Source organism: Pyrus communis, chromosome 5, assembly GCF_041283825.1.
Source record: "Pyrus communis isolate YQ-2024b chromosome 5, ASM4128382v1, whole genome shotgun sequence".
NCBI classification, from domain to species: Eukaryota; Viridiplantae; Streptophyta; class Magnoliopsida; order Rosales; family Rosaceae; genus Pyrus; species Pyrus communis.
In genome coordinates, this window is record NC_142569.1 from 11,403,963 (window position 1) to 11,545,846 (window position 141,884).

At 37.0% G+C, this 141,884-nt stretch overlaps 10 protein-coding genes, 4 long non-coding RNA genes and 5 pseudogenes across 70 annotated transcripts; 14 read left to right on the top strand and 5 right to left on the bottom strand.

The window, feature by feature from the left end:
* Positions 1-1,207: 1,207 nt before the first annotated feature.
* LOC137726715 (uncharacterized) lies at positions 1,208-6,143 on the top strand. Of its 10 annotated transcripts, XR_015962685.1 has the most exons (13): positions 1,226-1,441; positions 1,566-1,601; positions 1,697-1,759; positions 1,883-1,940; positions 2,177-2,263; positions 2,564-2,716; positions 2,800-2,880; positions 3,041-3,088; positions 3,177-3,271; positions 4,791-4,899; positions 5,208-5,303; positions 5,610-5,751; positions 5,883-6,143. It is a non-coding gene; the product is annotated as an uncharacterized LOC137726715 (long non-coding RNA). The 10 variants fall into 10 exon arrangements; XR_015962692.1 differs by lacking the exon at positions 5,610-5,751 and having other exon boundaries at positions 1,208-1,441; positions 2,177-2,318; XR_015962687.1 differs by lacking the exon at positions 5,208-5,303 and having other exon boundaries at positions 1,224-1,441.
* Positions 6,144-9,734: 3,591 nt separating this feature from the next.
* On the top strand, positions 9,735-12,840 carry LOC137726938 (uncharacterized). Of its 2 annotated transcripts, XM_088694331.1 has the most exons (3): positions 9,735-10,994; positions 11,076-12,140; positions 12,219-12,840. In XM_088694331.1, the coding sequence occupies exons 1-3, from the start codon at positions 9,863-9,865 to the stop codon at positions 12,593-12,595; spliced, it is 2,574 nt and encodes an 857-aa protein (XP_088550457.1). In that variant the 5' UTR covers positions 9,735-9,862; the 3' UTR covers positions 12,596-12,840. The 2 variants fall into 2 exon arrangements, with proteins under 2 accessions (XP_088550457.1, XP_068321992.2); XM_068465891.2 differs by having other exon boundaries at positions 9,735-12,140.
* A 212-nt stretch (positions 12,841-13,052) lies between these two features.
* Positions 13,053-91,943, bottom strand: LOC137741093 (uncharacterized). 21 transcript variants are annotated; one of them, XM_088694369.1, is made up of 11 exons: positions 16,422-16,792; positions 16,249-16,292; positions 15,962-16,020; positions 15,778-15,865; positions 15,632-15,693; positions 15,191-15,537; positions 14,756-14,810; positions 14,513-14,602; positions 14,342-14,376; positions 14,108-14,224; positions 13,598-13,883 (listed from the first exon to the last, which is right to left on the bottom strand). In XM_088694369.1, exons 6-10 carry the CDS (start codon positions 15,259-15,261, stop codon positions 14,140-14,142), a joined length of 336 nt encoding a protein of 111 aa, XP_088550495.1. In that variant the 5' UTR covers positions 15,262-15,537; positions 15,632-15,693; positions 15,778-15,865; positions 15,962-16,020; positions 16,249-16,292; positions 16,422-16,792; the 3' UTR covers positions 13,598-13,883; positions 14,108-14,139. The 21 variants fall into 21 exon arrangements, 5 of the variants coding, with proteins under 5 accessions (XP_088550495.1, XP_088550498.1, XP_088550496.1 ...); XM_088694372.1 differs by having other exon boundaries at positions 14,108-14,188; positions 16,422-16,791; XR_015962670.1 differs by having other exon boundaries at positions 13,598-14,376; positions 15,191-15,338; positions 15,442-15,537; positions 15,778-15,856; positions 16,422-16,781.
* LOC137726832 (putative carboxylesterase 12) lies at positions 20,921-22,135 on the top strand. The gene is given in 6 exon segments (XM_088694338.1): positions 20,921-21,242; positions 21,244-21,316; positions 21,319-21,439; positions 21,442-21,808; positions 21,810-21,904; positions 21,907-22,135. Coding segments are annotated over 6 exon segments (948 nt in total). The 5' UTR covers positions 20,921-21,141; the 3' UTR covers positions 22,098-22,135.
* Positions 33,012-34,503, top strand: LOC148696754 (uncharacterized). The gene has a single exon (XM_088694336.1). The coding sequence runs from the start codon at positions 33,189-33,191 to the stop codon at positions 34,365-34,367; it is 1,179 nt and encodes a 392-aa protein (XP_088550462.1). The 5' UTR covers positions 33,012-33,188; the 3' UTR covers positions 34,368-34,503.
* Positions 35,167-39,331, top strand: LOC148696755 (MDIS1-interacting receptor like kinase 2-like). Its single transcript, XM_088694330.1, has 2 exons — positions 35,167-35,477; positions 35,556-39,331. The coding sequence occupies exons 1-2, from the start codon at positions 35,468-35,470 to the stop codon at positions 35,924-35,926; spliced, it is 381 nt and encodes a 126-aa protein (XP_088550456.1). The 5' UTR covers positions 35,167-35,467; the 3' UTR covers positions 35,927-39,331.
* LOC148696756 (uncharacterized) lies at positions 36,516-48,905 on the bottom strand. Of its 11 annotated transcripts, none has more exons than XR_015962642.1 (14): positions 48,609-48,905; positions 46,799-46,975; positions 46,560-46,620; positions 46,370-46,418; positions 45,608-45,702; positions 41,407-41,482; positions 41,162-41,241; positions 38,979-40,724; positions 38,429-38,562; positions 38,036-38,140; positions 37,906-37,970; positions 37,753-37,791; positions 36,967-37,027; positions 36,516-36,834 (listed from the first exon to the last, which is right to left on the bottom strand). XR_015962642.1 is itself a non-coding variant. In XM_088694350.1 (5 exons), the coding sequence occupies exons 1-5, from the start codon at positions 38,549-38,551 to the stop codon at positions 37,097-37,099; spliced, it is 372 nt and encodes a 123-aa protein (XP_088550476.1). In that variant the 5' UTR covers positions 38,552-38,558; the 3' UTR covers positions 36,516-37,096. The 11 variants fall into 11 exon arrangements, 1 of the variants encoding a protein (XP_088550476.1); XR_015962640.1 differs by having other exon boundaries at positions 37,901-37,970; XR_015962644.1 differs by lacking the exon at positions 37,906-37,970.
* Positions 68,352-72,179, top strand: LOC137724578 (uncharacterized). 2 transcript variants are annotated; one of them, XM_088694326.1, is made up of 4 exons: positions 68,355-70,334; positions 70,416-70,580; positions 70,935-71,480; positions 71,560-72,179. In XM_088694326.1, the coding sequence occupies exons 1-4, from the start codon at positions 68,582-68,584 to the stop codon at positions 71,934-71,936; spliced, it is 2,841 nt and encodes a 946-aa protein (XP_088550452.1). In that variant the 5' UTR covers positions 68,355-68,581; the 3' UTR covers positions 71,937-72,179. The 2 variants fall into 2 exon arrangements, with proteins under 2 accessions (XP_088550451.1, XP_088550452.1); XM_088694325.1 differs by having other exon boundaries at positions 68,352-70,334; positions 70,416-71,480.
* LOC148696757 (uncharacterized) lies at positions 79,795-81,077 on the top strand. Its single transcript, XM_088694337.1, has 2 exons — positions 79,795-80,623; positions 80,944-81,077. The coding sequence occupies exons 1-2, from the start codon at positions 79,810-79,812 to the stop codon at positions 80,985-80,987; spliced, it is 858 nt and encodes a 285-aa protein (XP_088550463.1). The 5' UTR covers positions 79,795-79,809; the 3' UTR covers positions 80,988-81,077.
* A 1,621-nt stretch (positions 91,944-93,564) lies between the features above and the next one.
* Positions 93,565-94,812, top strand: LOC137724201 (putative carboxylesterase 12 pseudogene; annotated as a pseudogene).
* A 205-nt stretch (positions 94,813-95,017) lies between these two features.
* On the bottom strand, positions 95,018-96,849 carry LOC137724757 (MDIS1-interacting receptor like kinase 2-like; annotated as a pseudogene).
* A 17-nt stretch (positions 96,850-96,866) lies between these two features.
* LOC148696758 (uncharacterized) lies at positions 96,867-98,570 on the top strand. Its single transcript, XR_015962724.1, has 2 exons — positions 96,867-97,006; positions 97,108-98,570. It is a non-coding gene; the product is annotated as an uncharacterized LOC148696758 (long non-coding RNA).
* Positions 98,571-106,074: 7,504 nt separating this feature from the next.
* Positions 106,075-108,611, top strand: LOC148696759 (uncharacterized; annotated as a pseudogene).
* On the top strand, positions 107,564-108,976 carry LOC137725224 (MDIS1-interacting receptor like kinase 2-like; annotated as a pseudogene). The gene is made up of 2 exons (XR_015962622.1): positions 107,564-108,548; positions 108,627-108,976. The product of XR_015962622.1 is annotated as an MDIS1-interacting receptor like kinase 2-like (transcript).
* Positions 108,977-109,488: 512 nt separating this feature from the next.
* On the bottom strand, positions 109,489-112,110 carry LOC148696760 (uncharacterized). Of its 5 annotated transcripts, XR_015962678.1 has the most exons (7): positions 111,836-112,110; positions 111,280-111,411; positions 110,986-111,090; positions 110,868-110,883; positions 110,715-110,753; positions 109,940-110,043; positions 109,489-109,835 (listed from the first exon to the last, which is right to left on the bottom strand). XR_015962678.1 is itself a non-coding variant. In XM_088694373.1 (6 exons), the coding sequence occupies exons 2-6, from the start codon at positions 111,385-111,387 to the stop codon at positions 109,791-109,793; spliced, it is 330 nt and encodes a 109-aa protein (XP_088550499.1). In that variant the 5' UTR covers positions 111,388-111,411; positions 111,836-112,110; the 3' UTR covers positions 109,489-109,790. The 5 variants fall into 5 exon arrangements, 2 of the variants coding, with proteins under 2 accessions (XP_088550499.1, XP_088550500.1); XM_088694373.1 differs by lacking the exon at positions 110,715-110,753 and having other exon boundaries at positions 109,940-109,995; XR_015962679.1 differs by lacking the exon at positions 111,836-112,110 and having other exon boundaries at positions 110,863-111,090; positions 111,280-111,322.
* A 5,802-nt stretch (positions 112,111-117,912) lies between these two features.
* LOC148696761 (uncharacterized) lies at positions 117,913-123,269 on the top strand. Of its 9 annotated transcripts, XR_015962700.1 has the most exons (9): positions 117,913-118,154; positions 118,313-118,379; positions 118,519-118,571; positions 118,675-118,772; positions 119,123-119,248; positions 119,438-119,643; positions 119,819-120,152; positions 122,456-122,712; positions 122,935-123,269. It is a non-coding gene; the product is annotated as an uncharacterized LOC148696761 (long non-coding RNA). The 9 variants fall into 9 exon arrangements; XR_015962699.1 differs by lacking the exon at positions 122,935-123,269 and having other exon boundaries at positions 122,456-122,920; XR_015962701.1 differs by lacking the exons at positions 122,456-122,712; positions 122,935-123,269 and adding an exon at positions 122,104-122,201.
* A 700-nt stretch (positions 123,270-123,969) lies between these two features.
* On the top strand, positions 123,970-126,497 carry LOC148696762 (uncharacterized; annotated as a pseudogene). The gene is made up of 4 exons (XR_015962132.1): positions 123,970-124,279; positions 124,364-125,131; positions 125,213-126,268; positions 126,368-126,497. The product of XR_015962132.1 is annotated as an uncharacterized LOC148696762 (transcript).
* Positions 126,498-127,895: 1,398 nt separating this feature from the next.
* On the bottom strand, positions 127,896-130,387 carry LOC148696763 (uncharacterized). Of its 2 annotated transcripts, none has more exons than XR_015962719.1 (2): positions 128,507-130,387; positions 127,896-128,048 (listed from the first exon to the last, which is right to left on the bottom strand). It is a non-coding gene; the product is annotated as an uncharacterized LOC148696763 (long non-coding RNA). The 2 variants fall into 2 exon arrangements; XR_015962718.1 differs by having other exon boundaries at positions 128,483-130,387.
* Positions 130,388-133,488: 3,101 nt separating this feature from the next.
* Positions 133,489-134,910, top strand: LOC148696764 (uncharacterized). Its single transcript, XM_088693359.1, has 3 exons — positions 133,489-133,542; positions 133,792-133,923; positions 134,344-134,910. The coding sequence occupies exons 1-3, from the start codon at positions 133,489-133,491 to the stop codon at positions 134,908-134,910; spliced, it is 753 nt and encodes a 250-aa protein (XP_088549485.1).
* The last annotated feature ends 6,974 nt before the right edge of the window (positions 134,911-141,884 follow it).

Sequence of the window (141,884 nt, forward strand, 5' to 3'; positions counted from 1 at the left end):
TGAACCTAAAATGTACAAGTTTACGTGTTTCATTACCTAGTGCCATGTAGCCAAATGAACCAACAATATGTGTCCAGTTGGATGAATTAATACTTAGCAGTCCTGCAATTCCAAAATCTGAGAGCCGAGGATCGAAATTTTGATCAAGTAATACATTGTTGACAGTTACATCATGGTGCACAATTGGCAGAGTGCAGTCATTGTGCAAGTAATAAAGTGCATGAGCAAGTTCTTTCAAAATTTTGACCCTTGTAGCCCAGCCAAGTTCAGTAACCCCTTCAACCCCATACAATGATTTTCCCAGATTGCCTCTCTCAAAGTATTCATAAAACAAGAATATGCAACCTCTCCTTGAACAGAAGTCGTAAAGCCTTATGATGTTGCGATGTCGGATATTTATCAAAGTTCAGATTTCATTCTCAAAATTTCGGAATTAATTGCTGGAATGTCGTTAGAGTCTTCCGTGTTAAGCTTCTTAACTGCAACAACTTGGCCTGACTCCAACTCTACCTTGATTGCTCTTCCAAATCCTCCTATCCCAATGCAGTATTTCTCATGAAAGTCATCTATGACTTTCACAACTTCCCCAAATGTAAACTTTACTTCCACTTGCAATATCATCGACTCAAAATTCTCAAAGTTCTGAGAAGTTTTAATATCCTGATGCTGGAGATTGGATATCTTGCATAATACTAAAAGAAAAAGAAACCAATGATAGTTTCAACCACGTCAAAACCCAAAAAGGATATGATGACAATAATGACACTATTGATGTTTTTTCGTTTCGAATTGTCGTTGTTTATTTCAGAATTTCCGCTAGAGGAATCACATGGAGCCTTTCCCCTTGCAACTCTCCACATTCCATAGTTTCCGACAAAAGCATCAGCTGGTGCATTTTGGAAGATGCCGCAAGTTGGAATTGGCCTTGTGAGGTTGTTATAAGAAAGTCATAGATGGTTAGTCTATCCATGTTAAAAAATTCTGATGGGATTTCCCTTGAGAGATGGTTGTGTGATATATTGAAAATCTCTAATCCTGTGAGCTCGCCTAAGTTTGAAGGTATTGCTCCCGATAGTAAATTATATTATATTATATATATACTAAACGCTTAACTTTCCTGTTAATTCTCATTGTGTCCTTTTTACTGTTCTTTTGCCAGTGTTATTCCTTTTTTACCCTTCAGTTGTTCTGTAAGTTTAGCTTTTTGCGTATATTATACAGTAAAATGCCGTTTTTGTCCCTACTGTGCGATAGAAATCTCTCGATTTCTTCGTGTTGTGTGCTTCCAGCATATTCCACTGTTCACTTTCCTCTTCTTTCCTTCTCTTTCCGTTTCTCTCATCCTAGAACGGAAGAACGATGGAAAATCAGGGTTCTTCCATTTGCTTCCACAGATTTCTCGATCTCTCTCGAGCTCCGGATCGCTAGCCTCCGTATGAAGGTTCGTTTCTCTCTCTCTCTCTCTCACTTTTTTTTTTCAATTCGTGATCGAATTTTCTTTCCAAGAATGTTACATCTGTTGCCTTCGGGAAGAAAGTTTAAACCTAAAAAAGCTTGGTTTTCAGGAAATCGTCAATCCTGCAGAATCCTTGGGTTTCCTGGTGAGTTCTCCGGCATATTTGTTTTGGGTTTGGTTTTTGAATTCTCTTTTCTTTGTTCAAATTTTTGTGATTTTAAAACCTCTCGGTGGCTACAGATTTCATCAGTTTTTGGATTCGATCAGTATCGGTTTTTTACCCACGAAATCTAGAGTCTTCTGGTAAGTTTCGTGACTTTCTCCGTGTTGCTGTTTCAAATTTTGTTTTTGTGGTTTTCGATGTTCGCATGGATTTTTTGTTTGAATTTTGTATTTGTGATTTTGCGGGTTGTTTTGAATTTACAGATGGCTTTTTCTAGGTTCGGTGAATTTACAGGGGAGAGGGAGAGAGAGACCTGTTGAGGTAAACTCTTTTGCTAAAAGCTTCTAATTCATTCTTTATTTCTTTTTTCATCTGGGCAAAATTTTTGATGGATTTATGTATTTTTTTTTCCGTTGAATTCGAACTCCAATTTGAATTATGGATTCAGAAAAAACAAATTGATGAATTTTTTATTTGCGTGCATGTCGGTCCTGTAACCGCATGATTTGATAATCCGACCGCGAAGCTAATCGTTTCTGTATGTTTTTAGGTTGCAGACCTGGACTGTCGAATGGAGAGGATGAAAAGCAACTGCAGGAAAGCAGCAATGGAGACCCGACAGCAGCATTTTCAAGTCGATCTGGGTAATCTCATAGCCTTCGACCCTCATCACAGATTCCCCTCCATCCCCTTCTCTAAGTTATTTTTCTTTACTTATTCAATATATCTCTATTTTTTGGTAATATTTTGTATACTTCTGGGCATTTGAAATTATTGCTTTTGAGAAATTAATTGAAAATTTACTTTTGAAAATTGGGATTTTATTTGGATTAATCCCATCAGTAAAGTGGCAGTCATAAGTGAAATAATGAATTTATCACACTATGCTGATGGGTTTTTGTTCAGTGGGTGAAATTCTGATTTGTTTTTTTCATGGTATTTAGGGAGGAATTAGTGAAGGAATGTATAAAGAGAGGGACCGAGTTGGTTTAAGCTATTGCGAATAGTCTTTTCAACTCACATTCAACTGAAGGCATAGACGGTCCCATTGTGCACATGTTCGCTTCCTGAAACTAAGCTGCCAAGATAGAAAGCATGTGAGTCATTCATCTTATGATTCTCCAACGATTTTATTTTATTTTTTATTTTATTTTATTTTTATTTTTATTTTAATTTTTAGGTTTGATCATGTATATGAGCATTTGGAAGTGAAACATGTATAGTGCTTCACAATTGAAAAGAAGTGGAATGGTAGTTTCAGGTAATTGTCGAGATTTTTGTTGATCCTCTTTTGTTGTGCTGCCAATTTACGGTTCCTATCATGCAAATTGGTTGACTAAAATGTTAGCGTATGCAAAAAGCCTTTTGCCAAAACAAAGGGTAAATCATTACTGACACTGTAGGAATTTTGAAACGTGTAGGTGGACCGTATTTGATTGAGAATAAGATACCGTGCAATATCAATTTTGGTATGAATGCTGGGGATGAGGTATATATCTTAAACCAGATTACTTAATTATAGTTAAATTAACTTTTTTTTCTTTTTCTGTTATGTAGCTGAAGCAGCTAAAGTTGAGTGTTTTAATCGGTTGTATATATCACCCAGTTTACCTGTTCCTACTGCTGCTCAACAGGGACGAGTTTCACAGCAGGTGAGTGAAAATTCTGGGTTCTTAATTTTCTATTTTCTGATTGAAATTTGATGGTATATCTGATTCAATTGGAAGACTAAGCTAAAAGTACAAGTGGTATTTTTTGGTTAATTTGTTGGGTTTTTGGATGGCTCTTCTGGGTTGTTGTTAATTGTATGTTTTCTGATTGAATTTGGCATCAATTTATCCGATGGATTAGTGAGCTAAAACTACAAGTGGGGTTGTTTTGATTTTTGGGTTGTTTAATTTTCTGTTATTTTATTATGAGAAAATAAGGATTTGAACATGTTAATTATCTAAGAATTAGTTTACATTGGACAATATATATGATTTTGGATTCGTGTTGGTATAGCTAGGGACAATTATATCTGTGGGTAGATGTTGGGTTGGAAGGTCTACTCATAAAGAAGAACAAATCTAAGGGTAGAGTGAAACTGAAAAGCAGCCAAACTTAAATTGTAATTTGCCAAAGAGCACGATTGGCCCTTTGTTTTAAAATTTTCATACTTCTCATTCTTATGTAACCTTATGTATTGGTAACATGTATTCAACTTTAGAACTTTATCCGAAACCATTTGGTGGGTGTTTGGAATTTTGGAATTAGATTTTCAATTTGGTTTGTGAATTCCTAACTTTTAATCTCATTTGGGTCTAAGCCTTTAGCTGTTTTTGTTATGAAATAGGTCGTTGATTGCATATTGTTAATTTGATACATTCTGTTTGTGTTAGCTCCAATTTCTTCCTTTAAGAAAACCACTTGGTTGGTTTTAAGTTTTTTGTACTTTTCGTTGTTCTGTTTGCATAAAAACATGTTTTACAAGCTTGGAGACTGATCTGAAATCATTTTTTGGAGACTGATCTGAAATCATTTGGTGGATGTTTTTAATCCCAATTGGAGAAGACTGTTTTTGCTCTAAAGTTTGTTATTTGACAGAGATTGCAAGTATAACATGGTGTTGTGTTGGATTAAGGATAACCTGAATACAGGGCAACTATATAATATGGTTCAAAATAATGAAATGTTGCACTCAACTACCACCACATAAATTCAAATCTAAACTTCTGTTGTAAAATAAAAGGCTAATGTAAATGGACACAGACAGAGGAAACCTATAATGTAGAATTGGCTCTTCTTCTCTGAAATGTCTATTGTTTGAGAACTATTATCAATTAACTTGTTTTTGTAATTCAACCTATCTATAAACATCTTTGCGTTTTTGTAATTGTATTTATGAAATTAAAACAATTTTGGACATCTTTGGTTAAAATTTGTATAAATGATCTGTGTTGACAGTTTAGTTCAGTCTTTTGTTATTTTTAATTGTATTATAAAGTTGAAATATGTGCTGGTTATAGATTTTGTGTTCTGCTATATAGTGGTTAAAAAATGGGATACTTTTCATGAATAAAATTTCTGCATTGTAGGTTTTCCCTTTGTTTCTATCAATTTACATTTACTTTCTGTTTTACAAAACAATTTTATACTTTGTTTGATAATGTTGGTTTTCATGGCTTGCAGTTAAGGATTGGTACATAGGAAAGCAGCCAAAGAATCCTGTTGTACAATCATTGGTGGTGCAATTTTTTGCTCTTTTATTAAATTGTCCATTCCTGCCAAATTTTAAACGGTGAGAGTGCAACAATTTTATTTAAAATTTATTTTCCTTATTTCACACTCCCAATCTCACAATATAATCTTTTTCTCACTCACTGTGTGTGATTTTGTTGTTTTTTTATTTTCTTTGTAGAATTTCTGTGTGGTACTCTCACTCTTATTTTCACTCTTGCTCACAATCTCACAATATAATATTTCTCTTCGTCTTACTCTTACTCCGACTGTGACTCACAATTTCATACTTGCTCATTACTTTTTTGGGGGTATTAAGTTACTATCAATTTTTGTCAATGTTTATTCATATTAATTGTTCCGTGGCAGAACTGGAGAGTGTGTTCTTTCTAATCTTAAGCCAGAAAACATGTGGAGTGTTAAGTTAGAATGGTTCTTGCTGCTTCAGACAGTGGCCACACCACAGTAAGCAGCCCATAGACCCTTAATAGTATTTGCATGATTATTCACTTTTTGAGTGATACCAAACAAAGGAGTCTACTAATTTTAACTTTTGGTCTCTGACATGGTTTCAATTAAAGACGATTTTTTTTCACAACATAATGTTACACTTGCTGCTGCTGTAGAAGAGTTAATTTCTGGTAGACAGATGATTATAGTGTTGTTCCTATTATGCATAAGGTCGTGGTTATAATATTGTGAGATTTTGTGTCTGCATAAATCCAATAGTGGTTTTGATAATCAAAAAGTAATCTCTCAACTTATCATCAGGTGCTTAAAGATTTGAATTTTTAAAGTGGTTCCACAGAACCTGTAAAGTGGTTCCACAAAACCTGCAAAGTGGTTCCACAAAAATCTGTAAAATGGACATTATGTTGCTTGCAGCAGTAGATTGTTCTTTTCTATTTAAGTTGTAAGCTTTGTTTTCTATTTGGTAACTGTTGTTTATTATTGGTTGTTTCAAACTATTTATTACATGTGTATTAACATTTTTTTTTTTTTTTCTTTCTTTCTTTCTGATGATCAAAACTATTTTTTCTGTAGTGACTGCTTCAACCAAAAAACTTTTGCTCATGTGTTAAAGGATGGTTGCATCTGTTATCCAAAACAAACAAGTATGGGATCACATTTTATTGTGTGTAAATAGTTGATCCAAACATGAATTATCAAGGTGGAATACTAGGTTAATCATTTTTGTATACTAATAAGGCATTTGATAATGTCTTTTCTGTAAGTTATATGAATTTTGACAGCTTTGTAAATATATTTATTCCATTTTCTGTTTAGTATTTATAACACTTTGCATATTTACATGTTAAAACATACTCTTATAGTTATATTTTCGCTCCCGCAACAACGTGCGGGTAAAATTTACTAGTTGCTGCTAAAATCCATTAGGTAACAAAACTGTAGATTGTCAAACATGCCGTGATCAGGTGGCATTACCCCCGTCATATAGTTATTAGCCAAATTGAGATACCGAATCTAATGATATTGCCGATACTCTGAGGGATCACTCTTGTTAAATTGTTATTAGACAAATTGAGATACTGAATCTCAGTGAAACTGCCAATAGTCCAAGGGATCACTCATGTCAAATTGTTATTAGACAAATCGAGAGACTCAATCTGAGTGAAATTGCCCGTACTCAAAGGGATCACTCCTGTCAGATAGTTACTAAACAAATTGAGAAACCGAATCGGAGTGAGATTGCCGATACTCTGAGGGATCACTCTTGCCAAATTGTTATCAGACAAATTGAGAAATTGAATCTAAGTGAAATTGCCGATATTCTGAAGGATCACTCTTGTCAAATGGTTCCTGCTCACGTTTAGTGTGTATAGCAAGTTTAGATTTCCAATTTGAGTAGGAAGTCCCCCACCAAAATAATTAGAGTCTAGGCTTCAGATAATTCAAATCTGTCAACTGCCCAAGCTCAGGTGGAATATTCCCACTGAAGCTATTGCGTCGAAGATTCAAATGGACAACTAGACTCCAACTGGAGATCACTGAAGGCAAGATTGGACTGGTAAATACATTATCGGAGAGTTTATGCTGCTTCAAATATTTCGCATTCATTCGACAAAGGTAAGGGGACAACAAAAATTGAAAAATATAAAGGGAACTAGAAGATTCCCTGATGATGATGCTGTATATTATCATTGTTGACCAAAGACTTAAAGACTCGATACTAATGAATTAATGATGATGCTGTATATTATCATTGTTGACCAAAGACTTAAAGACTTGATACTAATGAATTAATGATGATGCTGTATATTATCGTTGTTGACCAAAGACTTGATACTAATGAATTAGATGTTTTTCAATTGGTCTACTGCTACCCTAATGTGCTTCTCAAGACAGAATAATCAATTAGTTAAGTAGAACATTTCAAAGATGCCTGATGAAATATTAAATAAATGTCTGTATAAATGAAATATTGAAAAAATGTATGTATCAATCAATCAGCTGAAATATTTCCCATAAACAAAGAGTAGAATTTATAATTAGAAAAATTAATGAAAATAGTTTGAAAACTTTGAGTTTTAACGATAAGGACAAAATAAAGGGTAAAGTGAATAGTACCATGATTGATTTTTTAATGTAAAATTTTGGTTTTTCGTTAAAGTGAACAGTACCGTGGGTTTTTCGTTAAAACTCTCTTTATAATTTGCAATCATGAACTTTTATCATAATTTAATATAGAATTAATCCTTACACTAGAAGTTCGTTAATTAAATTTTTGGATTTTATAAAATCTGTATAACTGGTTAATGCCAACTTTTATAAAAAAAAAAAAATTGTTACTATGATCTGTATGAATGATACATTCTCAAACAACAAAGTCACAAATAAAAATGCTATAGAATTACCAAGCAATCCATAAGATTTTTTCATACAACAAATTATAATATTCTCAACACGTTTTATGCTTTAGAAGCGTTGCATAACAACTTCATTACCAATACTATCAAATATATCTTTTTATAAAAATAATCATGTTATCATTCGTCAATTGATCTTCTATTTGATTTCTCAATCAATTCTTCATAAATTTTATGATCAAAAATACTCTTTCAATGTTAACGGTAGCAACTAAAAGAGGGTTAAAGATGATAAATTTTTAGTTGTGATGGAAATACGGATCGTACATCACGTGTTTTTATGCAAGTGGTGGAAAATTTTAATTTTTAAGTTATTGACCTTTTAACACATATAACCCACCATTTATATTGAGACACGTGATGTACCACCTCGTGTGACGATCACACTGAAAAATCTTCCGTCAAATAGACCCTTCCGGAGGACAGCACAACAACCAACAAAAAGGAAAATAGACAGACAGACGTGTAGAATAAAAAGGTAAAATGGGAAAAAGAAAATTAGACCCAGCTGGAGGCCGGCACAACAGCCGCCCGTGCACTGCTATAGCAGCGTGTCTAAAAAAACGATAACAGATCCTGTTCGGCTCTAAACAGCAGGAGCTTAAGGATGAAACGATCCGGATTCTTAAATTTTAATTCAACGGTTAAAAGAAGATAAACTTTTAAAATTCATAATAATTGTTAGTTATTGAATTAAATTTTAAAGATTCGAATCAGTTAATCCTTGAGCTCCAGCTGTTTCGAACCGGAGAGGATCTGTTCTCGAAATAGTTCATCCAGAGTTGTTGAAATAGTCTGGCAAGCTACGATCATATCTTTAATCCTGCTCTTTTCTTTATATGTCCTTTTAAAACTAATAAATTAATAATGCATGAGACTTTTGGCAACATAAGATAGAGAGAGAGAGAGGCCTCCATAGCTGTTTCTTATTCTCCTACTACTGTATCTTGACCGTGTCCAACACTCCGACACTTCGGGTTTTAGAATGTCCGTACAACCTAGTGGAAGACTAAAAACACAACGACACTTCGAAGTTTCAGAATGTCCATGCAACCTAGTGTAAACTCTGTGAAATTTCAGAGGCACAGATTTTCTAACTAATCCTTTCTTTACGCTTGGAAATTCGGAAAGGATTTTTCAACTCAATCAAGAGCTGTCCCCTGGCCCCAGCCTTGTGCACAGACTGAACAAAGTCCAGTCTCAGCGTGCGTGGACTGTTGTGAAGGATGTCTTGGTCTAAGTGTGGAGTTGACGCATAAATATCAGGCGTCAACGTCAAGCGTGTAGGTTAAGGCATGGAAATGTGTCACATGTAATCAAGAAAAACACAACGCGTAATCGAAAAAGAAAAGAATATCTAGAAGAGTACAACAAATGTTCTGATGAGTGATTTTCAAATAAAGCAAGCAGCAGAGCAGCAAGTGAACCGAGTTGGTCATGTCTTCACCAAAACACTTGCAATACCTTCCAAGTAACAATTAATCAAATTAATTAACTAGAAATTCAAATGGACAAATTTGTAAACATTTTCAGGCCCGACAAAATTAGCCAATTGGCTAATGAAATGGACAAATTTGCCAAATGCCCATGGAAATTCAAAATTCAGGAACCACAAACATATGCATATAATAAAAGGTAAATGAAAAACAGAAAAACCTTGCGACAAAAAAAACAAAGGAAATTCAGAAAAACTTGTACTTTCGGCGGGCAACGGCAATCCATTGAGCTTATTGGAAGTCAGAGGCAGCAGAAGATTAAAGGCACGCGTCCTTTAATGGTGATGCTGTATATTATCATTGTTGACCAAAGACTTAAAGACTTGATACTAATGAATTAATGATGATGCTGTATATTATCATTGTTGACCAAAGACTTGATACTTTCGGGTAGCTTCTCGGAACGGCCGACCCAATTAAGCTTTCGGCGGGCCCGGCAGCGGCAATCATTGAGCTTATTGGAAGTCAGAGGCAGCAGAGGATTAAAGGCACGCGTCCTTTAATGGTCATGTGCGAAATTCCAACCGTCAAGAAAGGATCATAAACTCTGCATGCACCTCCAAAGTTGTTATTAGCTCCGATTTATTTGCGCCTTGGACCATAACAGATCATAAACTCCACGAAAAAATAACAGATCATCATGCAACTCAAAACCATGACATTTCATTATATTCTCCTGCTGCTGTTCGCATTGCCATTGATCAAAACGACATCAATATCTCCACGAAAACAAGCAGAATCGCTCATCAAATGGAAGGCTGGCTTTTCTCCATCATCATCATCGCCACCTTCGCTACTCCATTCATGGTCCCTCACCAACCTCAACAGCCTCTGCAACTGGACTGCCATTGTCTGCACCAAAACCAGAACAGTCTCCAAAATAAACCTCTCCGGTATGAAAATATACGGAACACTGGCTCTTTTCGACTTTTCCCTATTTCCAAATCTCACCCACTTCAACCTGCGTGGCAACTATTTCCGAGGGCCTATACCATCTGCCATTGGAAATCTCTCCAGGCTCACAACTTTGGACTTTGGCAACAACCAATTCTCTGGCCCAATTCCGGACAGTATAGGTTTGATTTCTGGTCTTCAACATATTGACCTGAGTTGGAATCTTCTGGAAGGGAAAATTCCACCCTCTATAGGACAACTCAGGGAGCTCCAGTACCTTGATCTTTCATACAACTCATTAAACTCTTCAGTCCCTTCTGAGCTTGGTCTTTGTACAAACCTCTCCTACTTGTCCCTATCTTCCAATAAACTCAATGGCGAACTGCCTTTGTTCTTGTCCAAACTTAAAAACAATAGCTTCAGCGCAACCATTTCAGCAGAAATTGGGCTGTTGACACAATTGCAGTATCTAAGCCTTTATTCCAACGAATTCAGCGGAGAGATTCCTCAGAGTCTAGGCAAATTGACTCAGCTTCGGGATCTCGATTTGTCCGATAACCACTTGATTGGAGAGATTCCTCAGAGTCTAGGCAAATTGACTAAGCTTCAGGGACTCGATTTGTCTATTAACCACTTGACAGGAGAGATTCCTCAGAGTCTAGGCAAATTGACTCAGCTTCAGCTACTCTATTTGTCGGATAACCACTTGACAGGAGAGATTCCTCAAAGTCTAGGCAAATTGACTCAGCTTCAGCTACTCTATTTGGACGATAACCACTTGACAGGAGAGATTCCTCAAAGTCTAGGCAATTTATCTCGCCTTCGTCAACTCGATTTGTCCGCTAACAACTTCACAGGAGTGATCCCACGGATTTCAGGTATGTTGGACCTCAAGCTTCTTTCATTGTCTAATAACAATTTGACAGGGGTAATACCAATTCATCTGTTTCTCGCCGTAGGTTTAACAGGTTTGGTCTACTTGAATCTCAGCAGCAATTCACTATGGGGTGCAATACCATCAAAATTGCGCATGCTCACAGAATTATACGTTTTCAATGCCTCGCACAATCATCTCTCAGGCGAAATCCAATCAGCATTAGCTGACCTGTTTACTCTAAATATAAGTAGCTATGACTTTTCGTATAACAACTTAACAGGGCCATTCCCACCTTGTAGCATTATCAATACGTTTTCAACGGGTACTTTTGTTGGTTACTATGGCTTGTGGAGTCATGCAGGGAGACCAACTGAATGTAAGTCCTACAGTACAAATTCCAAAAGACCTAACAAGAATATAGTATCTGTTTTCCTTTATTCCCTTTGGGGTTTCACAGTAGGTGCAATTTCCATTGCTGCTCTCTTTCTTATGTTTCGTAAGAGGTCCACGATCCGGCCTCCGGTAATCAAACCTTCTCAAAACTTCGAGAGTTTTGAAGCAATGATAATGCAAGAGGAAGTAAAATTTACGTTTGCAGAAGTTGTGAAGGCTGTAGATGACTTTCATGAGAATTACTGCATTGGCGAAGGAGGTTTTGGAAAGGTTTACAAGGCAGAGCTCCAATCAGGCCAAGTTGTTGCAGTTAAGAGGCTTAACACGAACGACTCTAATGACGTTCCAGCGATCAATCTTCAAAGTTTTCAAAATGAAATCCGGACTTTGACAACTATCCGGCATCGAAACGTCATAAGGCTATATGGCTTCTCTACAAGGAAGGGTTGTGTATTCTTGCTTTATGAATACTTAGAGAGAGGCAGCCTCGGAAAAGCATTGTATGGGGTAGAAGGGGTTACTGAACTTGGCTGGCCAACAAGGGTAAAAATTGTGCAAGGACTTGCTCATGCACTTTCTTATCTGCACCATGACTGCTCACCACCAATTGTGCATCGTGATGTAACTGTCAATAATGTATTGCTCGAGCAGGATTTTGAGCCTCGACTCTCAGATTTTGGAACAGCAAAACTATTGAGTATTGATTCATCCAACTGGACCAACATTGTTGGTACACTAGGATACATGGCCCCAGGTAATGTAAAAATTTTAATGTTGTGCAACTTTGTACTATCTTTTGAGAGTTGACATATTTTGTTCTCTTTATACGCAGAGCTTGCATATATTATGCAGGTGACGGACAAGTGTGATGTTTATAGCTTCGGAGTGGTGGCACTAGAAGTCATGATGGGAAGGCACCCCAGGGATATCATAGAGTCCCATATATTGGAATCATCAACGTCAATGAAAGGAAATGCAGACTTGCTTCTGAAAGATGTGTTAGATCAACGACTAGAGCCTCCAACCAATGAATTGGCAAAGGCAGTGGTGCTTGTAATGAGTATAGCACTGGCTTGTATACGGACGCGTCCTGGGTTGCGGCCGACAATGCATTTTGTGTCACAAAATCTATCAGCTCAGAGTCTTCCTTGCCTTCCTGAGCCATTTGGTATGCTTACCATCAACAAGCTATCAGCCCTTCAAAACTAAAAGAAAATAGAGAACATGTAGCTCCAACTTCACATTAGAATTCTTGCTGCAAGCAGTCTATCAAATAAGGAGAAGTTGTGGAATTTTATTTTTTTTAATTTTTTTCTTGATGTTTACAACAAACTTCATAAACATGTAATTGATATCTGCACCACCCTGATTACTACACAATGTTGCAAATTGTGTTTGGTAATGTGGAATTCGTACTTGCATAAATAACCAGTTACACACAAGTGTTCTGTTGAGATACTTTCTTTTTTTGGTTTGATTTTCCTATTTGTCGTAATTGATATTGTGATTGTAATTATCTCTATCAACGATTTACATAGCAGTAGTTTAGGGACCACTAGAAAATGTGTCCACGCTTCGCTGCGGGGATTGAATGTATTAGTCGGAACATGCATGAATAGTTTCTACACAAAGTAACTGAAATGACGGTATAGTACCTAAGAACCAATGAAGTGATACTTTGCTTGCTATACATGGATATGCGTATTATAAGAAACATTCATTTGCAGATCGTATTGTGTCATCAATATTATACCCATAGTTTCAAGTAATCACCCACTGCCCCAACGATGCTCCTGTAGAGACTAGGATCCAAAACAGAAGAATACCATGATTTAACAACTTATGATTTGGATGACAAGGAGTGAGGCAGCGCATGCAATGAAGCATATCACTTTTGTGCAGAATAGCAATACTTGAGCATCTGGCAGGAATAGCAAGCTCGTGAAAAAATTGCTAAACCGTCTTATAAATTCAATTGTTAAACGTTATAATGTAACCCAAGACAAAGATAAAGCACATAGTTTGTTTACAAATCAAAACGAAGTGCTGCCATAATGTGCAACTGAAAAAATGCTTCTTAATGCGCCTTGCAAGAAATGAATGCAGTTCGAAAACACCACAGAAATCTTTACCACCCCAATCTTACTAAATAGAAGCATAAATGGACAGGATCCCTCCCTAATTTTGTAACAGAAATTCTAACAAAGAATATCATGCTCCAAGGGCCTTGATTTATCTTTGGCAAAAATATGTACACTGCAAGTTTAGTTCAAACGAAACAAATACGCGTGTAAAGTAAAAGGCATCAACGCTACATGCACTGCTTTACAACCATCTCAAGTTGTTGACACAACGCTTAAAATATTTGAGACTCAGATTTTCATACAAACAGAACACCTGACCTAAACAATAACAGAAGTTATGGTATCTGAATTTAGCAGGCAGACGCTTTGCAAAGCTTTCTTCAATATCATCTCATATTCCCTTTTCATCTTTCCTATATGATACAGTAAACTGTTCAAATTCAGACGTAAATAAGACAATCTGCCACACTGTACTATTATAGTTGCTAGTCCTGAGTAATAATGCAAGTGCAACTGCTCTTAATTAAGAACTTCATCAAACAGACTATCTGGGCATGTAATCACAAATTTTATAGCCAAACAGCATATATAAAAACAAAAAAGTGCAGAAATTTTGAATGATTCGTGTATGGCTCACCACATCTAATTCGATTATAATAGCCCTGCATCTCAAATGATTCGTGTATGGCTCGCCACATCTAATTTGATTATAATATCCCTGCATCTCAAATGATTCGTGAATGGCTCACCACATCTACCCAAAGTGTTCATACATTTATATACTTGTATTATAATTCCAAGCAAAAAAAAAAGTAATAAAATAGCAGCAGATAGAGAATATAATGTCCAAATCTCTCAACAGTCTGCATACCTGGTAGAGCCTTTAGCAACAAAGTGTTTAGATTTCTGCGTACATCCCAATAATATCAATCAATTTTTTCCTCTGTATTTAAAGTAATTACAAATCCAAAACTAAAAAAAAAAAAAAAAAAAGAAAAAAAAAGAGAAATAAATTAAAAGTTGAGATCGATGAACACCGTACCTTGAAAATGGTAACCATGCAGAGCTCTTCGAGCACGATCCCAATTCGCTTGCCGTAGACTAACGACACAGAAGAACATAACCATCCATCCTAATTTCATAAGTTTCTCAGTAAACAAAAAAGGCAAAAAGATTGAAAGAAACATCATATGTCAGGTATGTTTCCCTTTGAGATACAAATAATTGACATTAGCAAAAGAAAAATGGACTTGCAAAAATATAAACCTTCTTGAGCTCAGCTTACATTCTTGATTTCCTCTTGATGACTTGCACATTCAAAAATCAGGGGTCCAGAAAACCTTCAAAATGATAAATAAAAAAAAATTATGTCCTCCATATCATATAACGTGGTAACGAAAGAAGCAATGCAAAACAGTCTCTAAGAACCAAGTTAGCATCCATAGGCACACCCCAACAGTCTCAAGAATTTTGTTCCAAGTATAGTGTACCTTTCATTTTCAAAATAAAACGTCTTCATGTACCAAGTAAATGATAACATAAAGTATCATTTTCAATCTACAGAATTTTGTAATCAAACCCATATGTATATGTATACACACACACACACACACACATATATACATACATACAAGTTGAAAAATCAACTATTTCCCTAGTACTAACAAAATTAGTAGTGTATATAGTACACTTTTGGTTTTGGAGGAGGAAGCAACCATACCCTGAATATATATAAGCACACTTTCGGATTTGCAATTTCTTCTTGGATACTAAAATTGCAGGGTAAAACATACTTGAACCATTTCACTGACGAAGTTGAAACCTCCAAGGTCCATAACGGATCCAGCTAGCAAATATTCGCTAATGGGCTGTCAAGTTTTGGTATGAAGGAAGCAGAATATGACCATTAAGTACGATCATAGCATTAAGTTTTCTCTATAAGTTTGGAAATATATGTACTTGCGTATGTACTTATGAATGTATGTATCAGATGGGTTGTCCAGCGCAAGCAAAGGCAATGCCACCACAGGTTGCAGATACAATAAGACCACCAAATCTGATATTAATCTACAATGAAACCAGTAGATCAGTTCAAATCAGCATTTTTTGTTAAGAGAAGACCAATGAACTTAACGAAACTGTAATGAGCCAGTAAGTTTACCTCAAGTCTAGTTGCAGCACTGGATATTTTGATTTAGAATTTGATATTATGAAGACATTGTCCTAAAAATATTACAAACAAAGTTACATTTAGGACCGTTAAGATAAATAACTGGAGCAATTATATTTTCCATGAAGCAATCTTACATTGTGATCAATCAGTGTTGGTGTATCTTCTCTTCTATTATCATTATCCAGATTGAAAACATCATGTAGTTGAAACGACCTATTTATACTACAATAGAGTTGGTGAGAATAGGCCATAATGGCTAGATTCAAAGGACAAAGAATATATGAAAAACTGTACTGAATTTAAGTTAGAAGCATGTACTTTTCTTCTTTCTTCTAATTTTTCTTCGACTTTACTCTCGCAACTGTTTCGAGTACTGCCTGATCCACACAAAGATAGGTAAAAAATGAAATTAGAAAGAATTACAACATATTGCATTTGAGACCGAATCAAGTATGCAGCAAAACATTAGATTGCACTATATTTGCACTAGCAACCCATGAATTACGATAAGAAATGGCAATGTAAAGGTTTCAAATTCCTTAAATAAAACCGCATCAGATCTTAAGAAATGGTTCAATGCTAGATAAAATTTGTTTAGTATTCACCTGCTGGCCAGTGACGCTGTTATTGAAACTTCCAGGATCAGTAGCTGCAAGTATAATCAAGCAAGGGAAACAATAAATTTAATTTAAGACTAAAAACATGAACTAGCTAACAATAACAACTGCATTTAACAATTTAAACATAATCTGATGGATTTTAAAGAATGAAATTTCACCACAACCAACTTTTCCTTGCTCTTGGCGGCGGCCCTTCTGATGTCTCCTATGGAGAGCGCGAAGTTGGCGTTTTGGGCACGGCGGGTGAGTGCTTCGGACTTCTGAGGGATCTGGGTGCTCAGTGCCTCGTTGCCTGAGACTTTCGAGGGATTTGGGTTTAGGGCTTTCTTTTCTCGGCTTCTGGGTGTCCTGGATCTGAGGGTTTGCGAGGAACTCATTGCCGAGATTAGCGAAATGCGGGATTCGGAATCGAAAAGGTGAGACCTTGAGGGGCCGCGGTCTCAGAGGAGGTGATAAAGAAGACGAGGAAGAAGAATCAGTGGGGACTTTGAGGGTTTTTCGGTATTTAAGTGGATTTATAAGGCGGGAAAGATGAGGTGGCACTGGTGTGTTACACAAGACACAGATACGAAAAAAGAAAAGAAATCTCAATTAATTATATAAATATGTTACTCTATTTGTATTTCTTGTTTGATAATAATATTAGTATCATTCGCTTTGATTACATGAGTTGTATGATTAGAGAAAAATTTGTGTGGAACATGGTTTGCCATTGGATTTTGTTGAGTGATACACTCAATTCACTCAAACTTCGTGGTAAGTTTTAAATATAATATTTTATCATTATTTTATATTTACATTCTCATAATTATTTTTATACTAATTAATATACATCATACACCATGAGATCAATGTAATGGTTCATTTTTTTCTTCTTTTCCTCTCTCTCTTTTTTATTCCCAAATTTTTCAGATCTCCATTGCCTCAGCATTCTCATATCAATTGAAAAAAAAATCAAAATTAGACTAACATATTCTTAAAATACTCATAATAAAGAAAAGTAGATGTTGTGTCAAACATAGCCAAATAACAGAATTCATATTATAAATATAAAGAAACCTCCTCACCCGAACCCAAAAACCCCCGATTATAAGAAATAAACAAATAACCCTAATATGCGATCAAACAAACAATTGTATAATGAACAAAAAAAGGAATTTTTTTTTTTTTGGTAAACAAAAAGAGTATTGTTTAAGGAACCAAAAACCCCCAATCATCACTGGGTGCCGAATATATATATTGTTTAAGAAAAGCAAGAAACAGGGAGAGAATAAAATGAAGAGTCCTACTGCAAAATATAATTTGGAGGGAACATTTAGGAAGAAAAAAAGGGGATAAGAAGAAATTAGGGTAAATTACATAAAATTACCTTAATTATTGGTCTCACGACACTTTCATACCTAATCTTTTTAAAATGACAATGTCATACTTCATCTTACGAATTTGTGCCAATGTCATACCTCCGTCAGTTTTTCTATTAATTTTTCTGTTAAGTGCTGACGTGGCTACATGTGGGATCCACTCACTAATCCAACTGGATTAAAAAATTATTAAATATATTTTTAATAATTAAAAATAAAAAAATAATTTTTTTTATTAGATCTCTCTCTCTCCCCTCTCTCCCCCTTCTCTCCCCCTTCTCTCTCGCCTTTCTCTCTCGCCTCTGCATCCCCAAAACCCTTTCCCACCCAACTCCCCCTCCCCTCCCTGTCTCTCTCTCTTCTCCCCCATCTTCATCTTCTTCCCCTACCTGCCAACCCAGAGAGAGAGAGAGAGAGAGAAAAAAAAAAAAAAAAAAAAGTTTTGGATCGTTGAAATTAGTTTTGGAGAATTCGTAAAACGATAGATTGACTAACACTTAGAGTTTATTTATACTTTTATTAAGTATAACATAAGATTTTGTGGTATCCACTTGTGTAAATATTTTAAATTGAAGATCGAATTCATTCATTGTATTCATATAGGGTCAAGGAGTGTAGATATAAAAAATCATCAAAATCGGAGTTAAAATAACCGTTAAATCGTGATTTTTCGTTTATAACCGTTGAAAAGCTTTGTCCCGTTACTTGATTTCTGAATGTTTATTTTTTATGATTTTTTGTTGATGTGATCTCAAAGCATATACAAACAAGTTTGACGGTTGGGATCGTTGAAATTAGTTTTGGAGAATTCGTATGCCATCAATCAAGTTCCGTGTGTGTGTGTGTGTATATATATATATATTTATTAAGTAGATTTAAATCTATTTATTTTGTATGTATAAATTATAATTGACTGGTACACGGAATAGTACATACATCACGTGTCACGTGTGTCATTATAAAAATAGTGAGATATGTCATGACAGTCAAGTGTGTGATAAAAAGTTAATAACTTAAAAAAAAAAAAAAAAAAAATTCTCACCACTTCTATTAATTTTCATTTTTCCCTCTCTTTTTTGTTTCCTTTTCAACTTTTTCTTATCATTTTCACTTTTCCCTCCAACATCTTTCCCTAATTCCCTCATTTTTTTGTTTTATTTTCAACTTTTCTTAACATTTTCATTTTCCCTCCATTTTTTTTTTCAAAAAGGGCGGCAAGTTGGCAACGGCAAGAAATTGATTATTGAAATTTGAATGGAAAGAAATCACATCAAATTTCAATGGATGCAAAATCATGCAATGCATCATGCATATTAAATTATTAATTAATAATTATTATAGTTTTTATAAAATTTAATATATATATATATATAATTATTATAGATAGACTTAATATTTTGGGGGTATAATTATTATAGTATATATAATTATTATAATTATTATAAATTTTATAGTTAATTTAATATATATATATATATATATATATATATATTATAATTTTTAGGGGGGGGGGAAGACAAATTGGTTTTTTTTTTTTTTTTTTTTTTTTCCTGGGTTGCAGGGAAGAAGATGAAGATTGGGAAGGGGGGAGGGGAGAGAGAAAGAGGGAGGGGAGGGGGAGTTGGGTGGGAAGGGGTTTTGGGGATGCAAAGAAGAGAGAGAGAGGAGAGAGAATGATTTAATAAAAAAATTATTTTTTTATTTTTTAATTATTAAAAATATATTTAATAATTTTTTATTCCAATTGGATTAGTGAGTGGATCCCACATGTAGCCACGTCAGCACTTAACAAAAAAACTAACGGAGGTATGACATTGTCATTTTAAAAAGATTAGGTATAAAAGTGTCGTAAGACCAATAGTTGAGGTAGTTTTGTGTAATTTACCCAAGAAATTAGATTGATTTTATGATGGATATTAATTAGTATAAAATTAATTATGGGAATGTGAAATATAAAAAAATGATAAAAGATTATATTTAAACTTGCCAAGTCGCGAGTTTTGAGTGGATTCTAGTGTCACTTAGAAAAATCCAGTGGCAAGCCAAGCCCTACACAATTTTTTTTTTTTTGTATGATTGATGCAGGTTTCTTTTATTCGTGGGCCAGAAGATCTCAAACATGAAAAATAAAGCAAACTAAAATTGAAATAGTTTTTAAACACACTCTAAATGTTGTTTGGTTGATATATATTATGATTAATAGCTTCAAGCATAGATAAACATGAAACAAAAGTAATGGCCATTATGTGCCAATCTTACAGCTCAAGTAAACATAGAATTCGGCTCCTAGCTTCCATTAGCTTGTTGTCCCAGCCCCATTAGCTTGCTGATGCTCAGAATACCAAATGGTTCAGGAATGCAAGGCAAGGCTTGAGCTGATAGTTATTGTGACACAAAAGACATCGGAGGTCAAGATCTAGGATGCACACGTGTACAAGCCAACGCTAAACTCATCACAAGCACCACTGCCTTTGACAATTCATCGGTCAGAGGCTCAAGTCGTTGGTCTAACACATTTTTCAAAAGCAACCTTACGTTGTCCTACGATAATCTTGATGGTTCTAATAGTTGGGATTCTAGCATATCCCCAAGGTGCTTTCCTATCATCACTTATGGGGCTACGACTCCAAAGCTATATGCGTCACACTTATCCCTGACCCGCATAGTCAATGCAAGCTTTGCACGTCAAAAAAAGTAAACAGTATCTTAAGATGCTAAAATTAATATGAACCTAAAATGTACAAGTTTAAGTGTTTCATCACATGGTGCCATGTAGCCAAATGAACCAACAATATGTGTCCAGTTGGATGAATTAGTACTCAGCAGTCTTGCAATTCCAAAATCTGAGAGCCGAGGATCGAAATTTTGATCGAGTAATACATTGTTGACAGTTACATCATGGTGCACAATTGGCGGAGTGCAGTCATTGTGCAAGTAATAAAGTGCATGAGCAAGTCCTTACAAAATTTTGACCCTTGTTCCCAGCCAAGTTCAGTAACCCCTTCAACCCCATACAATGATTTTCCCAGATTGCCTTTCTCAAAGTATTCATAAAACAAGAATATGCAACCTCTCCTTGAACAGAAGTCGTAAAGCCTTATAATGGGCATCCATGTCATTGTAAATGCGGACCTTATATTTACTACGTTATCATTTAATAGTTAAATTGATAGAAAATTTAACGGATGTTTGGTATTATAATGATTTTGTAAGTTGATGTGTAACATTATAATATTTAAAAGATGAAATATAAGATTGTTATGTGATTCAAAATTAAGGTGATAAAATTTCACTAGAGCTGTGTGCTATCCAAGGTGGTTGAATCTGTCTGGCTAGCTAGCATCATATCTTTCTTCTTTGACAGCTGTGGCAACTGTGTCCGTTGAAATTCCATGGCCTACGTCCTGTTAAAACTAATAACGCATGAGGCTGTCGGCTGCATAAGATACAGAGAGAGAGGCCTCCATAGCTGTTTCTTATTCTTCTACTTTCTTCATTGAAGTTGAAAATCCAAAACATGAGCAACGAAGAACTATGTTATGACTTTTCTCCAATGATCAAAGTATACAAAGACGGTCGAGTCGAGAGACTCCTTGGCACGGCCACAGTTCCTCCATCAACAACCCGAAACCCGAGTGCAATCCAAAGACATTGTCATCTCCCAACAACCAGCAATATCTGTAAGGCTCTCTAAATCCCCAAATCCCCTGCCACTAAACTCCCTCGTCTCGTTTACTTTCACGGCGGTGGCTTCTGCATCCAAAGCGCCTCCTCCCCCACATATCACGACTACCTTAATTCCCTAGTCTCCGAGGCCAAGTTGTTGCCGTCTCTGTTGAGTACAGGCTTGCCCCAGAGCACCCAATCCCAACTGCCTACGACGATTCATGGGCTGCTCTCAAATGGGTGGCTTCCCATTTTGATGGAAAGCGAAAAGGTGGTGAAGAAGAAGATGAAGATTGGATAACTAGCTATGCGGATTCGCAGCGTGTGTTCTTCGCTGGGGACAGCGCCGGAGCTAATGTAGCGCACCATATGGGATTGAGAGTAGGCTCGGAGGGGCTGCTTGGTGTTACGCTCATTGGGATTGTGTTGGTCCATCCATATTTCTAGGGGTCAGAGCTAATTGGGGTAGAGCTCAATGCCCCTGCAACTATAAGAGAGTTTGTGGCAGCCATGTGGCGTTGTCTACCCGTTGAGCAACGGATCCGATGACCCGCTAATGAACCCTGAAAAGGATCCAAAACTGGGGGAATTGGGGTGTGGGAAAGTGGTAGTTTTCTGGCGGACAAAGATGTGTTGAAAGAAAGGGGATGGTATTACGGGGAGGTGCTGAGAAAGAGTGGATGGAATGGGGTTGTAGAGGTGATGGAAGCAAAAGGGGAGGAGCATTGTTTCCATTTAGCCGATCTAACTTGTGAGAATGCTGTGGCCATGCAGAAGAAGATAGTCTCTTTCTTGAACCAGGTTTAGGATTTTCGAATTGTTGTAATTTTGTCTTTTTCTTCCTCTGGTTGTGTTTTTTATTTCAGAAAAATATAAAACTTTCCGTTCCGATGTTTAATTGAACTTGTGGATTATCGGTATAAAGCATTACGATTAAGAAAATTTGTCATACATATAATCCGCATTCCCCGAATAACAGAGATGACTAATTAGGGTATTGAAGACGTATTACATGAGAAATTAGATGGATTTGCTTGTAGCAAGAATACTAATGGGGAAGTTTGAGCTACTCCCCCTTGTCAACTATTTTTCATTTACTTTTTATGGTGCGATTAACTTGTTGGTTGTCAACTTACCAAATGGTTCGGGAAGGCAAGGCAGGGTTTGAGCTGACAGTTTTTGTGCCGCAAATACCATCGTAGGTCTGGACGCATGATGCGTTCATATGCAGGCCAAGGCAATTGTTACTACGAGCACCACTGCCTTTGCATATGCATTTGTTGGCGGCTCCAACCTTTGGTCTAACAAATCTTTCAGGAGCAATTCTACATTGTCCCTCCTTGATTTTGATGATTCTTGTAGCTAGGACTCTAGCATATCCCTTGGGTGCCTTCCCACTCATGACTTCTAGTGCCACCACTCCAAAGCTATATACATCACATTTATCCGTGACTTGCATAGTGTATACAAATTTACATTACCTGGTGCTATGTAGCCAAATGAACCAGCAATATTTGTCCAGTTGGATGAATTAGTACTCAATAACCTCGCTATTCCGAAATCTGACTCAAGCAATACATTGTTGACAGTTACGTCACGATGCACAATTGGTGGAGAGCAATCATGGTGCCAGTAAGAAAGGGCATGAGCAAGTCCGTGCACAATTTTGACTCTGTTAGGCCAGCCGAGTTCATTAACACCTTCAGCTCCATAAAAAAAGCAGGAATATGCAAGCCCCTTCCTTGAACAGAAGTCATAGAGCCTTATGATGTTCTGGTGCCAGATACTAATCAAAGTTCGGATTTCATTCTGAAAGCTTTGGAGATTGATTGCTAGAATGTCATTGAAGTCTGACATGCTAAGCCTTTTAACTGCAATAACTTGGCCCAATTGCAGCTCTGCCTTGTAAACCTTTCCAAACCCTCCTTCCCCATTGCAGTACTTCTCATGAAAGTCATCTACAGCCTTCACAACTTCCGCAAACGTGAACTTTCATTCCTCTTGCAATATCATGGACTCCAAACTCTCAAAGTTTTCGGAAGTGTTGACTTTGTTCAAAACGAGACCAGGTTGCTTAGGGAACATAAGACCAATGACAGTTGTACCCATTAATAAACCACAAAGAGATACAAGGACACCAACTATAACTCTTTTGTTATTCTTTTCGGAATTTCTGATGCGGGAATCGCATATACTATTTAGTCCTTCTACATCCCCACATAAGCCAGCGTTTCCAACAAAAGTATTTGTTGGTGCCGTTTGGAAAACAGCTGGGATTGGGCCAGTCAAGTTGTTATAAGAAAAATCAAGCTCATGAAGAAATGACAAATAGTCTAGACACTGAAGGATCACTCCTGTCAAGTGGTTCCTGCTTAGATTGAGGATCGATAGAATGTACATATTTCCAACCTCTGTCGGAATCTCCCCACTGAAGTTCATTGGAATTAAGGCCTAGAAACTGCAATTGTGTCAACAACCCAATTTCTGCTGTAATGGTTCCACTGAAGCTATTGGATTGAAGTCGCAAAGAGACCATATTAGTCCAATTGGAGACAAGAGACGGAAGGATTTGACCAGTAAATAGATTGATAGCCAAAACCAATTGGAGGAGGTTGTTTAGATTGCACAAGGACAGAGGCAATTCCCCCGTGAATTTATTGGAAGCCAGGGACAAATAGGCGAGTTTTGTAAAAAGACCGAGCTCGGAAGGGATTGAAGAATGTAAGGAGTTGAGGAATTGGATTGAAAAAGAATTGGATTGAGGGGGGAATCAAAATTAGATTCTTATTAAAGTTGTTTACTAAACTAGCTGGAATGGGAGTAAGAATGATATTGGTTTTGTATAACTTGTTTACTAATTTACCGGAATTAAAACTAGCTTGATTACTAAATTGCTCTTATTAAAATAAATTATTCTGGTCATCTTCTGCAAGGCTCGACTCTCTCCCTACCTCTTCACCCTCCTCGTCTTCATCCTCTTCGATTGCGTCCTCTATGACGAGGACCTCACCTGCATTTTTGGCCAGCAACTTCAACTCACCTCCAGCTCCAACCCAATCGTCATCAAAAGTTCAAAACAGGTGAGTCAACCCACCCCTATTCAACCAAATTAACCATTTTTCCGATGCAAAAAATTGAAACTTTGGAATTTACTAAATTGGGTCTTTTGTTTTGGGCCAAATTAAATTTGGGCATCGGTAGGCCCTTTCCAACGCACCGCTTGAGAGGCTGAGAGGGAGTCACACGCTAATCTCCTTCTTCGTGTGTAAAACCTCAAATGGCCGTTGAAGCTCTCCCAATTAATTTTCCGTGACATTTTTGCAGAAAGATAAATTCGATGGCGGGTTCGGTTATGCTGCAAAGCCTGTGCTGCATAACCGTACAATCCCCAAATTGTTACAAGAATCAATCCCTAGCTTTCACCCACTCTCAGTTCTTCTCCTCCAATTCGTCTTTAAGGCTAAAGAAGCAGTCTTTGCTCTCAGCTATTCGGATTAAGAGGCAGAGGACTCAGAATCATCGCTTTGTTGTTCCTATTGTATTTGCTTCACAGTCCAACTTCTTCAACGGTTAGCTGCACTTCACTGCTTTTGTTCTTCTAATTTGTACCATTGAATGGCATCCTGAACATTTTTATTTGGTGGGTTTGTCTAATTTTTTATGTTTCTGGATTGGGTTTTTTCTGTTTTTGGTTTTTGGTTTCTGGGTTCTGATAAATGATGTTATTGCAGCTGAATAGTAATGGTGAGTAGGAAGTAATGCGCATATGTATGCAGTAGTCTCTAGATTTAGATTTGTGTATCAACTCCAGTGATTTTTGGTTAGGAGAGTGAAAGTGTACCTGACTGGCCCGAAAAACAATTGCGATGATTTCTATCGTGCATGAAACATTGAGGTTATTGTAGAAGCAGTGAAGTTGTGACTAAACTGATAATTTTTGTGAATACTTGAATCTTCTTGCAGGAAGATTAAAGAATATAGACTTCAGTTGAGGGAACTGGCTAATCATGCATAACCCATGAAAGCCTAATACTTGGTGGGTGAAACACTGACTGATTACTGATTTGCAATGTGCAGTAAGTGTGATTTTCTTAGGGAAATTTTGGTTACATGACCTTTGTTCTTTTACGGTTCTAGGTTCATAAGAATAGACCCTCCTCTCTCTCAGTTTCTATTTGGTCTCAGTTTCCATATTTTGTAGCATTTTCTCAGAAACCAAACAGGGCATTAAATTTAACTCTTATTCGGTGTTGGGTTTGATTGATCCATCAAACAGGGCATTTTCTCAGTTTCCAAATTCTTGTAAGTTTCATGAATTGGGATTTTTTTATGAATTTGTGTGCTTTAGCAATTGATGGAACTTGAATTTCTTTACAATGGATTCCGTATTAAAGAATAACTTTCAATGGAGAAATTAAAAAAAATAGGTCTTGATACGAGCTTCAGATGTTCAATTTATGTTGGGTAGCTTTCCAACTGTCCATTTGATAGGATTAAGTATTATGTTTCCTATGGTTGATAAGCTAAAATGACCATCTCAACCTCAAGTGCAGGGCTACTGGAATAAGGAAAGTTTTAATTTTGAGTATAAATTCTAACAGACTTTACTATAAGGGTTCAAATTCAAACTTTGTTACCACAAAGACTATCTTCTGAATACTATATGATCACATGACTATTTATTCAATTAGGCCTTTTACAAATAATAATGGTAATGAGTTAAATAGTTAGTTGTTAGGAAAAAGTGAATCATTTAAAATCAAATCCGTATCATAGTGCATAAATATGATTCATTTTCGCCACCCTCGTAAAGCTTTATCTGTAAAATTATATATATTTCATCAATCACGCTTTGGCCTCAAAGTCGTTGTCCTATCTAAAATATAGGTCCTTAGTCATGTTTATATTACATGTAAAGCTCTGCGTTTTGAGGCGCTCTCTCTCTCTCTCTCTCTCTCTCTCTCTCTCTCTCTCCCTAAATTACAAATAGAAAAATTGAAGCAGGATTTTTTTAGGATTAAGGGATTGAATTGAAGAATGTGGAGAGTCTCAAGTTATGCTCTTTTACAACCATGAAAAGTGGTCTAGTAGAAGCACGTTAAAATTCCAAATCAAGTTTGCTCCTTGGTCTTAGATTCAAGGCATGAAACTAGTAAAAATACTGGTGATTCATTGGTTGAAAGCTTTGAGAAGACATGTGCTATTTGAACGTGGTCAGAAGTGGATTGAAATGCCTTTAGCCTTTTCGATTCCCACTAGGAATAAATTTTACCCTTTGGAGTGTGTGTGGGATACCTCAGCCTTGGGCAAAAAAAACAAGTTATGCTCTTTTATGACTAAGACCAATTTTCTTCAATGCTCCAGACTACATTTTCTTAATGAAGCGGTAGAGATATAATCCGGACCATTTAGTAGTATAAAAAAAATGAATGATCAAGATTAAATTCAGAATTATTTTTGCTTACTTGCTAGTTTAGTGCATATAAAGCCGTACTACCCAGTAGTTCGAACTATTAAATACTTACCCAATTAAGGCATACAAGTGGTTTGCTTGTTTTGTTTATCTTGTTTTATTTACTTGAATCATTTTTTAGAATATAATTGACACTCCCTTTGGTAGTCTGGTTGCAGAGAAATTGTTGTGCCGGCATTTTGTTTCGCCAAGGGAATGCGCCACGGAGTTGTGTTAGAGCATCTCTAAAAGACCAGGCAAATTACTAGGCGAATTAGATTTGTTGCTGCATCAGCAAAACATGGCCCCAAGGGACTAGACAAATGCCTAGACAAAAATACCTTGCGGGTTCATGAGGTAAAATAAGGAGATGCTCTTATAGTTGTGTTTGAGTGGTAGAAAGTGTAGTGATTGGGAACTCTGTGTGGAAACCAACTTTATAATTTGTTTAAGTCATGTAAACCCCAAGACTGCAGCCCTTATGAAAACCAATCTTTGAGATCAGACCAAACTGTAGCCTTTGTACTCAGGTATATGATACTACTGAGTAGCTATTGGCATAAGGAATAAATACACTAACCAAGCGAGGACCATATCGTTGCATCTCCTCCATAACAAGTATTAGGAATCCTTTTCCTCAGGAGCTTGGATTGAGCCATGAACAAAGCCAATCTTATTTTTGACGTTAAGACCAATTGTCATGGCACGACACCATGGCATAGTTATACACATCAAGAAACCTTGGAGACAAGATGAAGTCCTAAATGATCAGAGGAATGTAGGAAGTATGGATCAGATGAATCCATGGTGTCTGTAGTAACCGCAAAATTCGTATTTCATTGATGTGGCCGTAGAGTCAAACTTATACAGGAAATAGGAATCTATACAAGGCAATTTACAAGACTTGGGGACTACCCCAAGTTAATGAGACAATAAGGAAAATTACAATAATCTTAAATCAGTTACAATTAAACCAAATCGTAATAGGCAGCTTCCTAACTGATTTCATGGTTATGTGTGTTTCATTCCATCAAGGCTTAGCTGCAAACTGTGTGTATAGTTGATGTTATGTTATCCAAACCAGAGTTCAACGTCTCCTTTTTCCTGAGTGGAACCCTACTCCCCTCGCCGCCAGTCGGCTTAGCTTTGGTGAATCTTCGCCACCACGAATCGTGCGGAGGACCGAGCTAGTGTTCTCATTCATCATTCTCCTCATTTTCTTTCTACTCTAGAATTCTGAATTTCAGGTACTTTTTTAATCTTGTTATTTTTTATTTTATTTGATAAAGAAGGTGTGCATTTGGTTACTTTTATGAAGCAGAAAATTTGATGGGAGAAATGATCATCAATTTATAGACTAAGAATTTTAGGGTCTGTTTGGTATCATATCCAAAAACTTTGGTTGTTTCTAAAAATAATTTTCAAATAACATCACTTAAAAACAATTTTCTTTTAAATCTCAAAATTTCAAAAATTTGTTTGGTTGAATTTTTAAAAATTTTTTTTTTAATTTGAATTCAAACTTCATTGTACAAAAATTGGAGGAGAGAAAGAATTGGGAAAGAGAAAAGAGGGAGGAAATAGTTGGCGAGGAGAGAGAAAGACAAGGAGAGGACGAGGAGGATAGGGAGAGAGCAAAAAATTACAGTGAGAAGGTGAGGAGTGAGAAGAAAGAGAGTGTGATGAGAGAGACAAGACAAAGGCTGATGAGAGAGAGAAGACAAGGTGTGACGAGAGAAGAAAGAGAGGGTTGAGAGAGAAAAAAAAGGGTTAGGAAGGAGCAAAAGAAGATGTTGAGGAGAGAGCAGGAAAACTCTAAAAACTCACTTTTAGTGTTTTTAATAACTTTGTTAACGAGTAATTTTTCAATCGTAAACTTTTATACTTTTACGTATATGATATTTAGATGATGATCAAGATCCTTTGACTTTGGTCTTTGTCATTATTAAGAAAGAGGTTGTGACAATGCTTTTTTATTTTAGTACATCGATATTTTTACACATTATGAGGAGAAGTAGTTTGGCTAAGCCATACAATGGATAACTTAATTTGGTATCGAATTCGCCATCCACGAATTCTACCAAACAAGAATTCAAAGCCTAAAACTCAAAAAGTGTTTTTAAGAAATAGCCTATGTTTTTAAGTTAGTTTTGAATCCAATTTTTAAAAAGAGTTCTACTAAACAAGAATTCAAAGCCTAAAATTCAAAAAGTGTTTTTAAAAAGTTGAACTCAAGTAAAATATCAAACAAGCCCTTCAGTATTCATCAACTTCACCGCATTCTCATGTTAAATAATGCAGTCAAGTCTCCCATCAAATTAATTATCCGGCCATTAGAGAGATGTTGGGAAATTTACCACCAACCAACTATATCATCTAATATTGCTTCACAGCATTCTTATTTATATTTTACTTTACTTTTTATTCTCCGAGTATTGTATAGCATGTTAAATTTCAGTGTTAAAAAAAGAAAGAACAACAATAGTATGTACATCTTGTTAGAAGAATTCTCAAAAGTTAAATTAAGAATATTGCCAATGAACATGCATTATGAGATCCTGAATTCATTGACCATGCAAGGGTTACAATTACAGTTACAATGTTTTTTTTTATTAGTGCATCATTGATCCAAAACTAAGGAAGAATCTTATTACAAAGATATATGCACCATGTCTTTGTTATAGTACATAGAATTGTAATTGTAAACCAGAAGTTAGTATAGCTTTGGTTAGAATTCACATGAGAGATTACCAACCATGGTATTTTAGTTATAAGCATAAAGAAAAGCTTAATGAAATAGAAGTCACCCCAAATTTGTTATTAGATTTTGGTTATCTTGATAAGATTTTTATTAACTATAGCTCTCAATTAGAAAATTTTCCGTTTAAGCGTAAGAAAGTAGCAGAAGATTACTTAAAAGATTGGAAGAAAAATTGTATAAGTTTATCAGAAGTCCTCCAGAATGGTACAAACATATGCACAAGGAAGAGGCAAGGCATATAGCCATGGTAAATGAAAAATCTTTCAGATTGTCCTCTATATCACTGCATAGATGGACTCCCACACAACACCACATTTTGAGATATCATGTAGCTCGAATGTCAGCCTTGGAGGAATTTGAAGATTTTAATTATGTACAACAAAACAAAGAAAGCCTCAACAAAACAAATATATGTCATCAGCCTTACTGCAAGCCTCAAAATTTTAAGAAAGAAACTGCATTAACCTATTGCAGATCAAAGAAGATAGTCTAATAGAAGTAGAGCTAGAAGAAGGAGATGATCAATACTAGAACAATATGACAGAAGAGGAACAACACAACGTTGATAACATGAGAAAGGCATAGAAGAGCTGGCCACAGATAAACAAAGTTGAAAAAGCAACACAATAATACAAGTGGAGAATATTTCACAGTTGCACCATGCAAAGCTACTTACAATACTTCAAGTTTCAGACAGAAGTATAAACATATCTACGGGACCCGCCATGTTGAATGAAATAATGACATAAGAGTAGATTAAAAAGGGAACTTGACCTATGATACTAAAAATGTCCTTTTGATTAAAAATTAAATTTTGAAAGAGCTTTTCATTCAAACCTCTTATTTAAATAATTACTGTACACCTATTAAAATGAATTTCTTTTCTCTTAGTAACACAACCATTACCATACATTAATTTACACAAATGGTGTTCATGTTTTGTTGACACATAATTTTCGTCGCTTATGATTCTTTTTGTTTATAAAGGAAGATAACTGGTGATAAAGGGAGACAATTGATAGCAAACGAAAACAACTGGTAGTAAGCTAAGATTATCCACTCATTTCAAGTCTGGAGAGACTATGATTTTTAAAACCACCACCCTAACCCAGGTGCACCCCTTCCTTTTGACATCCCTGCCCGTCACTACCCTCCTTCACCCACCCAAAATCCAACTGCAGATTTCCTAAATCTCCGAACCCGGGTCTCCTGAGATCTTCCCAATTATCTGCGCGAGGCACAAATTAAGCCCCCTCGCCGTCACTACCCTCCCCCACCCTCCCAAAATACCAAAACTATCCGAATAATATAAACTTAAAATACTAATATTCTTGAGTGGAGGACCGAGCTAGTCTTCTCATTCATCATTTTGCTCATCATTTTCTGTCTGCTCTAATATGCTGAATTTCAGCTACTTTTTGAATCTTGTTATTGTTTGTTTGATTCGATAAGGATGTGCATTTGGTTACTTACTTTTTAAAGCAAAACTTTGATAAGAAAATTGATCATCAATTCATAGACCAAGACTTTTTACGTATTGATCAACTTCACCGCATTTTGCATGTGAAATATATAATGCACTCAAACTCAAGGCTCCCATTAAATTTATTTAAATTATCTAAATAATTTATCCAACGTAGGGTGCAAGATTGGGTATTGGTTTTAGGTCTCATTCTGGATCTTATGTCTTGCCGCGTAATTAAATTGACGAAAATCTCAGGTAGAACCCATTGTTTGTTATATTCAGTTAATCTCAGTTAACATATTTTTTCAGTTCCGTAACGAAATATAACCTCTAGGTTGCACAGACACAGACACAGATACGGCGACACGAAAAATCTTAAAAATAGGACACGGACACCGCTAAAACACTGCGATTAAAATATAATAAATTTATAATAAATATAACGTATATTAGAAGTAATAATGCGAATCATAATATAACAAAACAATCGTGTCGTCACATTCATTCATTATACATATCATTGTTGTAAAAATCTCCACCTAGAACCGCCTAGGCGCTAGGCGGTTGGCCACTGTCCCGATTAGCCACTAGGCATTTGAAAATTAAGAAAGTGCGCCAAGACCCGCTTAGATGTCCTCCTAGGCACCCGCCTAAACCCGCCTATGTCCGACTCTCACTTAGACAGAAAATCAATAACTTTCTCTTTGCATTTTATTTTGTCAATAAAATGTAGGAGACTTGGAAGAACACTCATTATGTGCTTGTTCCTCATGTCCTAAGTGTGTTCTAATACTTTATAATCTATACGACATTTTATTTTGCAATTTATGTAGGTCAATATAATTATGTGTTTTTTAAGTATAAATAGGTACTTATTTATATAATACATAATAAATTTACTTAAATCTGCCTAGTCCGCCTAGGCCTGGTCGTTTAAGCACTATGCCCCAACCGCCCACCCAACTAGTGTCTAGCATCTTTTAGAACCTTTATACATATTAGCTAAATTAACACAAACTTAATATAGAATGCAACTGGAGTGAAGCATCAACCACTCACCTCCAATTAAAATAGAATGCAACTGGAGCGAAGGCCGTAGAGAGGAAGATGGGAACAGAGGGAGAAGAGAAATGGAGGGAAGGCGCAGATTATAGAATGAAGTTAGGTTAGGTCGGGTTGATTTTAGGCTTTAGTGTTCGTATTTTCAAATTGTCCCAAATGTTCCGATGTTTCCTGATCAAAATATTTTCTAAATTTACAAAGAAATGCCCCTGCTGTGTCTTGATCGTGTTCAATCCGTGTGGCGTATCAGAGTGTCCAACACACCGACACTTTGGATTTTAAATTGTCTGTGCAACCTAGTCTAAACTGCATGAAATTTCAGAAGATTAAAAACACACAACACTTCGAAGTTTCAGAGTGTCAGAGTGTCCGTGCAACCTAGTCTAAACTCTCTGAAATTTCCCGGGAACAGATTTTCTAATCCTTTATTTACGCTTGGAAATTCGGAAAGGATATTTCAACTCAATCAAGAGCTGTCCCCTGGCCCCAGCCATGTGAACAAAGACCAGTCCCAGAGTGCGTGGACTGTGAAGGGTGTCTTGGACAAGTGTGGAGTTGACAAATAAATATCAAGCGCCAACGTCAAGTGTGTGGGTTAAGGTATAAAAACGTGTCACACGGGAACACGAGAAACACAATACATAATCGAAAAAGAAAAGAATATCTAGAACAATACAACATTTGTTCTGACGAGTGATTTTCAAATAGAGCAAGCAGCAGAGCAGCAAGTGAACCGAGTTGATCATGTCTTCACCAAAACACTTGCAATACCTTCAAGTAACAATTAATCAAATTAATTAATTAGAAATTCAAATGGACAAATTCGTAAACATTTTCAGACTCGACAAAATTAGCCAATTGGCTAATGAAATGGACAAATTTGCCAAATGCCCATGGAAATTCAAAATTCAAGAACCGCAAACATATGCATAATGCATATAACAAAAGAAATTCGGAAAAACCTTTACTTTCTGGTAGCTCCTCGGAGTGGCCGACCAAATGAAGCTAAAAGGCATTACGCGTTCTTTAATGGTCATGTGCGAAATTGCAAGTGTAAAGAAAGGATTATAAACTCTGCACCTCCAAAGTTGTTATTAGCTCCGATTTATTTGTGCCTCATACAAAGGCAAAAAACTCGCGAACAAATAACAGATAATCATGCAACTCAAATCTATTACATTTCTTTATATGCTCCTGCTGCTGTCTGCGTTGCCACTGATCAAAACGACATCAATATCTCCGCGAAAGCAAGCAGAATCGCTCATCAAATGGAAGGACGGCTTGTCTTCATCATCATGGCCACCTTCGCCACTCAATTCATGGTCCCTCACCAACCTCAACACCCTCTGCAACTGGGCCGCCATCGTCTGCACCAAAACCAGAACAGTCTCCGAAATAAACCTCTCCGGTATGAAAATGTACGGAACGCTGGCTCTTTTCGACTTTTCCCTTTTTCCAGATCTCACCTACTTCGACCTGAATGGTAACTATTTCCGAGGGCATATACCATCTGCCATTGGAAATCTCTCCAGGCTCACAACTTTGGACTTGGGCAACAAATTTTATGAAGAGCCTCGTAACCAATTCACTGGCCCAATTCCGGACAGGATAGGTTTGATTTCTGGTCTTCAACATATTGACCTGAGTTGGAATCTTCTGGAAGGGAAAATTCCACCCTCTATAGGACAACTCAGGGAGCTCCAGTACCTTGATCTTTCATACAACTCATTAAACTCTTCAGTCCCTTCTGAGCTTGGTCTTTGTACAAACCTTTCCCACTTGTCCCTATCTTCCAATAAACTCAATGGCAAACTGCCTCTGTTCTTGTCCAAACTTAAAAACAATAGCTTTAGCGGAACCATTTCAGCAGAAATTGGGCTGTTGACACAATTGCAGTATCTAAGCCTTTATTCCAATGAATTCAGTGGAGAGTTGCCAAATGAAATAGGAGATCTAATGTCGTTATCCACACTCGATCTTGGCATGAATCACTTGACGGGGGAGATTCCTCAGAGTCTAGGCAAATTGACTCAACTTCAGCAACTCTATTTGGACGATAACCACTTGACATGGGAGATTCCTCAGAGTCTAGGCAAATTGACTCAACTTCATGTACTCTATCTGTCCGATAACCACTTGACAGGAGAGATTCCTCAGAGTCTAGGCAAATTGACTCAACTTCAGCAACTCAATCTGTCCGATAACCACTTGACAGGAGAGATTCCTCAGAGTCTGGGAAATTTATCTCAACTTCAATACCTCGATTTGTCAGCTAACAACTTGACAGGAGTGATCCCATTAAGTTCATCTGGTATGTTGGACCTTAAGCAACTTTAATTGTCTAATAACAATCTGACAAGGGTAATACCAACTCATCTGTTTCTCGTCGTAGGCTTAACAGGTTTGGTCAACTTGGATCTCAGCAGAAATTCACTATCGGGTGCAATACCATCAGAATTGCACATGCTCACAAGATTACTGTCTTTCAATGCCTCACACAATAATCTCTCAGGCGAAATCCCATCAGAATTAGATCACATGTTGTCTCTACGTAGCTATGACTTTTCATATAACAAATTGACAGGGCCATTCCCAACTTGTGGCATTTTCAATAAGGCGGCAAAAAGTGCTTTTGTTGGTAACCATGGCTTGTGGAGTCATGCAGAGGGACTAACTGAATGTAAGTCCTCCAATACAAATTCCAAAAGTGCTAACAAGAATATAGTATCTGTTTTCCTTTTTTCCTTTTTGGGTTTCGCAACAGTTGCAATTGCCATTGCTTTCCTTCTTATGTTTCACAAGAGGTCCAAAAGCCGGCCTCAGGTAATCAAAACTTCTCAAAACTTTGAGGATTATGAATCAATGATATTGCAAGAAGAAGTGAAATTCACATTTCGGGAAGTTGTCAAGGCCATAGACGACTTTCATGAGAAACACTGCATTGGGAGAGGCGGATTTGGAAGAGTATACAAGGCAGAGCTCGAATCAGGTCAAGTTGTTGCAGTGAAGAGGCTTAACACGAATGACTCTAATGACATTCCAGCAATTAATCTCCGAAGTTTTGAGAATGAAATCCGAACTTTGACAACTATCCGGCATCGCAACATCATAAGGCTATATGGCTTCTCTTCAAGGAGGGTTGCATATTCTTGCTTTACGAATACTTACAGAGAGGCAGCCTCGGAAAAGCATTGTATGGGGTAGAAGGGGTTACTGAACTTGGGTGGCCAACAAGGGTAAAAATTGTGCAAGGACTTGCTCATGCACTTTCTTACCTGCACCATGACTGCTCACCACCAATTGTTCATCGTGATGTAACTGTTAATAATGTATTGCTCGAGCAAGATTTCGAGCCCCGACTCTCAGATTTTGGAACAGCAAGACTGTTGAGTATTGATTCATCCAACTGGACCAACATTGTTGGTTCGCTAGGATACATGGCACCAGGTAATGTAAAATTTTAATGTTCCACAATTTTGTACTATCTTTTGTAGAGCTGACATATTTTCTTCTCTTTATACACAGAGCTTGCATATATTATGCAAGTGACGGATAAGTGTGATGTTTATAGCTTCGGAGTGGTGGCACTAGAAGTCATGATGGGAAGGCACCCCGGGGATATGCTAGAGTCCCAACTATCAGAATCATCAACGTCAATGAATGAAAATGCAGAGTTGCTTCTGAAAGATGTGTTAGATCAAAGACTAGAGCCTCCAGCCAATGAATTGGCAAAGGCAGTGGTGCTTGTAATGAGTATAGCATTGGCTTGTATACGGACACGTCCTGGGTTGCGTCCGACGATGCATTTTGTGTCACAGAAACTATCAGCTCAGAGTCTTTCTTGCCTCCCCGAGCCATTTGGTATGCTTACCATCAAGAAGCTATCGGCCCTATAAAACTAGGAGAAATATGTAGCTCCAACTTCAGATTAGAATTCTTGCTACGAGCAATCTATCAAATAAGGAGATGTTGTGGAATTTTATTTTATTTTTTTTATTTTTAATGTTTACAACGAATTTCATAAACATGTAATTGATATCCGCACCGCCCTGATTAATAGTGTTGCAAATTGTGTGGTTGAAAGATATAGTGTTTAGCTCTGTGAAATTCGTACTTGAATAAATAACCAGTTACACACAAATATTATATCGAGATACTTCCTTAATTATTTGGTTCGATTTTGCCATTCATTATAATAATTGATATTGTGATTCTAGTAATCTCTGTCAAATATTTACGTAGCTAAATTTTTGGGACCATACTAGCAAAAATGTCCATGCTCTGCTGCGGGTTTTGAAATCGTAACCCACAATTTAATAAACCCAGAAATCAATCAGAGAAAACTTCAAGTAGAATTAAAATGAGTTCTAAATCAGAGAGAACTTCAAATTTCATGCAAGCTTTTTTGTTCTAATTTCTGGGCTTAAAATGCAAGATTGGAATTTGCGTTCGGTTCAAGTACGTAAGACAAACTGAGAAGCAAAATGAACTTAAAAAAAATAGAATCTATACCAATTTGATTATCCGTTCAGGTTCAAAAAGACGAAACGAATAATATTTTAAGTAAACATATGTTAAACTAAACAATTAAAAGTAATAAGTTCATTTAAGACATAGATAACATATTTGGTTCTTTGTACCCAAAATGGAAAACATTTGCTTTCGCTTAAGTCCTGGAAATTTGCAATATATAAGAGAGAATATCAGAATAAAACACATTTAAAGGAAAAGTAATAAGAAAAGAAAATAGTGGTTTTACCTATAATCCATGTGAGGAGTAGTCACAATTGACAACCCAGGAGCTCTGTAAATCATTAAAAGTAATAAGAAAAGAAAATAGTGGTTTTACCGATAAATAACCTGACCTTTATATCCATTCAATCAAGGCCACATACTCTTACTTAACTAAACTAAGCCTTTATAGTAATGTTATTACCTGGTCCAATTTGGAGGAGTAATTCTTCCTCATCGAAGAAAGAGTCTGAAATACATCTTCACTGTCACAACGCAAATCACAATGGATTCAGTTTTCTCATTTGCTTGAATAAGATAATACAAAACCAAGGTTAGGAAGCATAACACAGGAGCATGAAACTGTAAAATTTAGTTTTCTCATTCCCCTCCACTACAGCCGCACCATCAACACTTCCAAAATCTGGGTTTAATGAGATTAATCAGTCTATTAGTTTTCTCATTTAAACCATCATGGCATGGACAAATGCAAACACATTCCAGAATTTATTCCCAACTTCTGAAATTAATCGATAAGATTGTGAATTTGATCCAAATTAAAACGAAAAGGAAACGAATTGTTTAAAAAGTGTATCTTTATCATTAAGCACTAAACCCCTTTCCGCTGAATCAATCATATAAGGGGGAGAGAGAAGATAGAACTGAACCCAAAAGGCGAAAGCCTTCACTAACAAAGATACATATTTGTTAAATATGTACAATTATAGCTCTCTACTCTTAAACAGCTCAGCTCAACCTCATTCCAGCTGCAAGTTATTTGATCTTAAGCATTTTGCTTTTCATTTATATAATAAATTGTGTAGATGTCTGTTGAACAAACAATGTTCCATGTATGTTATTTTTTCCCTGAATGACTGCAAACATGGTGATGTTATTGTTTTGCACTCGATGTTATGATATTATGATTCGCTAACATGTTGGTATCTATAGAAACCAAATTACTTATAAGGAAAAGAAATAACAATGTTACCTTGCCCCAACTTTTGAGTCACATAACTCGAGTTGATGACTGCCATATGCAAAGAAGAGAAGATACATGTTATCACCCGTAAATAAACGGAAATAGGCACAATAAACAACATAAGGTGGAAGGGACAACATTGGATAAGTAAAAGTACCTCACCTGCCATCTCAAGGGCCTAATGGGGTTGTCACTTGTCAGAGAAAATCCCGGAAAAAGAATATCACCTAAGACCTTATTTCAACATAACATTATTAACATGACTATAGAATGGAGAAATAACAATACGTACCGTTCCTTTGCCAATAGCTGACGCATTTGATATTAACAGATCTTGGTTTCTTTGAACAGATTTGCAGCTTGCTTGTAAGAGTTCTCGTCCAATGACAAATAACTTCTGTAATCAGAACCGTAAAATCCACAGAAACTAAAATCAAGAAACGACAACATAAACAAAAAAGAAATTCAAAAAGTAAATAGAAGTACAGTTTATAAACTAAACTTTACAAACAAAGTGACATTTACAATAAGAAAGAACAAAAAGATAAATTCGATCACAATCGAAAGGGGGCAAAAAGCCCAAAATGTAAATAGAAGTACAGTTTATAAACAAAATGAAATTTACAATAAGAAAGAACAAAAAGATAAATTCGATCACAATCGAAAAGGGGCAAAAAGCGCCAACCTTGCAAAAACCAGTAAATCGATCTTGGAGAAGACCAGAATCACGGCTCTCAGAATTTGAATTGTTGGAAGCTGAAACTTCAGGCTTAGCATCTTCCATCTTCACCATAGAAGGTAGACTCATCTAGACCCTAGCTGAACCAAACCAAAATCAAGATTACCAAAGTTAATTCCAACCGTTAATTTCTATAAAACCATACCTCAAAAGTTAAAACAAAACAAAATTGAAGGGTTTTACATGGATTTGCGAATGTAAGAATTTGAATTTCCAAAAACCCACTACTGTAAAAACCCCAAAATCCCGAGATCGATACCAAAAAAGAAAGAAAATTTCCAAAACCCAGAACTCAAATTCTCATTGTACGTTTCCCAACTGTTGTAATTGATCTCTTCAGTTACTCGATCTGAATTTCGCTCCAAAAATCAATAAATTTACTTTGCAGAACAATCAATTAATCAGTGAGAAAACAAATCACCCAAAAGGTCAGAGATTTCCAAAGCCAAAAGGAAATTAAGAGAGAGAAACGGAGGAGAGAGAGAGATCGGAGTACTGTTAGTTAAAGCGTGGACAGCGTCTGTTCTCCGAGCACTGTAATCCCTGAAGATCTCTTCCGCCGTTCGAGGACTCGAGCCATCTCCCTGCTCCTCCCCCTCCTTCCTCTCACCGAATCTCACACCCATTCCTCCATCTGACCGATATCAACCCTGCCCTCTGTGAGATGGAAGCAGAAGTCGAGAGCGACGAAAGCAGATTTGTAAGAGAGAGAAGTGGAATTGCTCAGCTAACCCTCGTTCAGGAGAAGCGTTGTAATTCTTCAGGCTCTCTCTCTCTCCCCCTCCCTCCCCCTCCCTCTCTGCAAGCTGGAGGCTCTGTCTCGTAACCCATCCCCTCACCAAATCCCACAAGCCGTCGATCCCACCGAATGCAACCCCCATCTGAAGGTTGGCCCAACACGTGTAGAGGGCACCCAAACGTACGAACAAAATTACCCTCCTATCTTTTAATAATTACCCTCCAACCCAGCCCCAAGACAGACTTTGTTGTAATAAGGCAAAATCGAATGGCACCTAGTAATTAAGTTCTCTCTTAATTTTAGAATACACTAGTAATTAAGTTCTCTCTTAAAATCAATCGAATAGCATTCTCGTATCAATTTGATCTCCAAATCAATACAATCTCATCTTCTTGTTGTTGTAATGCACATATCTTGACACAATTACTTTTGCTCCACTGAAATTACCCTAGACACCCTAAATTGATAATTTTCACTCCTTTTTTTTTTTTTTTTTTTTTTTTGCGTAACTCCGATATTGAATGCCTGTAAATTAAAACAATAAAATTTAATGCATCTAGCCTATTCAAATATATAAAATCCAAAGAAATATATTTCAATATGACCACATCAGATATCCAAATATAATTTTAGAAACAACTAGAAAATGTGCTCGTCCTTCGCTGCGGAGATTGAATGTATTAGTCGGAACATGCATGAATAGTTTCTACACAAAGTAACTAAAATGATGGTATAGTACCTAAGAACCAATGAAATGATTCTTATTATACATGGATATGCATGCTATCATAAACATTCATTTGCAGATTGTATTGTGTCATCAATATTATACTCATAGTTTCAAGTAATCAACCAACTCCATGCATGAAAAACACAGAAAAAGGAAAACAAAAAAGTAGAAGACATAATACTTGAGCATCTGGCAGGAATAGCAAGCTTGTGAAAAAATTGTTAAACCGTCTTACAAATTCAATCGCCACACGTTATACTGTAACCCAAGACAAATATAAAGCATATAGTTTGTTTACAAATAAAAACGAAGTACTGCCAGAATATGCGACTGAAAAAATGCTTCTTAATGCGGTCTTGCAAGAAATGAATGTAGTTTGAAAACAACCCAGAAAACACCCCAGAAATTTTTACCACCCCAATCTTACTATGGAAGCATAAATGGACAGGATCTCTCCCTAATTTTGTAACAGAAATTCGAATAGAGAATATCAGGCTCCAGAGGTCATGACTTATCTTCGGCATAAATATGTACACTGTAAGTTTAGTTCGAATGAAACAAATATGTGTGTAAAGTAAAAGGCGTCAACGCTACATGCACTGCTTTACAACCATCTCAAGTTGTCGACACAATGCTTAAAATATTCAAGACTCAAAGATTTTCATACAAACAGAACACCTCACCTAAACAATAACCGAAGTTGTGGTATCTGAATTAAGTTGGCAGACGTTGTGCAAGGCTTTCTTCAATATCATATTCCCTTTTCATCTTTTCTATAGGATACAAAAAAGGGTACAAATTCAGACGTAAATAAGAGAATATGCCACACTGTACTATTACAGTTGCTAATCTTGAACAATAATGCAAGTGTAGCTGCTCTTAATTGAGAACTTCATCAAATAAACAATAATAAAATTAACGTAATATGTCAAAAACCAAAAAAAAAAAAAAAAAAAGAAAAAAAAAAAAGATCATTTGAAGGCACGGTAATGCCTTCGCCATCGTACACTTGCAACATGTAATTGATGCATCTGTTGTTCAATGAAATCATTTGCTTGGCTAAAAAAGTTGTAATACAATAAATACAATGACATCCAATTTATGAGAAATCATGCAGAAGCAAATGTAAATGATAATGGAATTATGAATGCAAATGAGAAACACAAACTTGCCAAAAAGAAAACCTATTATGGTGTGCAAAGATACTCACATTGTATTTTTTATTGCATCATCCATTTCGCAACACATTAAAAAAAATGCTTGAAAAAGCTTTGCTATGATCATTAGGTTCTGCAAAAAATACGAGAAAAAAAAAGAAGAAACAATTACTGAAAAGACAGAATAATGGCAAAATACACTCCTCAACAATGCACACGAACATGTGAGTTGAAATTTTGGAACATTTGACAACAAAAAGAAAGATGCAAAATTAGAAGAAATGAAGAAGATGCTCACTCAAAAAGAAAGAAGAAACAATATCAGGCTTCTTCTCTTCGGTATCCAGACTTCCATCACTGACTCCTTCTTCAACCTTAAACGTATTTAAAATAAAAAATGGAAAAAAAAAAAAAAAAAAAAACTTAGAAGAAATCATCACATGGAATTAAATCATCCAAGTAAAATTAGATCATGGACACAAAAAGAAATGAAGGCAATTTAATTTGATTTACTGAATAAGCTTGGAATTTGTAATATGTAGACATAAAGAAAAAGAAATCGACTTTAAGTTATCAATCAAATCATTTGCTTGGCTATAAAAGTTAAAATACAATAAATAAATTCACATTCAATTTATGAGATATCATGCTTGTAAATGATTACATAATCATGAATGTGAATAAGAAACACAAACTTGCCAAAAAATAAAACCTATTATCGTGTGTTAAGATACTCACAACATATAGTGTGTCAAGATAGCTGCAACAAAAGTTTCATCCAATGACTTAACACTCATATCAAACAAAAGTTGTCGCTTCATAATTTCCAATTTCAGTTCCTTACCAGCCAGCATTTCACCAATGTCAATCTCTTCCTAGAACTTTTATACTTACCTCTGTGGCAGAATTGAGAAAGAAAAAATTACTCAAATTCAAATCAAGAAAATGCAAATCTGTATTTATAGCATTGAACTGATTAAAGAGAAAACTAAAAGCATAATCCTTTAACTGTACAACGCAAATCTCACTATGCTAAAACAAATTCAAATCAAGAAAATGCAAATTTGTATTTCTAGCATTGAACTGATCAAAGGGAAAACTAAAAGCATAATCCTTCAACCATACAACAGCAATCTCGCTATGCTAAAACAACCATCAATTTCTTGAATAATGTCCATAGTGCATACCGAGAGAATTGAATTGTAGAGCCTGGGACATTTGATTAATTTCATCTGTGAAATCAAATCTTTCTTTTATTCTCTCTTAAATTAACCTTAATAAATATACCAATGACAAGTCAATAGTCAAAATCCTCACATAATAATTTTGAATTGATGAATGGGAACTGTTATTAGCACTCTAAAAATCTCATTCTACACTCCTCACAAGTGTAATTTTCTTTCTAATTATAGAAAGTTTGGAGTGCAAAATGAGATTTATAGAGTGCTAATAGCATTTCCCTTAATGAATAACACAAAAGATAGATACTCAAACATATAATGGGCAGAAAAGTAAGAGTAAAAAATCCTAACCTCAAGAATATGATTGTATTACACCAAAGATGCATGCTTAATTAAAAGTCCCGCAAAGGAAAGGCAAAAACTAAAAGTCAGCAAAAATGAAATTTAATGGGCTTGGTCTTTGCACAAACCTCACCTACTTGTCCCTGTCTTGCAATAAACTCAATGGGGAACTGCCTAATCTGAAAAACCTTGTTAGATTGCTTTTAGCTAATAATCTATTTATTGGTCAAATCCTTCCTTCTCTGGTCTCCAATTGGATAGAATTGGTCTCTTTGTACCTTCAGAACAATGAATTCAGAGAATACTTGGCAAATGAAATGGGAGATCTAATCTCGTTATCCACACTCAATCTGAGCAGGAACCACTTGACAGGAAAGATTCCTCAGAGTCTAGGCAAATTGACTCAGCTTCAGGAACTCGATTTGTCCTATAACCACATGGTAGGAGAGATTACCCAAAGTCTAGGCAATTCATTTCAGCTTCAGTTCCTAGAGTTGTCCGCGAACAACTCGACAGGAGTGATCCCATTGAGTAAAGGTATGTTGGACCTCAAGCATCTTTCATTGGCTAACAACAATTTGACAGGGGTAGTACCAACTCATCTGTTTCTTGTCGTAGGCTTAATAGGTTTGGTCTACATGGATCTCAGAAGCAATTCACTATCGGGTGCAATACCATCAAAATTGCCCATGCTCACAAGATTAGAGGTTTTCAATGCCTCGCGCAATAATCTCTTAGGTGAAATCCCATCAGAGCTTGCATATATTATGCAGGTGACATATTTTGTTCTCTTTATACATAGAGCTTGCATGTATTATGCAGGTGACGGACAAGTGTGATGTTTATAGTTTCGGAGTGGTGGCACTAGAAGTCATGATGGGAAGGCACCCCAGTGATATGCTAGAGTCCCAACTTTTAGAATCATCAACATCAATGAAGGGAAATGCAGACTTGCTTCTGAAAGATGTGTTAGATCAACGATTAGAGCCTTCAGCCAATGAATTGGCAAAGGCAGTGGTGCTTGTAATGAGTATAGCATTGGCTTGTATACAGACTCGTCTTGGGTTGCGTCCGACAATGCATTTTGTGTCACAGAATCTATCAGCTCAAAGTCTTCCTTGCCTTCCTGAGCCATTTGGTATGCTTACCATCAACAAGCTATCGGCTCATCAAAACTAGAAGAAAATAGAGAACATGCAGCTCCAACTTCACATTAGAATTCTTGCTACGAGCAGTCTATCAAATAAGGAGAAGTTGTGGAATCTTACTTTTTAAAATTTTTTCTTAATGTTTACAACAAACTTCATAAACATGTAATTGATATCTACACCACCCTAATTACTACAGAATGTTGCAAATTGTGTTAAGCACTGTGGAATTCGTACTTGCATAAATAACCAGTTATACACAAGTGTTATGTTAAGATACTTTATTTTTTGGTTTGATTTTCCTATTTGTCGTAATTGATATTGTGATTGTAATTATCTCTCTATCAACGATTTACATAGTTGTAGTTAGGGACCACTAGAAAATATGTTCGCGCTTCGTTGTGGGAATTGAATGTATTAGTCGAAACATGCATGAATAGTTTTTACACAAAGTAACTGAAATGACGGTACAATACCTAAGAACCAATGAAGTGATACTTTGCTTGCAATACATGGATATGCATGCTATAAGAAACATTCATTTGCAGATCGTATTGTGTCATCAATATTATACTCATAGTTTTAAGTAATCAGCCCACTCCATGCTTGAAAATGTTGGAAATTTTAAGTAGAATTTTCATTGTCTCACATTGGCCATTACCAAAAGATTTCTTCCATTTATAAAGCTTTGTTCCTTATAGATAGTGATTGGAGTGATGGACCATGGAAAATGAAATTGGACTCAACCTTGGGGTTGGCCTTTAGGGTGTAATAATTAATTGATAATTATATTATTTTTTATATGAATAGACTCATCTTTTCAGATGAAGTCTGAACTGAATGAAAAAACGCAGAGAGCAAAGCACCCCTTTGAAGAGATGTCTCCCAACAGTCACATCTCATTCTCATACCTGTTGCGAACATGCTTAATCCTACTATATATACATCCATCTGCATGACATTTAAAACAGAGAAAATATCAAATTCTTCTTCTACAGTCCTAAACCTTCTTATTGAGAGAACCACACAGAAATTCGCCAGAAGTCAGTTTTCCGATGCTGGAATTCTAACTTAGATCGTTTAATCCTAGTGAGGCAGATGTCCGTAGAACTACAAGCACTGAGTAGGGACAAAATATCTGTTTCAAGACCATTGTGGTACGCAAGCCTCGATCTTTAATTTGTCTATTCAATACTATTTCACATTGTTCATACTTTGTTAATATATTTATTCGCATTTATTATTTATTAACATATATAAGTTTATCACAGATTGTTGACATTTATCCAATAGAAAAACACAAAAGGAAACACACAAAAGTAGAAGACACAATACTTGAGCATCTAGCAAGAATAGCAAGCTCGTGAAAAAATTGCTCAACCGTTCTACAAATTCAATTGCCAAACATTACGCTGTAACCCAAGAGAAAGATAAAACATATAGTTTGTTCAGAAATCAAACGAAGTGCTGCGAAAAAAAAAAATGCCTCTTAATGCGGTCTTGCAAGAAATGAATGCAGTTTGAAACAACCCAGAAAACAACCTAGAAATCTTTACCACCCCAATCTTACTAAATAGAAGTATAAATGGACAGGATCCCTCCCTAATTTTGTAACAGAGATTCTAACAAAGAATATCTGGCTCCAAAGGTCTTGACTTATCTTTGGCATAAATATGTACATTCCAAGTTTAGTTTGAGTGAAACAAATACGCGTGTGAAGTAAAAGACATCAACACTACAGGCATTGCTTTACAACCATCTCAAATTGTTGACACAATGCTTAAAATATTTGAGACTCAAAGATTTTCACACAAACATAACACCTCACCTAAACAATAACCGAAGTTGTGGCATCTGAATTAAGCAGGCAGACGCTTTGCAAGGCTTTCTTCAATATCATCTCATATTCCCGTTTCATTTTTCCTATATGATACAATAAACCATTCACATTCAGAAGTAAATAAGAGAATTTACCACACTGTACTATTACAGTTGCTAGTCATGAACAAAAATGCAAGTGCAGCCGCTCTTAATCGAGAACTTCATCAAATAAACAATAATAAAATTTAATGTAATCTGTCAAAAACCAGCCTTCGCCATCGTACACTTGCAGCATGCAATTGATGCATCTGTTGTTCAATGAAATCATTTGCTTGGCTAAAAAAGTTAAAATACAATAAATACAATGATATCAAATTTATGAGAAATCATGCAGAACCAAACGTAAATGATAATGGAATCATGAATGCAAATGAGAAACACAAACTGGCCAAAAAGAAAACCTATTATGGCGTGCAAAGATACTCGCATTGTATCTTTTTATTGCATCATCCATTTCGCAACACATTTAAAAAAGTTTGTATGAAAAAGCTTTGCTATGATGATTAGGTTTTGCGAAAAATAATACGAAAAAAAATAAAGAAACAATTACTAAAAAGACATAATAATGTCATAGTAATGGCAAAATACACTGCTCAACAATGCACACGAACACGTGAGTTGAAATTTTGAAACATTCGACAATAAAAAGAAAGAAGCAAAATTAGAAAAAGAAAGAGATGCTCACTCAAAAAGAAAGAAGAAACAATACCAGGCTTATTCTCTTCGGAGTCCAGAATTCCATCGTTGACTCCTTCAACCTTAAATGTATTTAAAATACAAAATAGAAAGAGAAAAAAAAAACCCGTAGAAATCATCCCATAGAATTAAATCATCCAAGTAAAATTAGACCATGAACACAAAAAGAAATGAAGGCAGTTTAATCTGACTTAGTGACTTACTGAATAATCTTGGAATCTATCCCATGCAAGCGTTCGACTTCAACCCCCATCCTCGTTGCCCCTATAATATGTAGACATAAAGAAAAAGAAATCGACTTTAAGTTATCAATCAAATCATTTTGCTTGGCTAAAAAAGTTGAAATACAACAAATATATTCACATCCAATTTATGAGATATCATGCAAAAGCAAATGTAAATCATTACAGAATAAGAAACACAAACTTGCCAAAAAGAAGACCTGTTATAGTGTGTCAAGACACTCGCAGCATAAAGTGTCAAGATAACTGCAACAAAAGCTCCATCCAATGACTTAACACTCAGATTCTGTCGCTTCATAATTTCCAATTTCAGTTCCTTACCAGCCTCAGTGAGCATTTCACCAATTTCAATCTTCCTAGAACTTTTATACTTATCTCTGTGGTAGAAGTGAGAAAGAAAGAAAAAAAACTCAAATTCCAGTCAAGAAATGCAAATCCGTATTTCTAGCATTGAACTGATCAAAGAGAAAACTAAAAGCATAATCCTTTAACCGTACAATGCAAATCTCACTATGCTAAAACAAATTCAAATCAAGAAAATGCAAATCCGTATTTCTGGCATTGAACTGATCAAAGAGAAAACCAAAAGCGTAATCCTTCAACCGTACAACGGCAATCTCAGTATGCTAAAACAACCATCAATTTCTTGAATAATGTCCATAGCGAGAGAATTGAACTATAGAGCCTGGGACATTTGATTAATTTCATCTGTGAAAACAGATCTTTCTTTTATTCTCTATTAAACTAACCTTAATAATATACCAATGATAAGTCAATGGTCAAAATCCTCATATAATAATTTTTCATTGATAATAAGCCAAAAGATAGATACTCAAACATATAATGGGCAGAAAAGTACAACAACAACAACAAAGTATTTTTCCATTAAGTGTGGTCGGTTATATGAAGCCTAAAAAGTCATTGCACTCAGTTATGTGCCATGTCTTCAATTAGATCATAATGGGTAGAAAAGTAAGAGTAAAAAATCCAAACCTCAAGAATATAATTGTATTACACCAAAGCTGCATGCTTAATTAAAAGTACTGCCAAAGGAAAGTCAAAAACTAAAAGTCAACAAAAATGAAATTTAACAAAAGATTTAGTGCTAAAAGAAGTAACGCATACAATTAACCTATTTTATAATGAATCCAATTCGTAAATATTTGGAGTGTAGGCGTTTCTTCCTACCAACACACCCAAAATATAATTCTTTAATAAATTTAATTCATTCCATACATAACCATGCTAGGGTTATTGTGTTGCCTTCTTCGTGTTTTTCTTCTCCGAATAAATATGGAACCAAACCTATAAACTGTCTATTCAACTCAATACACAAAAGCCAAATTAAAAATCAACAAGTACAATCCAAGCATTATCAAAGTAGGTAAAACATAGACATTGCTCATATGCAGAGCAAAGTACAATTTGCCCTACCAACTTGTATGAATTGGGCCAGCGACAGAGAAATTCAGTTGAGAGAGAAAGACCACGTAAATACCGCTATGAAAACCATAACATTTTCAGGTTCCAATCGCATAAGATATGACTTGAAAATTTAAAAATATTAAGATTAAACGCAACCAGGTTCCAATCACAGCAATATGCCAAACAAAATATCATTCAAAACCACAACAATATGCCAACCTACAGCCCATCCCGTTGTTCCAAAATTTGTGAAAAAAAATCAATTCCAATTCATATTCAAATGCCAAAATTATCAAATAATGTTTGAAAAGATTATAACTATTTTTTAACTTAATCGATTAGTTTAGTTTCAATCACCTCCTCAACATTTTGGAAAGGCAAGAACTTTGACCAGAGAGCCAATATTTGTCTACAAAAGCTCTACCTCAAGTGGGCAAACTCCCAAAATAATAGGAATATTACCAAAAACCATACACCCTTCCAAAACCCTAGCAATCGATATAAATTTGAAACAAAAAAAAATTGGGGGAAATTAATAGATAATCAAATTTACTTGTGAAGATGAAGAGGGTAATTTTCGCTTACCTTCAGTCAAGAGGAATTTGGAAAACGTGGTGGCGGCGGCTGTCTGGGTTTTGGATGAGCAACAACGATATGGGTTTTGGGTTTAGAACGATGTGGAAATTCATTTGGATGAGCAGGTTGTCGTGTGGATTCAAACTACAGCAACAAGGAAAAGGCGGGGGGATGTGCCGATTCGGACTGGAGCAAGAAGGAAGCAGTGGAGGAGGAAAGCCGTGAGCGAACCACGCATAAAAATGGACATTCATGTATTTTCACTGTACCCCCATAAAATAAAAGGAAGGAAAAAACCGTTCGAAATCCGTCATTTCACTGTGCTTAAATACAGCGAAGTTGCTGGGTTTTAGTATATACTAGCTATTAGATGATATTAGCAACCGTGCCCCGCTCTGATGAGGGTTTTAAAACTAAAACATGCATAAAGTTCTAAATACCTACTATATACAATACTATTCATATTCACGTGGAAATTGATTTACAACGATATTTACAATAACTAAAATATAGGTGTCATATATTAGAGTCATTGGTTTTTGGTGCAGAATTCACGGATTTGCGAAACCAGCAGGGAAGAATAGGTGTACAAAGTTAAATCAATGATATATATTACCAACTCCAACTATTAAAATAAAAACAAAATTCAAGTTTTTGTAGTGAAATTTAATTGGGTTCGTGCGATAATTAATAGCTCAAACAAATAAAATTGATAAAATGAATTGAGGATGTTACCTCAAACTGTCCAGGATTGCTAATGGAGGGGATGAGCTTTGCAATGTGAAGAGATTCATCATTGTCATTGTTAATTAAGTATATTGTAGTTTCAGTAGAAACTTTAATTACATCTTCGTGTTCCATGATGAAGGAGTCCTTTTTGTGTTTCAACAACACATTGTTCAGAAATTACAAAACAACGATAAAATGGAGATATTACAGCTTTTGATAATATAATATAAAAAATTGTGTTAAAGAAGATATTAGATGCTAATCTCAAAAGGGTTTGTTCCACGGTCCACCACTTAAAATTTGCAAATACTAATTTTGAACAAAGAATAAAAAAATTCTACCAAGAGACAGTCAATTAGTACATCAATTTAATTTCTATAAAAGAAATTTGTGCAAAAATTTCATGAAATTTTGGTGAAGACGGAAAAGAAAAGGGTTAAGGCAATCAAGGACTAATGAAAGTTATGATATTGATTTAACATTAACTCAGGCTGATTTTGGTCACCAGCATTGATAAATCGAATGACTTCAACTTGGGCAAGCAAATGATTAAATTAGACGTAAGCGAAGTAGCTTAGAATTTAACCATATCAAAAAAGCAATGACAATCAAACTAACCTCTTCTTTTCATATGAAGTAGAATCTGTTATCTATTTTGCCTTTGTGAAGAATGCATTTTTCACTCTCTACACACAAAATGCATACATTGAAAAAGTCAGCTACAACATAAAAACTTTACATATACATCACTGTATATGTATCCTAAACTATATTGTATATGTATCAAATACTATATTGTACATGTATTTGGACATAAGATATAAAGATTTACTAACATAACTAAGCTTAAATTTATCAAAAGAAGTAATTAGAAATTGAAATCAAACGATATTATGGTTGTTCAAAAACAATCTGACTAAATTTTACAAATAGCATTATAAATTGTTAAAAAAAATAACACCATTGAAAAAACACACTACTCAAATCTACAATTCTATTAAAAACACATCACTAAAAACTAACTCCAAGGAAGGGGGGATTAACAAATTCTACCTTTTTAAGAGTTAGAATTGTTTTATCTATATCTTGAGCTGGATCCGCTGGATTTGAATCCTCGGTTGACTTAGAGGGAGGACAGGCATGGAAAGAAGTCATCTTGCAAGCAGAGATCAACTGCTTTTTTACCTTTTGATCACCCAGGTTGTTATTCGACTCAAGAAATCCTGAAACCAACTACGCAATTAAATTAAGACCACAATGCACTAAATGACATTTAGAACCACAATGCACCAAAACTAAAGACGAATGGAAAATGCTAAAGAAATGTAAGTATTCATATCTAAATTTAATTTGCCAAATATTTTTCTTGCTGAAAAATTTTGATCTGCAAAACCAAATAACATTTTTCAACAAAAAAGAACTAATTCAACGAAGCAAATACAGTATACAAAAACAACTATTCAATTTAGCGTCATTTAGAATACAGGAAGTCCATTCAAAACGTCCAAAAGGATAAAAATATAGAAGAACCAACCTTTTTGAAAGGTCACTGGTTCCAGTGTTGTACCGTTCAATAACTTTAGCATGAACCAAATAGCTGAAATAAAAACAAACTCCATAAAAACCAAATAGCTAAACAAGTCCATTATATACGTTCAGTGTCATGTTTAGCAAGAACAGCTAGGGAATTCTGCAAATGGGTTGTCCCTAAAAAACCCGCAGAAAAAATTCCCGCAAACTCAGAAGCAGATCGCAGACCAAGAAAATCAAAGAGAGGTAAATTAGGGTACCTTTTTTACCCCATTAGCTAAATCTCATTTATGGCAACAACAATTATAATGATGATTTATATTTTTTGTTTTAGTGTGGAAGATGTTCATTCCCAGAAGAAATGAGGTGTGAAGATCTTAATGATGAGCTGGTACAAGGGATTACTGATATGTAATTTATTTTGGGCATTCCACTTGACAACTTAGTTGATGCAAGGATCATAAGAAAGTTTTTAGAAATTTTTTGCGAACTGCTGAAACGATTACAGAGTTTGCAGGACATGTATTTTGTCATGTGGTGCGCACAGACAAAATATATGCGAGGGGCTAGGCCCTAGGGGTAGAGAGATGGGGTGGGTGCAGTCATGTTCTCTTTCTAAATCCTTCCTTTCCAAATTCGCGTCTCTGTTTGTTGGCGTTCGTCTTCCTTCTCAAGGTAAGGACTTTTCAATCAATTTCTGAAGATTTAATTTGGGTTTTATTGTTTTAGTTTGTACCTTCACGGATCTATAAGCAATAGTTTCAGATCTAATGGTTTTGTTTCCGAATTTTCCTAGCTGTGTAGCTCTCCACACCCCACACCCCACACCCCACACCCCACAAGTGGGCCCTACATCGCCCCTCCCTCTGTATCCCTCCCTCGATTGTCAGCAAATCCCTAAGATTAAGAAATGAAACAGAATTGCAAGCAAAACTTAAAGAAAAACAGTCAGGTGTTGATGCTTAAGGAAAACCAAAGTTTCACATGTAGTTAAGTAATATTTAAATTTGAATTGTGTAAAACGATATTTTTATTACCAATGCATCAACCAATATGCAGTGCAAATGAAAGAACTGACTGTGCATAAGATGATCCCGAATAAGCTTATCATAGCTTTTAAAATTAGGGTTTCTTGGTAACTGGTTCATTGTGGCAAATCCTTATAGTAATTATCATGTGTTATAAGCATTGTGCAAAAAAAAAAAAAAATTGGACTAATTAGCATGATACATTGAAACAGAGAGCATCTTGAATAAGATATAAATGTTAGAGAAACACTGCAGAATATAGGCTGAACTTTAATATATGATCATTGATAATTCAATCATATAAGGGACACAGATTAATGGAAAACAGCAAATTATCTTTTAGACCTTGTGCTAGAAAAGACATAAATTTTAAAACCTACGAATTGATAAGCAGGTGGATGACTAATTAAAGCTTTTGGATTTTGTATTGCTTGTGGCCTATTTTTGAGGTGATTCTATACTTCTTACTGGGCTCGGCCCATAACAATATTCCTGATGTTTCTTACTGGGCTGAAAACAAAACTGAGCTCAGCCCGAAATGTTATTTCGGGCCCAAACAATTATATAAATACGTTATTCTATTTAGATTTCTTGCTTGATAATACTATTAGTAAGTATCATTGGCTTTGATTATGTGAGTTGTATGATTGATGCATGTTTCTTTTATTCATGGGCCAGAAGATCTCAAACAGGAAAAATAAAGCAAACTAAAAATGAAATAGTTATTAAACACACTCTGAATGTTGTTTGGTTGATATATATATTATGATTAATAGCTTCAAGCATAGATAAACATGAAACAAAAGCAATGGCCAGTATGTGCCAATCTTACAGCTCAAGTAAACATAGAATTCGGCTCCTAGCTTCCATCAGCTTGTAGCCCCAGCCCTAGCCCCAGCCCCATTAGCTTGTTGATGCTCAAAATACTAAATGGTTTAGAAAGGCAAGGCAGGGCTTGAGCTGATAGTTTCTATGCCACAAAAGACATCGGAGGTCGAGATCTAGGATGTGAACATGTACAAGCCAATTCATCACAAGCACCACTGCCTTTGCTAATCCATCGGTTGGAGGCTCAAGTTGTTGGTCTAAGTCTAACACATCTTTCAAAAGCAACCCTACATTGTCGTGTGATAATCTTGACGATTCTAATAGTTAGGATTCTAGCTTATCCCCAGGGTGCTTTCCCATCGTCACTTCTAGTGCTATGACTCCAAAGCTAAATACGTCACACTTATCCATGACCCGCATAGTCAATGTAAGCTCTGCACGTCAAAAAAAGCAAACAGTATCTTAAGATGTTGAAATTAATATGAAACTAGAATGTACAAGTTTAAGTGTTACATTACCTGGTGCCATGTAGCCAAATAAACCAACAATATGTGTCTAGCTGGATGAATTACTACTCAACAGTCTTGCAGTTCCAAAATCTAAGAGCTGAGGCTAGAAATTGTGATCGAGTAATACATTGTTGAGAGTTACATCACGGTGCACAATTGACAGAGAGCAGTCACTGTGCAAGTAAGAAAGTTTATGAGCAAGTCCCTTCAAAATTTTGACCCCAGTAGCCCAACCAAGTTCAGTAACCCCTTCAACCCCATACAATGATTTTCCCATACTGCCTTTCTCAAAGTATTCATAAAGCAAGAATATGCAACCCCTCCTTGAACAGAAGCCGTATAGCCTTATGATGTTGTGATACCGGATATTTATCAAAGTTCGGATTTCATTCTTAAAACTTCGGAGATTAATTGCTGGAATGTCATTAGAGTCTTCCGTGTTAAGCCTCTTAACTGCAACAACTTGGCCTGACTCTAACTCTGCCTTGCATACTCTTCCAAATCCTCCTATCCCAATTCAGTACTTGTCATGAAAGTCATCTACTGCTTTCACAACTTCCCCAAATGTAAACTTTATTTCCTCTTGCAATATCATTGACTCAAAATTCTCAAAGTTATGAGAAGTTTGATTTCCTGAGGCCGAAGCTTGGATCTCTTGCGTAATACTAATAAGAGAAAGAAAGCAATGATAGTTGCAACCACGCTAAAAGCCAAAAAGAATATGATGATCACAACGACAATATTGATGTCGTTTTTCATTTTCGAGTTGTCGCTGTTTCTTTTAGAATTTCCGCCCAAGGAATTACATGCAACCATTCCCTTTGCATCTCTCCACATGCCATAGTTTTCGACAAAACCATCATTTGGTGCATTTCGGAAAATGCCACAAGTTGGAATTGGCCCTGTGAGGTTGTTATAGGAAAAGTCATAGATGTTTAGTCTAACGATGTTGCAAAATTCTGGTGGGATTTCCCATGAGAGATGGTTGTGTGATACATTGAAAATCTCTAATGTCCAAAACAAAATGCTTCTGGAATAAGGTGGTATTACTTTTGTCAACCCGTTATTAGACAAATAGAGAAACTGAATCAGAGTGAAATTGTCAATACTCTGAGGAATCACTCTTGTCAACTTGTTCTCAGACAAATCGAGAAATCCAATCTGAGTAAAATTGCCGATACTTTGAGGGATCACTCCTGCAAAATTGTTATTAGAAAAATCGAGAAACTGCATCTGAGTGAAACTGCTGATACTCCGAGGGATTACTCCTGTCAAATTGTTATTAGACAAATCGAGAAACCACATATGAGTGAAATTGCCGATACTCGGAAGATCACTTCTGTCAGATGGTTCCTGCTCATGTTTAGTTCATATAGCAAGTTTAGATTTCCAATTTGACTAGGAAGTTCCCCACCAAAATCATTAGAGTCTAGGCTTAGATAATTCACATTTGTCAACTGCCCATGCGCAGGTTGAATATTCCCACTGAAGCTACTGCCTTGAAGATTCAAATCATGTATGCTAAAACTCCGTTTCTCAGCGTTGTTCATTAACAGTGAACTCCCCAAAATACCCCAAAATTGCTCTTGGTTGTCCGGTTTTTCCACTTTTGGCCAGTGAAATGGCGACATTGCCCTCGGTGGCCACGCGTCTATCATCGTTGATCTTTCTCCTTCAATTTCTTTGTTGCTTTTTCTTTCCGTTCGCTTCTCTCTCTCCGTCCTCAGCTTCTGCAAATTGTCGAACGTTTTTTCCCTTCCACGCCGGTGTTGTTCTTGGTGTCCACCCTTTGCAACTTTCTCCGTCCGATTATTCACCTTCGTTATCTTCCGGAAAATTGCTCGATTCGTGAACGGTGGAGGGGCTACATATTTCTGCCTTTTTCAATTCAATTGAAATCCATTTTTTGCTTGCGTAGTCTAACGTGTTCTGGTAAATTTGCATTTTTTTCAGCATACGTGATTTCATTTTTAGGTGGTTCTCAATTGGATTCCATAGTAGAACCCAGAAACTTAGAGGTATGAAAATTTCAATTTTTTTGGATTCTTGATTTATTTTCAGTATTAATTTCTGATTTATTTTTAGTGTTAATTCCTGAATAAATTATTATTTTTGATAATCCCACTTAGAATCTTGTTTGTACCATACTTGACCAATCCCGAAATTACTAAACACCGGTCAACAGCATACCGTCAAGAACCCACAGGACTTTTCCTCCAACCAGAAGGCCAATCACAACACGACACATGTCGGTATCAGAAGCCAATCACAACACGACACATGTCGATATCAGAGGCCAATCACAACACGACACGTGTCAATGACAAAACAAAGCTATAAACTCTCTTCTATAAAAGTTAAAAGGGGATCATTCTCCCACAATAATCCCTAATGTCATTTGTACTAAACTATTCACTAGAACTCACTAAAAGAGAGCTTGAACCTATGTATTTATGTAAACCCTTCACAACTAATGAGAACTCCTCTACTCCGTGGACGTAGCCAATCTGGGTGAACCACGTACATCTTGTGTTGTTTGCTTCCCTATCTCTATTCATTTACATACTTATCCACACTAATGACCAGAGCAACCTAGTGAAGGTTACAAACTTGACACTTTCTGTTGTACCAAAGTCCTCGCCAATTTTGTGCATCAACATTTGGCGTCGTCTGTGGGAATCGCACTTATTCCTACTCTTTCCAGCTTTGTCAAGCTGGTTTCCACCATTAGCACACTTTCTTTCGACCAAGCACCCCTCTCCAACATGGGGAGTGAAGGGAGCCACAACACGCAGAACGACACCCCCCTCGCACTTAGTGCAAAACAACGAAAGAAGGAACGAAAGAGGTTTGCTCTTCAGGCTAAAGTCGATGAGCTAGAGGCTCAGAACAACAAAATAGCGAGAAAGAATGAGATCCTCCAGGAGCAGTATGAGAAGCTCTTTGGAATGCTCCATGAAGCTAGGCATACTTAAACACACGAACTCATCGCCCCCGGGGAAGTCAACCACCACTTGGGTGCCCCCCAACACAGGGGGATCACCTGCCTTCAACATGGATATCCCTAATGGGGAGCAAGTTACTCATCAAGGTGTTGATCAACATGAGACCTCTCTCAACCCAGCTGCTTCGACCCGAAGCAGGAGAAGTGGAGGAAGGCACATTCTTGCAGAAGGAGTAGAACGATCAAAAGCCGTTTATCGCGAATGTCGGGACTTCCTGAGGCAACGTCGAGAGAATCCCATCCACATAAGCTCGAAGGTCAATGATCCAAGGGTTTCTAAGAGGTTCGGCCCTCTCCCATGCCCCAAGCCAATTGTCAATCTAGGGAATGAGCGACATGTCCTAGAAGAATATGAAGGTATGGGGGACTCGGGGGCGTTTCAACAGGCTCGCCCTGGAAGTCAATACGATGAGTCCAAAGAAAAATCTCATGCCATTGACCAAGCTTTCCTACTTCCAAGAGGAGATGAAGACTTACAGAATAAGGATCCAGCAGTACCTGACTCCACTCAGGGCCCCCTTGTCCTACAACTCCTTGAGGAAGTAAACAAGTTGAAGGCTGAACGTCAGGCTGAAATACCTGACTGGAACCAACCTAGGCTTGGCCCTCTTACAAGGAGGATCCTCGACACCCCCTCCAAGCAAAGACAAAGCAAAAGCTTGGCTTACAACTCTACACTGGAAGGGAGGACCCGGTTGAACACCTTAACCTCTTTGAGTCCACCATGACATACCGGATGCACACCGACGAAGAACGATGTCTTCTTTTCTTCTCTACTCTCTCTGGCGGAGCTCTGAATTGGTATTGTCGTCTTCCACCTGAGACAGTAGACTCATTTGAGGAACTGAGGAAACTGTTTGTCTCTCAACACATCTTCTAGATAGATCGCTTGCATTCCGCAGATGACTTGTACACTATTTGCCAGAAGCCGGACGAGTCACTACGAAAGTATGCCGACCGCTTCAGCCATGAGTATTCTCGCTGCGCTGAGGCAGATGACGAGACCGCCCTCAAAGCTTTCACGGCAGGCCTACGTGATTGTTTCTTCAAGTACATGATCAATGCCAACACTTGGAAGACTTACTCTAGGGTGATGGCACAGGCTTACAACCATGCCTCTGCCGAAGCAAGGACATACCAAGGGAACCTCCATATGGTTAACCCCTATCAACAAATGGGAAGTGGAAGTCAAGTTCTACCAAGTGCGGAGATATTGGCCATTCAAACACCTATTGCATCATATCTTGCCTCATTTAGCTACTCGCTAAGTCACCAAACGTATTTGTCTCTTGGTAAGAGGAAAAATTTTTACTCTCAGCAAGCCTATTACAACAAGAGGGATAAAAGTTCATATCAAGACAACTAGGGATGAACGTACCGTTGACTATTATAACTATGAGGCCAAGCCTCACTTTTTCAAAGTAGAGGACTGGGTACTGAAGGAAATGCTATTATAAGAAGGCATACACATTACAAATATTTTGACTCTCAACCACTTGAGATCTTTTGTCACGCAAGCCATTCAACAAATATTTAAAGAAGAGGGAATTCAGATAACTTCTTTTGAGTCTTTTGCATTCCTAGCACTAGAACACTTGGTTTACGCTGACCTACCCCTATACTCCAACTCAGAGCTTCAACATGCGTACTTTGAGACAAAGTATGTGATACTAAGTGTTATAACCAACATGGTTCACATATTGAAAGCATGGATCCCTTCATGCATAGCAAAACATTCATAAGCATCACTCATGTCAATCAACATAAACATCATACATTCCAACACATTCATACATAAACATCATACATTCCAACATATCCATACATAAGCCAACTGTACTTTGAAAGGGTTCAACATACGTAGTGTCATTTGACACTTACTACAATGTGCCTCGACACCTTGCCTTTATTCTCACCAACCAAGTGATGAAATGTGAAGAAAGAACTCATCTTCATGCCACCAACGAGGTGATGAAATGTACAACCTGTACTCTCCTTCATGCCATCAACCAGGTGATAAAATGTACAACCTGTACTCTAATATCATTTGGCAACTTGCCACTCATGCCACCAACCATGTGAAGAAAGAACTCATTTTCATGCCACCAACGAGGTGATGAAATGTACAACTTGTACTCTCCTTCATGCCACCAACCAGGTGATAAAATGTACAACCTGTACTCTAATATCATTTGGCAACTTGCCACTCATACCACCAACCAGTTGAAGAATGAACTCATTTTCATGCCACCAAACAGGTGATGAAATGTACAACCTGTACTCTCCTTCATGCCACCAACCAGGTGATAAAATGTACAACCTGTACTCTAATAACATGTGGCAACTTGCCACTCATGCCACCAACCAGGTGAAGAAGGAACTCATTTTCATGCCACCAAACAGGTGATGAAATGTACAACTCGTACTCTCCTTCATGCCACCAACCAGGTGATGAAATGTACAACCTGTACTCTAATATCATTGGGCAACTTGCCACTCATGCCACCAACCAAGTGAAGAATGAACTCATCTTCATGCCACCAACGAGGTGATGAAATGTACAACCCGTACTCTAACATCATTTGGCAACTTACCACTTATGCCACCAACCAAGTGAAGAAGGAACTCATCTTCGTGCCACCAATTAGGTGATGAAATGTACAACCCGTGCTCTAATATCATTTGGCAACTTGCCACTCATGCCACCAACCAGGTGAAGAAGGAACTCATCTTCGTGCCACAAACCAAGTGATGAAATGTGATGAAAGGTGATAAAAGAACTCACATTCATACCACTAACCAAGTGATGAAAACAACTCACCATTCATTCCACCAACTAGAAGACGAGTGGTACAACTTGTACATGTGAACTCCTAGCATTCATAAATAATCAAAAACTCTCAAGCTTTACAACTCAGCTAAGGGAGCACTTATGCCTAACAAGAGTTATAGTCACCAACAAAGTCTTATTGCAAGCCAGCAACGGCTTCAGTGCATGGTATACGAGATCAAGCTCTTCAGCCCTCTTACATCTGCTTCAGACATTTCTCCTTTGTAACAATGCAAACACTACAGCTCGTAGAAAGCTTCACACACTCTTGATCAAGACTGTTCGAAGCAAATTCAATTTATATAGTTCATTCAAACCTTCAACTACTACAAGGTGTGGCTTGCATCACAATCTCTTGCTCAACAGTGTGGAAGCAAAATTTGTATATGTTGTCTCTCCCACATTTTCAAATTTCTAATTTTCCCAAAAAAAAAAGAAAAAAAAAAGGAAATTCAACAACTTCAACAAATGTCAAAAGCCTCACACACTCTTGATCAAGATAGTATGAAGCAAAATCAATTTATGGTTCCAACAAAAACTTCAACAAGTGAAGGGCAACAACAATTCTCAAAAGCTTCACACACTCTTGATCAAGATAGTGTGAAGCAAAATCAATTTATGGTGCCAACAAAAGCTTCAACAAGTGAAGGGCAACAACAATTCTCAAAAGCTTCACACACTCTTAATCAAGATAGTGTGAAGCAAAACCAACTTATGGTGCCAACAAAAGCTTCAACAAGTGAAGGGCAACAACAATTCTCAAAAGCTTCACACACTCTTGATCAAGATAGTGTGAAGCAAAACCAACTTATGGTGCCAACAAAAGCTTCAACAAGTGAAGGGCAACAACAAATGTCAAAAGCCTCACACACTCTTGATCAAGATAGTGTGAAGCAAAATCAATTTATAGTGCCAACAAAAACTTCAACAAGTGAAGGGCAACTACAATTCTCAAAAGCTTCACACACTCTTGATCAAGATAGTGTGAAGCAAGATCAATTTATGGTGCCTAACAAAGCTTCAACACAAAAGCTTCACCTACAAAGTTTCAACATCAAACAAAGCTTCATCAATGGAGAGCAACTACAATTCTCAAAAGCTTCACACACTCTTGATCAAGATAGTGTGAAGCAAAATCAATTTATGGTGCCCAACAAAGCTTCAACACAAAAGCTTCACCTACAAAGTTTCAACATCAAACAAAGCTTCATCAATGGAGAGTAACTACAATTCTCAAAAGCTTCACACACTTTTGATCAAGATAGTGTGAATCAAAATCAATTTATGGTGCCCAACAAAGCTTCACCTACAAGGCTTCACCTACAAAGCTTCACCTACAAAGCTTCAAAACAAAAGCTTCACCTACAAAGTTTCAACACAAGAGCTTCACCTACAAAGCTTCAATACAAAAGCTTCACCCACAAAGCTTCAACACAAAAACTTCACCTACAAAGCTTCAACACAAAAGCTTCACCTACAAAGTTTCAACACAATAGCTTCGCCTACAAAGTTTCAACACAAAAGCTTCACCTACAAAGCTTCAATACAAAAGCTTCACCCACAAAGTTTGAACACAAAAGCTTCACCTACAAAGCCTCAACACAAAAGCTTCACCTACAAAGCTTCATTAATGGAGAACAACTACAATTCTCAAAAGCTTCACACACTCTTGATTAAGATAGTGTGAAGCAAAATCAAGTTATGGTGCCCAACAAACCAATCGGTATAGATTCTATTTTTAGTTTCCTTTTGCTTTATCAATTTACCTTACTTATTTGAACCAAATGCAAGTTCCAATATTGCATTGTTAACAAAATAAATTACATGAAATTGAAGCTTTCTCTAATTGAGAAGTCTCTTTTTGTTTAAGTAGTGTTACAAGTTTTGTGTTTATTTTTGTCCCAACAGGTGGCCTTAAAAGGAATCAAGTATGCAGGGGAATGGTAGGATCAACATATCAAAGGTAGAGATCGACTCCTTCTCTGATGTTAAACTTCTACTGTGATGTTTTTTATTATTAAAATTTGGTAAAATCATTGCTTATCATAAACCTTATCACAATACCAAATAACAGGGAGAAAGATGAAAAATAGAGAGGTGTACATTTGAACGTATGTTTACTTTGGAGATTTTGGTAATGATCATGAATTGTGGTGTTAGTGCATCTCTAATTGTTTTTTTTTCCACGTTGCTGCATATTGTTTATAGCTAAATGATTTGTATTTGGGGTCTTCCAAATTCTTTAACTGTTACTCTATATGAAGTGTTATTAATTTTTGATTCGTTGGTTTCAAATCTTTTGTTTCGCTGTGTCTATCTTTTTTCCTCCCCTTCAATGCACCAAAAGATGTGCCCTTTTCTGTAATGTTCTTACCATGCCTCTCTTCTTATTTTCTCTGTTATGACTCTTAATAAGTTGCTGAGCTATTTGGGTATGTTTTTGTGCTCACGTCTCAGGTTTTAGACATTACCTTGTATGACAGGATGTTTCTTTAATTATTCTTTTTTATCTTTTCAGTTTGGCCAAGATGATTTCTCTTTTTCTTTCGATTCAATAAAAGAAGGCATTTTAAACTTTTGTGATGTTTTGGTATATATGTTTTCATGAAGGGCCCTGAAGAAATATTATAGGACCAATTTCAGGAATCACATCATGCAATTTATTTTCAAATCACTACAGTTGTTGGGCATGTTTTCTTGGTTTGGAGATAGTTTTGAGAAATAATATGTGTAGTAATTTTACTACTTCCCAAAGTTTATCAAATCGTTTCTTTTTAAATTTTCTTATTGCTTGTCAGTCTTAATTTTTTTTCTTTCTTGCAATTCTGAATTATTTCAAACTAGGAATGTAAAGAGACTATTTTTTACAACATTGTTGAGAGTGTTGTTGAAGCTTTTAAAAGAGAAGTGTTCTTTGTTTTGCTGAAAATTCTTGCAGATTTTGGTGTTTAATTTTATTTGAATTTTTTTAATTTTATCAAAGAATGCTTTGGTTAGTAGCCACTTTTATTCATTGGGTTTTTATTCGAATTTATAACACCAAGGGTATAGGTGAATGATGAAGCAATTTGTTTCGTTTAGGAGACAGTGGTTTTAAGATTATGGGCCTTTTAATTCAAGTTGAGCAATTTCAATTTCTTGAATTATTGAATAATTTATATGAATGATATGGAGTTGGTTTGAATGATTTATGTGAATTTACATTTAGACTTTTTTGGAATGTGGGTTTTAATTTCAGTAATTCCAAATTTTTTCTTGGTCTGTATCTGTACCCGTCTCCCTTCTTTATCGTTTATGAAGCTTTTTAATTTCAGTGATTACCCAAGTTATTTAGTTTTGACTCTGTTGGTTTTTTATTTACTGATTTTTTTAATAAAGTCGTGTATTTAATTGAGTTGTAATATACAAATTCTTGCTGGATTAAGGGTTTATGTGTGTGACGATTACAGAACTATAATTCGTTACAGAACTACAATTCGATTAGTCGAGCGTCAGTCTTTTCATCCTTGAGTTGTTCTCAGAGCATCTGCTTTATCAGTGTTTCCCTGCCCTCTTTTGTCCAGGCTGAAGCAATTGTGTTGCTGACCTTCTCCCACATTCCACCACCACGCAGGTAGACTTTTCCAAACACGTGAATTACCGTCATCTCAAGCTATGTTGTATTTTTCACAATACTCACTTTGAAAAGGTATATTCTATAGCTTCGTTCTATTTCGTATGGAAATTAGTGAATGGTTTGTTGTTTTTAGGTTTTTTTATTTTTTATTTTAATGGATTTTTTGTATAATCAATTTATTGTTTTAACTTGATAAGCGTAACTCATACCTTTGCAACCTGTCCTACATTGGCATCAAGTTTGATATTCATTTCTGTATTGCAGCTTCAGATTATTCTAGAGCCATAGTTATGGAAGGAAAATGGATTTTCCGCCTATGACACCCAAGAAAGGTTGTAGTCTTCTCTTTCTTTGTTAATATATTAAGAAATGATTTCCTAAGTATTCTTCTTTAAACTTATTCATTCGAAGTGTGGGAAGGTTGTTGATAATCTCATTGACCCTGGCCTTTGTTGCCGACACAAGTGGTGGAGATCCCTAATCACTTTATGTAAGTTATGTCTTTGTCTGTGTGCACATTTCTCACTGAGTTGCTAATGGGATTGTTCTTTAACTAGACAATTGTTTCCCGAAATATGTATTCATGAATCTTATGTTTTCAGTAATTCTTTTGTGTTGCCATGTGATCTTCAAACAGATGCACCTGCATTCTTTTCCAGATTTATGGAACATAGAGAAAAGTTCGAGGTTTTCCATTTTATTTGTTAACAAAGATAATTGTTGCTTATTGTTTTCCTTGGCTATCCTACTTTTAGTGTAGGTTGTGGGAAAATTCCCAAATTACTGCTTAGGATATTAGAATAGGCATCCTAATTCTCTTTTTCTTCCATAAATATCTGTTGGATTGGAAAATAGTCCAGTGTCCTCCTTACCTACTCATTGTTATAGACTAACCAGAGTGTTTAGTCGATCCTTTCTATGACTTTTTGTGAAGTGAGCAGATCAAGCTCCACTCTCAACCTGGTCAGTCTTCAATCTACCAGTTACTTTAATGTCCTGTCTTCTAATTTGTTTTTGTTCAGGATTTCAAAATTAATGTCTAATTTCTACCATTTCTATAAGTCTAATTCACTTCTTAAGTCTAATTTCTATAAGTCTAATTTGTTTTTGAATTAGGTAAAAAAGTTTTAAGTGTTATACTTGGTTTTTAGTTTGATTGTTTGGCTATAACATAAAATCTCAATACTTACATTTACAATATTAGAATGCATTGATCTAAACAAGATACTATTAAACACTGAAAAAAGTCTCTCTAACTGGTATAAAACCAGATTCTTTTCCACCGAAAAAAAGACTATGTAACCATACTTTATCCTTTTTATATTTATAGTATAAACCTGTTGATGTATAAATTAATTGCATGTATTTTAATATTTCTTTTTTTTTTCTTGCCTAGGTTGCTTTCTTGACAATCAAGAGTACTGGACGGAAACTTTAGGTGCTTCAGTGAACTTTTATTTTTCCCTTCCTAGGTTGCTTTTTCGTTTCTTTTTTTTTTTAATTGTTGAAGACACAAAAGTTCCACGATTGTTTGTATGTGGACTGTATCAATTAAATCTTTTGTTTGTTAAAATCTTCTAACATTTTTAATGTGAATAATATTAATCGTCTGTGGCATAATTTTTATTACAATTTCTAATCTCGCAGCAATGCGTGGGGTATCAATTTCTAGTTGACAACTAGACTCCAATTGGAGATCACGGAAGGCAAGATTGGACCAGTAAATACATTATCGGAGAAATCCAACTGGAGGATGCTGCTCAGATTGGACAAGGACGGTGGCAGCTCCCCATTAAGAAAATTGGAAGCCAGGAACAAGTACGTGAGGTCGGTACAGTGGCCAAGCTCAGAAGGGATTGAAGAGTTTAAGGAATTCATTCCAAGATCAAGGGACTGAAGCTCCCTAAGTTGACCAATGTTTGCTGGAATTTTTCCTTCAAATAGATGGTAAGTGTTGCATTCCTCTAAAAAAAATTGTTAGGTTGATGATGTGGCACACATGTGAGTACGACATATTTACTTCAAGGTATGTGTTGACACCAAATCTAACGTAGGGTGCAAATTTGGATATTAGTTTTAGGTTTCATATTGACGAAATTCTCATGTAGAACCCATGGTTTGTTATATTCAATTAACCTAGTTAAGAGATTACATTGCATTGAACTGTGGCTAAAAAGTATATCGCATTTGCACGTTTTAAAGGTGAACTCATAGTTAAACAGTTTTTATTGTGGAGCAAAACTTCGGGAATTGATCTAACCTGGATGTGTAATTGAGTTTATGCATTTTAATGATTAAACTAATAAATATTTCAACCACATATGGATTTAATATTGTATTATCTTTTAGCCTCTATCTACCACAAAAGTTCCGGACAAAAATTCACAATACATAGAATTGTGGTAAAAAAATATATTGTCCTTGCACGGTTTATAAACTCATAGGTAAGCAGTTTTTATTGTTGACCAAAACTTCGGGAATTGATCCAATCTGATGTATTTTAATGATTAAATTCATAAATATCTCGACCGCATATGAATTTAATATAGTAATATCTTTTAACCTTTATATTGGTATTTGTGGCAAAAAAATGGGTACCTCCATGAGAAAATTTTGTAGATTGATGAATATTTTCAATCTGAATATTTATTAGATACCAGAAATTATACGTCTATTCGTGAAAGTCTACGTCAATGCCATGTACAATATTTGTTAAGATATATTTAGCGAACTGTCATTAGCACTCTAAAAATCTCATTCTACATTTTGCACAAGTGTTTTTTTCTTACTAATTATAGAAAGTTTGGAGTGCCAAATGAGATTTTTGGAGTGCTAATAATAATATTCAATATTTATATACATTTTATTTTAGTTTGGAAGTCGACTTCTTTTTTTTTTTCTTTCTTCTTTCTTAATCAAGTTGAAAGTATCATTGACTGTGATCCTGTGTAACTAGTTGTTGATTTGTTTTGAATAATCAACATTATTTCTTACAATGTCTTGGGCGTATGAATAACAAAAAGAAAATGGTCATGATACAAGCTGAATAAGAGTAGTACTAATTAGTAAACAACTTGTGCATGATGTTTGCTTATAACCAAGTGGCATGAAGGGACAAATGTGTATGTTTCATTCATGACTTGGAATAGTATTAGTAAAGTCACACAAGCCAATCAACTTGTTGGCAAGTGGCCCTTTACTACAATGACGAAAAAGTGTTGTGCTCTTACATGATGGCATGGGTTCGAATTCTGTCAGTGACTAATCTAACATCTAACTTACTAATGCTATCGCTCGACTCAAAAAAAAAAAAAAAAAAATCGAAATGTATGTAGTGGATAAACACAATTTCAAAATTTAATTAAACTCACATAACAACGATAAATAGAGGCATTATCACAACTTAGGGTGGTGAGCAATCCCATTAAAATAGAACTTAATATATACATATTAAAGACAAAAACAAATTGATGCAAAATCTCTCGACGACTAGTACTATTCCAAGTCATACATGAAACATACACATTTCTCCCTTCATGCCACTTGGTTATAAGCAAACATCATGCATTTACTAATACTATTCCAAGTCATGCATGAAATCTACACATTTGTCTCTTCATGCCACTTGGTTATAAGCAAACATCATGCATTTACTAATACTATTCCAAGTCATGCATGAAATCTACACATTTGTCTCTTCATACCACTTGGTTATAAGCAAACATCATGCTTTGTTTACTAATTAGTATTACTACTATTAAGCTTGTATCATGACCGTTTTCTTTCTGATATTCATACGCCTAAGATATTGTAAGAAATAATGTTGATTATTCAAAACGAATCAACAACTAGTTGCACAGGGTCACAGTCAGTGATAATCCGAACTTGATAAAGAAAGAAGAAAAAAAAGGAAGTTGACTTCCAAACTAAAATAAAATGTATATAAATATAGAAAATTGTTATTAGCACTCCAAAAATCTCTTTTGGCACTCCAAACTTTCTATAATTAAAAAGAAAAATACACTTGTATGGAGTGTAGAATGAGATTTTTGGAGTGCTAATAACAATTCCGTAAATATATCTTAACAAATATTGTACATGGCATTGACTTAGACTTTCGCGAATAGACTTATAATTTCTAGTAAATATCTAATAAATATCTAGATTGAAAATATTCATCGATCTACAAATTTTTCTCATAGAGGTACCCATTTTTTTGCCACAGATACCAATATAAAGGCTAAAAGATAATACGATATTAAATTCATATGTGGTCGAGATATTTATGAATTTAATCATTAAAATGCATAAGCTACATTCAAGTTAGATCAATTCCCGAAGTTTTGGTCAACAATAAAATTGTTTACCTATGAGTTCACCTATAAAACGTGCAAAGGTGATATACTTTTTAACCACAATTCTATGTATTGTGAATTTTTGTCCACAACTTTTATGACATATAGAGGCTAAAAGATACTACAATATTAAATCCATATATGGTCGAAATATTTATCAGTTTAATCATTAAAATGCATAAACTCAATTACACATCCAAGTTAGATCAATTCTCGAAGTTTTGCTCCACAATAAAAATTGCTTAGTTATGAGTTCGTCTATAAAATGTGAAAGGCGATATACTTTTTAGCCACAGTTCAATGTAATGTGAATTGTTGTCCACAACTTTTGTATCTAACAAATATTCACGGTTAAAAATATTCATTGATTTTCCAAAAGTTATCATGGACGTACCCATTTTTCTACCACAGATAGAAATATAGAGGCTAGAAGATTCTCATTTAATTGAAACATACCAAACTCATTAAACACTCTAACCAGAAGCTCATACCAATTATTAAGCTAGTTAGTGCTCTAGAAATTTAGAGATGTCAAATATGAAGAAAAGGTAGAGGAAGAGGCTTGGATGACTACGGAGGAGTAGATGGGGGTGCAGAATGACAAGCATGGGAAATGGAAGGATTTTTTGAAGAGAGAGAGAAGGGGATTTGCTCCATGGAGATGATTGACTGGTTAACGTTTTATTTTTTTTATTTTTAAGTAGATTGAGTTGGGTGTAAAAAGAAGTCTGATCGAGTTGAGTTTTGATAAGTAAGGGTGGTTTCGAAAATAATGTTGGGTGTAAATAGATAATGATAGATAAATCAAATACAATGTGGATATAAAAAGTAAGCTGGGTGTTGAGATATAAAATATGGGTTCAAATAAAATTTCTCATTCAAAATTCAAGTCATTTTAGCAGAGTTTAAGTCTAGCATCGTGTGGGTTAAGACATGGAAACGTGTCACATGCAAACACAACAAACAAAAAGATAAGAACATCTAGAAGAGTGCAGCAGATGTTCCGACGATTGATTTTCAAATAAAGCAAGCAGCAGCAGCAGCAAGTGAACCGAGTTGATCATGTCTTTACCAAAACATTGCAAAATCAAGTAACAATTAATCAGATTAAATTAACTAGAAATTCAAATGGAAAAATTTGTAAACATTTTCACTCGACAAAATTAGCCAATTGGACGAAATGGACAAATTTGTCAAATGCCCATGGAAATTCAAAATTCAGGAACCACAAACATATGCATATAATAAAAGGTAAACAAAAAACAGAAAAATCTTACGACCAAAAAGACAAAGGAAATTCAGAAAAACTTGCTTTCTGGTAGCTTCTCGGAAGCCGACCCAATGAAGCTTTCGGGGGGCCCGGCAGCGGCAATCCACTGAGCTTATTGGAAGTCAGAGGCAGCAGAAGATTAAAGGCATTACGCGTCCTTTAATGGTCATGTGCGAAATTCCAACAGTAAAGAAAGGATTATAAACTCTGCATGCACCTCCAAAGTTGTTATTAGCTCCGATTTATTTTTGCCTTGGACAAAGGGAAAAAATAACAGATCATCATGCAACTCAAAACCATGACGTTTCATTATATGCTCCTGCTGCTGTCCGCATTGCCACTGATCAAAACGACGTCAATATCTCCAGGAAAACAAGCAGAATCACTCATCAAATGGAAGGACGACTTGTCTTCATCATCATGGCCACCTTCGCTACTCAATTCATGGTCCCTCACCAACCTCAACAGCCTCTGCAACTGGACTGCCATTGTCTGCACCAAAACCAGAACAGTCTCCAAAATAAACCTCTCCGGTATGAAAATATACGGAACACTGGCTCTTTTCGACTTTTCCCTATTTCCAAATCTCACCCACTTCAACCTGAGTGGCAACTATTTCCGAGGGCCTATACCATCTGCCATTGGAAATCTCTCCAGGCTCACAACTTTGGACTTCGGCAACAACGTTCCTTATCGAAGTCATAACCAATTCTCTGGCCCAATTCCGGACGGTATAGGTTTGATTTCTGGTCTTCAATATATTGACCTGAGTGCTAATTTTCTGGAAGGGAAAATTCCACCCTCTTTAGGCAAACTCAAGGAGCTCCAGTTCCTTAATCTTTCGTACAACTCCTTAAACTCTTCTATCCCTTCTGAGCTTGGTCTTTGTTCAAACCTCACCCACTTGTACTTGTATTCCAATAACCTCAACGGGGAACTGCCTCTGTCCTTGTCCAATCTGAAGAGCCTCGTTGAATTGGGTTTAGCTAATAATCTATTTATTGGTCAAATCCTTCCTTCTTTGGTCTCCAATTGGACAGAATTGGTCTCTTTGAACCTTGAAAACAATAGCTTCAGCGGAACAATTTCAGTAGAAATTGGGCTGTTGACACAATTGCAGTATCTAAGCCTTTATTCCAACGAATTCAGCGGAGAGATTCCTCAGAGTCTAGGCAATTTATCTCAGCTTCAGAGACTCTATTTGGACCAGAACCACTTGACAGGAGAGATTCCTCAGAGTCTAGGCAAATTGACTCTGCTTCAGGGACTCTATTTGTCCTATAACCACTTGACAGGAGAGATTCCTCAGAGTCTAGGCAAATTGACTCAGCTTCAGACACTCCATTTGTCCAATAACCACTTGACAAGAGAGATTCCTCAGAGTCTAGACAAATTGACACAATTGCAGAATCTAAGCCTTTATTCCAACGAATTCAACGGAGAGATTCCCCAGAGTCTAGGCAATTTATCTCAGCTTCAGAGACTCTATTTGGACCAGAACCACTTGACAGGAGAGATTCCTCAGAGCCTAGGCAAATTGACTCAGCTTCAAAAACTCTATTTGTCCTATAACCACTTGACAGGAGAGATTCCTCAGAGCCTAGGCAAATTGACTCAGCTTCAAATACTCCATTTGTCCTATAACCACTTGAGAGGAGAGATTCCTCAGAGTCTAGCCAAATTGACGCATCTTTATGAACTCTATTTGTCCGATAACCACTTGAAAGGAGAGATTCCTCAGAGTCTAGGCAATTTATCTCGCCTTCAAGTATTCTATTTGTCCAATAACCACTTGACAGGAGAGATTCCACAGAGTCTAGGCAAATTGACTCAGCTTCAGGGACTCTATTTGTCCGATAACCACTTGACAGGAGAGATTCCTCATAGTCTAGGCAAATTGACTCAGCTTCAACAACTTTATTTGTCTGATAACCACCTGACAGGAGAGATTCCTCAGAGTCTAGGTAATTTATCTCGCCTTGAGAGACTCGATTTGTCCGCTAACAACTTCACAGGAGTGATCCCACGGATTTCAGGTATGTTAGACCTCAAGCTTCTTTCATTGTCTAATAACAATTTGATAGGGGTAATACCAATTTTTCTATTTCTCGCCGCAGGTTTAACAGGTTTGGACTACTTGAATCTCAGCAGCAATTCATTATCGGGTGGAATACCATCAAAATTGCGCATGCTCACAGAATTAGACGTTTTCAATGCCTCACACAATCATCTCTCAGGCGAAATCCAATCAACATTAGCTGACCTGTTGACTCTAAATATAAGTATGTATGACTTTTCATATAACAACTTAACAGGGCCATTCCCAACTTGTGGCATTTTCAATAAAGTGCCAACAAGTGCTTTTTTTGGTAACCATGGCTTGTGGAGTCGTGCTGAGGGATCAACTGAATGTAAGTCCTCCAGTACAAATTCCAAAAGGGCTAAGAAGAATATAGTATCTGTTTTCCTTTATTCCTTTTTGGGTTTCACAGTAGGTGCAATTTCCATTGCTGCTCTCTTTCTTGTGTTTCATAAGAGGTCCACAATCTGGCCTCAAGTAATCAAAACTTCTCAAAACTTTGAGAGTTTTGAAGCAATAATATTGCAAGAGGAAGTAAAATTTACGTTTGCTGAAGTTGTGAAGGCTGTAGATGACTTTCATGAGAAATACTGCATTGGCAAAGGAGGTTTTGGAAAGGTTTACAAGGCAGAGCTCCAATCAGGCCAAGTTGTTGCCGTTAAGAGGCTTAACACAGATGATTCTAATGATGTTCCAGCGATCAATCTTCAAAGTTTTCATAATGAAATCCGAACTTTGATAACTATCCGACATCGAAACGTCATAAGGCTATATGGCTTCTCTACAAGGAAGGGTTGCATATTCTTGCTTTATGAATACTTAGAGAGAGGTAGCCTCGGAAAAGCATTGTATGGGGTAGAAGGGGTTACTGAACTTGGCTGGCCAACAAGGGTAAAAATTGTGCAAGGACTTGCTCGTGCACTTTCTTACCTGCACCATGATTGTTCACCACCAATTGTGCATCGTGATGTAACTGTCAATAATGTATTGCTCGGGCAAGATTTCGAGCCTCGACTCTCAGATTTTGGAATAGCAAGATTGTTGAATATTGATTCATCTAACTGGACCAACATTGTTGGTTCGCTAGGATACATGGCCCCAGGTAATGTAAAATTTTTAATGTTGTGCAACTTTGTACCATCTTTTGTAGAGTTGACATATTTTGTTTTCTTTATATGCAGAGCTTGCATATATTATGCAGGTGACGGGCAAGTGTGATGTTTATAGCTTTGGAGTGGTAGCACTAGAAGTCATGATGGGAAGGCACCCCGGGGATATGCTAGAGTCCCAACTATCAGAATCATCAACGTCAATGAAAGGAAATGCAGACTTGCTTTTGAAAGATGTGTTAGATCAACGACTAGAGCCTCCAGCCAATGAATTGGCAAGGGCAGTGGCGCTTGTAATGAGTATAGCATTGGCTTGTATACGGACGCATCCTGGGTTGCGTCCGACAATGCATTTTGTGTCACAAAATCTATCTGCTCAGAGTCTTCCTTGCCTTCCTGAGCCATTTGGTATGCTTACCATCAACAAGCTATCATCCCTTCAAAACTAGAAGAAAATAGAGAACATGCAGCTCCGACTTCACATTAGAATTCTTGCTATGAGTAGTCTATCAAATAAGGAAAAGTTGTGGAATTTTATTTTTTTTAATTTTTTTCTTAATGTTTACAACAAACTTCATAAACAAGTAATTGATATCTGCACCACCCTGATTACTATAGAGTGTTGCAAATTGTGTTTAGTAATGTGGAATTCATACTTGCATAAATAACCAGTTACACACAAGTGCTCTGTAGAGATACTTTCTTTTTTGGTTTGATTTTCCTATTTGTCGTAATTGATATTGTGATTGTAATTATCTCTCTATCAACGATTTACATAGCTGTAGTTAGGGACCACTAGAAAATATGCCCGCACTTTGCTGCGGGGATTGAACGTATTAGGTAGAACATGCATGAATAATTTTTACACAAAGTAACTGAAATGACGGTACATTATGTAAGAACCAATGAAGTGATAATTTGCTTGCTATACATGGATATGCATGCGATAAGAAACATTCATTTGTAGATCGTATTGTGTCTTCAATATTGTACTCATAGTTTCAAGTAATCAGCCCACTCCATGCGTGAAAAACTCAAAAGGAAAACACAAAAGTAGAAGACAATACTTGTGCATCTGGCAGGAATAGCAAGCTCGTGAAAAAATTGCTAAACCGTCTTACAAATTCAATTGCCAAACGTCATACTGTAACCCAAGACAAAGATAAAGCATATAGTTTGTCTACAAATCAGAACGAAGTGATGCCATAATGTGCGACTGAAAAAAAAAGCCTCTTAATGCCATCTTGCAAGAAATGAATGCAGTTCGAAAACAACCCAAAAACACCCTAGAAATCTTTACCACCCCAATCTTACTAAATAGAAGCATAAATGGACAGGATCCCTTCTTAATTTTGTAACATAAATTCTAACTGATAGTATCAGGCTCCAAAGGTCTTAACTTATCTTTGGCATAAATATGCACACTGCAAGTTTAGTTCGAATGAAACAAATACGCATGTAAAGTAAAAGGCATCAACACTACATGCACTGCTTTAAAAATATTCGAGACTCAAAGATTTTCACACAAACAGAACAACTCACCTACACAATAACCGTAGTTGTGGTATCTGAATTAAGCATGCGTACACTTTGCAAGGCTTTCTTCAATATCATCTCATATTCCCTTTTCATCTTTCCTATATGATACAATAAACCGTTCACATTCAGACGTAAATAAGAGAATCTGCCACACTGTACTATTACAGTTGCTTGTCCTGAACAAAAATGTAAGTGCAGCTACTCTTAATTGAGAATTTCATTAAATAAACAATAATAAAATTAAATCTAATCTATGAAAAAAAAAAAAAAAAAAGCGATCATTTGAAGGCACCATAAAAGCAACTCCATCGGACACAAAATTGCCTAGCACCCTGTCCAAAAATCAGCCCAGCACCCTATCAATCTGCTTCAGCCCGCAAAACAGCCTGGCACCCAGCCCAAGCCAGGCAACAGACCAGCCCATTTCGGATAGACCCAGAGGTCGACCTATTTGGTTGGCGCATGCAGCACACTCGCGACTGGGTGTGAGTAGGAGACAAGGGTGTAGGCGGCGGGGCCCGCTTATCAGCCCACTTGTGTTCACCCGGATTAGAGCTACGTGGCCCTCCTCGGTGCCATTGGATTTCCAACGGCTAGTTTTTGTAGACCGTTGGATTTCGAACGGTAAAAAAAAAAATTTAAATTTGACTTTTAAAATGGACCGTCCGATCACAAATCAACGGTCCACATTTTTTTCACCAAAAATAAAAATAAATTAAATTAAAAAAGGCCCAACGGTCAGAATTATGACTGTTGGCCACGTGGTAGCACCTTGGCTCTTGGATTTGAATATTTTTCAAATCCAATAGTCCAGATTAATTAACTATATTAAAATTTATGAAAAAATACAGAAATTTTTTGAAAAAGTTAATTTTTTTTTTTCTATAAATACCTAACTCTCATCTTCCACCTTACACACATTTCAATATTTTCTCACTTTCTACCAAAGCTTTCATATACTGTTTGTGTGAAAAAAAATACCAAAAAGCTCATCCTTAATTTTTTTTTTTTTTTTGTCCATATAAACCATACATCCCTACATCCATCTTCATCGTTTTCAAATCTTGAGTTTTTTTTTTACAATGTCTTCTTCAAAGAGAGTGCATAAACAATTTGTGGAGCAACAGAAAAGATTGTTGGCACAACAAGAAGAATTGATCAATGTCGAGGAAGGTGGAGGTGGAGATGAGGCTTTCGCAATGGAGGAGGACTCAGATGATGACCATAGAAGGCAGATGGCCTCACATTCTTGCCGTGTCATGGAAGCTGTGGGTCAGATAGCCCAACCCAGACGTGCCGTAAACTTCGATATAAAAAGGGAAAGACGAGGTAAAGATCTCTTGGAAGATTATTGTATTCCCAATAGTGTATTCCCTGATCATGTTTTTAGACGTCGTTTTAGAATGCAACGAAGTTTGTTCAACAAAATCATGAGTGCTATTTGCAACCATGATCTATATTTTGTGCAAAAAAAGGATGCTTTTCGTGTTCTAGGTCTTCTTCCAGAGCAAAAAATTACGGCGGCCTTGTAAATGCTTGCATATGGAGCATCTGCAGATCAAGTGAATGAGATCGCGAGGATGGGAAAAACAACTGTTCTGGAGTCTCTGATGCGGTTTTGCTCTGCAATTGAAGCCCTGTACACCAATGAGTACCTCCGGACACCCACGCCAAGGGACATGCGAAGCCTTCTGAGGAAGGGTGAGATTCAAGGTTTCCCTAGCATGATTGGAAGCATCAACTGCATGCACTGGACTTGGAAAAACTGTCCAAGTGCGTGGCAAGGAGCTTATGGCGACAGAAAAGGAGTCAAAAGTATCATTTTGGAAGCGGTGGCTTTATTTGATACATGGATTTGGCATGCTTTTTTTGGTGTTCCAGGAGCTCAGAATGACTTAAATGTCTTTGCTCAATCTCTAGTGTTCGACGATCTACTGCAAGGAAAATCGCCCAGATGCACATATTGGGTTAATGGCACTAAATACGACGGAGCATACTACCTTGCAGACGACATTTACCCAAGGTGGTCTACGTTTGTCAAAACAGTGCCACATCCACAGACTAAAAAAGAAAAACACTTCGCAAAATGTCAGGTCTGCTGCTAGAATGTTTGATGTCGAGGCTCTTCGATCCATCATGATGACGTGTATTATTTCTCCACAACATGATTGTAGAAGATAAGTATGATTATGATGCCGTCGATGAATATGAGCCAGATCCGATGAACAACTCAAGAACACGTATCTACTGTGCTCATGACCGGACCGAAGATCCCGTGCAACATGAGCCGTTAGAACGAGATGGACGTTACAATGAATTGATCGTTCAGCAGTACACTGATGTGCAAGAGTCATACTGGCACGTAACCCACCAGAATGACTTGATTGAGCACCAGTGGGGATTGCAAGAAGGTGAAGATAATTAAAATAAGCTTGTGGTTGAATAAAGTGTATTTGATGAGTTGATGTAATTTTATTTTAGTGTGTTTTTTTTTTTTTAAGTTTATTTGATGAGTATGTAATTTTTTTTTAGTTTGTTTTTTTTTAAGTTTATTTGAAATTTTATCCGAAATTGGTTAAAAATCTTATCCGAAAATAAAACTATTTTTTATTTATTTATTCTTTTAAAAAATATAAAAAATATTTTAAATGGGCTGAGTGCCAGCGCATTTTTTTAGGGATGGAGATGCTTTGGCCTATTACTGTTCACTTGAGTGGATAAATGCGCTGGGTGCTGGCGCAAAATCTTTAGGGGTGGAACTACTCTAATGCCTTCACCATCGTACACTTGCAGCATGTAATTGATGCATCTGTTGTTCAATGAAATTATTTGCTTCGCTAAAAAAGTTAAAATACAATAAATACAATGATATCCAATTTATGAGAAATCATGCGGAAGCAAATGTAAATGATAATGGAATCATGAATGCAAATGAGAAACAAAAGAAACTCTATTATAGCGTGCAAAGATACTCGCATTGTATTTTTTCTTATTGCATCATTCATTTCGCAACACATTTAAAAAACTTTGTTTGAAAAAGCTTTGCTATGATGATCAGGTTTTGCAAAAAATAGTACGAAAAAAATAAAGAAACAATTACTGAAAAGACAAAATAATAGCCTAGTAATGGCAAAATACACTCCTCAACAATGCACACGAACTTGTGAGTTGAAATTTTGAAACATTCGACAACAAAAAGAAAGAAGCAAAATTAGAAGAAAAGAAAGAGATGCTCACTCAAAAAGAAAGAAGAAACAATACCAGGCTTCTTCTCTTCGGTGTCCAAAATTCCATCGTTGACTCCTTCAACCTTAAACGTATTTAAAATACAAAATGGGAAGAAAAAAAAACCAGTAGAATGTTGTGCCTTGGCTGATTATCTTCACCAACATACAAACCCACAGTTGAATAGTTTAAAATACAAGAAATAAAGACACCGAGAAATTTACGAGGTTCGGCAAAAACCTGCCTACGTCCTCAGAGAGATATTGCTCTTCACTATGAGAAAAACAGTACAAGTTACACATGAGTTAAATCGACATAACCCAATCCCATATCCCTTGTACACCCACTCACAGAATTTTCCCAAGAGCCTCACTCTACCCCAAGAGTTCTTTCACAAGAGACCTTTCACTCTAGCTCTCTTGATTTCTCTCTACAACTCTCTCTTCCTCTCTGCCACAAAGAGCTCTCTCGTCTCTCCCTTCTTCACACCGAAAATGAGCTCTCTTTATTCTGCTCTCTCAACTCTCCTTTCTTTCGGCCGCACACATCAACACAAGGCCACTCACCTTTTCTTCCCCAACATCATAATTGCTACCATAATCATAAAAGCCACATTCAACGGAGCCGAATAAAAAACAACCACCTTTATTTTTTTTTCTTACAACCATCATCATTTTGTCTCTACTCATAATGATGTCCACCAAACTTTCTTTGTTTATTTTATGCACCGAAAAGCTTTGGCAAATTGCACATTATTTGGCCACTAAATCCAACAGTAGAAATCATCCCATAGAATTAAAGCATCCAAGTAAAATTTGACGACGGACACAAAAAGAAATGAAGGCAGTTTAATCTAACTTAATCAGTGACTTACTGAATAATACTGGAATCTGTCCCATGCAAGTGTTCGACTTCAACCCCCATCCTCGTTGCCCTTGTAATATGTAGACATAAATAAAAAAGAAATCGACCTTAAGTTATCAATCAAATCATTTGCTTGGCTAAAAAGGTTTAAATACAATAAATATATTCACATCCAATTTATGAGATTTCACGCAAAAGCAAATGTAAATGATTACAGAATCATGAATGCAAATAAGAAACACAAACTTGCCAAAAGGAAGACCTATTATAGTGTGTCAAGATACTCGCAGCATATAGTGTCAAGATAACTGCAACAAAATTTCCATCCAATGACTTAACACTCAGATCAAAGTCAAATAAAAGTTGTCGCTTCATAATTTCCAATTTCAGTTCCTTACCAGCCTCAGTGAGCATTTCACCAATTTCAATCTCTTCCTAGAACTTTTATACTTATCTCTGTGGTAGAATTGAGAAAGAAAAAAAAAGGGTAAAGTACAAAAAACTAACTTAACTATTGGTGTCACGACACTTTCATCATACCTCATCTTTTAAAATTGACAATGTCATACCTCATCTTTAGAAATTGTGTCAATGTTATACCTTCCGTTAGTTTGGTCGTTTATTTCTCAGTTAAATGCTGACGTGGCTTGATCCAGAACCCATTTTTTATTAAAAAATTAATAAAATATTATTAAAAACAAAAAAAATCATTTAATATTATTTAAATATTAAAATAAAAAAAAAAGTACATAAAAAAACAAAAAATAAACCTCTCCTTTCGTCCCTCCCTCCTCTCTCTCTTCCCCATCTTCCTGCAACCCAAAAAGAAGAAGAAGGAGGAAGAAGAAGAGGAAGAAGAAGAAGAAGAGAAAAAAAAATATGCCAAACCAAACCTAGTTCGTCCCCCCTCCCCCCACCACAAACCCAACCCCCTGCAACCCAGAAAGAAGGAGGAGGAAGAAGATAAAAAAAAAAAAAAAAAAAACCAACCCTAACCCAACCCAGAAAAAAGAAGAAGGAGGAAGAAGAAGAGGAAGAAGAAGAAGAAGAAGAGACAAAAAAAAATGCCAAACCAATCCTAGTTCGTCCCCCCTCCCCCCACCACAAACCCAACCCCCTGCAACCTAGAAAGAAGGAGGAGGAAGAAGAAGAAAAAGAAAAAAAAAGAAACCAACCCCAACCTAACCCGAAAGAAGAAGAAGAAGAAGAAGAAGAAGAAGAAGAAAGAAGAAGAAGAAGAAGCAACAAGAAGAAGAAGAAGAAAGAAGAAGAGGAAGAAGGAGAAGAAGGGGAAAAAAAAAAGAAAAGGAGAAACTCTCGTCCTTCCCCCCCCCCCCCCCCCCAACCCACCCTGCAAAAGAAAAACAAGAAGAAGAAGAGAGAAGGAAGAAGAAAAAAAAAAAAAAAAACCAACCTCAACCCGACCCGAAGGAGGAAGAAGAAGGAAGGAAAAAAAAAAAAAAAAGGGAAACTCTCGTCCTCCCCGCCACCCCCTATACCCACCCACCCTGCAAAAGAAAAACAAGAAAAAGAAGAGAGAAGGAAGAAGAAAAAAAAAAAACCCAGTTCGTCCGTCCCCCCCACACCCACTCGTTTCCCTCCACACCCATTCCCCCTATTTTCTCGGCGCCCAGGTTCTCAACCTTCGAAATCGGCTTGGCGAAGATTTCTCAATTCCACCTCAACGGGATCTGGGTTTTTTTTTTTTTTTTTGGGTTGCAGGTAATGGGTGTGAGGTTGGGTGCAGAGGGTGGGTGCAAAGGTGGGGAGGTTGGGTGTAGATAGTGGGTGCGGGGAGAAGAGGGGGTGGGGAGCGGGGAAAACAAATTGGTTTTTTTTTTTTTCTCTTCTTTTTTTTTTTTTTTTTTCTGGGTTGCAGTTGCAGAAAGAAGGAAGAAAATGAAGATGGGGAGAGGGAGAGGGGGGGAAGGGGACGAACTGATGTTGTGATGTTGGTTTTTTTTTTTTTTTTTTTTTTTTTTGAATAACTTTTCTTTATTATTTTAATATTTAAAACATATTAAATGATTTTTTTAGTTTTTAATAATTTTTTAATAAAAAATGGGTTCCGGATCAAGACATATCAGCATTATTAAGCAATTAAAATGCATGAAATAAACATGTTGGAATAATGGTAGGCTAGTCAATTTTCTTGTTCAAAGTTAGGCAAGTTAGGTTAGTCAAGCAAGATAGGTAAGTTAGGCAAAATTAGGCTTATGTTCTTTTTCTTCCCTACATATATGTTTCATCTTGTAATTGTTTCATTAAGCAAATATACAAAACCATCTTCAACACTTCTCTCTTATGGCTTAAACCTTAGAACCCACGAAACCCTAGCAGGTTCATATTTTATCATGGTATCAGAGCATCGTTTCTGGTGACTCTGAATACCCCACCTATCTTCAACGCTTCCGCACCACAACCAACAACATCGTCATCATGAGTGATTCAGGAACCAACACAAAACCATTAGAGATGGCTACTGATCTCTCGAACCCGTTTTTATTACACCCCTCTGATCAACCTGGGAACATCTTGGTCTCCAAAACCCTTCAAGGAGACAACTACAACACATGGAGCCGTGCTATGCGCATCAGTCTAAGTGCTAAGAACAAGCTAGGTTTGGTCGATGGAACCATTGACCCACCTGCTGAAACAGATAAACAATTTGCATTGTGGCAACGATGCAATGACATGGTCCTCGCATGGATCCTGAATTCTGTACATGAAGACATTGCAAGCAGCGTTTCCTACTACACTTCAGCAGCAGATGTGTGGGCTGACTTACGTGATCGTTTCTCTCAAGGGAACGATTCACGTGTTTACCAAATTAAGAGAGAAATTGTTGAGCACAGACAGGAGCAACAATCGATCTCAGTCTACTACACCAAACTAAAGGCATTGTGGGATGAATTGACGTCCTATCATGAGCCCTCAACATGCACTTGTGGGGGTTTGAAGAAGATCAATGAGCGTGATGAAAATGAAAGAGTGATGCAGTTTCTCATGGGATTAAACGAGTCCTATGCTGCAGTACGTGGGCAAATCTTGTTGATGCAGCTGCAGCCACTTCCCGACACTCGGAAGGCATACTCTCTTGTTTTACAACAAGAGAAACAAGTGGAGGTATCTCTCACTCGTCATAACAACAGTTTGCATGCGATGCATTTGACAAGCCATAGGGAATCTGCTGCACAACGAGGTAACTCCTCTATTAAATGCTCATATTGTGATAAAAAATATCATACCGTAGATCGGTGTTTCTATCTCAATGGCTTTCCACCGGGGCACAAATACCATGGCAAAAAGATGATTCCTCCTAACAAGAAGAAACCTGCGGCTAATCAAACAAAGACTGGCAGTGAAGTCGCCACAGTCACGGATCAGCACCATCATGAAACCAACGGTGACAGCCCCAAGTTCACTCCTGAAGAGTACAACCAGATCATGGCCATGCTCAAGAAAAACAACTTGGATGGTAATCCTCACCGTTTTGCAAACGCCACAGGTACTCTTACACCTCTGTCTAAAATGTCAGGAGCCTTACCACAGAAAAACCTATATTGGATCATTGATAGTGGAGCAACGGATCATATATCTCCTTCACCTCACTTGCTTCACAAGAAATCTATGTGTGATTATGTACAAATGCCGAATGGGGGAAAAGCCATTATAGAATCTGTTGGTTCCGTCCAAGCAACTCCTCTTCTTAAACTTGATGATGTGTTACATGTTCCAAATTTTCAAGTTTATTTGTTATCCGTTAGCAAACTCACTGAGTCTCTACAATGCATAGTGATTTTCTTTCCTACCTTTTGTGTGATACAGGACATGGCTACGAGGAGGACGATTGGCCTGGGCAAGCGATATAATGGGCTCTATTACTTGTCGTCAACACAAAATCCTCATTTAGCTCACAATGTCAACCGTCATTCAAACCTTTGGCACCGACGGTTAGGACATCCCTCCACTGGTCCCTTACAACTTTTGACCAAGCAAGTTCCAACTATTATGTTTGATTCTAGCCATTTGTGTGAAATTTGTCCCCTTGCTAAACAAACTCGTTTGTCTTTTCCGTCAAGCTTTATTTCATCTCAAGCACCTTTTGATTTAATACATTGTGATATTTGGGGACCCCATCGAGTCAATTCTCATTCGGGGGCTAGATATTTTTTGACTATTGTTGATGATTATTCACGATTTACTTGGATCCATCTTATGCGTTTAAAATCTGAAACACAAGGGTTGTTACGTTCTTTTATTGCTTGGGCTCAAACACAATTCAATCGCATGATCAAGACGATTAGGGCAAATAATGGGGCTGAATTCATTTCTTTACGTTCTTTTTTTGATAGCAAGGGTATTGTGTTTCACACTTCTTGTCCTTCTACTCCCCAACAAAATGGGGTCGTTGAAAGAAAACATCGCCATCTTTTAAATGTTGGGCGAGCACTTCGTTTTCAAGCCAATTTACCTTTAATTTTTTGGGGGGAAAGTGTTCAAACGGCATGTTATTTAATCAATCGCTTACCAACACCACTCCTCCATCACAAAACCCCATTTGAGCTTTTACATTGTACACCTCCAGATTTTCATCACTTGCGTGTGTTTGGTTGCTTATGCTATGCCACAAATCTCACTCCCACACACAAGTTTGATCAACGTGCTCGGAAATGCATATTTGTTGGATATCCTCTTGGTCAAAAGGGGTATCGTGTTTATGATCTCACTACCCACAAATTCTCCACCTCCCGTGATGTGATCTTTCATGAGGACACCTTTCCCTTTCCTTCCCAACCCCTAGATCACCAACCTGACAGTGTTGTTCTCCCCCTTCCCCTTGATACTACCATCGACTCACCTGCCCCTACCACCACTACCATCCCCCTTCCATCCCACGACACACCACATGACCCACCGCACGACCCACCACAAGTCACACCCTCTATCCATGCCACCAACCCTTCCTCAGACCCTCTCATCACCGAGCCTGCTCCCTCCCCTCTTCCCCTTGCCATTCGCCACTCCAACCGTCCTCCAAAACCCTCCGTACGACTTCAGGGCTATCATTTATATCATGTACACTCTCTTGCTCCCAGTGTCACCTCCTCTTCCATGTCAGGTACACGTTATCCTTTATCTCACTATGTTTCTTATGCTCATCTTTCTTCTTCACACCGTTCTTTTGCTTGTGCTATTTCCAACATTGTTGAACCCACTACCTTTGAGCAAGCTAATAGTGATCCTGCATGGCAAGCCGCCATGCAAGCTGAACTCCTAGCCTTGGAACAAAATCAGACTTGGACTCTCACTCGTCTCCCTCCCGGGCATCGAGCTATTGGTTGCAAATGGGTTTACAAGGTCAAGTATCATTCAGATGGGTCTGTCGAGCATTATAAAGCTCGCCTTGTTGCCAAGGGTTTTACACAACGTGAAGGTATCGATTACAAAGAGACTTTCGCCCCAGTTGCCAAACTTATTACCGTCCGATGTCTTTTGGCCGTAACTTCTGTTCGTCATTGGTCTCTCCACCAAATGGATGTTCAAAATGCCTTCCTCCATGGAGATCTTGAGGAAGAAGTCTATATGCAATTGCCTCCTGGTCTTCGTCGTCAGGGGGAGCACAATGTATGCCGACTCAACAAGTCACTTTATGGGCTTAAACAAGCCTCTCGAAGCTGGTTTCACAAATTTTCCACTGCTATACACCAAGCTGGGTATCAACAATCCAAGGCCGATTATTCCTTGTTCACCAAGGTACGTGATCACTCATTCACAGCTATACTAATCTACGTCGATGACATGATCATCACAGGCAATGATGAAGAGGCCATTCGTGATCTCAAACAGTTTCTTCACACTCAGTTTCGAATCAAGGATCTGAGACCATTAAAATACTTTCTCGGCGTAGAGGTGGCTAGGTCTTCTCAAGGTATTTCTATCTCACAACGGAAATACACGCTTGACATTCTTGATGAAGCCGGCTTACTGGGTGCCAAACCTGCAAAATTTCCCATGGAAGAAAATTTGAAGTTATCTCCAACGGAAGGGCAAGTTCTTCATGATGCCTCGAAGTATAGGAGACTTGTTGGTAAACTTATTTACCTTACTATCACTAGACCGGAAATTTCATATGCAGTTCATGTACTCAGCCAATACATGCAACAACCAAGAAAACCACATTTAGATGCAGTCCATCGTCTCTTGCGATACTTGAAAGGGGCACCTGGACAAAGACTTCTATTTCCTTCAAAGGGGGACCTAATCTTGGCTGGATATTGTGATGCCGATTGGGCTCGATGTTCAATTACAAGGAGATCTGTCACGGGTTATTGCATATTCCTTGGAGGAGCATTGGTATCTTGGAAGACTAAGAAACAAACCACCGTTTCTCGATCTTCAGCAGAAGCAGAGTATCGTGCCATGGCCTCTGCGACGTGTGAGCTTACATGGATGAAATACTTGTTGGCTGACTTACGAGTTGATCATCATGTGCCAGCAAAACTGCATTGTGACAATCAATTGCCATGTTGTTCGTGAACGTATTCAATCAGGGGTTATCACGACAGCCTACGTTCGTACTGGAGCACAGTTGGCTGATATATTTACCAAGCCGCTTGGACAAGGGATGTTTCACTCATTACTTGGCAAGATGGGTGTGATTGACATTCACATTCCACCTTGAGGGGGAGTATTAAGCAATTAAAATGCATGAAATAAACATGTTGGAATAATGGTAGGCTAGTCAATTTTCTTGTTCAAAGTTAGGCAAGTTAGGTTAGTCAAGCAAGATAGGTAAGTTAGGCAAAATTAGGCTTATGTTCTTTTTCTTCCCTATATATATGTTTCATCTTGTAATTGTTTCATTAAGCAAATATACAAAACCATCTTCAACACTTCTCTCTTATGGCTTAAACCTTAGAACCCACGAAACCCTAGCAGGTTCATATTTTATCAAGCATTAAACTGAGAAATAAACGGCCAAGCTAACGGAAGGTATAACATTGACACAAATTCGTAAGATGAGGTATGAAAGTGTCGTGACACCAATAGTTGAGGTAGTTTTTTGTACTTTACCAAAAAAAAAAAAAAACTCAAATTCAAGTCAAGAAAATGCAAATCCGTATTTCTAGCATTTAACTGATCTAAGAAAAAACTAAAAGCATAATCCTTTAACCGTACAACGGAAATCTCACCATGCTAAAACAAATTCAAATCAAGAAAATGCAAATCCGTATTTCTAGCATTGAACTGATCAAAGAGAAAACTAAAAGCATAATCCGTCAACCGTACAACGGCAATCTCACTATGCTAAAACAACCATCAATTTCTTGAATAATGTCCATAGTGCATACCGAGAGAATTGAACTGTAGAGCCTGGGACACTTGATCAACTTCATCTGTGAAAACAAATCTTTCTTTTATTCTCTCTTAAACCAACCTTAATAAATAAACCATTGATAAGTCAATAGTCAAAATCCTCGTATAATAATTTTTCATTGATAATAAGCCAAAAGATGGATACTCAAACATATAATGGGCATAAAAGTGCAACAACAACAACAACAAAGCATTTTCCCATTAAGTGGGGTCAGCTAAAGCCTAAAACGTCATTGCGCTCGGTTTTGTGTCACGTAGATCATAATGGGCAGAAAAGTAAAGGGCAAAAAATTCAAACCTCAAGAATATAATTGTATTACACCAAAAGATACATGCTTAATTAAAAGTCCTCCCAAAGGAAAGTCAAAAACTAAAAGTCAACAAAAATGAAATTTAACAAAAGATTTAGTGCTAAAAGAAGTAACGCATACAATTAACCAATTTTATAAGGAATAAAATTCATAAATATTTGGAGTGTAGGCGTTTCTTCCTAACAACACATCCAAAATATAATTCTTTGATAGATTTAATTCATTCCATACATAATCGTGCTAGGGTTATTGTGTTGTTCTCTTTGCATTTTTCTTCCCCGAATAAAAATGGAACCAAACCTATGAACTGTCTATCCAACTCAAACACAAAAACCAAATTAAAAATCAAGAAGTACAAACCAAGCATTATAAAAATAGGTAAAACTTAGACATTGCTCATATGCAAAGCAAAAGTACAATTTGCCTTACCAACTTGTCGAACACAAAAATACACAGATTTGAGCTTTTACCTCAACAAAAGTGAAAAATGGGAACAATCGGCAGCAGAATGAATTGGGCCAACGACAGAGAAAACCCAGTTGAGAGAGAAAGACTACGTAAATACCGCTATGAAAACCATAACATTTTAGATAGTCCATTAGCTAGAACAAATCATAACACACATGGCAGACAAACCCAGAAAAAGACGTATTAATTAGTTGTACCAGAATTACTAAGACTTGACAGTAAAAGATATTATTTACATGGACAGTTTGTATCCGGAAACTATAACTTTACATATGTTTTAGAAGGTCAATTTTTGTTCTTATCCATAATGCAGTACAATGTTTGAAATCTCAATGTGAAATTTTATCTGGGCATGTAATCACAAATTTTATAGCCAAACGGCATATATAAAAACAAGAAAGTGCAGAAATTTTGAATGATTCGTGTATGGCTCAACACATGTAATTCGATTATAATAGCCCTGCATCTCAAATGATTCGTGTAGCGCTAGCCACATCTAACTCGATTATAATAGCCCTGCATCTCAAATGATTCGTGTATAGCTCACCACATCTACCCAAAGTGTTCATACATTTATATACTTGTAATGTAATTCCAAGAAAAAAAAAAGTAATAAAATAGCAACAGATAGAGAATATAATGTCCAAATCTCCCAACAGTCTGCATACCTGGTAGAGCCTTCAGCAACAAAGCGTTTAGATTTCTGCGTACAACCCAATATCAATCAAATTTTCCTCTGTATTTAAAGTATTTTCATCCCAAAAAGTAACATAGCAAACCTGCATCTATACCATAATTATAAGAATATATAACTTCTGTAGCTCATTAGTAATACAGCTACCACCTAAGTTCCTTTGTGAAAAAAAAAAAAAAAAATTAACAAAAACTAAAATTTTAAGGAAAACAATAAAACTTTTTTCTCCTGTAAGGGACCATATACCAGCACCGGATTCAATCAAGGGTTTTTACAAACCCAAAACTATAATAAATAAATAAAATGTGAAATAAATTAAAAGTTGAGATCGATGAACACCGTACCTAGGAAACAGTAAACATGCAGAGCTCTTCGAGACCGATCCCAATTCGCTTGTCGTAGATTAACGACACAGAAGAACATAACCTTCCTCCTAATTTCATAAGTTTCTCAGTAAACAAAAAAGGCAAAACGATTGAAAGAAACGTCATATGTCAGGTATCTTTCCCTTTGAGAGACAAATAATTGACATTAGCAAAAGAAAAATGCACTTGCAAAAATATAAACCTTCTTGAGCTGAGCTTACATTCTGGATTTTCTCTTGATGACTTGCACGTTCATAAATCAGAGGTCCAGAAAACCTTCAAAATGATTAATAAAAAAATTATGTCCTCCATATCATATAACGTAGTAACAAAAGAAGCAATGCAAAACAGTCTCTAAGAACCAAGTTAGCATCCATAGGCACACCCCAACAGTCTGAAGAATTTTGTTCCAAGTATAGTGCACCTTTCATTTTCAAAATAAAAAATCTTCTTGTACCAAGTAAATGACAACATAAAGTATCATTTTCAATCTACAGAATTTTGTAATCGAACCCATATATATATATACACGTAGAAAAATCAACTATTTCCCTAGTACTAACAAAATTAGTAGTGTAAAAACCCTCAGAAAAACCCACTGCATCAACTATGAAGCTACCAGAAAAGCCCAAAGTTTTGACAACGTCCAAAGCTTTGGATACACTAATTCTAGGTTCAGAAAGAACCAAAACATCAAAGGCATGAAAATTGACCATGTTTCCCATCTCTTCTAAAGAAACAAGTGGGCTATGCAAAATTGTGCTCAATTTCATATGCGGCAATTCACCCCAACCATCAATAGGCTTAGCCAGTGCATTTATAATACGACCTAAAAAAGCCTCACTTACTGGTATCTGAGCAATTCTTCCTGTTGCTTATATATATAAGTACACTTTTGGTTTTGGAGGAGGAAGCAATCATACCCTGAATATATATAAGCACACTTTTGGATTTGAAGAATTTCTTCTTGGATAATAAAAGTGCAGGGTAAAACATACTTGAACCATTTCACTGAAGAAGTTGAAACCTCCAAGGTCCATAATGGATCCAGCTAGCAAATATTCACTAATAACATGTCAAGTTTTGGTATGAAGGAAGCGGAATATGAACATTAAGTAAGATCATAGCATTAAGTTTTCTCTATAAGTTCAATAAGTTTGGAAATATATGTACACGCGTATGTACTTATGAATGTACGTATCAGATCGGTTGTCCAGCGCAAGCAAAGGCAATGCCACCACAGGTTGTAGATACAATAACGACCACCAAATCTGATATTAATCTACAATGAAACCAGTAGATCAGTTCAAAATCAGCATTTTTTGTTAAGAGAAGACCAATGAACTTAACAAAACTGTAATGAGCCAGTAAGTTTACCTCAAGTCTAGTTGCAGCACTGGATATTTTGATTTAAAATTTGATATTATGAAGACATTGTCCTAAAAATATTAATAACAAAGTTACATTTAGTGTCACGCCCCAATCCCGACATACGTCCAGAATTGACACGTGACGTCACCAAAAATCCGTATCTATCATACCCCACCTCCGGGATATGGGCAAGCACAACTCAATAATCGAATCGCATAGTTATTTTTCGTACACATTATGGCTGCATCTAACCTCCATGTTAGACTGCCTACGTACCCTAGACAGGGATCAAGCCATTTGTAGTTCGTCATGCACAATAATTGACATACAACACAGTCCGATTAAGTCGAAAGGCATAACATTTCTCAATCAATCAATAGAACTTGACAAGCATGAAATTACTCGACTCAGGGTTATATAACAAACCCACCTAAAAATCATGAGTTCCCCTCCATCTAAATATAAATCATTATATCGCAACATGATACTGCAATTCACAACATATATCGTTTCAAAGAACCAACGAAGCATAATACCATTCTCCAGCCACATTTATCAACAAGTCTAATCATAACAATAACCATGATAACCAACATAACAATCCCACATGACGATTGACATTTCCACTTCATCCATCACATAATTCATCACGTTTCCCACATAAAATGGCATTTCATAGTGTGTAACATAGTTAAGAATTAACAAAGTACACATTATTCTCTAGAAATATTAATCAACTAAAATACTCATGATAACCATACTCATATCCAACGTCATTCCATAATCACATCAATCAATAATGTCAACCATCACATCATCAATAACACATACAACATGTCGAAATGCAAGGCTAGAGCAACACAATTCGGTTGAAGACTGCTTCTTTGAAAAAGGGGATTTTGGACCACCCAACGGACTAAGGCACCAAAGGGGATTCCGGACCATCACTCAACGGAATCCAAATAGAACTCAGTTCCAGACCACCCAACCGAATTGAACGGAAGTCCAAGAAGCATAACAACGGCTCGAAGGAACAAGACATGATTCAAGTTACCCAATTCATGACAACTCAACGAACGAAGCAATATCGAGCACAATTCCACATCACAATGGGTTATCGGTCAATTACTAGACCTCACATCTCCTAAGCAATTCAATATGCATTTCAATCACATGTCACAACTATTTCCAATACACAAGTCAAATCACATTTCACTTCATCTTACCAATTCACTATACTTCCAACATTATATCTCAATACATAGCTTGTAACATATCAAGGAATCACAAAGCACAATATTAATATTTAATTATGTTAATCAATCAGTGAGATAACATATCATTTCACGAATTTAATTAATTAAAGAACTCTACATAATTCCCAACTTGGGTTATGAATAATAACATGATAATTCTAATTTATTTTCACAACATCTATTGTGGGTAATTCCCATCTACTCGAATTTAGGATTCTAAGATCACCTTACAGAATGAACAAGAGCAAGGATTCCGGACCACTCAGCGGAATCCAACAACATTGGGTTCCGGATCACTCAATGGAACCATAATATCAAGCGGTTTCTCATAATCTACCCAAACCTGTCATATGTAAAGTCAATGCCAATATTATGGAATTGGTTCACTGGCAAATCAGGCACTCAGATAAGCTAAGAGGCTCGGGTGAGGGACAATAAAATAAGCATGTGATACAATAATAAAACTAGCCATCAATCATAATTTATAAACCTTGAATATAAATCTTTCATAAGAAATCAATACCAAACTTTTGAAAACTCCGAGGGAGTCACCCAGACATCCAAAAGTTCATTTCAAACAACCATAACATCTCACACCCATATTCACATACACACAATGAAAGTAGAATTAGGGCGACACAGTTCATCCAAAGTTTACACCTTTGCAACCATCTCAAACTAAACTCAATGAACTAAGGTGGATATAATCCCGGACCATCACTCAACGGGATCGCGGAGTAAGAGGGATTCCGGACCATCACTCAACGGAACCCAAACCAAGATACGATTCTTGACCATCACTCAATGGAATCGCAGAGTGGAGTAGGAAGGATTCCGGACCATCACTCAACGGAATCGCGGAGTACATTGTATAACCACCAATCAATGAAACAACACATGAATCAAGTTACTCAAGTTATAAAGGCTCAACGAAACAAGAAATGAAATAATGAAACGAGCATTAACACATGTTTCAAAGCAACAAACCCCATGACAATGGGTTAACGGTCCACCACTAGCCCTCACCTCATCAAATCAAGGCAATCATACAAAACAAACCATATTTCCAATATGCACGTCAAATCCCACTTCATATAACTATATCATTGGCTAAATATGAAAATTAACAATTTATAGGAAAAATGATTCTAAAACCATTTCATATTCACATATATTAAGTTGCTCACATTTCATCATATCATACCATCTATGTAAATCAACCACCTTTCAAATATGTACATCAAATCACATATCACGATCATCATCAGTACACAAGCCAAATCATGTTTAATAAACATAGGTCTATGGCTAAATATATATATATATATATATATATATATATATATATATATATATATATATAATCACATTTCAATAGAATCACATTATAAGACCAAGTCAAATTCACAGATGATACCAATATAAGAAATCAAGGTAATAACCATATCACATATGTTCAAGTCACTCTCTAACCAATGTAGGCCCGCTAGACTTCACTTAAGTCTCCCATAGTACTAATTTTATTATTTAGAATGTTCCGAGACATGTTGACCATAATTCAACTCTCGTTCAATGATGGGGTCCACAACGATCCGCAAATCAAATTTATGATCTATAACTGCCCAAAGTCTACATTATGCTTTGAGAATAACATACTAAAGTTTCATTATGATCCAAGAGTTGACCAAAAAAGTCGAGAAAATTAGAAATGACTAAAGTACCCCTCACTTCGTTTTTCTTAAATTTGGAGAAATAAATAACTAGTTCCAATCAAATATTCGAAATACGTCATGAACAAAATAAAATAATAATTTTGGGGACGGGATATCACATTTAGGACCGTTGAGATAAATAACCGGAGCAAGTATATTTTCAATGAAGCATTCTTACATTGCGATCAATCAGTGTTGGTGTATCTTCTCCTCTATTATCATTATCCAGATTGAAAACATCATGTAGTTGAAACGACCAATTTATACTACAACATAGTTGGTGAGAACAGGCCATAATGGCTAGATTCAATTGACAAAGAATATATGAAAAACTGTACTGAATTTAAGTTAGAAGCATGTACTTTTCATCTTTCGTCTAATTTTTCTTCGACTTTACTCTTGCAACTGTTTCTAGTACCGCCTGATCCACACAAAGATAGGTAAACAATGAAATTAGAAAGAATTACAACATATCGCATTTGAGACCAAATCAAGTATGCATCAAAACATTAGATTGCACTATATTTGCGCTAGCAACCCATGAATTATGATAAGAAATGGTTCAAGGTAGAGGTTTCAAATTCCTTAAATAAAATTGAATCAGATCTTAAGAAATGGTTCAATGCTAGATAAAATTTGCTTAGTATTCACCTGCTGGCCAGCGACGCTGTTATTGAAACTTCCAGGATTAGTTGCTGCAAGTATAATCAAGCAAGGGAAACAATAAATTTAATTTAAGACTAAAAACATGAATTAGCTAACAATAACAACTACATTTAACAATTTAAGCATAATCTGATGGATTTTAAAGAATGAAATTTCACCACAACCAACTTTTCTTAACAAATTTCTCATCTTTTCCTCTCATCCAAACACAAAATCCGAAGATCCTTCAAATTTTATTCTCTTTTCGTTTTGGGTTTCGACCTAAAACCCTAATTTGAACCAAAATGCATAGAAAGAGGAAGCACATCGGATCTAATACGAACCTTCATTCTGATCATTCTCTTTGAACTTGTTCAATTATATTAAACTACATATAGGGAGAGGGAAAATATAGCACTATTAGCTTATTGTAAGCCCATTAAGCCTATAAGTTCACTGGTTTCCACTATAACGATCATATACTGCGGTTAGCAATTCTGAACTTTATGAAATATTATGCATAAAATCTTTAATTTAATGGAAATTGAAACTGAAAAAAACATTAATCATATCCGTGCTAGATATATTTCCTAACAAACAATTGGTTTTATGCTTTTCCTAATATTTGCTGAAATTTGAAAAGACAAAACTACAACTTGTGCAAAGTTCAAAATCCGCATTTAGAAGGTAAATTAGAATCCAAAGCGGTGGCAATTTCGTTAATAAATAGAAATTACCAACCTGAATGGCACCAAAGGGTTGGTGGCAATTTTGTAAATCAAGTGAAATCCTCCCCGAAACACTGTTCATTTATAGGATTTATGATGTTGTATTCTCATTGCGTCCACCTTATAAGTTATAAGGATCCTTCACACCATTCTGTAAATAATCAATGAATGTTATAATTTACACCAATTTTGATATGTTCAAATTTAACATTAGAACACAAAGTTATATATATAGTATTGATAAATCTGTCTTCATTTATTTAATTGTCATGTCACAATTAGATAACTAAACGATTTTTGCTTTCAGTAAATTTTTACATAAATGATCTTTCAATGGTAATCGAAAAATTAATTGAGATTATGAGAAATATTGTTCAAGAAAACATACATAAAGCTCATAAAACATAGAGTAATGTTATTCATACCATGTTTTTATACCATATCATTTGAAAAATTTGCAAAACCCAAGGAAATGAAAGAGAAAGACTCCTCGTATACTACAATCATCATTTATTTAACTAGTTTTTCTTAATTATTAGTTATTAAATAATGAACTAAATTAAAAAATCTGATTAATTCAAATAATGTAACTGTCCACATCAAATGCTACCTAAAATGGTATGAAAATATAGTACGTAAAACGGATGACAACAAGGGAAAAACCACAAACACTAGTTCAAGAACGAGACTATCTTTTTCTGCATGGGCACAGCATTCTCACAGGTAGGATCGGACAAATGGTAAACATGGTCCTCCCCCCTTGCTTCTATCACCTTCACAACTCCATTCCATCCACTCCCTCTCGGCACCTCCCCATAGTACCATCCCTTGTCTTTCAACACATCTAACTCAGGAACAAAAACCAGCACTTTCCCACACCCCAATTCCCCAAATTTTGGATCCTTTTCAGGGTTGAAAGCGGGTCATCGGATCCAATAGTCGACGGGTAGGTAAAACGCCACAATGCAGCAATAAACTCTCTTTTAGCTGCAGGGGCGGTGATCTCTCCCCCAATTGGATCTTCCCCCAGAAATATGGATCGATCAACACAACCCCAATCAGCTTAACACCAACCAGCCCCTCAGAGCCTACTCTCACCCCAATTGGATTTTTTGTGCGGTTGCTGTATGTGTTCAGTGGCTATGGTGGGACAGGGGAGAGGAAGAGCGGCGAGGCGAGGGACGGGAGAGAGGAAGGGATGAACCTCCACGTTTTTTTCCCTTACTTTAAAAGCTTTTATTAAACAAAAACAAAAACAAAAAATTTATGAATTAAATTTTTTATTTGTTTTTTATTCCCATGGTGCATAATGGGCATCCAGGTCATTGTAAATGTGGACCTTATATTTACCACGTTATCATTTAATAGTTAAATTGATAGAAAATTTAACGGATGTTTGGTATTATAACGATTTTGTAAGTTGATGTGTAACATTATAATGTTTAAAAGATGAACTATGAGATTGTTATGTGACCCAAAATTAAGGTGACAAAATTTCACTAGAGATGTGTGCTATCCAGGGTTGTTGAATCTGTCTGGCTAGCTAGCATCATATCTTTCTTCTTTGACAGCTGGCAACTGTGTCCGTTGAAATTCCATGGCCTACATCCTGTTAAAACTAATAATGCATGAGGCTGTCGGCTGCATAAGATACAGAGAGAGAGGCCTCCATAGCTGTTTCTTATTCTTCTACTTTCTTCATTGAAGTTGAAAATCCAAAACATGAGCAACGAAGAACTATGTTATGACTTTTCTCCAATGATCAAAGTATACAAAGACGGTCGAGTCGAGAGACTCCTTGGCACGGCCACAGTTCCTCCATCAACAACCCGAAACCCGAGTGCAATCCAAAGACATTGTCATCTCCCAACAACCAGCAATATCTGTAAGGCTCTCTAAATCCCCAAATCCCCTGCCACTAAACTCCCTCGTCTCATTTACTTTCACGGCGGTGGCTTCTGCATCCAAAGCGCCTCCTCCCCCACATATCATGACTACCTTAATTCCCTAGTCTCCGAGGCCAAGTTGTTGCCGTCTCTGTTGAGTACAGGCTTGCCCCAGAGCACCCAATCCCAACTACCTACGACGATTCATGGGCTGCTCTCAAATGGGTGGCTTCCCATTTTGATGGAAAGCGAAAAGGTGGTGAAGAAGAAGATGAAGATTGGATAACTAGCTATGCGGATTCGCAGCGCGTGTTCTTCGCTGGGGACAGCGCCGGAGCTAATGTAGCGCACCATATGGGATTGAGAGTAGGCTCGGAGGGGCTGCTTGGTGTTACGCTCATTGGGATTGTGTTGGTCCATCCATATTTCTAGGGGTCAGAGCTAATTGGGGTAGAGCTCAATGCCCCTGCAACTATAAGAGAGTTTGTGGCAGCCATGTGGCGTTGTCTACCCGTTGAGTAACGGATCCGATGACCCGCTAATGAACCCTGAAAAGGATCCAAAACTGGGGAAATTGGGGTGTGGGAAAGTGGTAGTTTTCTGGCGGACAAAGATGTGCTGAAAGAAAGGGGATGGTATTACGGGGAGGTGCTGAGAAAGCGTGGATGGAATGGGGTTGTAGAGGTGATGGAAGCAAAAGGGGAGGAGCATTGTTTCCATTTAGCCGATCTAACTTGTGAGAATGCTGTGGCCATGCAGAAGAAGATAGTCTCTTTCTTGAACCAGGTTTAGGATTTTCGAATTGTTGTAATTTTGTCTTTTTCTTCCTCTGGTTGTGTTTTTTATTTCAGAAAAATATAAAACTTTCCGTTCCGATGTTTAATTGAACTTGTGGATTATCGGTTTAAAGCATTACGATTAAGAAAATTTGTCATACATATAATCCGCATTCCCCGAATAACAGAGATGACTAATTAGGGTATTGAAGACGTATTACATGAGAAATTAGATGGATTTGCTTGTAGCAAGAATACTAATGGGGAAGTTTGAGCTACTCCCCCTTGTCAACTATTTTTCATTTACTTTTTATGGTGCGATTAACTCGTTGGTTGTCAACTTACCAAATGGTTCGGGAAGGCAAGGCAGGGTTTGAGCTGACAGTTTTTGTGCCACAAATACCATCGTAGGTCTGGACACATGATGCGTTCATATGCAGGCCAAGGCAATTGTTACTACGAGCACCACTGCCTTTGCAGATGCATTTGTTGGCGGCTCCAACCTTTGGTCTAACAAATCTTTCAGGAGCAATTCTACATTGTCCCTCCTTGATTTTGATGATTCTTGTAGCTAGGACTCTAGCATATCCCTTGGGTGCCTTCCCATCATGACTTCTAGTGCCACCACTCCAAAGCTATATACATCACATTTATCCGTGACTTGCATAGTGTATACAAATTTACATTACCTGGTGCCATGTAGCCAAATGAACCAGCAATATTTGTCCAGTTGGATGAATTAGTACTCAATAACCTCGCTATTCCGAAATCTGAGAGATGAACCTCGAAATCTGACTCAAGCAATACATTGTTGACAATTACGTCACGATGCACAATTGGTGGAGAGCAATCATGGTGCCAGTAAGAAAGTGCATGAGCAAGTCCTTGCACAATTTTGACTCTGTTAGGCCAGCCGAGTTCATTAACACCTTCAGCTCCATAAAAAAAAGCAGGAATATGCAAGCCCCCTCCTTGAACAGAAGCCATAGAGCCTTATGATGTTCTGGTGCCAGATACTAATCAAAGTTCGGATTTCATTCTGAAAGCTTTGGAGATTGATTGCTAGAATGTCATTGAAGTCTGACATGCTAAGCCTTTTAACTGCAATAACTTGGCCCAATTGCAGCTCTGCCTTGTAAACCTTTCCAAACCCTCCTTCCCCATTGCAGTACTTCTCATGAAAGTCATCTACAACCTTCACAACTTCCGCAAACGTGAACTTTCATTCCTCTTGCAATATCATGGACTCCAAACTCTCAAAGTTTTCGGAAGTGTTGACTTTGTTCAAAACGAGACCAGGTTGCTTAGGGAACATAAGACCAATGACAGTTGTACCCATTAATAAACCACAAAGAGATACAAGGACACCAATTATAACTCTTTTGTTATTCTTTTCGGAATTTCTGATGCGGGAATCACATATACTATTTAGTCCTTCTACATCCCCACATAAGCCAGCGTTTCCAACAAAAGTATTTGTTGGTGCCGTTTGGAAAACAGCTGGGATTGGGCCAGTCAAGTTGTTATAAGAAAAATCAAGCTCATGAAGAAATGACAAATAGTCTAGACACTGAAGGATCACTCCTGTCAAGTGGTTCCTGCTTAGATTGAGGATCGATAGAATGTACATATTTCCAACCTCTGTCGGAATCTCCCCACTGAAGTTCATTGGAATCAAGGCCTAGAAACTGCAATTGTATCAACAACCCAATTTCTGCTGTAATGGTTCCACTGAAGTTATTGGATTGAAGTCGCAAAGAGACCATATTAGTCCAATTGGAGACAAGAGACGGAAGGATTTGACCAGTAAATAGATTGATAGCCAAAACCAATTGGAGGAGGTTGTTTAGATTGCACAAGGACAGAGGCAATTCCCCCGTGAATTTATTGGAAGCCAGGGACAAATAGGCGAGTTTTGTAAAAAGACCGAGCTCGGAAGGGATTGAAGAATGTAAGGAGTTGAGGAATTGGATTGAGGGGTAATCAAAATTAGATTCTTATTAAAGTTGTTTACTAAACTAGCTGGAATCAGAGTAAGAATGATATTGGTTTTGTATAACTTGTTTACTAATTTACCTGAATCGGAATTAAAACTAGCTTGATTACTAAATTGCTCTTATTAAAATAAATTATTCTGGTCATCTTCTGTAAGGCTCGACTCTCTCCCTACCTCTTCACCCTCCTCGTCTTCATCCTCTTCGATTGCGTCCTCTATGACGAGGACCTCACCTGCATTTTTGGCCAGCAACTTCAACTCACCTCCAGCTCCAACCCAATTGTCATCAAAAGTTCAAAACAGGTGAGTCAACCCACCCCTATTCAACCAAATTAACCATTTTTCCGATGCAAAAAATTGAAACTTTGGAATTTACTAAATTGGGTCTTTTGTTTTGGGGCTAGGGAAGAAGAGAGAGAAGCTGCTGTTCGCCGTCGACAAGATCGACGAAGGGTGTGACTAGTTCAGCGGCAGGTGGGTCTCCAATTGTTTCTTTCCCCAACTTGCACAGCCTTCCCAATCCTTCCCATTTATTCACAACCTACCACGCCTTCCCCCTTTTCTTTCCTAGCCCTTCCCATGAGCTTCGATTTTCACAGGTCCCCCACGCCTCCCCTTTTCCTCCATATCATCTTATTCCCCAGCCCCAAAAACTTTCCATATTCACAGATCCCTCCCACAGCCTCCTAAATTGGTGGATTTCTGGAGAAGACGGATTGAGGGCAATTTTGGAACAAAAATCGAATTGCTAATGGACATCAATTCAAGGAATCCAAATACCACCGAATGTTAAACAATCCGACTCCGGGAAATTCCGAAACGTGATTCCCGAATTGAGCTGGGTCCCACCCAGATTTTCATTCCTCTCGTGCTAGTGAACAAGGGAATTGCTCGAACTCTGCAATTCCGTTTCCGCTCGTTTCATTACCCCTTAGTAAAGACGCCATAAATATCTTGGTCAAGTGGATTGAAATGTCTTTGTCAAGTGTGGAGTAGAGTTGATGCATATAATATCAGAATCAACGTTAAGCGTGTGGGTTGAGGCATGTAAATGTGTCACATGTGAACACGAAAAACACAACATATAATGATGCAGCCGACCCAATGAAGTTTTTGGCGGGCATGCGACGGCTACCCATTGAGCTTATTGGAAGTCAGATGCAGGAGAAGATAAAAGGGTAGTGCCAGTTCTTTAATGGTCACGTGCAAAACTAAAAGCTGACGAGCGCATAGCAAGTTCTAAATATCAATGGTGTCCTTAATTTTGGTCGTCTACTGGGGACAACAACGACATTGTATATCATATATCTTTTACAAATGTCTAACCGGATAAATATTTCCATAGGCACTAATCACGAGGTATTTGGAAGGTAGTTCATTTGGTATAAAAATTTGAATTTAAATCTTTGTGATGAAGTCTATTAGGATATATGCTTAAAATTAAAAGTTATGTTATTTTTCCATTAGTAGTCCACACTTGAAGTTCATATGTCAGGTTAAGATGATCATTTCATCTCTTCCGCGAGGATGAACATCAGAGACACAGAGATTCCGTTCTCAGAGAATTGAAGGGAGCAAGCAAAGATGGGGAAGCAAGGGTTGAAGGCCGACAAAATCAACAGCTCTTCTTCTTGTTTGGAGGAGGACCCAAATCCTTGTCCCATCTGCCTCGGACCATAATTCAAGATTCTTACCCCGACAAGTGTCTCCGTACATTCCCCTCCTCTCTCTCAGTTTCTATTTGGTCTCAGTTTCCATATTTTATAGCATTTTCTCAGAAACCAAACAGGGCATTAAATTTAACTCTTATTCGGTGTTGGGTTTGATTGATCATTATTTCAAGTTTCATGAATTGGGATTTTTTTTATGAATTTGTGTGCTTTAGCAATTGATGGAACTTGAATTTCTTTACAATGGATTCCGTATTAAAGAATAACTTTCAATGGAGAAATTTTAAAAAAAAGGTCTTGATACGAGCTTCAGATGTTCAATTTATGTTGGGTAGTTTTCCAACTGGCCATTGATAGGATTAAGTATTATGTTTCCTATGGTTGATGAGCTAAAATGACCATTTTAACCTCAAGTGCAGGGCTATTGGAATAAGGAAATTTCTAATTTTGAGTATAAATTCTAACAGACTTTACTATAAGGGTTTAAATTCAAACTTTGTTACCACAAAGACTATCTTCTAAATACTATATGATCACAAGACTATTTATTCAATTAGGCCTTTTACAAATAATAATGGTAATGAGTTAAATAGTTAGTTGTTAGGAAAACGAGAATCATTGAAAATCAAATCCGTATCATAGTGCATAAATATGATTCATTTTTGCTACTGTAGTAAAGCTTTTATCTATAAAATTATATATATTTCATTAATCACGCTTTGGCCTCAAAGTCGTTTGTCCTATCTAAAATATAGGTCCTTAGTCTTGTTTATATTACATGTAAAGCTCTGCGTTTTGAGTCTCTCTCTCTCTCTCTCTCTCTCTCTCTCTCTCTCTCTCTCTCCCCCTAAATTACAAATAGAAAAATTGAAGCAGGATTTTTTTAGGATTAAGGGATTGAATTGAAGAATGTGGAGAGTCTCAAGTTATGCTCTTTTATAACCACGACAAGTGGTCTAGTAGAAGTACGTTAAAATTCCAAATCAAGTTTGCTCCTTGGTCTTAGATTCAAGACATGAAACTAGTAAAAATACTGGTGATTCATTGGTTGAAAGCTTTGAGAAGACATGTACTATTAGAAGTGGATTGAAATGCCTTTAGCCTTTTCGATTTCCACTAGGAATTAATCCTACCCTTTGGAGTGTGTGTGGGATACCTTAGGCTTGGGCAAAAAAAAAACAAGTTATGCTCTTTTATGACTAAGACCAATTTTCTTCAATGCTCCAGACTGCATTTTTTTAATGAAGCGGTAGAGATATAATCCGGACCATTTAGTAGTATAAAAAAATGAATGATCAAGATTAAATTCAGAAAAATATTATTTTTGCTTACTTGCTAGTTTAGTGTATATAAAACCGTACTACCCAGTAGTTCGAACTATTAAATACTTACCCAATTAAGGCATACAAGTGGTTTGCTTGTTTTGTTTATCTTGTTTTATTTACTTGAATCATTTTTAAGAATATAATTGACACTCCCTTTGGTAGTCTGGTTGCAGAGAAATTGTTGTGCCGGCATTTTGTTTCGCCAAGGGAATGCGCCACGGAGTTGTGTTAGAGCATCTCTAAAAGACCAGGCAATTTACTAGGCGAATTAGATTTGTTGCTGCATCAGCAAAACATGGCCCCAAGGGACTAGACAAATGCCTAGACAAAAATACCTTGCGGGTTCATGAGGTAAAATAGGGAGATGCTCTTATAGTTGTGTTTGAGTGGTAGAAAGTGTAGTGATTGGGAACTCTGTGTGGAAACCAAATTTATAATTTGTTTAAGTCATGTAAACCCCAAGACTGCAGCCCTTGTGAAAACCAATCTTTGAGATCAGACCAAACTGTAGCCTTTGTACTCAGGTATATGATACTATTGAGTAGCTATTGGCAAGGAATAAATACACTAACCAAGCGAGGACCATATCGTTGCATCTCCTCCATAACAAGTATTAGGAATCCTTTTCCTCAGGAGCTTGGATTGAGCCATCAACAAAGCCAATCTTATTTTTGACGTTAAGACCAATTGTCATGGCACGACACCATGGCATAGTTATCTCCATCAAGAACCTTGGAGACAAGATGAAGTCCTAGATGATCTGAGGAATGCAGGAAGTATGGATCAGATGAATCCATGGTGTCTGTAGTAACTGTAAATTCGTATTTCATTGACGTGGCCGTAGAGTCAAACTTATACAGGAAATAGGAATCTATACAAGGCAATTTACAATACTTGGGGACTACTCCAAGTTAATGAGACAATAAAAAAAATTACAATAATCTTAAATCAGTTACAATTAAACCAAATCGTAATAGGCAGCTTCCTAACTGATTTCATGGTTATGTGTGTTTCAATTCATCTAAGGCTTAGCTGCAAACTGTATGTATAGTTGATGTTATGTTATCCAAACCAGAGTTCAACGTCTCCTTTTCACTGAGTGGAACCCTACTGCCCTCGCCGCCAGTCGGCTTAGCTTTGGTGAATCTTCGCCACCACGAATCGTGCGGAGGACCGAGCTAGTGTTCTCATTCATCATTCTCTTCATTTTCTTTCTGCTCTAGAATTCTGAATTTCAGGTACTTTTTTAATTTTGTTATTGTTTATTTTATTTGATAAAGAAGGTGTGCATTTGGTTACTTTTATGAAGCAGAAAATTTGATGGGAGAAATGATCATCAATTTATAGACCAAGAATTTTAGGGTCTGTTTGGTATCTTATCCAAAATTTTTGGTTGTTTCTAAAAATAATTTTCAAATAACATCACTTGAAAACAATTTTCTTTTAAATCTCAAAATTTCAAAAATTTGTTTGGTTGAATTTTTAAAAATAATTTTTTTTATTTTGAATTCAAACTTCATTGTACAAAAATTGGAGGAGAGAAAGAATTGGGAAAGAGAAAAGAGAGAGGAAATAGTTGGCGAGGAGAGAGAAAGACAAGGAGAGGACGAGGAGGATAGGGAGAGAGCAAAAAATTACGATGAGAAGGTGAGGAGTGAGAAGAAAAAGAGTGTGATGAGAGAGAGAGACAAGACAAAGGCTGAGGATAGAGAGAAGACAAGGTGTGACGAGAGAAGAAATAGAGGGTTGGGAGAGAAGAAAGAGAGTTGGGAAGGAGCAAAAGAAGATGTTGAGAAGAGAGCAAGAAAACTCTAAAAACTCACTTTTAGTGTTTTTAATAACTTTGGTAACAAGTAATTTTTCAATCGTAAACTTTTATACTTTTACATATATGATATTTAGATGATGATGAAGATCCTTTGACTTTGGTCTCTGTCATTATTAAGAAAGAGGTTGTGACAATGTTTTTTTTTTAGTACATCGATATTTTTACACATTATGAGAAGAGGTAGTTCGGCTAAGCCATACAATGGATAACTTAATTTGGTATCGAATTCGCCATCCACGAATTCTACCAAACAAGAATTCAAAGCCTAAAACTCAAAAAATGTTTTTAAAAAGTTGAACTCAAGTAAAATATCAAACAAACCCTGAAGTATTCATCAGCTTCACCGCATTCTCATGTTGAATAATGCAGTAAAGTCTCCCATCAAATTAACTATCCGGCCATTAGAGAGATGTTAGGAAATTTACCACCAACCAAATATATCATCTAATATTGCTTCACCGCATTCTTATTTATATTTTACTTTACTTAAATTTCAGTGTTAAAAAAGAAAAAACAACAATAGTATGTACATCTTGTTAGAAGAATTCTCAAAAGTTAAATTAAGAATATTGTCAAAGAACATGCATTGTGAGATCCTGAATTCATTGACCATGCAAGTGTTACAATTACAGTTACAGTGTTTTTTTAATTAGTGCATCATTGATCCAAAACTAAGGAAGAATCTTATTACAAAGATATATCCACCATGTCTTTGTTTTAGTACATAGAATTGTAATTGTAAACCAGAAGTTAGTATAACTTTGGTTAGGATTCACATGAGAGATTACCAACCATGGCATTTTAGTTATAAGCATAAAGAAAAGCTTAATGACATAGAAGTCACCCCAAATTTGTTATTAGATTTTGGTTATCCTGATAAGATTTTTATTAACTATAGCTCTCAATCAAAAAATTTTCCTTTTAAGCGTAAGAAAGTAGCAGAAGATTACTTAAAAGATTGGAAGAAAAATTGTATAAGTTTATCAGAAGTCCTCCAGAATGGTACAAACATATGCATAAGGAAGAGGCAAGGCCTATAGCCATGGTAAATGAAAAATCTTTCAAATTGTCCTCTATATCACTGCATAGATGGACTCCTACACAACACCACATTCTGAGATATCATGTAGCTCGAACGTCAGCCTTGGAGGAATTTGAAGATTTTAATTATGTCATGTTGTTAGTAGCAGAAGACGAAGAGATGTATATTTACAACAAAGCAAATATATATCATCAGCCTTACTGCAAGCCTCAAAATTTTAAGGAAGAAACTGCATTAACCTATTGCAGATCAAAGAAGATAGTCTAATAGAAGTAGAGTTAGAAGAAGGAGATGATCAATACTAGAACAATATGACAGAAAAGGAACAACACAACGTCGATAACATGAGAAAGGCACAGAAGAGCTGGCAGCAGATAAACAAAGTTGAAAAAGCAACACAATAATACAAGTGAAGAATATTTCACAGTAGCACCATGCAAAGCTACTTACAATACTTCAAGTTTCAGACAAAAGTATAAACATATCTACGGGACCCGTCATGGTGAATGAAATAATGATATAAGAGTAGATAAAAAAGAGAACTTGACCTATTCTGAACTTTTCATACTAAAAATGTCATTTTGATTAAAAATTAAATTTTGAAAGAGCTTTTCATTCAAATCTCTTATTTAAATAATTATTGGACACCCATTAAAATGAATTTCTTTTCTCTTAGTAACACAACCATTACCATACATTAATTTTCACAAATGGTCTTCATGTTTTGTGAACGCATAATTTTCGTCCTTTATGATTCTTTTTGTTTAAAAAGGGAGATAACTAGTGACAAAGGGAGACAATTGATGACAAGAGAAGACGACTAGTAGCAAGCCAAGATTATCCACTCCTTCTGAATCTGGAAAGACTATGATTTTTAAAACCACCACCCTAACCCAAGTGCACCCCTTCCCTTTGACATCCCTGCCCGTCACCACCCTCGTTCACCCACCCAAAATCCAACTGCAGATTTCCTAGATCTCCGAACCCGGGTCTCCTGAGATCTTCCCAATTATCTGCGCGAGGCACAAATTAAGCCCCCTCGCCGTCACTACCCTCCCCCACCCTCCCAAAATACCAAAACTATCCGAATAATATAAACTTAAAATACTAATATTCTTGAGTGGAAGACCGGGCTAGTTTTCTCATTCATCATTTTGCTCATCATTTTCTGTCTGCTCTAATATGCTGAATTTCAGCTACTTTTTGAATCTTGTTATTGTTTGTTTGATTCGATAAAGATGTGCATTTGGTTACTTATTTTTTAAAGCAAAACTTTGATAAGAAAATTGATCATCAATTCATAGACCAAGACTTTTTACGTATTGATCAACTTCACCGTATTTTGCATGTGAAATATATAATGCACTCAAACTCAAGTCTCCCATTAAATTTATTTAAATTATGTAAATAATTTATCCAACGTAGGTTGCAAGATTGGGTATTGGTTTTAGGTCTCATTCTGGATCTTATGTCTTGCCGCGTATTTAAATTGACGAAAATCTCAGGTAGAACCCATGGTTTGTTATATTCAGTTAATCTTAGTTAACATATTTTTTTCAGTTCCGTAACGAAATATAAACTCTAGGTTGCACAAACACAGACACGGATACGGCGACACGACAAATCTTAAAAATAGGACACAGACACCGCTAAAACACTGTGATTAAAATATAATAAATATAACGTATATTAGAAGTAATAATGCGAATCATAATATAACAAAACAATCGTGTTCGTCACATTCATTCATTATACATATCATTGTTTTAAAAATCTCCACCTAGAACCACCTAGGCGCTAGGCGGCTAGCCACTGCCCCGATTAGCCACTAGGCATTTGAAAATTAAGAAAGTGCGCCTAGACCCGCTTAGATGTCCACCTAGGCACCCGCCTAAACCCGTCTAGGTCCGACTCTCACTTAGATAGAAAATCAATAACTTTCTCTTTGCATTTTATTTTGTCAATAAAATGTAGGAGACTTGGAAGAACACTCATTATGTGTTTGTTCCTCATGTCCTAAGTGTGTTCTAATACTTTATAATCTATACGACATTTTATTTTGCAATTTATGTAGGTCAGTATAATTATGTGTTTTTTAAGTATAAATAGGTACTTATTTATACAATATATAATAAATTTACTTAAATCTGCCTAGTCCGCCTAGGCCTGGTTGTTTAAGCGCTAGGCCCTAACCGTCCACCCAACTAATGCCTATCATTTTTTAGAACCTTTATACATATTAGCTAAATTAACACAAACTTAATAATTAAAACAACACAAGTATAGTAATTAAAACAAGAAAATATATATTTATGCCCAATAACAAATTAAACAACCAACAAATTTTAAAAACTAAGCCTGACATCATTTATAAATAAAGAGGGTGAGTGAAGCATGAACCACTCACCTCCAATTAAAATAGAATGCAACTCGAGTGAAGGCCGTAGAGAGGAAGATGGGAAGAGAGGGAGAAGAGAAATGGAGGGAAGGCGCAGATTAGAGAATCAAGTTAGGTTAGGTCGGGTTGATTTTAGGCTTTAGTGTTCGTATTTTCAAATTGTCCCAAATGTTCCGATGTTTCCTGATCAAAATATTTTCTAAATTTACAAAGAAATGCCCCTGCTGTGTCTTGATCGTGTCCAATCCGTGTGGCGTATCAGAATGTCTGACACATCGACACTTAGGATTTTAAAGTGTCCGTGCAACCTAGTCTAAACTGCATGAAATTTCAGAAGATTAAAAACACACAACACTTCGAAATTTCAGAATGTCCGTGCAACCTAGCCTAAACTTTCTGAAATTTCTCGGGGACAGATTTTCTAATCCTTTATTTACGCTTGGAAATTCGGAAAGGATATTTCAACTCAATCAAGAGCTGTCCCCTGGCCCCAGCCATGTGAACAAAGACCAGTCCCAGAGTGCGTGGACTGTGAAGGATGTCTTGGACAAGTGTGGAGTTGACGAATAAATATCAAGCGCCAACATCAAGTGTGTGGGTTAAGGTATGAAAACGTGTCACACGGGAACACGAGAAACACAATACATAATCGAAAAAGAAAAGAATATCTAGAACAGTACAGCATTTGTTCTGACGAGTGATTTTCAAGTAGAGCAAGCAGCAGAGCAGCAAGTGAACCGAGTTGATCATGTCTTCACCAAAACACTTGCAATACCTTCAAGTAACAATTAATCAAATTAATTAATTAGAAATTCAAATGGACAAATTCGTAAACATTTTCAGACTCGACAAAATTAGCCAATTGGCTAATGAAATGGACAAATTTGCCAAATGCCCATGGAAATTCAAAATTCAAGAACCACAAACATATGCATAATACATATAACAAAAGAAATTCGGAAAAACCTTTACTTTCTGGTAGCTCCTCGGAGCGGCCGACCAAATGAAGCTAAAAGGCATTACGCGTTCTTTAATGGTCATGTGCGAAATTGCAAGTGTAAAGAAAGGATTATAAACTCTGCACCTCCAAAGTTGTTATTAGCTCCGATTTATTTGTGCCTCATACAAAGGCGAAAAACTCGCGAACAAATAACAGATCATCATGCAACTCAAATCTATTACATTTCTTTATATGCTCCTGCTGCTGTCTGCGTTGCCACTGATCAAAACGACATCAATATCTCCGCGAAAGCAAGCAGAATCGCTCATCAAATGGAAGGACGGCTTGTCTTCATCATCACGGCCACCTTCGCCACTTAATTCATGGTCCCTCACCAACCTCAACACCCTCTGCAACTGGACCGCCATCGTCTGCACCAAAACCAGAACAGTCTCCGAAATAAACCTCTCCGGTATGAAAATGTACGGAACGCTGGCTCTTTTCGACTTTTCCCTTTTTCCAGATCTCACCTACTTCGACCTGAATGGTAACTATTTCCGAGGGCATATACCATCTGCCATTGGAAATCTCTCCAGGCTCACAACTTTGGACTTGGGCAACAAATTTTATGAAGAGCCTCGTAACCAATTCACTGGCCCAATTCCGGACAGTATAGGTTTGATTTCTGGTCTTCAACATGTTGACCTGAGTTGGAATCTTCTGGAAGGGAAAATTCCACCCTCTATAGGACAACTCAGGGAGCTCCAGTACCTTGATCTTTCATGCAACTCATTAAACTCTTCAGTCCCTTCTGAGCTTGGTCTTTGTACAAACCTCTCCATCTTGTCCCTATCTTCCAATAAACTCAATGGCAAACTGCCTCTGTTCTTGTCCAAACTTAAAAACAATAGCTTTAGCGGAACCATTTCAGCAGAAATTGGGCTGTTGACACAATTGCAGTATCTAAGCCTTCATTCCAATGAATTCAGTGGAGAGTTGCCAAATGAAACGGGAGATCTAATCTCGTTATCCACACTCGATCTTGGCATGAATCACTTGACAGGGGAGATTCCTTATAATCTAGGCAAATTGACTCAGCTTCAAGAACTCCATTTGTCCGATAACCACTTGACATGAGAGATTCCTCAGAATCTAGGCAAATTGACTCAGCTTTGGGGACTCTATCTGTCCGACAACCACTTGACGGGAGAGATTCCTCAGAGTCTAGGCAAATTGACTCAACTTCAACTACTACCACTTGACGGTAGAGATTCCTCAGAGTCTAGGCAAATTTACTCAACTTCAACTACTCAATTTGTCCGATAACCACTTGACAGGAGAAATTCCTCAGGGTCTAGGAAAATTGAATCAACTTCAACTACTCAAGCTGTCCGATAACCCCTTGACAGGAGAGATTCCTCAGAGTCTGGGAAATTTATCTTGGCTTCAATACCTTGATTTGTCCACTAACAACTTGACATGAGTGATCCCATTAGGTTCATCAGGTATATTGGACCTCAAGCAACTTTCATTGTCAAATAGCAATTTGACAGGGGTAATACCAACTTATCTGTTTCTTGCCGTAGGATTAACAGGTTTGGTCACCTTGGATCTCAGCAGAAATTCACTATCGGGTGCAATACCATCAGAATTGTGCATGCTCACAAGATTACTGTATTTCAATGCCCCACACAATAATCTCTCAGGCGAAATCCCATCAGCATTAGATCGCATGTTGTCTCTAAGTGGCTATGACTTTTCATATAACAAATTGACAGGGCCATTCCCAACTTGTGGCATTTTCAATAAGGCGCCAAAAAGTGCTTTTGTTGGCAACCATGGCTTGTGGAGTCATGCAGAGGGACTAACTGAATGTAAGTCCTCCAGTACAACTTCCAAAAGTGCTAACAAGAATATAGTATCTGTTTTCCTTTTTTACTTTTTGGGTTTCGCAACGGTTGCAATTGCCATTGCTTTCTTTCTTATGTTTCACAAGAGGTCCAAAAGCCGGCCTCAGGTAATCAAAACTTCTCAAAAGTTTGAGGATTATGAATCAATGATATTGCAAGAAGAAGTGAAATTCACATTTCAGGAAGTTGTCAAGCCCATAGACGACTTTCATGAGAAACACTGCATTGGGAGAGGTGGATTTGGAAGAGTATACAAGGCAGAGCTCGAATTAGGTCAAGTTGTTGCAGTGAAGAGGCTTAACACGAATGACTCTAATGACATTTCAGCAATTAATCTCTGAAGTTTTGAGAATGAAATCCGAACTTTGACAACTATCCGGCATCACAACATCATAAGGCTATATGGCTTCTCTTCAAGGAGGGGTTGCATATTCTTGCTTTACGAATACTTACAGAGAGGTAGCCTCGGAAAAGCATTGTATGGGGTAGAAGGCGTTACTGAACTCGGGTGGCCAACAAGGGTAAAAATTGTGCAAGGACTTGCTCGTGCACTTTCTTACCTGCACCATGACTGCTCACCACCAATTGTTCATCTTGATGTAACTGTCAATAATGTATTTCTCGAGCAGGATTTCGAGCCCCGACTCTCAGATTTTGGAACAGCAAGACTATTGAGTATTGATTCATCCAATTGGACCAACATTGTTGGTTCGCTAGGATACATGGCGCCAGGTAATGTAAAATTTTAAGGTTGCACAATTTTGTACTATCTTTTGTAGAGCTGACATATTTTCTTCTCTTTATACACAGAGCTTGCATATATTATGCAAGTGACGGATAAGTGTGAAAATGTAGAGTTGCTTCTGAAAGATGTGTTAGATCAAAGACTAGAGCTTCCAGCCAATGAATTGGCAAAGGCAGTGGTGCTTGTAATGAGTATAGCATTGGCTTGTGTACAGACGCGTCCTGGGTTGCGTCCGACATTGCATTTTGTGTCACAGAAACTATCAACTCAGATTCTTTCTTGCCTTCCCGAGCCATTTGGTATGCTTACCATCAAGAAGCTATCGGCCCTATAAAACTAGGAGAAATGTGTAGCTCCAACTTCAGATTGGAATTCTTGCTACGAGCAGTCTATCAAATAAGGAGATGTTGTGGAATTTTATTTTATTATTTTTATTTTTAATGTTTCCAACGAACTTCATAAACATGTATTTGATATCTGCACCGACCTGATTACCAGAGTGTTGCAAATTATGTGGTTGAAAGATAGTGTTTGGCTCCGTCAAATTCGTACTTGCATAAATAACCCGTTACACACAAGTATTCTGTCGAGATACTTTCTTAATTATTTGGTTCGACTTTGCCAATCATTATAATAATTGATATTGTGATTCTGGTAATCTCTGTCAAATATTTACGTAGCTGAATTTTAAGGACCATACTAGCAAAAATGCCCACAGTTTTGCTGCGGGTTTTGAAATCGTAACCCACAATTTAATAAACCCAGAAATCAATTAGAGAAAACTTCCAAGTAGAATTAAAATGAGTTCTCAATCAGAGAGAACTTCAAATTTCATGCAAGCTTTATTGTTCCAATTTCGGGGCTTAAACAATGCAAGATTGGAATTTGCATGTGGTTCAAATACATAAGACAAACTGAGAAGCAAAATGAAATAAAAAAATAGAATCTATTCCAATTTGATTATCCGTTCAGGTTCAAAAAGACGAAAAAACGAATGAAGAATATTTTTAGGCATCCAAACATCAGTTAAACTAAACAATTAAAAGTAATAAGTTCATTGAAGACATAGATAACATATTTGGTTCTTTGTACCCAAAATGGAAAACATTGCTTTCCTGTATGCTCTGAAGTTCGCATAAGTGATGGAAATTTGCAATATATAAAGTGAGAATCTCATAATAAAACACATTTAAAGGAAAAGTAATAAGAAAAGAAAATAGTGGTTTTACCTATAATCCATGTGAGGAGTAGTCACAATTGACAACCCAAAAGCTCTGTAAATCATTAAAAACCGATAAATAACCTGACCTTTAATCCATTCAATCAAGGCCACACACTCTTAATTAACTAAACTAAGCCTTTACAGTAATGTTATTACCTGGTCCAATTTGGAGGAGTAATTCTTCCTCATCGAAGAAACGGTCCGAAATACATCTTCACAGTCAGAACGCAAATCACAATGAATTCAGTTTTCTAATTTGCCTGAATAAGATAATACAAAACCAAGGTTAGGAAGCATAACAGGAGCAGAAAACTATAAAATTTAGTTTCTCATTCCCCTCCACTACAGCCGCACCATCAACACTTCCAAAATCTGGGTTTAATGAAATTACTGAAATTAATCAGTCCATTAGTTTTCTCATTTAAACCATCGTGGCATGGACAAATGCAAACACATTCCAAAATTTATTCCCAACTTCTGAAATTAATCGATAAGATTGTGAATTTGATCCAAATTAAAAAGAAAAGGAAACAAATTGTTTCAAAATTGTATCTTTATCGTTAAGCACTAAACCCCTTTCCGTTGAATCAATCATATAAGGGGGAGAGGAGATGATAGAACTGAACCCAAAAGGTGAAAGCCTTTACTAACAAAGATACATATTATAGCTCTCTACTCTTAAACAACTCTGCTCAACCTCATTCCAGCTGCAAGTTATTTGATCTTAAGCATTTTGCTTTTCCCTTATATAATAAATTGTGTAGTTGTCTGTTGAACAAACAATGTTCCATGTATGTTATTTTTTCCCCAAATGACTGGAACTATGGTGATGTTATTGTTTTACACTCAATGTTATGATATTATGATTCGCTAACATGTTGGTATCTATAGAAACCAAATTACTTATAAGGAAAAGAAACAACAATGTTACCTTGCCCCAACTTTTGAGTCACATAACTCGAGTTGATGACTGCCATATGCAAAGAAGAGAAGATACATGTTATCACCCGTAAATAAACGGTAATAGGCACAATAAACAACATAAGGTGGAAGGGACAACATTGGATAAGTAAAAGTACCTCACCTGCCATCTCAAGGGCCTAATGGGGTTGTCACTTGTCAGAGAAAATCCCGGAAAAAGGATATCACCTAAGACCTTATTTCAACATAACATTATTAACATGACTATAGAATGGACGTACCGTTCCCTTGCCAATAGCTGACGCATTTGATATTAACAGATCTTGGTTTCTTTGAACAGATTTGCAGCTTGCTTGTAAGAGTTCTCGTCCAATGACAAATACCTTCTGTAATCAGAAACGTATAAATCCACAGAAACTAAAATCAAGAAACGACAACATAAACATAAAAGAAATTCAAAAAGTAAATAGAAGTACAATTTATAAACTAAACTTTACAAACAAAAAGACATTTACAATAAGAAAGAACAAAAAGATAAATTCGATCACAATCGAAAGGGGGCAAAAAGCGCCAACCTTGCACAAACCAGTAAATCGATCTTGGAGAAGACCAGAATCACGGCTCTCAGAATTTGAATTGTTGGAAGCTGAAACTTCAGGCTTAGCATCTTCCATCTTCACCATAGAAGGTACTCATCTAGACCCTAGCTGAACCAAACCAAAATCAAGATTACCAAAGTTAATTCCAACCGTTAATTTCTATAAAACCATACCTCAAAAGTTAAAACAAAACAAAATTGAAGGGTTTTACATGGATTTGCGAATGTAAGAATTTGAATTTCCAAAAACCCACTACTGTAAAAACCCCAAAATCCCGAGATTTATACCCCAAAAAAAAAAAAGAAAATTTCCAAAACCCAGAACTCAAATTCTCATTGTACGTTTCCCAACTGTTGTAATTGATCTCTTCAATTGCTCGATCTAAATTTCGCTCCAAAAATCAATAAATTTACTTTGCAGAACAGTCAATTAATCAGTGAGAAAACAAATCATCCAAAAGGTCAGAGATTTCCAAAGCCCAAAGGAAATTAAGAGAGAGAAACGGAGGAGAGAGAGAGAGAGATCGGAGTACTGTTAGTTAAAGTGGACGGCGTCGGTTCTCCGAGCACTGTAATCCCTGAAGATCTCTTCCGCCGTTCGCAGACTCGAGCCCATCTCCCTGCTCCTCCCTCTCCTTCCTCTCACCGAATCTCACACCCATTCCTCCATCTGACCGATATCAACCCAACCCTCTGTGAGATGGAAGCAGAAGTCGAGAGCGACGAAAGCAGATTTTTGTGAGAGAGAGAAGTGGAATTGCTCAGCTAACCCTCGTTCAGGAGAAGCGTTGTAATTCTTCAGAGCAACTCAGCGTTGGAGCCGTCCTGCCAATACACTATTCAATCCACCTAATAAACAGTAACTGCTCTTAATGAACAGTAAGTAGCCCTATCAATAGAATTTGCATCTCCACCGTTACACTTCAATAACCCTGGCAATAGGTAATAAAATATTAGTATTTTTTTTTTTATAAAATAATACAAAATAATTTTAATTGTAATATCGGATAAGATTTTTAATCGTTCTCGTTGCGCCACGTGTTATTATCCGAAGTATTATTAAATAATATAAAATAATACAATTATTGGTGATGGATTTCTGATAAGATTATTAACCAATCACGTCGCGCCACGTGTCATAATCGGTTCACAATCTTTGAGGATAGATTTCCATCAGATTTTTAACGAATGACGGCATGCCACGTGTCATAATCTGTTCACAATCTTTGAGGATAGATTTCCATCAGATTTTTAACGAATGACGGCATGCCACGTGGCATTATGCAGAACCTAATCCTTTCTGAATCCTCTATATGATCCACCATCCATCCTCACAAATCTCACACCAAAATTCTCAAGATCTCTATCATTATTCATAATTTCTGCTTCCTTATTCACAAAAATCTGTATCATTATTCATAGTTTCTGTTTCTTTCTTTCAATGTCGTCTTCTTCTTCCTCAAAGATGATGTGGGAATACAATCAGGAAGAAGAAGAATTGTTTAACGAATCTGAAGCAATCTTCAATCACCAGAGGGTAAGAAATGAGAGGGAAGAGGATGAGGAGCGTCAAATGAGAAATGACGAAGTAAGAAGGGGCAGAGCCTCACATTCCCGTCGAGTCATCCAAGCTGCGGCTCAGATCTGCAAGCCCAGCCGTTCCGGAAACCTTGATAGAAGCAGGCAACGACGAGGTATGGAACTCTTGGATGATTATTTTGTTCCTAATAGTGCATTCCCTGATACGTACTTTAGACGTCGTTTTAGAATGGAACGACATTTGTTCAACAAAATCATGATTGCTGTTTGCAACCATGATTCTTATTTTGTGCAAAAAAAAGATGCTTTTGGTGCTATGGGTCTATTGCCTGAGCAAAAAATTATTGCTGCCTTGCGGATGCTTGCATATGGAGCATCTGCAAACCAAGTGGATGAGATAACGAGGATGGGGCAATCAACCATTCTTGAGTCCCTGATGAGGTTTTGCGGAGCAATCGAATCTATGTACACCGCTGAGTACCTCCGCAAACCTACACACATGGACTTGAAGCGGCTGTTGAAGAAGGCGGAGATGCGTGGCTTTCCTGGGATGATTGGAAGCATTGATTGTATGCACTGGACGTGGAAAAACTGTCCAAGTGCATGGCAAGGCGCTTACGGGGACAGAAAATGAGCAAAAAGTATCATTCTGGAGGCGGTGGCATCTTTTGATACAAGGATTTGGCACGCCTTTTTCGGGGTCCCGGGAGCTCAAAATGACATCAACGTCCTTGCCCAATCCCCAGTGTTCAACGATGTCCTGCAAGGAAAGGCACCAAAAGTTACGTATGAGGTCAACGAACGTATGTACGACGGGCCATACTACCTAGCTGACGGCATCTACCCGCGCTGGTCAACCTTTGTCAAAACAGCGCCACGTCCGCGGAGTGCAAAGGAAAAACACTTTGCAAGCTGTCAAGAGGGGTGCAGGAAGGATGTGGAGCGTTGTTTCGGTATCCTCCAAGCTCGCTGGGCGATCGTCAGGGGTGCTGCCAGATTGTTTGATGTAGAGTCGCTTCGATCCATCGTGATGACGTGCATCATTCTTCACAACATGATTGTGGAAGATGAGTACGATTATGAAGCTGTTGATGAATATGAGCCAGACCCGATGAACAATTCAAGAACACGTATATATTGTGCTCATGACGCCACCGATGAGCCCGTGCAACATGAGCCATTACAAAGGGATGGACGTTACAATGAAAGGCTCATTCAACGATATACTGCATTTCAAATGCTAGACATGCACAATGCCCGACAAATTGACTTGATAGAGCACCAGTGGGCATTGAAACAAGTTGAAGATAATTAAGTTCATTTAGTGTATTTTTTTGAATTTGGTATGTTTATGTTATTTTATTTGGTGTGTTTATGTAATTTTTTTATGTTTATGTTTATGTAATTCTTAGTATGTTTATGTTTATGTATTTTTTTTATGTTTATGTTTATGTTTATGTAATTCTTAGTATGTTTATGTTTATGTTTATGTTTATGTATTTTTTTTATGTTTATGTTTATGTAATTCTTAGTATATGTAATTTTTTTATGTTTATGTTTATGTAAAGGACTTTTAATTAGAACGATGGACTTTTAATTAGAACGATGGACTTTTAATTATTTTATACAAGGACTTTTAATTTGAACAATGGACTTTTAATAAATAACTTACCAAATTAATTTGAATAAATATTCAAGAAATTGGAAACAACATAAATAATACAAACAATAAATAATAAATTACAACCCAAAGTGATTGGAAAATTATGGGCTCCGATTACAAAAAGTATTCTATTCATCATCACTTAACCAATTTGTGGTGCTAGGATGATCTTCTCTTGAGGTGCTAGAACCACCTTGGCTTGCTATTGCTTCTCTTGCACGCCTCCTTCGCACAACGTCCGCTTTCTCTGACTTCCAAAAAAATTTAGAATTTGGAGACTTCCCTTCTAAAGACATGTTCATAATCTCACGATCTTGTTGAGCCCATCTTTCTTCTCTAACATGTTCCCTTTCTTGCCTAAGTAGCTCTCTTTCTCTCTCATTAGCATAAAATTCTCTCTCAACAGCTGCTTGTTTTGATGCCTCTCTAGCCTTATCAGCCTCATCTTTCGCTAGGTCCCTCGCCAAAGTCAATTCACCTTGGCGAGTAAGTTCTTCCATGAACTTTGCATAATCGTTCTTCGAAGCACTCCCTTTTCTCTTTGAAGCCTTCTTACCATGAGGCCTAATTGGAAAACGGGTCGAACCCGACGCGCGTTCAGGGAGGGGCGTTTCGGGCACTTCTTCTGCATCATCTTCATGAACATGATCGGGTGTAGAGTGTAGAGGGGTGCTGTTCATGTGCACTTCTGGACCGACTGGCACAACTCTAAATTGAGGACAATCTTTGACAATATTCCAACATTCTCACCGGTTGAATGATTTATTTTTGCTTTTGGTTTTGGCAGCGTACCAAGCTTGTGCTTGAAGTTCCTACACAATAAAAATAAGTAACAAATAAATAATTTTAATGAAAATAAGTAACTAGCAAATATATACATATATATATATATATATATATATATATATATATATATAAGTAACAAATATAATGAAAATAAGTAAGAAGGCTTCAAGTTTAGTAAATAATGAAAATAAGTAACAAATAAATAATTTTAATGAAAATAAGTAACTAGCAAATATATACATATATATATAAGTAACAAATATAATGAAAATAAGTAAGAAGGCTTCAAGTTTAGTAAATAATGAAAATAAGTAACAAATAAATAATTTTAATGAAAATAAGTAACTAGCAAATATATACATATATATATAAGTAACAAATATAATGAAAATAAGTAAGAAGGCTTCAAGTTTAGTAAATAATGAAAATAAGTAACAAATAAATAATTTTAATGAAAATAAGTAACTAGCAAATATATATATATATTTATATGTCATGTTAATCATAACATGGGGCTAGAGTTCCAAGTTTAGTAAATAAATAATACAAACAAACAAATAAATAAATAATACAAACAAACAAATAAATAAATAATACAAACAACATAATTATAATGTAACAAATAAGTAACAATAAATAATAAATTGTTACCTGATCCGAGTAATTTTCCCCACTTCGAATATTACTACTAGCTTGTGCCAAAGCGTCTCTCCACGTACTAAACGATTGGCTAAGTAATTTCCAACGACTGGACATCGATTCTTTGGTTCTTTTCCCACCAATTTTCTCAAGAAAACTGGTATGAATAAGACTCCACATTTCTCGCAACTGCATCTCATTACCCGTAAGCGAACTATGAGTAACTTTAACCCAGCTAGTACACAACGCAATATCTTCAATAAGCGACCAATTCGTACCTGCACCAGTGGTCATTTTGTTGAAAAAAAATGGATTCAAACTTTGAGACAAAGAAAGGAATGTGATTGAAAGTAGTTGAGAAAATATGAAATTGTTGTGTAAGGTAGATGATAATGAGAAGGTATTTATAGAAAAGTAAAAACAATTTTTTTTACAATTTTTTTCAGATATTTTTTTGAATTTTTTACAATTTTTTTAAAATTTTTATTCAATTAATTAATCTCTGCCGTTGGATTAAAAAAAATTTGAATTCTAACGCTCCAGATTGTGCCACGTGTCACAACGGTAACTTTTCAGATTTTTAAAACTATTTTTTAATTTATTTTTTAATTTATAAAGCATTTTAATATCCACCGTTGATCTCAGATCAAACGGTGGATATTAAATCTGACTTTTTTTTTTTTTTTACCGTTGAGATCTAACGGTCCACATTAAGTGATCGTTAGGATCTAACGCACCGTGGGAAGCCACGTGGCTTCCCAACGGTAACTGACATTTGCTTTTTTTTTTCTGACTTTTGTGTCGGGACGCGCCCCCACGCGGGGGTGGGGTGCACGCGCCTGACACAAAAAAAATAAAATAATGCGCTGACGCCACCCTGGCATCAGCCTTGCGTCACCCCCACCTCGGGCTCAAGGGCTGGCAATCCCTCACGGGCCCTTTGCTCGGGCTTCCCCCTTCCACCAGGCTGGGTCACGCTGGAGGCCTTCCATCGGCCCTCGGGCCATTGTTTTGGACCCTGTCCCCCGAGTAATTCCCAATGGTGGGAATGCTCTCAGGCTCTCTTTTTTACTCTCTCCCTCCCTCCCTCTCTGCAAGCAGGAGGCTCACTCTCGTAACCCATCCCCTCACCAAATCCCACACAGCCGTCGATCCCAACGAACGCAACCCATCTGATGGTTGGCCCAACACGTGTATAGGATGGCACCCAAACCTACGACCAAAATTACCCTCCTATCTTTTAATAATTACCCTCCAACCCAGACTCAAATCAGATGGCTTTGTTGGAAGGGGTGTGCTATCCACCCATCCCATCCATTTTACTTCTCACACACCTCTTGATAATTTATGTTCATTGATCTTCTTTAATTCATCCGATCCGACGGTTGAAAATTAAATAGATATGTGAGAAGGAAAATGGAGTGTGTGGATATCACACTCCTTGTTGGAATAAGGTAAGGTTTGGTACTGCTTAAATTATTTTAAAAGCAGGATTGAAAAAAAGCAACCACACAGTTTTGTTATGATTGGGTAAAATAAGCTGATTATCTGCATATTTCATGAGGATATCAATAGGGACTATCTACCCAATCTTTTGTGTGTAAATAGTATGTAAATACACATCAAATATTATATTTTGTATGTAAATAATACTATATACAAAAAATTTCCTACGATTAATGAAAGTTAGGAGTTCAATTTGTAAAAGATGTGAATATTAGAACAATGGCAATAGAACTGCCAATCCATATCATTGTAAATAGATTTCTATATGTATGTAAATAGTATTGCATATTGTGTGTATTTAAAACTTTATGCATGTTTTATACAGTTTTAAAACTCGCAGCATCGCACGGGCATTATTGTTAGTTATTCTCTACTAAAACTCAAACTATTCATTAACAGTGTGCGGGCGGTTTTGCCCCTCAGATGCTGAGCAATTTTTTTTGGTCTTCTGGAGCCCAGTGATTTGGCAATTGCTGCAGGGTGTTGCTACCGCGTGTTGTCATTGGGGTGATTTGGTTCGCTGTGTGCACGTGTTGTTGGTCATAGTGGTTGTGCCTTCGTCGTTCTTCACACCGAAGTCGCTGGAAGGGTTTGCAGTTACCATCATTTTTTCTGCTTTTTTTCTTTCCGTCTCTCTCTTAAATCCGATCTCATCGCTTAGAAATCTGGTTGTTCTGTTTGTTTCCGCCGTCTTCCGCAAACGAATCGCATCGTTTTAGGTGCGTTTCTTCATCTGTTTGTTCACTTTTTGTTTGGTTAAGAAAATTTTCAAATTCATTCCTGTTAGATTCAAGTCTTGGTCTTTTGCGTTGACTAATTTTTTATTTTTGGGTTTTTTGAGTGTGGTTGTTTGATCCGATTGCGTTTTTTATTTCAGGAAAGGTTGGTCTTGCAATTTTCGGTGTGGATTTGAAGAGGATTTGTGAAGTGGCTTTGATTTGATGGTAAGTTGGTTTGAACGGCTTTTAGAGTTTGGGATCGTTTGGGCTGATTTGGAGTTTTTTTTCATTGGTGAAAAAAAAGATGGTTAACAGTAAATTGATTGTATTTTAATTTTTATTGAATTCAAGTACCCATGTTCAGTTTTTCAGTTTAATTTGAAGGAATTTCTTGCGCAGAAGAGCTAGGCTTTCTTGGTGAGTTCTTCAGGTTGTGCATCTGGGTAATTTTCTTTTGTTAAAATTTGGGGCTTTTGTTATTGTGATTAAGCACATATTTTTCGTATGCGTGCATGTGTAGTTTGTGGAAGAAGAGGTTGCAATTGCCCTGGAAGCGAATCAATAAAAGAGTGCAAGACTTGAGAAAGAAATTTGTAACACAAAGATCAACCTCTCCAGGTTAGAAGCCAAGCTACACTCCCACAGGCCACATCCAAAGCATCAAACATATCAGCTTTCTGGTTTATCATCAAATAATCAACATATTCATCAGGAAATTAATGTTTAAGTTTGTTTTTATGTTAGTTCACAAATGAAATCAACCAACTTTTCATGCCTTTTTGATAGGAAATTATAAAGCAGCGTTAACCGCGTTTTGTGTAAATTTTTTTTCATTCTTTTGAGATGTATAATTCGTTTGTATCATAGATGATGAAGAATTAAAGAAATTAAATGCCACTATGGATGAAAAGTTCATGTTGATGACAAGTACTATTGCTGATATCAACTGTTCCTCAATTGTCCCACAGGCTGAAGCAATTGTGTTCCTGAACCTTCTCCCACATTCCACCACCACGCAGGTAGACTTTTCCAAACACGTGAATTACCATCGTCTCAAGCTATGTTGTATTTTTCACAATACTCACTTTGAAAAGGTATATTCTATAGCTTCGTTCTATTTTGTATGAAAAATTAGTGAATGGTTTGTTTGTTTGTTTGTTTTTTTTAATGGATTTTTTGTATAATCAATTTATTGTTTTAACTTGACAAGCGTAACTCATACCTTTGCAACCTGTCCTACATTGGCATCAAGTTTGAGATTCATTTCTGTATTGCACCTTCAGATTATTCTAGAGCCATAGTTATGGAAGGAAAAAGGATTTTCCGCTTATGACACCCAAGAAAGGTAGTAGTATTCTCTTTCTTTGTTAATTTATTAAGAAATGATTTCCTAAGCATTCTTCTTTTAACTTATTCATTTGAAGTGTGGGAAGGTTGTTGATTATCTCATTGAGCCGGCACAAGTGGTGGAGATCCCTAATCACTTTATGTAAGTAATGTCTTCGTCTTTGTGCACATTTCACACTGAGTTGTTAATGGGATAGTTCTTTAACTAGACAATTGTTTCCCGAAATCTGTATTTATGTCGTTGCCATGCATTGAGCTATCTCATGAATCTTATGTTTTTAGTAATTCTTTTGTGTTGCCATGTGATCTTCAAACAGATGCACCTGCATTCTTTTCCAGATTTATGGAACATAGAGAAAAGTTCCAGGTTTTCCTTTTTCTTTGTTAACAAAGATAATTGTTGCTTATTGTTTTCCTTGGCTATCCCACTTTTAGTGTAGGTTGTGGGAAAATTCCCAAATTACTGCTTAGGATATTTGAATCGGCATCCTGATTCTCTTTTTTTCTTTCATAAATATCTATTCGATTTGCAAATAGTCCAGTGTTTTCCTTACCTACTCATTGTTCATAGACTAACCCCGAGTGTTTTAAGAGTCGGTACTTTCCATGACTTTTTGTGAAGTGAGCAGATCAAGCTCGACTCTCAACCTGGTCAGTCTTCAATCTACCATTTACTTTAATGTCATATCTTCTAATTTGTATTTGTTCAGGATTTCAAAATTAATGTCTGATTTCTACCATTTTCATTATTGTTCTATTATTTTAAGCTACATATGAAGTGTTAAGTGTTGTACATGTTAGGTAGAATTAAGAAGTGAATTAGGTACTCTTGAGAATGCAGGGATAATTCTATGGGTGTTGACTTGGTTTTTAGTTTGATTGTTTAGCTATAACATAAAATCTCAATACTTACATTTACAATATTAGAATGCACTGATCTAAATAAGAGACTATTAAATCACTGAAAAAAGTCCTCTCTAACTGGTATAAAATCAGATTCTTTTCCACAAAAAAAGGACTAGGGTTAATCTTAGTTTACTACTATGAAGTTTCGTGGTTTTCAACATTTGGTACATATAGTTTTTTTCATTCCAGAGTCATACTTCAAATCTTAATTTTGGACAGTTTCATACATCCGTTAAGTTAGCTGTTAAGTCAACCGTTAACTGATAACGTGGCGCTCACGTGGATAATGATTGGGCACCACGTGTCAATATGGGGCTATATAAATATTAAAAAAATTAAAGAATTAAAAAAAAAAAAAATTAAAAATTAAAGAACTAAACAAATAAAAAAAAGGCCTAGGGATGCGGGCCTTCCCGTTCCTCCACCTGCATCAACCCTTTTTCTTCCCCATCGCTGTTGATTGCAGCATCTTCCCCAACCCATTCCTCCTATTGCACTCCCTTGCTTCTCCTACAGCATAAACCCAGCAACAACTGCGTCGTCGCTGTTGGATCCAAACAAATTTTGGGTCATCGATCAGGAGGTCTAGATGGAGGGTTTTGATGGTGGGTGGGTAGGTCGATTGTTGAACTAAAGGTTTTTGACGAAAGGCGTTTGAGAGACTTACAGGACGAAGACGGTGAAGGACTGGGAGGGGAGGTGAAGAGGGCAGAGGGAGAGGGATGACTCATTGGCCACAAAGAGGTCGAGCTTGTAGATATGGGGGACCTCGGTGGGGTGCGCTAGCCGGAATCTGGGGTTTCTCCAATTTTTGAATGGGCGACGCTAATTGATCAAATTCTTTGGATTTCTGCGTGCTCTGCTCGTTTTCTCAACTGGGGTTTCTCCAATTTTTGAACTTCACAGGTGCCCACATGGGACTGGGACTCGATTGAACACAGAGTGACGAAGGTTTTGTGGAAGTGATCAAGGAACAGGTACGATGGAATCGGAGCTGGGTTTAATCGAGCAGTCGTTGATCAGCCGCTACTCTCTCTGGGTGCACGAAGCTCTGAGCGAATTGCCCGACAGCTTCACGATCACTGACCCTTCGATTTCTGGGCATCCAATCGTGTTTGCGAGTAAAGGGTTCCTGAAAATGTCGGGATATTTGAAGAACAAGGTGTTCGGGAGGAATGGCAGTGTGTCAGGGTTCGGGGACTTGCAGGCGGTTGGTCATGGAGGTCTGGGAGGCCAGAGAAGGGGAAGAAAGGTTCTGCAAAAATCCAAGGAGAAGCACGCATCCTATGGCATTTTAATTTGTTTTTTCTTTAATTTTTATTTATTAATTTTTATTTTATTTAATTTTAGTTTTTTATTTTAATTTTTTAATTATTTTATATCACGTGGATCTATATTGACATGTGGCACCTAGTCATTGTCCACTTAGGTGCCATGTCACTAGTTAACAGCTGATTTAACAGCCAACTTAACGGATGTATGAGATTGTTCCAAAATTAAGACTTGAGGTATGACTGGGATGAAAAAAACTTCATGTACCAAATGTTGAAAATCATGAAAATTTAAGATAGTAAACTGAGATTAATCCAAAAGATTATGTAACCATACTTTATTATTATTATTTTTTAAGTATAAACATGTTGATGTATAAATTAATTGCATGTATTTTAATATTTCATATTTTTTTCTTGCCTAGGTTGCTTTCTTGACAATGAGTATTGGACGGAAAATTTAGGTGCTTCAGTGAACTTTGATTTTTTCCCTTGCTTGGGTTGGTTTTTCAAATTTTATTTTTTGTAAAGACAGAAGTTCCATGATTGTTTGTATGTGGACTGTATCGATTAAATCTTTTGTTTGTTAAACTCTTCTAACATTTTTAATGTGAATAATATTAATCGTCTATGGCATAATTTTTCTTACAATCTTTTGTTTGTTAAACTCTTCTAACATTTTTAATGTGAATAATATTAATCGTCTATGGCATAATTTTTCTTACAATTTCTAATCCGTCATCAACGCGTGGGTATCAATTTCTAATTGACAACTAGACTCGTATTGGAGATCATGGAAGGCAAGATTGGACCCGTAAATACATTATCGGAGAAATCCAACTCGAGAATGCTACTCAGATTGGACAAGGACTGTGGCAGCTTCCCGCTAAGAGTATTGGAGATCATGGAAGGCAAGATTGGACCCGTAAATACATTATCGGAGAAATCCAACTCGAGAATGCTACTCAGATTGGACAAGGACTGTGGCAGCTTCCCGCTAAGAAAATTGGAAGCCAGGAACAAGTACGAAAATTGTAAGTTTGATTATGTGGCACACATGTGAGTATGACATATTTAATTCGAAGTATGTGTTGACACCAAATCTAACATAGGGTGCAAATTTGGATATTAGTTTTAGGTTTCATTTGAAGAAATTCTCATGTAGAACCCATGGTTTGTTATATTCAGTTAACCTTGTTAACAGATTCTTTTAGTTCCGTAACTAAATCTAAACTGGTGAAATTTCGGAGGTGCAGATTTCCTAAACCTTTCTTTATGCTTGGAATTTTGGAAAGGATTTTTCAACTCAAAATCAAGAGATGTGTGGTGCTAATGTTGATTGACCCGGTCCGTCTGGTCTTCCCACGGCCCCGTCTATTTGCGCAGACTGAACAAAGTTCAAAGATGTCTTATTTTTGAAAAATTCTAAGGTGATCGGCCGAAGGATACGGCACGCAAAATGATTGGTCACATCAAGTCATTTTAGCAGAGTTTAAGTCTGAAGAACTTTTTAGTTGTGACGGAAACACGACACTTACTTTATGTAAGTGGTGGAAAATTTTAATTTTTAATTTATTAATCTTTTAACACACATATCCTATCATTTATATAGAGACACGTGGTGTATCATTTCGTGTGACGATCACATCGAAAAATCTCTCGTCTAGCAACGTGTGGTTAAGACGAGGAAACGTGTCACAAGCAAAAAGAAAAGAACATCTAGAAGAGTGCAGCGGATGTTCTGACGCTTGATTTTCAAATAAAGCAAGCAGCAGCAGCATGTGAACGGAGTTGATCATGTCTTTACCAAAGCACTTGCAAAATCAAGTAACAATTAATCAGATTAATTAACTAGAAATTCAAATGGAAAAATTTGTAAACATTTTCATTCGACAAAATTAGCCAATTGGCTAACGAAATTGACAAATTTGCCAAATGCCCATGGAAATTCAAAATTCAAGAACCACAAACATAAGCATATAATAAAAAGTAAATGAATAACAGAAAAACCTTGCGACCAAAAAAAACAAAGGAAATTCAGAAAAACTTGGTACTTTCCGGTAGCTCTCGGAAGCCGACCCAATGAAGCTTTCGGCGGGCCCGGCAGCAGCAATCCATTGAGCTTATTGGAAGTCAGAGGCAGCAGAAGATTCAAGGCATTACGCGTCCTTTAATGGTCATGTGTGAAATTCCAAGCGTCAAGTAAGGATTATTAGCTCCGACTTATTTGTGCCTTGGACAAAGGGAAACACTCCATGAAAAAATAACAGATCATCATGCAACTCAAAACCATGACATTTCATTATATGCTCCTGCTGCTGTTCGCATTGCCACTGATCAAAACGACATCAATATCTCCACGAAAACAAGCAGAATCACTCATCAAATGGAAGGACGACTTGTCTTCATCATCATGGCCACCTTCGCCACTCAATTCATGGTCCCTCACCAACCTCAACACTCTCTGCAACTGGACTGCCATTGCCTGCACCAAAACCAACAGAGTCTCCAAAATAGACCTCTCCAATATGCAAATTACTGGAACACTCGCTCTCTTCGATTTTTCTCTATTTCCGAATCTCACCCACTTGAACCTGAGTGGCAACTATTTCCGAGGGCCTATACCATCTGCCATTGGAAATCTCTCCAGGCTCACAACTTTGGACTTTGGCAACACATTTTAAGACGAGACTCGGAACCAATTCTCTGGCCCAATTCCGGGCAGTATAGGTTTGATTTCTGGTCTTCAACATATTGACCTGAGTTGGAATCTTCTGGAAGGGAAAATTCCACCCCCTATAGGACAACTCAGGGAGCTCTAGTACCTTGATCTTTCATACAACTCATTAAACTCTTTAGTCCCTTCTGAGCTTGGTCTTTGTACAAACCTCACCCACTTGTCCCTGTCTTCCAATAAACTCAATGGCGAACTGCCTCTGTCCTTGTCCAATCTTAAAAGCCTCGTTGAATTGGGTTTAGCTAATAATCGATTTATTGGTCAAAACCTTCCTTCTCTAGTCTCCAATTGGACGGAATTGGTCTTTTTGTACCTTCAGAACAATGGCTTCAGCGGAACCATTTCAGCAGAAACTGGGCAGTTGAGACAATTGCAATATCTGAGGCTTTATTCCAATGAATTCAGTGGAGAGATTCCTCAAAGTCTAGGCAAATTGACTCAACTTCAGGTACTCTCTCTCTCCGATAACCACTTGACAGGAGAGATTCCTCAGAGTTTAGGCAAATTGACTTTGCTTCAGCAACTGCATTTGCCCTATAACCAATTGACAGGAGAGATTCCTCAGAGTCTAGGCAAATTGACTCAGCTTCAGCAACTGTATTTGTCCGATAACCACTTGACAGGAGAGATTCCTCATAGTCTAGGCAATTTCTCTCGCCTTCGTGAACTCAATTTGTCCGCTAACAACTTCACAGGAATGATCCCACAAATTTCAGGTATGTTGGACCTCAAGCTTCTTTCATTGTCTAATAACAATTTGACAGGGGTAGTACCAACTTATCTGTTTCTCGCCGTAGGCTTAACAGGTTTGGTCTACTTGGATCTCAGCAGCAATTCACTATCGGGTGCAATACCATCAGGATTGCGCATGCTCACAAGATTAGAGGTTTTCAATGCCTCACGCAATCATCTCTCAGGCGAAATCCCATCTGCATTAGCTGACATGTCAAATCTAAGTAGATATGACTTTTCATATAACAACTTGACAGGGCCATTACCAACCCGTGGCATTTTCGAAAAGGCGCCAACAAGTGCTTTTGTTGGTAACTATGGCTTGTGGAGTCATGCAGATGGACGAACTGAATTTAAGTCTTCCGGTACACATTCCAAAAGGGCTAACAAGAATAAAGTATCCATTATCCTTTATTCCTTTTGCGGTTTCGCAACTATTGCAATTGCCATTTTTTTCTTTCTTATGTTCCCCAAGAAGTCCACGATCCGGCATCAGGTAATCAAAACTTCTCAGAACTTTGAGAGTTTTGAAGCAATGATATTGCAAGAGGAAGTAAAATTTACGTTTGCAGAAGTTGTGAAGGCTATAGATGACTTTCATGAGAAATACTGCATTGGCAAATGAGGTTTTGGAAAGGTTTACAAGGCAGAGCTCCAATCAGGCCAAGTTGTTGCAGTTAAGAGGCTTAACACGGACGACTCTAATGACGTTCCAGTGATCAATCTTCAAATTTTTCAGAATGAAATCCGAACTTTGACAACTATCCGGCATCGAAACGTCATAAGACTATATGGCTTCTCTACAAGGAAGGGTTGCATATTCTTGCTTTATGAATACTTAGAGAGAGGCAGCCTCGGAAAAGCATTGTATGGGGTAAAAGGGGTTACTGAACTTGGGTGGCCAACAAGGGTAAAAATTGTGCAAGGACTTGCTCATGCACTTTCTTATCTGCACCATGACTGCTCACCACCAATTGTGCATCGTGATGTAACTGTCAATAATGTATTGCTCGAGCAGGATTTTGAGCCCCGACTCTCAGATTTTGGAACAGCAAAACTATTGAGTATTGATTCATCCAACTGGACCAACATTGTTGGTACGCTAGGATACATGGCCCCAGGTAATGTAAAAATTTTAATGTTGTGCAACTTTGTACTATCTTTTGTAGAGTTGACATATTTTGTCCTCTTTATACGCAAAGCTTGCATATATTATGCAGGTGACGGACAAGTGTGATGTTTATAGCTTCGGAGTGGTGGCACTAGAAGTCATGATGGGAAGGCACCCCAGGGATATGCTAGAGTCCCAGCTATTAGAATCATCGTCAATGAAAGGAAATGCAGACTCGCTTCTAAAAGATGTGTTAGATCAACGACTAGAGCCTCCAACCAATGAATTGGCAAAGGCAGTGGTGCTTGTAATGAGTATAGCACTGGCTTGTATACGGACGCGTCCTGGCTTGCGTCCAACAATGCATTTTGTGTCACAAAATCTATCAGCTCAGAGTCTTCCTTGCCTTCCTGAGCCATTTGGTATGCTTACCATCAACAAGCTATCGACCCTTCAAAACTAGAAGAAAATAGAGAACATGTAGCTCCAACTTCACATTAGAATTCTTGCTGCAAGCAGTCTATCAAATAAGGAGAAGTTGTGGAATTTTATTTTTTTTAATTTTTTTTCTTGATGTTTACAACAAACTTCATAAACATGTAATTGATATCCGCACCACCTTGATTACTACAGAGTGTTGCAAATTGTGTTTGGTAATGTGGAATTCGTACTTGCATGAATAACCAGTTACCCACAAGTGTTCTATCGAGATACTTTCTTTTTTGGTTTGATTTTCCTATTTGTCGTCATTGATATTGTGATTGTAATTATCTCTCTATCAAGGACCACTAGAAAATGTACCCGCACTTTGCTGCGGGGATTGAATGCATTAATCGGGACTTGAAACATGCATGAACAATTTCTACACAAAGTAACTGAAATGACAGTACAGTACGTAAGAACCAATGAAGTGATACTTTGCTTGCTATACATGGATATCCATGCTATAAGAAACATTCATTTGCAGATCGTATTATGTCCTTAATATTGTACTTATAGTTTCAAGTAACCAGACCACTCCAAGACAAAGATAAAGCATTTAGTTTGTTTACAAATCAAAACGAAGTGCTGCCATAATGTACGACTGAAAAAATGCCTCTTAATGTCGTCTTGCAAGAAAGGAATGCAGTTTGAACACAACCCAAAAAACACCCTAGAAATCTTTACCACCCCAATATTACTAAATAGAAGCATAAATGGACAGGATCCCTCCCTAATTTTGTAACAGAAATTCTAACAAAGAGTATCAGGCTCCCAAGGTCTTATCTTTGGCATAAATATGTACACTGAAAGTTTAGTTTGAATGAAACAAATATGCATGTAAAGTAAAAGGCATCAACGCTACATGCACTGTTTTACAACCATCTCAAGTTGTTGACACAATGCTTAAAATATTCGAGACTCAAATATTTTCACACAAACAGAACACCTCACCTAAACAATAACCGAAGTTGTGGTATCTGAATTAAGCAGGCATACACTTTGCAAGGCTTTCTTCAATATCATCTCATATTTTCTTTTCATCTTTCCTATATGATACAATAAACCGTTCATATTCAGACGTAAATAAGAGAATCTGTCACACTGTACTATTTACTATTACAGTTGCTAGTCCTGAACAAAAATGCAAGTGCAGCTGCTCTTAATCGAGAACTTCATCAACTAAACAATAATAAAATTTAATGTAATCTGTCAAAAACCCAAAAAAAAAAAAAAAAAAAAAAAAAGTGATCATTTGAAGGCACCGTAATGCCTTCGCCATCGTACACTTGCAGCATGTAACTGATGATCTGTTCAATGAAATCATTTGTTTCGATAAAATGGTTAAAATACAGTAAATACAATGATATCCAATTTATGAGAAATCATGCAGAAGCAAATGTAAATGATAATGGAATCATGAATGCGAATGAGAAACACAAACTTGCCAAAAAGAAAACCAGTTATAGCGTGCAAAGATACTCGCATTGTATTTTTTTCTCGCATCATTCATTTCGCAACACGTTTAAAAAAATTTGTTTGAAAAAGCTTTGCTATGATGATTAGGTTTTGCAAAAAATAATACAAAAAAAATAAAGAAACAATTACTGAAACGAAAGAATAATGGCCTAGTAATGGCAAAATACACTCCTCAACAATGCACACGAACTGTGAGTTGAAATTTTGAAACATTCAACAACAAAAAGAAAGAAACAAAATTCGAAGAAAAGAAAGAGATGCTCACTCAAAAAGAAAGAAGAAACAATACCATGCTTCTTCTCTTCGGCGTCCAGAATTCCATCGCTGACTCCTTCAACCTTAAACGTATTTAAAGTACAAAATGGAAAAAAAAAACCAGTAGAAATCATCCCATAGAATTAAATCATCCAAGTAAAATTAGACCATGGACACAAAACGAAATGAAGGCATTTTAATCTGACTTAATCACTGACTTACTAAATAATCTTGGAATCTGTCCCATGGAAGCGTTCGACTTCAACCCCCATCCTCGTTGCCCATGTAATATGTAGACATAAAGAAAAAAAAAATCGACTTTAAGTTATCAATCAAATCATTTGCTTGGCTAAAAAGGTTAAAATACAATAAATATATCATATCCAATTTATTAGATATCATGCAAAAGCAAAGGTAAATGATTACAGAATCATGAATGCGAATAAGAAACACAAACTTGCCAAAAAGAAGACCTATTATAGTGTGTCAAGATACTCGCAGCATAGTGTCAAGATAACTGCAACAAATTTCCATCAAATGACTTAACACTCAGATCAAAGTCAAATAAAAGTTGTCGCTTCATAATTTCCAATTTCAATTCCTTACCAGCCTCAGTGAGCATTTCACCAATTTCAATCTCTTCCTAGAACTTTTATCCTTATCTCTGTGGTTGAATTGAGAAAGAAAAAAAAAATACTCAAATTCAAGTCAAGAAAATGCAAATCCGTATTTCTAGCATTTAACTGATCAAAGAGAAAACTAAAAGCATAATCCTTTAACCGTACAACAGAAATCTCACTATGCTAAAACAAATTCAAATCAAGAAAATGCAAATCCGTATTTCTAGCATTGAACTGATGAAAGAGAAAACTAAAAGCATAATCCTTCAACCGTACAACAGCAATCTCACTATGCTAAAACAACCATCAATTTCTTGAATAATGTCCATAGTGCATACCGTGAGAATTGAACTGTAAAGCCTGGGACATTTGATTAATTTCATTTGTGAAAACAAATCTTTATCCTCTCTTAAACTAACCTTAATAAATATACCATTGATAAGTCAATAGTCAAAATCCTCATATAATAATTTTTCATTGATAATAAGCCAAAAGATAGATACTCAAACATATAATGGGTATAAAAGTACAACAACAACAACAAAGCTTTTTCCCACCAAGTGGGATCAGTTGTATGAAGGCTAGAACGCCATTGCGCTCGGTTCTGTGACACGTCTTCCTTTAGATCATAATGGGCAGAAAAGTAAAGAGTGAAAAATCCAGACCTCAAGAATATAATTGTATTACACCAAAGATGCATGCTTAATTAAAAGTCCTCCCAAGGGAAAGTCAAAAACTAAACAAAAATGAAACTTAACAAAAATTTAGTGCTAAAAGAAGTAACCCATACAATTAACCTATTTTATAAGGAATCAAATTCATAAATATTTGGAGTGTTGACGTTTCTTCCTAACAACACACCCAAAATATAATTCTTTAATAGATTTAATTCATTCCATACATAATCGTGCTAGGGTTATTGTGTTGTCCTCTTTGTATTTTTCTTCTTCGAATAGATATGGAACCAAACCTATGAACTGTCTATCCAACTCAATACACAAAAACCAAATTAAAAATCAAGAAGTACATACCAAGCATTATCAAAATAGGTAAAACTTAGACATTGCTCATATGCAGAGCAAAGTACAATTTGCCCTACCAACTTGTTGAACACAAAAATACACAGATTTGAGCTTTTACCTCAACGAAAGTGAAAAATGGGAACAATCTGCAGCAGAATGAATTGAGCCAACGACAGAGAAAACCCAGTTGAGAGAGACAGACTACGTAAATACCGCTATGAAAACCATAACATTTTTAGATAGTCCATTAGCTAGAACAAATCATAACACACATGGCAGACAATTTAAGCACTCAGATTGGTATCAGAGCATACTTAGGACTTCATTCTTCCGTTTGGTAACCATAATTCTTCGTTCTTCTAAATCTTATTTGCCTCTTATCAAAATCATGGATCATCTTGGTGGGAATGTACCTCGACGACCTCGTTTAAGTATAATAGGAGGAATTCAGTAGTTGACCTCTGCGTTACGGAATGTTTTCCCTGGTAGTAGTAGGCCGAGTCACACTTATATAAAGAATTCTCGTAACCATGGTGTTACGGATCTTAGGGTAGTTAGAGCCTATCAGAAGGCTGAGGACTGGTTAGAAAAGATGAAGGATACCCTAGAGAGCATGAAATGCCCAGCGTATGAATGGGCAACTACCGCTGCTTACTTCCTTCAACGAGATGCGAGGTTTTGGTGGAAATCGGCGAAGAGCTTTCGTCTACCTAATACTTTGATGACTTAGGCCATATTCAGGAGACTCTTCAGCGCACATTTTTTAAGCCTTAGTTATCAACTAAGGAAGAGGCAAAAGTTCTTAGAGTTTTGCCAGGCCGATCTGAGCATTACAGAGTTTGACAGCATTTTTCGACACCTGTTGAGACATCATGAGGGAACTTTTAGGAAAGAGAGGGAAATGATGATTTAGCTACAGATTGCCATAAACCTAGACTATCGCGAGATTTTAGCATCACAGAGGCATAGATTCTATGAAGAGATGATCAAGACGTGCTTGATGATCGAACAGCCGAGATGGGACAATCTTAACCAGGAACAACCTCAGAGTCAAAACCAGCCTTGGAGCCAGAATCAGTCTCAGAATCAGAATCAAAGGGGTCGTGGTTTCCGATCCCTAAGTATGAAGAAACCTTCTACCTCTTCTAACCCCTTCGGCCTTAGACACTCTTATTTGTTTAAACAATAGGGTTAGGGTTCGGGATCATCTAGTGACGACTCAGGCAGTAAGTCGGCGAGGTAACCTTTCAACCACTTTGGCCTAGTAGTCATGACTTGTGTGCATTGTGGTTTTTGCCATCAAGGGAATTGCGATGTTACAGCCACGTGTCACAGGTGTGGTGGCATTGTTCGAGATTGCCTTCGGTACCATCACCCGACAGTTATGCTTCTGGCTCAGGTTACGGTGGGGGTGACTATTCGACTACCCAGAGTTATGGCGAGACTCAAAGTTATGGGAGCAGTGGTAATCAGAGTACCCGGTTTTCTACTCAGTGACAACCGTTATCTTCTTGAGCAGTTTTGAGTAGTCGTACTCGGGGAATTAGAGCGGGTCATAACAACTAGGGAACTAGGACTCGTGGCGATCGTAATAGTGGATTGGGACGTCAGGTCCATGGGCGTAACATCGTCATGACTTAGCAGGAGGCGGAGCAGAACCTTAGAGTCATTACTGGTACGTTACTTGTGTGTGATAATTGGGCTAAAATTCTAATTGATCTAGGTGCCACTTATTCATTTGTATCTTTATCATTTGCATGAGTTTTAGACTCACAACCTACACCACTTAATTTTGATATGCTCATACAAATACCACCTGGAGATCTTTTGTGTGCATAGTGGGAGTATATGGATTGTCCAGTCATAGTTGAAGGAGAACTCATTGAGACTAACTTAATTCCCTTCAAACTTGCGGAGTTTGATGTCATCTTGGGAATAGTTTGGTTGTCTAGGCACAACGCTTATGTCGGTTGTAGGGAGAAATTTGTGACGTTCAATCGGCCTGAACGACCGTCGATCACGTTTCAGGGTGAGTGACAAATCCCTTCTAATAATATCATTTCTGCCATCCAGGCGACAAAGTTATTACATAAAGGATGTGTGGGATTTTTAGCCCATGTCGTCACGTAAGGTGAACCTTTCTTTGTGTCCAGAAGATGTGCCAATGATGAATAAATTCACCGACGTGTTTCCTGAGGATTTTCCAGGGTTACCACCTACGAAGGAAGTCGAATTCACCATCGATTTACTTCCAAGTACCAACCCTATCTCTTTAGCACTATATCGAATGGCACCAGCGGAGTTAAGAGAATTGAAAATTTAACTTTAGAAGCTTGTGGATACGGGTTACATCCAACCCAGCATGTCTCACATCGAGTACAGGCAATTGAATCGTGTGACGGTGAAGAACCATTATCCCCTACCTTAGATCGATGATCTATTTGACCAGCTAAAGGGTGCTTAGGTATTTTCCAAGATCGATCTTCATTCGGGTTATCACCAACTACTGATCCGGGTTGGTGTTGGAGAGGTTGAGAAATCATCAAATGTATGCAAAGTTCAGTAAGTGTAAGTTTTGTCTAAACCATATCAGTTTCCTCGGTCATGTGGTTTCGGTTGAGGGAATTAGTGTGGACCCTCAGAAGGTTTTGACAGTGTCTATATGGGAGTAACCAAGGAATGTTACAGAAGTGAGGAGTTTTCTAGGTCTGGCTAGCTAGTACAGACGTTTTGTTCAGGATTTCTCAACAATCACCCTACCTCTTACTAAGTTGACCTAAAAGGTGGTCAAATTCGAGTGGGATAAGCATTGTGAACGAAGTTTCCAGAAATTGAAGCATCGTCTTACTCAGGCTCCCGTCCTTGCTCTTCCGGATGATGGCGGTGAGTTTAAGATTTACATTGATGTATCTCTGTCAGGTTTGGGTTGTGTTATGATGCAGCATGGGAAAGTTATCGCCTATGCTTCCAGATAGCTCAAAAATCATGAGAGAAACTACCCTACTCATGATATGGAGCTTAGAGTAGTGGTTTTTGCTCTAAAGATCTAGCGACACTACTTGTACAGCGAGAGGTACCGTATCTTCACTGATCACAAGAGTCTGAAACATGTCTTCACTCAAAAGGAACTGAATTTGAGGTGGAGAAGATGGATGAAACTCATCAGTGATCACGACCGCACTATTGAATATCATTCTGGACACGCCAATGTAATAGCAGATGCACTTAGCCGGAGATCTTATGGACAACTTGCCTCCCTTCAAGCTATCCATGTTCCACTACTATTTTCTCTTCGAGAAACGAGCGTTACCATAACACCAGACTCATAAGGAGCCTTGTTGGCACACTTCTAAGTTAAACCTGTCTTGGTGGATATGGTTAGGGAAGCTCAGGAGCTCGACCCGCAGTGTGCAGATCTAAAGAAACAGGTACTTGATAGGTCGAGACAAAATCTAAAAATCTAGAGGGATGGAGCCTTAGTGATGTGAAGTAGGCTGTTTGTGCCTAAGGATAACGAAGCAGTGTAGAAAGAAATCCTTGATGAAGCCCACATTTTGGCATTTGCCATGCATCCAGGGAGCACCGAATTGTATCACACTATTCATTCGTTATATTACTGGTTTAGGATGAAACGAGATGTTGCAGATTATATGAAGAGATGCATTATTTGTCAGCAGGTGAAGGTAGAGAGACAAAAACCCGAAGGGCTAATGCAGAATCTCTTGATACCAGCATGGAAGTGGGAAGACATCACCATGGACTTCGTGTACGGTTTGTTGAGGACGCAGTCGAGATTTGATGGCATTTGGGTGATTGTGGACCTACTCACCAAGATTGCTCATTTTTTACCTATTCGATAGACCTACTCACTAGAGAAGTTGGCAAGGTTGTTCATTGATAATATTGTTAAGCTTCATGGTGTACCAGTCACTATCGTTTCAGACAGAGATCCAAGATTCACCTCCAGGTTTTGAAGAACTTTAAATGCTGCCATGGATACTCAGTTGTTGTATAGCACTGCCTACCACCCACAGACCGATGGTCAATCGGAACAAACAATTTAGACCCTAGATGACATGTTAAGAGTGTCTGTTCCCCAGTAGAAGGGTAGCTGGGATAGTTATTTGTTGTTGGTTGAGTTTGCCTACAACAACAGCTATCACTCTAGTATTGGCATGGCACCGTTTGAGGCACTATATGGGAAGACATGTCGAACACCGTTGTGTTAGACAGAGGTCAGTGAATGGGTGTTAGTAGGGCCAAAAATTGTTGATACCACTAATACTAACATCCAGCCAAGTAAAAGAAACCTGAAGGCATCACAAGACCGACAAAAGAGCATTGCAGACCCATATTCCAGGGACCGTGAGTATAAGATTGGTGACTTTGTCTTCTTCAAGTTATCTCCTTGGAAGGGTCTGGTTCGATTTGGTAAGCGAGGAAAGTTTAGTCCTCGATATGTTGGCCTCTACCAGATTACAGAGATGATTGGTGCAGTTGCCTATAGGTTGGAGTTCCCACTAGAGCTATCACAGATTCACAACGTTTTCCATGTTTCCATGCTCTGGAAATATGTATCGGATCCCTCTCATGTTATCCAGCCAGAACCATTGGAAGTGAATCAGGATGCGAGTTATGTTGAGGAGCCAGTGACGATCGTCGATCGACATGAGAAAACTCTGAGAAAGAAAGTCATCCCGTTGGTAAAAGTGATGTGGATAAACCATGCCGTCAAGGAAGCAACATGGGAAACAAAAGATTTGATGAAGAACCAATACTTGTATCTTTTTAGTTGAGTTTGTAATTTCAGGGACGAAATTCTTATAAAATGGGTAGATTGTTAAACCTCACCCCTTAATATTTGTAATTTTACTATTGTCCCCTAAAGTTGTATTGAAATCACATTTTGGTCCCTTTATCTTGTACCCAATCCAGATCCACTTGTTGGATTCCCTCAAATCTCTCATCCTCTCACTGCATGCCATGTGGCAGTCTCTCAACTCCCTCCCTCTGATTCTCCCTCTTCTCCCTGAGCTTTCTTTCTCAGCTTAACGCTCTATCTTTGCCCTCACCCACACTGACGACACACCCACACCAACCTTTGAACCCACGGTCCATAAATACCATACCTACTCGAGAGGACTACCCATCTCCCTTCCTCATCTTTGTGAAGCACGGTGAAGCCCAGGAAACCCAAGAAGTTCCTCCGGCAAACCCCCGAGACTTTCAAGCAAGATTTCGGCCACCTCCAGCCACCATTCAACGTGTTCAAGGTATGAAATCCCTTCCTCTCGTCCTTACCTTCTTTTTGGTACCTAGATCATAGGCTAAGGTGGTGATTTGACGTTGACCGGAGCTTGGGAAGCTCTGGTGTCCTTTTCTGTCAAAACCAGGCTGTTGGGCCAGCTAAACCCAAGCCACCTAACCTAAGCCCATAAGGCCGTGCCAACCCGGGCCTCCAGCCCATTTAACCCTAAGCCCAAAACCTTTTTTATTTTAAATCCCAAAACCCTTTATCTTGGGCTGGGCTTTCAAGCCCAAAGCCCGATGGAACTTAAACCCAAAACAGATTACACACAGGCCTTTGGGCCTTAGAACCCGTCCCAGTGACGAAGCCTATGCCCACTGAACCCAAGCCCACGAACAAAACCCAAGCCTAGACCTGGATCTGGCCCAACCCAACCGAATCCTAGAAACACAGGCCGCGTGTGGGCCTGCGCGTAGGCTAGCGTGAATGGTTGTATATGTCCACGGTGACTTTTTCGGCCAACTTTCTGGCAACCCATGGCGGTGCATGGCTGCCGGAGCCACCTTGTGACAACACGTAGGGGTATCCAAGGTCCCCTTTTATATTTTTCGACGTCCTGAATCCGTTTATGACGTATGTTTCCTAAAATTCAATCATTTAAGCATAGCTTTATTAATTGGACCCTTTATGTGCTTAAATGCAATTATTAACAGCGATTTCATCCTTCCTTTTTCGTACAACTCCTCGATGATGGAGTATATGTGAGTGGACCCCTTCTAAAATGCATGTTTTAATAGTAGAAATGCATACATAAAAGGCATGATTTTAATGATTACGTTTTATGAAACGTTTTATGAGATATTATGCTTACTGAGAATATTTTGAATTACCATATTTTATTGAACTGATGCTCTTTGTAGTATATATGACGGATGACTATATACTGCTTATGAACATGCTTTTACACACTTTTTTATAGTATATATGATGGATGACTATATGCTATGAAGATGTTTTTGAGATATATATACCTATGTTTGGAAAGTGTATATTCAATGTTTTATGGTCATCTAGTGGTCCATGTTTTGGCCACGAGTGAGAGATATGGTTGTTGGCTTCAGGCAAGGAGAAATAATCTCTGGCTTCGGGCTGAGAGACATGGTTGTTGGTTGCGGGCCGAGAGCTATGATTATTGAACACCACGAGTGACTAGGATACCACTAGTTAACACTTTATATACGAGATATGTTTTATGAAGGTTTTATGGCATGCTAGGGTTTTGGAAACCTATTACATATTATGCTATGAGTTTGCATTAAACTTTGGGGGTTAGTATGTTGATAACTATTTCTGTATTACAGATATATATATATACACACACATATCAACTTGGTCCACTCATGTTTGTTTTGCGCCCCCTCAGGACATAGGAACGAGGCGTACGATCCGAAGTACGAGGCTTTCCCCTACCAGCGACATCATGCCATCTCCTCTGCTTGACTTAACTTGTATAAGCACATTCTGCTTGTAATCTCAATTAGATATATGCTCTGAACATGTCATGCATCATCATTATGAATTCATTATTAGCAGTTGAATATTATTTATTACTTTAGTAGTTTGTATTTGAATATTACTTTGCGTAGTTCGTGCGAAATTTACATGTATGTTTCATATGTTCTCAGCATATGCATTCATCCAATGGATTGCGTCACCCTTAAGTGTTGGCCAGCACGTGGCCATCCCACTGTCCCTCGGACATCGGGATTAGGATGTGTCATGCACAACATGTGAAAATGCATGTGTAGTAGATGATGCAACACTAGAAGAAGAAGATGATGATGATACTTTTGTACTGGGAAAGCTTTGTTCATCAAATATGACATGTCTAGACACAATAAGTTTATTAGTATTGAGAGAAAAACAAATATAACCCTTGTATTGTGAAGCATACCCCAAAAAAATGCATTCTGTGATTTTGGGATCCAATTTGTTGCTCCTATAATGTCTTATGGATGGATAACAAGCACAACCAAAGACTCTCAAGTGATCAAGTTTCCAAAGGATGCTTGGAGTCTCTCGACTCAACCATCTTTGTATACTTTGATCATTGGAGAAAAATCATAGGCTACTTTTCCGTTGCTTATATTCTAAAAGGGATTCAAGTTTAGGCAAGAGAATAGAAGAATAGGAAACAAATATGGAGTATATGGAGGCCTTTCTCATGCATTTTGTAAACCATATGACGTGGTTGTTGATGATTGAATTATTACTTAAGTGTTGATTAACATGCTTATTTTCTAAAGAAAACTAATGAAAAGGGCTTCAAATATTTACATTTTAATCAAAAACCACCCATTAACTTTATTTCATAATAAGAACAAAAGAATTTAAATAAAAAGACGTAAAAAACCCCAACTTGCGCTAGGCGCGTTCCCCCTCCTAAACCCTCCTTTCCACACTACTCTTTTTTCTCCCATTTAATAGATTTCTGTTTTTTTTTTTTTTTTTTTTTTTTTTTTTTTTTTTTTGGCTTAGAATAAGAAAAATACTTTAAATTGAATTACATTCTCCATTTTTATTTTTGTGGTGTTGTTTCTCAATAGTAATCATGATGACGAGAAATTTTTTAATGAGCCCTCAACAAGGGATGATACACCACGTATCTTTATACAAGTTGTGAGATTCTTGTGTTAAAAAATTAATACCATAAAAAAATAAAATTTTCCACCACTTACATACTAACACGTGGTATATCATTTGTGTTATGGGCACAAGGAAAAATTTCTCCAAGATGACACCCAAGCTCAAGAAATTGGATGGAGAGCTATATTTATTATTGTAGGTACGTAAAAAAAATGTTAGGAAATTTTGATTTAGTAATTGAAAAAAAAAAATTTAATATAATTACTGAGAACATAATCTTCTCAAGGTTTTGATCTAAATTGTCACTTCTGGGTTTATCATTTTCGGTGCAATGGGTGCTTTTACAGGACCAAAAAGAGTCTAAGTTTCAAACTTTATGAAATTGAACCAAGAATTAAACTTTATTTATAAAACTTAACCAATAAGTAGACACTATTCATGAAACTAGACCAATAAATAGACACTATTTATGAAACTAGACCAATAAGTAGACACTATTTATGAAACGAAAACAAGAATTAGGCATTATTTCCAAAACTAAACCAATAAGTGGAAACTATTTATGAAACTGGAGTAAGAACTGAAAAACTCATATTTATATATATCTTACATCAAATTCACTTGTCTTTTCTTTGTTAGTTCCTTATATTTTTGAGTTATTTACTTTATTTTTGTGTTTTGTAGGATTTGTCAAGCAAAGAAAAGAAAAATAGCACAAGTGAGATTTTAAGTAACAAATTCGTCAAAACTGTCTGTGCAGGTCAGCTGACTTTGGAAGCAAGTTGCGGACAGATCAGAATGAATTATAGAATGAACCATATATGCTTGGAAAGCTACGGATGTCTATTTTCTGGAGCATTTCGCGGATTGTTAATATCATTTTTCTAGAAGAAGTTATGGCTGTTTTAACACTGAAAGGTTCCCAAGAGGCTGAGCAGTTTGTAACTGACAAGGAAGCATTGAAAGCAATAAATCCTATAAAACTAGCAGCCAAAACTGATGCAGCCAAGAACAAACCAGCTGACTCCTATTCAAATATCAGAGGAAATGGAATTAAAGATGAGGATTAAGAGGGAGTAATTGGCATAAAGGCTACCCAAGGAGTTACAATTGTTTTACCATTTCCTCTCACTTATTGTCATCACTAAATGGCTGTTAGTGGGTGAGTTAAGGAGAAGAAAATGATGCAGCAAGAATTGGTTTAAAAGTAGTGTTGGGGAAGGAAGGAAAGAGGAGGCCTTAATCGATTTCTTTCGGTTATATTTTCTCAAACTTATGTCTATCTTTTGTTTTAACTTAAGGATTGTGTAACTAAATTTTTAGTAGTTAAGGGCTGTTTTGAAGCCCCAAATATGATTGCAAGTTTGTTATGACATTTTGTTTGAATTACTTTTATGAATGGATGAAAATTGGTTCACTACTTGTCTCATTGATGAATTCTTTATGTGTTTTCTACGGATGCATACTGTCACATCCCGGCCCGGGGCGGATCACTTCCCGGGCCCGCTCCACCACCGTAGCACGATATTGTCCGCTTTGGGCTTACCATTCCCTCACGGTTTTGTTTTTGGGAAATCACGAGCAACTTCCCAATGGGTCACCCATCATGGGATTGCTCTAGCCCCCTTCTCGCTTAACTTCAGAGTTCCTACGGAATCCGAAGTCAGTGAGCTCCCAAAAGGCCTCGTGCTAGGTAGGGATGATAATATACATATAAGGATCACTCCCCTGGGCGATGTGGGATGCCACAATCCACCCCCCCCCTTAGAGGCCCGACGTCCTCGTCGGCACACACGCGACCAGAGTTAGGCTCTGATACCAAATTGTCACATCCCGACCCGGGGCGGATCACTTCCCGGGCCCGCTCCACCACCGTAGCACGATATTGTCCGTTTTGGGCTTACCATTCCCTCATGGTTTTGTTTTTGGGAACTCACGAGCAACTTCCCAGTGGGTCACCCATCATGGGATTGCTCTAGCCCCCTTCTCGCTTAACTTCAGAGTTTCTACGGAACCCGAAGCCAGTGAGCTCCCAAAATGCCTCGTGCTAGGTAGGGATGAGAATATACATATAAGGATCACTCCCTTGGGCGATGTGGGATGTCACACATACTTAGTAAGCATATCTAGGATTCTAATGCTACGAATATGTGTGTGCCTGCCCTTGTCGAATGAGGACCTACATATGTTCTAGAGTAGTACTTGTTAATTGCAATTAACATGTGAATCAATTTCTAGGATAAGTAAGACAACACTAGTACTTACGATGCCTAGTGATGACTCAAACTCTTTTCGTTCTTAATGATTTCTACTTGTTAAATCTATGAACACACCATTCTAGATTGCATATTAGGGACTAAGTTAAGTTGAAAACGCCATTCTCTTAACATACTACATAAGAAAGAGTAATAGGTTGAGTTCTAACATTGAGCCAACTTGAGCATCTTCATCCGAACATGAAAGGAATTTGAATGAAACATAACATGTTTGCATGATTATTTGGTGGTGGATAGCAATTCCCCTAACTCGTTTTTCTTAATTTGTGAACTACTTAAAAATCTGTTTTTGTCCTGTTTTTTGTTCGATTTAATTTAAATAGAAAATCAACTCCAAAAATCCCAAAAATTTGTGTGAGTGTAGCTCTGTGTGTCTAGCATCTGCATATAAAATTTCGTAGACTTTAGATAAGTGTAAGTCGGTCTAATAATTATTTTTCAGTGGCTGGTCAGTATGGGCAGCAGCCCAGTTTTTGTGAAATTTTAAGTAGTTAGATAAAACAATCTTCTGCAGAAAAGACCCTTATTTTCATATGCTACAATTGACAAATCTTAGTGTTAATAAGGAAAATCAATAGGACATTTGTGTGCTACTTTGTCGTGTGCTTTTAATCCTATCAAGAACTAGACAATATTTATGAAACATAACCAAGAACTAGACACTATTTATGAAAGTAGGCCAATAACTAGACATTATTTATGAAACCGGACAAAAAAAAAAAGACTATTTATGAAACTGGACCCAATAACTAGGTACTATTTATGAAACATGACCAAGAACCAGACACTATTTATGAAAGTGGACAAAAAACTAGGCATTAGTTATGAAATTGGACCAATAAATAGTATAGTACTGTTCAGTTTCATAAATAGTATTTTTAGTTTCATAAACAGTGTACAAGTCTCGTGTGCCAGGTTATTTTTATATATTTTTTTTTAAATTGTGTCATTTTCATTAAAAATTAAGGGTTTTTTTTTTTTGTCATTTTTATTAAAATTTAATTCTTTTTCATTAAATAAAGTTATAGCATGGTTTTTTGTTAAAATAAACTTAGCCCCAATGGTGGATCCAGGAAATAATACTAAGGGGGTAAGCAAGAATAGCATGCGCAACGTGCAAATTTTTTTTACCAGAAATAGCATGCATATCGCCATTTCATTGAGTCTTGGTAGGCCTGAAGTCATTTGAAAAGGCATATTGCACACCTGTTAATGCCTCATTTGCGAGGGTAACTAACATGCTCCAAGGCTACTCTCATATGAATACTTAACAAAGAAACACACTTATCTTGAACACACTAACTATGTTTGATATCATTGCATCCTATTAAAATGTTTGTCCAACAATGATGATGCTTAGTTATTCAATGAGATCACTATTTCATTCACTCTTATTTCAGACATTTTATCAAACAGTTGGAGGGTATGTATGACGTCAACTCTAATCTTCAAAAGGGCAACACCGACGGTATCCATGGACATTCACCGAAGTTCGGAAGGTCAGCACCCAAGGCATCCATGGACGTTCACCGAAGTTTGAGGAGTCAGCTGACCCCCTGCCCCTCAATGCATCCGACACTGCTTGGCCCAAGCCATTTTC

Excerpts from the sequence above, each read along its gene's own strand:
- LOC137726938 (XM_068465891.2), top strand. The coding sequence starts at position 9,863 with ATGCAACTCAAAACCATGACATTTCATTATATTCTCCTGCTGCTGTTC. Across the intron at positions 12,141-12,218 it reads ACTAGGATACATGGCCCCAG|AGCTTGCATATATTATGCAG; the intron begins GTAATGTAAAAA and ends CTTTATACGCAG.
- LOC137741093 (XM_088694369.1), bottom strand. The coding sequence starts at position 15,261 with ATGTTTTACCCTGCAATTTTAGTATCCAAGAAGAAATTGCAAATCCGA. Across the intron at positions 14,603-14,755 it reads ATCAAGAGGAAATCAAGAAT|GATGGATGGTTATGTTCTTC; the intron begins GTAAGCTGAGCT and ends TTATGAAATTAG. Across the intron at positions 14,225-14,341 it reads GTTGCTAAAGGCTCTACCAG|ATGTGGTGAGCCATTCACGA; the intron begins GTATGCAGACTG and ends CACTTTGGGTAG.
- LOC148696754 (XM_088694336.1), top strand. The coding sequence starts at position 33,189 with ATGCAACTCAAATCTATTACATTTCTTTATATGCTCCTGCTGCTGTCT.
- LOC148696756 (XM_088694350.1), bottom strand. The coding sequence starts at position 38,551 with ATGAGTCTACCTTCTATGGTGAAGATGGAAGATGCTAAGCCTGAAGTT. Across the intron at positions 38,141-38,428 it reads GATTTACTGGTTTTTGCAAG|AAGTTATTTGTCATTGGACG; the intron begins GTTGGCGCTTTT and ends TTCTGATTACAG. Across the intron at positions 37,186-37,752 it reads GACTCAAAAGTTGGGGCAAG|ATTTTGGAAGTGTTGATGGT; the intron begins GTAACATTGTTA and ends CATTAAACCCAG.
- LOC137724578 (XM_088694325.1), top strand. The coding sequence starts at position 68,582 with ATGCAACTCAAAACCATGACGTTTCATTATATGCTCCTGCTGCTGTCC. Across the intron at positions 70,335-70,415 it reads AGTGATCCCACGGATTTCAG|GTTTAACAGGTTTGGACTAC; the intron begins GTATGTTAGACC and ends TTCTCGCCGCAG. Across the intron at positions 71,481-71,559 it reads GCTAGGATACATGGCCCCAG|AGCTTGCATATATTATGCAG; the intron begins GTAATGTAAAAT and ends CTTTATATGCAG.
- LOC148696757 (XM_088694337.1), top strand. The coding sequence starts at position 79,810 with ATGGTCCTCGCATGGATCCTGAATTCTGTACATGAAGACATTGCAAGC. Across the intron at positions 80,624-80,943 it reads CCGTTTTGCAAACGCCACAG|GACATGGCTACGAGGAGGAC; the intron begins GTACTCTTACAC and ends TGTGTGATACAG.
- LOC148696760 (XM_088694373.1), bottom strand. The coding sequence starts at position 111,387 with ATGGTGAAGATGGAAGATGCTAAGCCTGAAGTTTCAGCTTCCAACAAT. Across the intron at positions 111,091-111,279 it reads GATTTACTGGTTTGTGCAAG|AAGGTATTTGTCATTGGACG; the intron begins GTTGGCGCTTTT and ends TTCTGATTACAG. Across the intron at positions 109,836-109,939 it reads ACTCCTCCAAATTGGACCAG|AGCTTTTGGGTTGTCAATTG; the intron begins GTAATAACATTA and ends AATGATTTACAG.
- LOC148696764 (XM_088693359.1), top strand. The coding sequence starts at position 133,489 with ATGGTTAGGGAAGCTCAGGAGCTCGACCCGCAGTGTGCAGATCTAAAG. Across the intron at positions 133,543-133,791 it reads GTGCAGATCTAAAGAAACAG|GTGAAGGTAGAGAGACAAAA; the intron begins GTACTTGATAGG and ends ATTTGTCAGCAG. Across the intron at positions 133,924-134,343 it reads CGAGATTTGATGGCATTTGG|ACAGAGGTCAGTGAATGGGT; the intron begins GTGATTGTGGAC and ends CCGTTGTGTTAG.